This window comes from Rhinolophus hipposideros, assembly GCF_964194185.1.
Source record: "Rhinolophus hipposideros genome assembly, chromosome: X".
NCBI lineage: Eukaryota > Metazoa > Chordata > Mammalia > Chiroptera > Rhinolophidae > Rhinolophus > Rhinolophus hipposideros.
Window position 1 is genome coordinate 37632730 of NC_138046.1, and position 144179 is coordinate 37776908.

The following is a 144179-nucleotide window of genomic DNA, read 5'->3' on the forward strand; positions in this document are numbered from 1 at the left end:
AACCAGCTTTTTGTCACATTAATTTTTTCTATTGTCTTTTTGTTTTCTATTGCATTAAGCTCTGCTATGATTTTTGTTATTTCCTTTCTTCTGCTGACCTTGGGTTTCACTTGTTCTTCTTTTTCTAGTTCTTTGAGGTGTAACATGAGGTTATTTATTTGGGATTTTTCTTGTTTCTTGAGATAGGCCTGAAATGATATAAACTTCCCTCTTAAAACTCTTTCGCCGCATCCCAAAAATTTTGGTAGGATGTATTTTCATTGTCATTTGCTTCTATGTATCTTTTGATCACTCCTCTAATTTCTTCTTTGACCCAGTCGTTCTTTAAAGGTATGTGGTTTAATCTCCATGTATTTGTGTTTTTTCCTGCTTTCTTTTCACAATTGATATCCAATTTCAAAGCCTTGTGACCAGAGAATATGCTTGGTATGATTTCAATCTTCTTAAATTTGCTGAGGCTGCTTTTATGCCCCAATATATGGTCTATCCTTGAGAATGTTCCATGTACACTGGAAAAGAATGTATAGTCTGGTGTTTTAGGATGAAGTGCTCTATGTATGTCAACGATGTCCATTTCATCTAATGTGTCATTTAGGGCTGCTATTTCGTTATTTATCTTCTGTTTGGATGATCTATCCATAGCTGTCAATGATGTATTTAAGTCCCCTAGTATAATTGTGTTTTGGTCAATTTCTCCCTTTAGTTCTGTTAGTAGTTGCTTGGTATATTTTGGTACTCCCTGATTGGGGGCATAAATATTGATGACTGTTATGTCTTCTTCTTGTATAGTCCCCTTTCCATTATGAAATGCCCATCTTTGTCTCTTGTTGTCTTTTTCACCCTGAAGTCTGTTTCATCTGATATCATTATGGCTACACCTGACTTTCTCTGGGTACCATTTGCTTGGAGTGACAATTTCCACCCTTTCACTTTGAGTCTATGCTTGTCCTTGTAGCTGAGATGTGTCTCTTGGAGACAGCATATGGTTGGATTTACTTTTTTGATCCAATCTGCTACTCTGTGCCTTTTTATTGGTGAGTTCAGTCCATTTACATTTAGGGTGATTATTGATATGTGAGGATTTCCTGTCATTCTATCTTTAGTTTTCTGGTAAGTCTGTGACTCCATTGTTTCTTTGCTTTTTTGTTGTTGTCTATTATTTCTGTGTGGTGGTATTCTGTGATGTTTCCCTGTGTTTCTTTTTTTTATTACTGTATATATTTCAATTCTGGATTTTTTTTAAGTGGTTATCCTTAAGATTATGTAAAAGAAAGTTTGATATTTAGAGTATTCCATTTTCTTCAGCACGCTTACTTTCTCCATTCCCATATTCCGGTTCAGGCCTTTACGCTCTCCCTTTTTATGTTTCGGTTGCCAGAAATTGTCCCTGTTGATGTTGGTCGAATAGCCTCCTTTAGTATTTCTTGTAGTGCAGGTCGTATATTAGAAAATTCCCTCAGCTTCTGGATGTCTGGAAAGGTCTTTATTCCTCCTTCATATCTAAAGGATATCTTTTCTGGATATATTATTCTTGGCTCATGATTTCTCTCTGTCAATAGTTTGAATATTTGGTTCCACTCCATCCTGGCTTGTAGAGTTTCTGCTAAAAAATGTGATGATAATCTAATGGGCTTTCCTTTGTAGGTTACCGTCTTCTTTTCCCTGGCTGCCCTGAGGATTCTTTCTTTGGTGTTAATTTTAGACAGCTTCAATACAATGTGCCTTGGAGAAGGCCTGTTGGGATTGAGGTAATTAGGTGTTCTATTTGCTTCTTGGATTCGAGGATCCAGTTCTGTCCACAAATTTGGGAATTTCTCATCAACAATTTCTTTGAGTATATTCTCTGTTCCCTTCTCTCTGTCTTCTCCTTCTGGTATGCCCATTATTCTTATATTGCTCTTTCTGATGGAGTCAGAAAGTTCTTGTAGAGTTCTTTCATTTCTTTTAAGTCTCAAGTCTCTTTCTTTTTCCATCTGTGTAATTTCCACAGTATCTTCGATGTCACTGATTCTTTCCTCCATCTGGTCAACTCTACTACCTAAGCTGGTTATTTCATTCTTAATTTCTTCTATTGAGTTCTTAATCTCCATAAATTCCATTTGGTTCTTTTTTAAAATTTCAATCTCTTTCGTAAAATGCTCATGTTGTTCTTTGATTGCGTTTCTGAGTTCATTAAATTGCCTTTCTGTGTTTTCTTGCATCTCTTTGAGGTTTTTCATTACTGCAATCTTGAATTCTCTATCATTTAAGTCACATATTTCCATATCTTTAAGTTCCTTTTCTGGAGACTTTTCACTTTCTCTCTGAGCTGTCTTGTTGCCTTGGTTATTCATGGCATTTACTGATTTATTATTTCTCTTCCTAGTCATCTACAGGAGTGGCTTCTGCAATAGGTTGATAGGAAAAGGTCTTTCTTTTGTTTTCCAATACTTGTTGGAAGAATGTTTTATTTTCTCTCTTACTGCAGCCTTTTTTTTTCTTTCTGACACAGTAGTGCTATATTTTCTCTGCACTTTTCCAGCTTCTCACACAATGGGGGGATTCCCTGGGAGACGGGTCTCTCCTCTGTTAACAGTTCACCTGAGGCATAGGGCACCACGTCCCTGTGGGGGTGCGGAGAGCTTTTGAAGTTCCAAAGCTCTTTTTGCACTAGATTCAGAGCCCGTATGTTTCAGCAGTTCTGTTTACTCCTGCAGGGATCCGCCCCGATAGGTGGGGCCAGTGGCGGGGTGAGTTGTGAGAGGTGGCCCAGAGCAATGGCGGCGACCACCACCACAGCTGGTCCTGCTTCCACAGCTCCCTCTTATTTGCCTGAACAAGTTGGGCTGTGAATATGTGTCTGTGGTCCACAGTTCTCCGAACAGCAAATATTGTGTTCTTTTGCTCTGACACTGCTACTATTCTGCTTCTAGCACTGGGCAGGTGGGGTGGGGCGAGCTTTGGGAGGGTAGGGAGGGGAAGCTAGTCTCAGTGCCTAAGGCTTCCATTCTCTGCTCAGCAGTGAGGGCTTAAACCACCATTTTCAGCCTTCTACCCTCAGTCTTTTCTCTGAGCTCTCTCCTGTGAGCGTTGGGTTCAGCCATGTTATATGTTGCCCCCTCAGCCCTGTGGGCCATAAGCGGAACCCTAGCAGTCCGAGTTTTTCCTTCTCCCAGAGCTGCTGTAGTTCCGGGATGCAGCGAGCTCGGAGTTCTGAGCTAGGTCTGCGTCCCTTGCTCTCACTTCTGCGTCTCTGCACTTGTCCCTTCCCTTCTCCTCCGCTCACGCGATTCTCCCACCTTTAGGTGAAATCAGTAGTGGGCCTGTTCGTCTTGCCTGTCTGCTGTCCATGGAGTCCTTTGTGGAGTTATTGTTGTTCGATTAGTTGTAAATTCCAGGGGAGCTTTACAGAGGCACAGCTCATGCCCCCATTTTGATGATGTGTCTCTCTTCTTTTTTTCTAATGTGCATTTTAGCAGTCTGTATCATGAATGCAGAAACCCATTCAGAGCCATGGGCTCCCTGCCCTTAGGCTGGTGATTCAGAGACAGTTTTAGCAGTGTATACCTAAGGAGACAACAGCCTGACAAGTCTAAGGAATAATGAAAGGTTGTACTATGATGGTCATGGTATAAGCTAACTGAGGCCCTTTACTTATTAAATATATTTGTATATTCTCTATGGAAGTAACTTATCTGTTGAATACAAGTTCTCTCATCTCTTTTATGGCCCCCGAGAAAATACTGGTATAGTATACTTAGGCGTAGGTTTTATTTATTATTTTTATTATTTATTTCTTTGAAAAGAAGGAAATGCCACTGGACTGTAGGTATTTAGCTAAATAATCCCCAACTAATAAGTGAGAGATATTGCTAGAAAATGAAATTATTTCATGTGTAAAGTTTTTATTCAGTGGAGTTAATTAGGAGTATAATAATACAAGAGGAAATAGTATTGTAATATATCATCATTAATCTTGACTTTTATTTTATTAACGAGTTCTTTGGAGTTTGGAATTAGACTAGACTTAGATTCAAATTCTGGCCCAACCACTTTAATGACTTTGTGGCTTTAATTAAGTTATTTTTAACCCTTTTATAGCTCATTTTGCCTACCTTTAATAAAAAGGACATAATAATAGTACCTAATGCAATGGATTGTTTTATGGATTATATAAGATCATGTGTGTATCTGATACATAGTGACTGTTCAATAAATGATAAATATTATTTTTATCTTTCTAAAACTTGGTGTCCCAAATTAATTTTAACTGAAAATAACACAATTTCATTGTATTGTTACCTACACTTTGAAATACCAAAAGTAATTACTCTGACACTAAAAAATACCAAAACCCTCTGTGATTATGGTTTTGAACCAGCTTTTAGCTGATTTCTCAGGTCACATTTATCTTTACTGACGTTGTGAAGCTTTTCACAAATATATACATATCTTCTATAATGTAGAATGATGTGGGGCTAAAATAGCGTGAAACAAAATTTTGTATATTCCATAGTCAGGTGATTTACACTAGTGACTATTTCTCTAAATAATCTCATTATTGTGAATTATTGGACAACTTTTAATTTACCTTTCTTTCTGATTTAAAAAATTTCAGATATCTCGTGGAAGACGAAGACCAACACATGAAATTGTCCCTTGGAAGCAGCGAAATGGGCCTCTCATCCCATTTGCAATCTTCCAAGGCAGGAGCCACACGCATCTTTACCAGCAACACCCACAGTTCTGTGGTATTACAGGTAATCTAATCTGTAATTTTTATAGTATTTACATGCCTTTAAAAGCAACCTAGGATTTTTGTGGTATGGGATGTGACATGGGATAGTGGTGTGGGACAGTGGGGGAGGTTGTGCATGTCTGGGGACAAGGAATATAGGGAAACTCTATGCACTTTCTACTCAAGTTTGCTGTGAATCTAAATCTCCTCTAAAAGAATAAAGTTTACTATTTTTTAAAAAAAGAAAACACAAACGTCATCAAAATGGTGGTGTGAGGTGAGTCTCTGTAAAGCTCCCCTGGAATTTACAACTAATCGAACAACAATAACTCCACATAGGACTCCCTGGACAGCAGACATGCAAGACAACAGGCCCAATACTGAATTTACCTCAATGTGGGAGAAGCGTGAGCGGGGGAGGAGGGAAGGGAGAAGTGCGGAGACAGAGGCGCACGGGTGAAGGACGCAGACCTAGCTCAGTGCTCCGAGCTTGCTGCATCCCCGAACTACCACAGCTGCAGGAGAGGGAAGAACTCAGACTGCTAGGGCTCCGCTTATGGCCCATAGGGCTGATGGGGAAGCATACAACACAGCTGAACCCAATGCTCACGGCAGAGACCTCAGAGAAAAGACTGAGGGAAGAAGGCTGAAAACGGTCTTTTAAGCACTCTCTGCCAAGCACAGAAGGGAAATGATAGGCACTGAGACTAGCCGCCCCTTCCCTACCCTCCCAGAGGTCGCCCTGCCCCCACCTTCCAGGTGCTAGGAGCAGAATAGTAGCAGTGTCAGATCAAAAGAACAGAATGTTTGCTGTTCTGAGAACTGTAGACCGCAGTCAGAGATTCACAGCCGAACAAGTTCCGGCAAAGGGGAGGGAGCTGTGGAAGCGGGACCAGCGGTGGTGGTGGTCCCCGCAATTCCTCTGAACTACCTCTCACAACTCAGCCCGCACCTGGCCCAACCTATCAGGGCAGATCCCTGCAGGAGTAAACAGAACTGCTGAAACATATGGGCTCTGAATATGGTGCAGAAAGAGATTGGAACTTCAAAAGCTCTCCTCATCCCCACAGGGACGTGGCACCCGATGACCCAGATGAACTGTTAACGGAGGAGAAGCCCGTCTCCCAGGGAATCCCCTCCATGGTGTTAGAAGCTGGAATAGTGCAGAGAAAACATAGCACTACTGTGTGAGAGTGGGACAAAAGGCTACAGTCAGAGAGAAAATAAAACATTCTATGAACAATATTAGAAAACAAAACAAAGACCTCTTCCTATCATCCTGTGGCAGAATCCACTCCTATAGATGTTTAGGAAGAGAAATAATAAATCAGAAATTTCCATGAAAACCAAGGCACAAGACAGCTCAAAAAGAAAGTGAAACGTCTCTAGAAAAGGAACTTAAATATATGGAAATACGTGACTTAAATGACAGAGAATTCAAGATTGCAGTTGTGAAAAAACTCAACAAGATGAAAGAAAACACAGAAAGGCAATTTAATGAACTCAGAAATTCAGTCAAAGAAAACATGAGCATTTTATGAAAGAGTTTCAAATTTCAAAAACCAACCAAATGGAATTTCTGCAGATTAAGAACTCAATAGAAGAAATTAAGAATGAAATAACCAGCTTAGGTAGTAGAGTTGACAAGACTGAGGAAAGAATTAGTGACATCGAAGATAGAAACCTGGAAATGACACAGATGGAAGAAGAAAGAGCCTTGAGACATAAAAGAAATGAAAGAATTCTACAAGAACTTTCTGACTCCACCATAAAGAGCAATATAGGAATAATGGGCATACCAGAAGGAGAAGAGAGAAAGGAACAGAGAATATATTAAAACAAATTGTTGATGAGAAATTCCCAAACTTGTGGACAGAACTGGATCCTCGAATCCAAGAAGTAAATAGAACACCTAATTACCTCAATCCCAACAGGCCTTCTCCAAGGCAAATTGTATTAAAGCTGTCTAAAATCAACGACAAAGAAAGAATCCTCAAGGCAGCCAGGGAAAAGAAGACGGTAACCTACAAAAGAAAGCCCATTAGATTATCATCAGATTTTTCAGCAGAAACTATACAAGCCAGGAGAGAGTGGAACCAAATAGTCAAATTATTGAAAGAGAGAAATCATGAGCCAAGAATAATACATCCAGCAAAGATATGGTTTAAATATGAAGGAGGAATAAAGACCTTTCCAGACATACAGAAACTGAGTGTATTTTCTAATACACGACCTGCACTACAAGCAATACTAAAGGAGGTTATTCGACCACCATCAACAGGGAGAATTTGTGACAGCACAAAAAGGGGGAGAGTAAAGGCCTCAACCAGAATGTGGGAATGGAGAAAGTAAGCGTGCTGAAGAAAATGGAATTCTCTAAATATCAAACTTTCTTTTACATAAATTTAAGGATAACCACTCAAAGAAATCCAGAACTGAGAAATATACTGCAATAAAAGAAGAAACAGAGGGGAACATCTTAGAATACCACCACACACAAATAACAGATAAAAACAAAAAGGCAAAGAAACAAAAGAGACACAGCCTTACCAGAAAACTAAAGATAGAATGCAGGAAATCCAGACATATGAATAATCACCCTAAATGTCAATGAACTGAACTCACCAATAAAAAGACACAGAGTAGCAGATTGGATCAAAAAACTAACCCAACCATATGCTGTCTACAAGAGACACATCTCAGCTACAAGGACAAGCATAGACTTAAAGTGAAAGGGTGGAAATTGACACTCCAAGAAATGGTACCCAGAGAAAGTCAGGTGTAGCTATAATGATATCAGATGAAACAAACTTCAGGGTGAAAAAGATAACAAGAGACAAAGATGGACATTTCATAATGTTAAAGGGGACTATACAACAAAAAGACATAACAGTCATCAATATTTATGCCCCCAATCAGGGAGCACCAAAATATACCAAGCATCTACTAAGAGAACTAAGGGAGAAATTGACCAAAACAGAATTATACTAGGGGACTTAAATACATCATTGACAGCTATGGAGAGATCATCCAAACAGAAAATAAATAACGAAATAGCTGCCCTAAATGACACATTAGATGAAATGGACATAATTGATATATATAGAGCACTTCATCCTAAACATCGGACTATACATTCTTTTCTAGTGTACATGGAACATTCTCAAGGATAGACCATATATTGGTACATAAAAGCAGCCTCAGCAAGTTTAAGAATATTGAAATCATACCAAGCATATTCTCTGGTCACAAGGCTTTGAAATTGGATATCAACTGTGAAAAGAAAGTAGGAAAAAACACAAATACTTGGAGATTAAACAACATACTTTTAGAGAATGACTGGGTCAAAGAACAAATTAGAGAAGAGATCAAAAGACACAGAGTTACAAACGACAATGAAAATACATCCTATCAAAATTTTTGGGATGCAGTGAAAGCAGTTTTAAGAGGGAAATTTATATCATTACAGGCCTATCTCAAGAAACAAGAAAAATCCCAAATAAATAACCTCTTGTTATACTTGAAAGAACTAGAAAAAGAACAAGTGAAACCCAAGGTCAGTAGAAGAAAGGAAATAAGATAAATCAGAGCAGAACTAAATGAAATAGAGAACAAAAAGACAATGGAAAAATTAATGTGACAAAGAGCTGGTTTTTTGAAAAGATTAACGAAATCGAAAAACCCTTGGCTAGACTCACTAAGATAAAAAGAGAGACACTTTTTAACACTTTTTTTAGTGTCTCTCTTTTGAAAAGAGAGACACTAATTAACAAAATCAGAAATGAAAAAGGGGAAGTTATTACCTACACAACATAAATACAAAAGAGCATACAAGAATACTATGAAGGACTATGTGCCACCAAATTCAATAACTTAGAAAAAATGGACAAGTACTTAGAAACATACAGCCTTTCAAGGCTGAACCATGAAGAACTGGAAAATCTAAAGAGACCGATCACCAGTAACAAAATTAAATCAGTCATCCAGAACCTTCCCAAAAGCAAAAGTTTGGGACCAGATGGCTTCACTAGTGAATTCTTCCAAACCTTCAAAGAGGATCTAATACCAATCCTGCTCAAACTCTTCCAAAGAATTAAAGAAGAGACAGTACTCCCTAACTCATTGTATGAGGCCAACATTACCCTGATACCAAAACCTGGTAAGGACAAAACAGAAAAAGAAAACTACAGACGAATATCTCTGATGAGTACAGATGCAAAAATCCTAAACAAAATTCTAGCAAATCGAATACAACAATGCATTAAAAAGATTGTTCATCACGACAAAGTGGGGTTCATCCCCGGTGCACAAGGATGGTTCAACATCTGCAAATCCATCAATGTGATACATCACATAAACAAAATAAAGGACAAAAATCATATGATTCTATCAATTGATGCAGAGAAAGCATTTGATAAGATACAACATCCATTTATGATTAAAACATTCAATAAAATAGGTATAGAAGGAAAACACCTTAACATAATAAAGGCCATATATGACATGCCCTTGGCTAATCTCATAATGAATGGTGAAAAACTGAAGCCCTGTGCTCTACGCTCAGGAACACGAAAGTGTTGTCCCCTATCACCTTTGCTTTTCAACTTAGAATTTGGAAGTCCTTGCCAGAGCAGTCAAGGATGAGAAGGATATAAAAGGCATCCAAATTGAGATTGAATTAGTTAAATTATCACTCTTTCAGATGACATGATGCTATATATAGAAAACCCTAAAAACTCCATCAAAAAGCTATGAAAAACAATCAACAAACACAGTAAATTTGCCCCCTACAAAATCAACGTAGAGAAATCCATTGCATTCCTATATACTGACAATGAAATCTTATTAAAAGGAATACATAAAACAATTCCTTTCACAGTTGTAATAAAAAGAGTAAAATACCCAGGAATAAACTTAACCAAGGATGTGAAGGACCTGTATGCTGAAAACTACAAAACATTTTTCAAAGAAATTGAACAAGACACAAAGAAATGGAAAGACATTCCGTGCTCATGGATTGGAAGAATCAACATAGTTAAAAAGGCAATATTACCCAAAGCAATATACAGATTTAATGCCATCCCCATCAAAATCCCAATTGCATTTTTCAAAGAAATAGAAGAAAAAAATCATCAGATTTGTTTGGAACCACAAAAGACCCCGAATAGCAAAAGCAATCTTAAGAAAAAAGAGCAATACTGGAGGTATCGCACTCCGTGACTTTAGCTTTTACTACAGGGCTACAATAATCAAAACAGCATGGTATTGACAGAAAAACAGACACATGATCCAATGGAATAGAATTGAGAACCCAGAAATAAAACCACAGAAATATGGACAGATTATTTTTGACAAAGACACTAAAAACATACAATGGAGGAAAGACAGCCTCTTCAATAAATGGTGCTGGCAGAATTGGATAGCCATGTGCAAAAGAATGAAACTGGACTGTCATCTGTCACCATGTACCAAAATTAATTCACAATGAATCAAAGACTTAAGCATAAAACCTGCCACAATAAACCGCATAGAAGAAAACATAGGTACTAAACTTATGGACCTTGGTTTCAAAGGGTATTTAATGCATTTGACTCCAAAGTCAATGGAAGTAAAAGCTAAAATAAACGAATGGGAATATATGAAACTTAAAATCTTTTTTTTATTTTTATTTATTTTTTATTTATTAGTTTCAGGTGTACAAGACAAGGTAATACTTAGACGTTCATCATTTATATCCCTCACACTGTGAACCTCCCTCCCCCCATCCACTATCCCTCTGACCTCACACTGAACCATCACATTATATATATAAAATTATAGTTGGCATTCATTAATGTTTAGCTTCTGGTGTACAATGCCATGATCAGGTATCCACAGTATCCCTGAGGTGGTCTCCCAAATAGGACGCATGTCCATCGGATACCCAACAAAATCTTTACAACATTATTGAATACCTTCCCCAAATTAATTTTCAAAAAAACCCTGAGGCCATCTTGTGGTTACCAGCTGCTTCCAAATCCCTTCACCTTTCCCCTTATCCCCAACCACCCCCCACACCCATCTAACAACTCTTGGTTTTTTCTTTGTGTCCCCAAAACTGTTTCTGATTAGTTCATTCACATAGTCTTTTCTTTAGATTCCATATATAAGTGAGATCATATGGTGCTTGTCTTTCTCTTTCTGACTTATTTCACTTAACATAATGTTCTCTAGATCCATCCATGTTGCTGCAAATGATAAGATTTCTTTCTTCTTTATGGCTGCGTAATACTCCATTGTATAAATGTACCACAGCTTCTTAATCCAGTCATCTACCGATGGGCATTTCGGTTGTTTCCATATCTTGGCTATTGTGTAAAGTGCTGCAATAAACATAGGAGTGCATACTGATTTTTGAATTGGAGTTTTGGATTTCTCCGGGTAGATGCCTAGGAGTGGAATTACTGGATCATAGGGTAGTTCCATTTTCAGATTTCTGAGATACCTCCATACTGTTTTCCATAGTGGCTGCACTAATCTGCAATCCCACCAACAGTGCACTAGCGTTCCCTTTTCTCCACATCCACGCCAGCATTTGTTGTTTGTTGATTTATTGATGATAGCCATTTTGACTGGAGTGAGGTGGTATCTCATTGTGGTTTTTATTTGCATTTCTCTGATTGTTAGTGAGGTTGAGCACTTCTTCATATGTCTTCTTGCCTTCTGTATGTCCTTTTTAGAAAAATGTCTCCTCAAGTCCTCTGCCCATTTTTTAATTGGGTTGTTTGTTTTTTTGGAGTTGAGTTGAGTAAGTTTTTTATAGATTTGTGATATTAATCCCTTATCAGATATATCATTGGCAAATATCTTTTCCCATACAGTAGGATCCCTTTTTTTTTTTTTATTAATTAATTTATTTATTAGTTTCAGGTGTACAAAACACCTTTTTGTTTTATTGATGGTTTCCTTTGCTGTGAAAAAACTTTTTAGTTTGATGTAATCCCACATGTTTATTTTTTCTCTTACTTCCCTCGCGTGAGGGGATATATCAGTGAAAATCTTACTCCGGGTAATGTCCATGAAGTTTCTTCCTATATTTTCTTCTAGATATTTTATGGTTTCGGATCTTACATTTAAGTCTTTAAGCCATTTTGAATTTGTTTTTGTATATGGTGTAAGGAGGTGGTCCAGCTTCATTTTCTTCCATGTGTCTGTCCAGGTTTCCCAACACCACTTATTGAACAGACTGTCTTTACCCCATCGTACATTCTTGCTTCCATTGTCGTAGATTAGATGGGCATATAGGCATGGATTTACGTATGGACTCTCTATTCTGTTCCATTGATCTATGTGTCCGTTTTTATGCCAGTACCATGCTGTTTTGATTACTGTAGCCTTGTAGTATAGTTTGAAATCAGGTATCGTTATACCTCCCACTTTGTTCTTATTTCTCAAGATTGCTGAGGCTATCCGGGGTCTTTTATGGTCCCATATAAATTTCAGGATTATATGTTCTATTTCTGTGAAAAACGTAGTTGGTAGTTTGATAGGAATTGCATTGAATATGTATATTGCCTTAGGCAGTATGGACATTTTAACTATATTAATTCTTCCTATCCATGAACATGGATTGTGTTTCCATGTATTTATGTCTTCTTTCATTTCTTTCTTCAGTGTCGTATAATTTTCTGAGTACAGATCTTTTACATCTTTGGTTAGATGTATTCCCAGATATTTTATAGTCTTTGGAGCAATTTTAAATGAAATTGTTTTTTGAATTTCTCCTTCTGATATTTTATCATTGGTATATACAAATGCAACTGATTTCCGAATATTAATTTTATATCCTGCTACTTTACTAAATTCATCTATCAGTTTTAATAGTTTCTTGGTGGAGTCTTTAGGGTTCTCTACATATAGTATCATATCATCTGCATATAGTGATAATTTTACTTCCTCCTTACCAATTTGGATGCCTTTTATTTCTTTCTCTTGTCTGATTGCTGTGGCTAGAACTTCCAGCACTATGTTGAATAGAAGTGGAGATAGTAAGCAACCTTGCCTTGTTCCTGATCTTAGGGGGAATGGTTTTAGCTTTTCCCCATTGAGTATGATGTTAGATGTGGGTTTGTCACATATGGCCTTTATTATGTTAAGATATGATCCCTCTATTCCCACTTTCTTAAGGGTTTTTATCATAAAAGGTTGCTGTATTTTATCAAATGCTTTTTCTGCATCTATTGATATGATCATGTGATTTTTATTTTTCATTTTGTTAATGTGGTGTATCACATTAATTGAGTTGCGGATGTTGAACCACCCCTGCATACCAGGGATGAATCCCACTTGATCATGGTGTATGATCTTTTTAATGTATTGCTGAATTCTGTTCGCTAATATTTTGTTGAGAATTTTTGCATCTATGTTCATTAGAGATATCGGCCTGTAGTTTTCTTTTTTTGTGGTGTCTTTGTCTGCTTTTGGGATCAGGGTGATAGTGGCTTCGTAAAAAGTGTTTGGGAGTCTTCCTTCCTTCTGGATTTTTTGGAAGAGCTTGAGGAGAATAGGTGAAAACTCTTTTTTGAACCTTTTGAAAAATTCACCTGTAAAGCCATCTGGTCCAGGGCTTTTGTTTCTTGGGAGATTATTGATTACTGATTCAATTTCCCTGGTGGTAATCAGACTGTTCAGGCTTTCTGTTTCTTCTTGAGTTAGCCATGGAAGGTTGTGCGCCTCTAGGAAATTGTCCATTTCTTCCAGATTGTCAAATTTGTTGGCATATAGTTGCTCATACTAATTTCTTAAAATTTTTTGTATTTCTGTGGTGTCTGTTGTCACTTCTCCTCTTTCATTTCTGATTTTATTAATTTGGGTCCTCTCTCTCCTTTTTTTAATGAGTCTGGCTAAAGGTTTGTCAATTTTGTTTATCTTCTCTAAGAACCAGCTCTTGGATTCATTGATCTTTTGTATTGTTTTTCTGGTTTCTATTTCATTTATTTCTGCTGTGATCCTTATTATCTCCTTCCTTGTGCTCCCTTTGGGCTTATTTTGCTGTTCTTTTTCCAGATCCCTTAAGTGTGAAGATAAACTGTTAATTAGTGATGTTTCTTGTTTTTTAGGTAGGCCTGCAGTGCTATGAACTTCCCTCTTAGGACTGCTTTCGCAGCATCCCATAGATTTTGGGTCGTCGTGTTCTCATTCTCATTTGTCTCAAGATATCTTTTGATTTCTTCTTTGAGCTGCTGCTTTACTCATTCATTATTTAGTAACATGTTATTCAGCTTCCATGAATTAGTGTGTCTTCCTGGTTTTTTTTCCCTGTAGTTCATTTCTAATTTCATAGCACTGTGGTCAGAGAAGACAATTGGTATGATTTCAATTTTCTTAAATTTATCAAGGCTTGTTTTGTGTCCTAACATATGATCTATGTTGGAAAATGTTTCATGTGCACCTGAGAAGAACGTGTATTCTGCAGCATTGGGATGAAATGCTCTGAAAATATCATTTAAATCCAACTGCTCCAAAGTATCATTTAAGGCTGTTTTTTCCATATTGATTTTCTGTCTGGAGGACCTGTCCCTTGTTGTCAGAGGTGTGTTGAAGTCTCCTACTATGATACTGTTGCTGTTGATCTCTGTCTTTATGTCCATCAGTACCTGTTTTATATATTTAGGTCCTCCTATGTTAGGTGCATAGATGTTTACTAGGGTTATGTCCTCTTGTCAGATTGATCCCTGTATTATTATATAGTGCCCATCTTTGTCTTTTAATATGTTCTTCATTTTAAAGTCTATTTTGTCAGATATAAGTATTGCAACTCCAGCTTTTTTTTTGCTTCCATTTGCATGAAATATGTTACTCCATCCCTTCACTTTCAGCCTGTGTGTCTTTTGATCTGAAATGAGTCTCTTGTATACAGCATACACAAGGGTCTTGCTTCCTTATCCACTCAGCCACCCTACGTCTCTTGATTGGAGCATTTAATCCGTTTACATTTAAAGTGATTATTGATAGGTACATAGTTATTGCCGTTTTTAAATTAGTAGTAAATTGTTTTCATCTTTTTTCTATTTACAGAAGTCCTTTTAGTATTTCTTGCAATGCTGGCTTGGTTGTAAGAAATTCTTTCAGTTTGTTCTTTTCTGGGAAGCTCTTTATCTCTCCATCAACTTTAAATGATAGCGTTGCTGGATAAAGCAATCTAGGTTGTAGGCCTTTGTGTTCCATCACTTTGAGTATCTCCTGCCACTCTCTCCTGGCCTTCAAAGTTTCTGTACAAAAGTCATTTGATAGCCTTATGGGAGTTCCCTTGTACGTAACCTTCTGCCTTTCTCTTGCTGCTTTTAAGATTCTCTCTTTGTCTTTAAGGTTTGTTATTTTAACTATAATGTGTCTTGGTGTGGGCCTGTTTGGGTTTATCCTGGTTGGAACTCTCTGCACTTCCTGGGCTTGTATGTTGGTTTCCTTCATCAGGTTAGGGAAGTTTTCAGACATTATTACCTCAAATATGTTCTCAATCCCTTGCTTCCTCTCTTCGCCTTCTGGTATTCCTATGATGTGCATGTTGTTGCGCTTGATGTTATCCCAGAGGTCTCTTAACCCATCTTCATTGTTTTTTATTCTTTTTTCTTTCTGTTTTTCAGTTTGGATGATCTCTGCTAACTTGTCTTCTAAGTCGCTGATTCGATCCTCTGCTTCATCTAACCTGCTGGTCATTCCTTCAAGTGAGTTCTTAATTTCGGTAATTGTGTTCTTTAGTTCTAGCTGGTTGTTTGTTAAGATTTCTACATCCTTTTTTAGTTCTAACTGGTTGTTCTTTATGATTTCTATATCCTTCTTTATGTCTTCTCTAAGCTCCTTAAACATTCTTATCACCAGTGTTCTGAACTCTGTCACTGACAGGTTGGTTACCTCTGCTTCATTTGGTTCCAGTTGTGGAGGTTTCTTCTGTTCTTTTATTTGGGACATGTTTCTTTGTCTCCCCATTCTGACTGACTCTCTGTGTTTGCTTTGATGTAGTAGGAAGATCCCCTAGAGCTCTTAGTTCTTGCTGGGTTATCTTATGTAGTATGTGTCCTTTATATTTGACTTGGACTACTTCGTTCTTCTCCTCTGCATGTGCTGCACAGGTGGTTCGTGTGTTTAGTATATTGTCCTGTTCAAGAAGAACTTTAATTGCTTTTTGCTTGTGAGTAGGTGGGTTTAACTCCTAGGCTGTCTAGTTGTGAAACTTGGCTCTGCCCACTGCAGGGTGTTCTGCTGGGTGAGGGTTGGCCACTTAAATGAGGTTTGGCCTCTATGGGCTCTTGTGCCTTCAGAGGATTCCCTGTGGGTGTGTGACTTGTTTGTCAAACCCAGTAGTACTCTGGTTTGGTCCAGCGTTGGCTTCTGGATGTGTTGAATCTTGTGCCTCTTAAGCTGGGCCCTGTTAGGGCAATTTCAGCACAAATCAAGTTACCAAGTACAACAACAACAACAACAACAAACAAAACAAATCAAGTACATTCACATGTAAAATACAACCGACAATCCCCACTCAACATAGGCAAATATATCAAAGAAATAAAGGGAGAACAAAGCAAATCACACAAGCAGAAGAAAAGAAAAAGGAACACCAAGCAAAGCAAAAGAGAAAGCAGAACCAGTCTTGGCTTAAGCCCACCAAGTAATCTCCAGGTTGTCCTCCGGTGTGCCAAAGAGTTCCCTGCCTATTGCGCAGGCAGCGCTCGTCACCTGGTGCCCAGAGTGAATTTGGGAGTGTAGATTTAAATGCGAGGGGCTGAGGGGTCTGGATGACAGTTTTCAGAGAGACCGTGCAGTTTCTGTCCTTTCCTGCAGAAATGCACGCTGAGAGTAGCTCCACCAGCCCTGTGCCCAGTACTCCTGAGTCTTCGGGCCCTCCTTCCGTTGGTGTGTGGGAGGGGGCGGGCGGGAGATCTCTGAGCTGCTGAAAACTGGGATCTGCGTCTGCCGCTTTCTGCTGAACTCAGGGAGTGCTTCCGTGGTTGCCCTTGCCCCGCCCCAGGCCAGTCAGAGAAGGTGGGGGCTGGGGATGGAGGGGTGTTCTCTCTCCCAGGCTATCCACATCACACTCCTCCCGCAGGCCCGAAAAGGTGGTGGCTGGGGGTGTGGGAGTCTCCTCTCTGTAGTCCAGGGAAAATCCCCTCCTCCCAGCCTCTTCCAAAGGTCAGAGCTGGCTGCCAATCTTCCCAGCGCCTGAGCACAGACGCCCCTCTGTAATCTGACACTACTCCTCAGTTCAGGGTTCAGTTTAAGTCTCTGCAAGGGCGGGCGGAGGATTCGAAAAGCGTGGCCAGAGGCCCAGGTGTGGCGTCTGAGTTCTTTGTCTGCCCTAGGGCCCACGAGCTGACCCCCCTGCGGGAGCGATCAGCTGTGGGACTCAGGGAAAGAGCCCACCTCCTGGACCCTGCGCTGTCCGCTGCACCGTTGGCTCTCCGTGGGACTCTAGAGCCCGGGGTGCTGCCTGCCACTGCTGCTGTGGGCACGCTGCAGAGCCGAGGCTCTACCGTGGGAGGTGGGGAGAGCGCTGCACGTTTCCTCTTGCCCTCCTCGCTCCTCCCCTGCTTGCCCAACTAGCGCACCCCAAAGCAAACCTTCCACGAGTCTCCGCTTCGTCGTGATTTTCGCGCAGCGGTCGTCGTCTGGCCTGGGCTCTTTCACGAGTCTGCGCTCCGTCCTGGGCGCCGCGGCGGGGGTCGCCGGCCTGCCGTGGACGGGGGAGTGTGCTTCCACTTCGCTGTCCTGCCTCCTCCCCTGCTCACAATCAGCGCCCACCTTCAGATAATTCCTCCACGAGTCTCCCCGCTGTTCTGCGTGATGAGCAAAGAGTTGTTTGATGGATTTTATGTCCCGTTTGTAATAAGATCCGGAGGAGAACTCAGAAAATGTGCCCCGCTGCCGCCATTCCTTCTCTTATCTTTTTTGAGGGAGGAGGGAGAACTCTGTAAACATAATTTTAGCATGCAGATGTTTGTATACCCATTTTGTCTTGATTAGTAGTGCAACTCGTATTCTTGTCATAGGGCTTTGACCAGCTTCGACTTGAAGGCTTGCTTTGTGATGTGACCCTGATGCCAGGTGACACAGATGATGCCTTCCCTGTGCATAGAGTCATGATGGCCTCTGCTAGTGATTATTTCAAGGCTATGTTCACAGGTAGGGTGCCTTTTCAACTCTGCATCCATGTTTAAACAATATGAAAAGTACATGTTTAAATCTTTTTATTTCTAAAGTGAATTCAGTTCTTCTTGTCTACGTCTTTACAAGAAGAAACAGTTCAAAAGGAATATACACCTAGTAAGTGTGGTTGTGGGTGGTGCTTTTTAAACTTGGGATGTGCACAGCTTTTCTTGATACATATCTGAATGAACCATCAGAGACTCTGGGTCCCACTACTACAATCTTTAATTCATCAAAAGATACAAAGTGACAGGACAATATTTTGGAAGCACTTGCATCATATAGACCTCCATTAGTATAGAGCTATTCCTTTTCAAGTATTCTGTTTTAATTGTAAAATATACACAAGCCTGACTCTGACATGAATAGTTACACAGAATAAGTTATCCTTGATTTTATTGTATCTAATTAGCAGAAGTGAGTTCGACCTTGATTAGATTATCCACCTTCATTTAATTGAATGTCTTTTTATTTAAGGTGGAATGAAAGAACAAGATTTAATGTGCATTAAGCTTCATGGTGTGAGCAAAGTCGGTTTAAGGAAAATTATTGATTTCATTTATACTGCAAAGCTTTCTCTTAATATGGACAACCTTCAAGACATACTGGAAGCTGCCAGTTTTCTACAGATTCTGCCAATTTTGGACTTCTGCAAAGTATTTCTCATATCTGGGGTAAGATATTTTCGTCTTCAAATCTTTCCTGCAGTAGACTCTGATGTCGCCTCTTTAGAATAGACTCATGAGTCTATTGTGTAGAAATGTGAAACTTTGGTCATTAGAGAGAGTTGTCCCGTCTGATAGTGTGTGGTCTGGTAGCAAACTGAGAGGATAACAGTACAGGTGCATATTTACAAAACAGAATCATTTAAGAAAAACCTGTGTAATCAAATGACATCAGACAATAAGTGTTTGATAACAATATATATCTTAACCTTTTTGATAGTATCATATATTTTAATCTGGTTGTATTCACCTTAATGATTTTATACAAGCAGCCTTAACTGGAATTCTGTGGAAACGTAATTGGAGCTTCTAGAAGTCTTTTCAAATAGGCTCAGTAATTCTTTTTCTTCCTTTAAATATGAGGGCTAGGTCTTGAAAAGAACTAATACCTATGTGTAAACCTTTAAGGATAAAAGTTTGAGTCCATAAAAACACATCACCCACTGAATCATTTTATCCTTCTTTAATAGATAAGAGAGAGCACATAAAACTACCAATGAATAAACTATTTAGCAGTCACCAATTCCTGAAGACATTGCTTTATTTTAGTTGAGAAACTTAAATTTTTCTTCTAGGAAATGAAATGTTTTGGTTGCAAAGAAATGTTGCTAAGATTTCTAGAGCTTCTAGAGCTTGTTTTTGTGATTGAAAATTGTGACAATAGTAAATTTTGATATATTTTCTAATTTATTATATTAGTGGATAATACATTTTTCTATAATTTGCCTTAACACATACCAATTTTAATATTGGTAAATAATTGCTGTTAAGCCTTTTAATTGCGTTTACTAAACATGGAGCTTCATTTTTAAAACCCTAAGTTTCAAGAGAACATATCCTTAATGATTTTATTAATAAGCTATTCCTTATCTTATAAAGTCAGCCAACAGTTAATGTAAGTGGACTATTGAAAGTGTGTTTTATTTGCTTATTTCAATTTTAAAGTACTCAGGCTGCTGGCTCATAATTACTTACAAACTTTTAAACTAACTTCTGTTTTTGAGGGTTTTATGGCAGCATGGTATTATATGGTTGACTGGTATTGTCTTCTCCATTGCGCAAGTAGCCCAAGTGAAGTTTATGTCCCATAATACTGCTGGCTGTCACTACTGAATCTGAGCACTAAACTTAATTTTAGTTTAATCATACAAGGCCCTTCCACTCAAGAGCTGTAAGTATCTTTTCTCTAGTTTTGCACCATTGACATCATATAACAACTTCAGTTCAAGAAAAAAATAAATGTATTAAATGTATTTTTTAAAAATGTATCAGTCTTATAATTAACTTCGTAATAACACTTGATGCTTACACATCTAGACTCTCAACATTGCTTTACACTGATCCTAGCAACATATAGTCATCCTGAGCCAAACTAGGGAGTGTCATGATTTATTTGGAATGAATCATTAACCTCCAAATCATTTATTTGGAAGTCACATTACTAACCTGTGCTCTTTCCAATGCAAAAGTTTAGTTCTTACAACTTTACATATTGGTTGTGGTCAGTTCCTTGAAAGAAAAGGACCAAACTAGATACATAAAGCACAATTTATGAAAAGTTATAAAAGTACACAATTGTCAAAATAACTGTATTAGAAAATAATTTTGTTCTAGATAACTCTATATGAGCAAGTTTATTTAAAGATGATATCACAGTAATTTTCCAATATTGACAAATTTCTTGTAATTAGAATGTTGGTTCCTTAACCTATTCGAAGCATTTATTGTAACTCTCCATTTTAACCATTTGGAAATATCTTTGTTTTTAATAAACAGTATTGTCTTACAAATTATATTCTTTTTTTAAAATTATATTCTTCATTCCTAGCGTCCTCTGCAGAAATACCAAAACTCATTTCTAATGGAGAAGAGGCTTGTCCCTGGCAAAGCTTCCCTGTGGTATAGTTTACTATCTTTCTTGGCTTTAGGATGTTCTTGCCTATGTGCTTTGAGGAAACATCTTTATTCTGAGCACCATTCTATTATTCTTATCCTGCTTGCTGAGAATATGTGTGATTTTATTGTAGAAATTTTCCCTCTCAGAATGCATGATAATTTTTGAGAATAGTTACTAGATTATTAGTTTAAGGATTGTTTAACATCCAATTTTACCTTTATCTTTCTTTTGTGCATTCCATTTATTAGTTAAACGTGCAACCTAATTCTATTTATTTCCCCTTTCCGGTTAGCCATCAAGTGATTCAGGAAAAAAAGTAGCCCTGGGTGCCTTTTCTTTCTTTCTTTTTTTTTAATTTATTGGGGTGACAATTGTTAGTGAAATTACATAGATTTCAGGTGTACAATTCTGTATTACATCATCTATAAATCTCACTGTGTGTTCACCACCCAGAGTCAGTTCTCCTTCCATCACCATACATTTGATCCACCTTACCCTCGTCTCCCACCACCACCCCCACTTACACTCTGGTAACCACTAAACTATTGTCTGTGTCTATGAGTTCTTGTTTCTCATTTGTTTGTCTTGTTCTTTTGTTGTTTTTGGTTTATATACCACATATCAGTGAAATCATAGGGTTCTCTGCTTTTTCTGTCTGACTTATTTTGCTTAGCATTATACTCTCAAGATCCATCCATGTTGTCACAAATGTTCCTATATCATCTTTTCTTACCGCTGAATAGTATTCCATTGTGCATATATACCACAACTTCTTTATCCATTCATCTATCGAAGGACATTTTCGTTGTTCCCATGTCTTGGCCACCGTAAACAAAGCTGCATTGAACATTGGAGCACACGTGTCTTTATGTATAAATGTTTTCAAATTTTTGGGGTAGATACCCAGGAAAGGGATTGCTGGGTCATATGGTAATTCTATTTGTAATTTTTTGAGGAACCTCCACTCTGCCTTCCATAGTGGCTGCACCAGTCTGCATTCCCACCAACAGTGGATGAGGGTTCCTTTTTCTCCACAACCTCTCCAACACGTGTGACTATTTGTCTTGTTGATGACAGCCATTCTGACTGGGGTGAGGTGATACCTCATTGTGGTTTTTATTTGCATTTCTCCTATGATTAGTGATATTGAGCATTTTTTCATATGTCTATTGGCCATTTGTATGTCTTATTTGGAGAAATTTCTATTCAGGTTCTATGCCTATTATTTTTTTTTTGAAGAGTAAATTAATTTTATTGACTGATGAAAAACTAAAGTGATAAGAAGTATGGATAGTAAACAACAATCACTGAGTTCTGCTGGAATTCTCTTTTTTCTTCTTTTCACTTTAAGCCAAAAGGACAAAAAAACCATAGACTGTTAGTGAGCTAATCGTTTTAAGTATTTCTCCAACAAAAACTGCATAGTTTAGCAGTTGCACAGCATTAAATATGTACATTTTTGCAAAACCCTGAAAGTTTTAATTTTTGTGTTGACCTCAAAGGCTAATGGAATCACCTACACTGGTCGTATTCAGAGTTTCTTTTCCCTTTTCTGCCACCCTGATATTTGGCTAATTCTGCTTGTAATACTTTCACTTTAGATCTTTCTTGTTCTAATGCAGCATGAAGTGAAGTCACCTGTATAGTTAGCTCATTCTTGATACTCTGTGATTCATCAACTTGCAGAAGTATTTCTGCTTTATCTTTCATTTCACCTTCCTGAAGCATTTTCAATAACTGTGCATTTCTTGCCTTTACTTCTTTATATTTTGCCTCCCACTGAGTAATCACGTTTTTCAGCTTCTGGATTTCAGCATCTTTCCTTTCAAGTTCCAACTTTAGTCTTTCAATTCTTCCATTTTTCAGAACTACTTCCTCTGTCTTTTTACTAATGTGATCTTCAGATTGAAAATCTTTTAGTGATACTGTGAGAGGTTTGTCTTTTCCCTGATGATTCTTTCTTTTATCTTTTTTATTCATCACCTTTGACTGAGCTGAAGCATTTTCAACATTTTCATACTCCTTTTTGTGTTCTTCATATTCTAATTTACTTAGCAACAATGCCTTCTCAAGATCCGCTTCAAACATTTCAGATGTCAGCTGTTCATCTCTTTGTCTCCATTCTTGCCAATTTTCTTCTCGCGAATCCTTCTGTACTGGGTTTGGTAACGAAAGCTCATGCTGGGCGTTACAAATGGCATGGGAAGATTTCTGGGGGATTTTCTTAAAAGCAAGATTCCTGAGCTCATTTGCTTCACTTTGTTGCTGTTCCTTTTTTTTTCTTCTTTTCTCTCTCTTTTTCTCATTTGTAGTTGATTTGCTTGTTTGAGACTTTCCAGTATTCTGACCTTTGCCTTTTCCAGGCTCAGAATCGGAACCACTGCCACTATCCACTTGCAATAGGGCAAAGCGAGAAGCAGTAGTGGGAACAGAACTAAGAACTGCTGAGGCCATTGCAAAGGCTTTTCTTTTAAAATACTTCTATCGAGAATAATTCATTTAAAAAAACGGCATCAAATGAAATGGCACTGAGCATCAGTGATTTAATACCTCATTCATGAATGCGAGCCAAATCTCACCCCGAGGCTGTTACCCGATGCTCCAAAACTTCCTCGCACAAAGTACAGAGAGCAAGAAACCGGGCTGGGCGAGACCGAACTCGAGCCAAGAAGCGGCTACAGACCCGAGCCTCCGGGCCGCCGGCTCGGCCCTCCTTTCCCTCTTCCCCCGCCGCCGCCGCCGCTCCTGCGGCTCCCTGGGCGGCCGCACTAGGCGTTGGGTCTGGGCTGGGTCAAGGGGCAGGGGTGGGCTCGCGCCCGCCTGGGGTCGCGCGGCGGCCCCGCGAGCGGGCAGGCACTAACGGGCCCCGGGGCGCCGGGCCAGGCGAACCGCGGCCGGGAGCGCGGCGGCAGGCTGCCTATGCCTATTTTTTAATTGTACTGTTTTTGTTGTTGAGTTGTATGAGTTCCTTATATATTTTGGATATTTGCCCCATATCGGAGATATTGTTTGCAAAAATCTTCTCTCATTCAGTTGGTTGCCTTTTTTTTGTCAATAGTTTCTTTCCCTGTGCAGAAGATTTTAGTTTGATATAGTCCCATTCATTATTTTAGCTTTTACTTCCCTTGCCTTTGGGATCAAATTCATAAATGCTCTTTGAAACCAAAGTATATAAGTTCAGTACCTATGTTTTTTTCTATGCATTTTATTGTTTAACCTCCTACGTTTCTGGTCTTTGATCCACTTTGAGTTAATTCTGGTACATGGTGACAGACAGGAGTCTAGTTTCATTCTTTTGCACAAGGCTATCCATTTCTCCCAGCGCCATTATTGAACAGGATGTCTTTTGTCCGTTGCATGTTTTTGTCTCCTTTCTCAAAAATTATCTCTATATATGTGGGTTTATTTCTGTGTTCTCAATTATATTCCATTGGTCAGTATGTTTCTTTTCCTGCCAATATCGTACTGTTTTGATATTGTTGCCCTGTAGTACAATCTGAAGTCAGGGAGTGTGAAACCTCCAGCATTGTTCTTTTTTCCTTAGGATTGATTTGGCTATTTGGGTTCCATACAAATCTGATGAATTTTTGTTCTGATTTTTTTTAAAATAGAATGCCCTTGGGATTTTGATGTCAATTGCATCAAATCTGTATATTGCTTTAGGTAATATGGCCATTTTAACTATTTTGATTCTTCCAATCCATGAAAATGGAATGTCTTCCCATTTCTTTGTGTCTTCTTCAATTTCTTTTAAAATGTCTTATGGTTTTAAGCATATAGATCTTTCACATTCTTGATTAAGATTATTCCTAAGTATTTATTTTTTTGTTGATATTGCAAAAGGAATTTTTTTATTGTTTTTTCTGAGATGTCATTGTTACTATATAGAAATCAGATGGACTTTTCTATGTTGATTTTGTAGCCAGCAACTTTACTGTGTTCGTGGATTCTTTCTAATATCTTTTTGGTAGAGTCCTTAGGGTTTTCTATATATAGCATCATGTCATCTGCAAAGAGTGATAATTCAACTTCTTCATTCCCAATTTGGATGACTTTTATTTCTTTCTCTTGCCTGATTGCTCTGGCGAGGACTTCCAACACTATGTAGAAAAGCAGAAGTGATAGGGGACAGTGCTGTTGTGCACCTGAATGTAGAACTAAGGGCTTCAAGTTTTCACTGTTAATTATGTGAGTAGCTGAGGGCTTGTCATATATGGCCTTTATTATGTTAAGGTGTTTTCCTTCTACACCTATTTTATTAAGTGTTTTAATCATGAATGGATGTTGTATCTTGTCAAATGCCTTTTCTGCATCAATTGACAATAATCGTGATTTTTGTCCTTTATTTTGTTTATGTGATGTATCACATTGATGGATTTGCATATGTTGAACTATACTTGTGCCCCTGAGATGAACCCCACTTGGTAGTGATGAATACCATTTGTAATGTATTGCTGCATTCGATTTGCTAGAATTTTGTTTAGGATATTTACATTTGAATTCATCAGAGATATTGGTCTGTAGTTCTCTTTCTTTCTGTTGTCTTTACCAGGTTTTGGTATCAGGGTAATGTTGGCCTCATAAAATGAGTAAGGGAGTACTGTCTCATCTTCAAATTTTGGAAGAGTATGAGCAGGATTGGTATTAGATCCTCTTTGATCGTTTGGAAGAATTAACTACTGAAGCCATCTGCTCCCGAACTTTTGCTTTTGGGAAGTTTTGGATGAGAGATTCAATATCTTTACTGCTGATTGGACTGTTTAGATTTTCCAGTTCTTCGTGGTTCAGCCCAGGAAGGCTATATGTTTCTAAGAATTTGTCCATTTCTTCTAGGTTATTGAATTTGGTGGCATATACTCCTTCATAGTATTCTTGCATGATCCTTTCTATTTCTGTGACGTCTGTGATAACTTCCCCTTTTTCATTTCCGATATTGTTTACTCGTGTCTTTTCCCTTTTCATCTCAGTGAGCCTAGCCAAGGGTTTGTCAATTCAGTTATTTTTTTTGAATTTATTGGGGTGACAATTGTTAGTGAAATTACATAGATTTCAGGTGTACAATTCTATATTACATCATCTATAAATCCCATTGTGTGTTCACCACCCAGAATCAGTTCTCCTTCCATCACCATATATTTGATCCCCCTTACCCTCATCTTCCTCCCCCAAACCCTCTTACCCTCTGGTAACCACTAAACTATTGTCTGTGTCTATGAGTTTTTGTTCCTCATTTGTTTGTCTTCTTCTTTTGTTGTTTTTGGTTTATATACCACATATCAGTAAAATCATATGGCTCTCAGCTTTTTCTGTCTGACTTATTTTGCTTAGCATTGTACTCGCAAGTTCCATCCATGTTGTCACAAATGTTCCTATATCATCTTTTCTTACCAACGAATAGTATTCCATTGTGTATATATACCACAATTCTTTATCCATTCATCTATCGAAGGACATTTTGGTTGTTCCCATGTCTTAGCCACCGTAAACAAAGCTGCAATGAACATTGGAGCACAAGTGTCTTTATGGATAAATGTTTTCAAATATTTGGGGTAGATACCCAGGAGAGGGATTGCTGGGTCATATGGTAATTCCATTCGTAATTTTTGAGGAACCTCCACATTGCCTTTCATAACGGCTGCCCCATTCTGCATTCCCACCAACAGTGAATGAGGGTTCCTTTTTCTCCATAGCCTCTCCAACACTTGTTACTATTTGTGTTGATGATGAAAGCCATTCTTTCTGGGGTGAGGTGATATCTCATTGTCATTTTTATTTGCTTTTCTCTGATGATTAGTGATGTTGAGCATTTTTTCATATGTCTATTTGCCATTTTTATGTCCTCTTTGGAGAAATGTCTCTTCAGATCCTCTGCCCATTTTTCATTGGGTTGTTTGTTTTTTTGTTTTTGAACGTCATGAGTTCCTTGTATAGTTTGGATATTAGCCCCTTTTTGGAGGCACTGTTTGCAAAAATCTTCTCCCATTCAGTTGATTGCCTCTTTATTTTGTCCATGGTTTCTTTTGCTGTGCAGACGATTTTAAGTTTCATATAGTCCCATTCCTTTATTTTAGCTTTTACTTCCATTGCCTTTGGAGTAAAATTCATAAAATGCCCTTTGAACCCAAGGTCCATAAGTTTAGTACCTATGTTTTCTTCTATGCACTTTCTTGTGTCAGGTCTTATGCTTAAGTCTTTGATCCATTTTGAATTAATTTTGGTACATGGTGACGGATAGCAGTCCAGTTTCATTATTTTGCTATCCAATTCTCCCAGCACCATTTATTGAAGATGCTATCTTTCCTCCATTGTATGTTTTTAGCTTCTTTGTCAAAAATTATCTGAGCATATTCATGTGGTTTTATTTCTGGGTTCTCAGTACTATTCCATTGGTCTATGTGTCTGTTTTTCTGCCAATACCATGCTGTTTTGACTATTGTAGCCCTGTAGCACAAGCTAAAGTCAGGGAGTACGATACCTCCAGTATAGTTCTTTTTTTTTTTTAATATTGCTTTGGCTATTCGGGCTCCTTTGTGGTTCCAAACAAATCTGATGATTTTTTGTTCTATTTCTTTAAAAAATGCCATTGGGATTTTGATGGAGATTGCATTAATTCTGTATATTGCTTTGGGTAATGTGGCCATTTTAACTATGTTGATTCTTCCAATCCATCAGCATAGAATATCTTTCCATTTCTTTGTGTCTTCTTCAATTTCTTTCAAAAATGTCTGATTGTTTTCAGCATATAGGTCCTTCACATCCTTGGTTAAGTTTATTCCTAGGTATTTTATTCTTTTTGCTGCAATTGCAAAGGGAATTGATTTTTGTATTTGTTTTTCTGAGGTTTCATTGTTAGTATGTAGGATTGCAATGGACTTTTGTATGTTGATTTTGTAGCCAGCAACTTTACTGTATTCGTTGATTGATTCTAACAGCTTTTTGGTGGAGTCTTTAGGGTTTTCTATATATAGCGTCATGTCATCTACAAAGAGTTATAATTTAACTTCTTCAATCCCAATTCGGATGCCTTTTATTTCTTTCTCTTGCCTGATTGCTCTGGGAAGGACTTCCAACACTATGTTGAAAAGCAGAGGTGATAGGGGACAGCCCTGTAGTGTTCCTGAACATAAAGCAAAGGGCTTCAGTTTCTCACCATTAATTATGAAATTAGCTGAAGACTTGTCATATATGGCCTTTATTATGTTGAGGTATTTTCCTTCTATACCTATTTTATTAAGTGTTTTAATCATAAATGGATGTAGGGAAAAAAAATGGTGGCGTGAGGTGAGCCTCTGTAACGCTCCCCTGAAATTTACAACGAATCGGACAACAATTACTCCACAAAGGACTCCTTGCACAGCAGACAGGCAAGACGAAGAGGCCGACTACTGAATTCACCTCCAGGTGGGTGAATCGCGCGAGCGGGGGAGGAGGGAGAGGAGAAGTGCGAAGACGGAGCCGCGCGGGCGCAGGACACAGACCTAGCTCAGTGCTTGGAGCCTGCTGCTCCCGGATCTTCCGCAGCTGCGGGAGAGGGAAGGACTCCGACTGCTAGGGCTCCGCTTACGGCCCACAGGGCTGAAGGGGCAGCATACAAAACCGCTGAACACAACGCTCGCTCACGGCAGACCTCGGAGCAAAGACTGAGGGAAGAGGGCTGAAATCAATGGTTTAAGCCCTCACTGCCGAGCGGAGAACGAAAGCCTTAGGCACGGAGACTAGCCGCCCCCTCCCTACCCTCCCTGAGCTCGCCTCGCCCCCACCTGCCCGGTGCTAGAAGCGATAAAGTAGCAGTGTCGGATCAAAGTACAGAATATTTGCTGCTCTGAGAACTGTGGACCGCAGACACAGATTCGCAGCTCAACTAGTTCCGGCAAAGGGGAGGGAGCTGTGGAAGCAGGACTGGCTGTGGTGGTGTACGCCGCCATTGCTCTGGGCCACATCTCACAACTCACCCCGCCTCTGGCCCCACCTATCTGGGCAGATCCCTGCAGGAGTAAACAGAACTGCTGAAACAAACGGGCTCTGAATCTGGTGCAGAAAGAGCTTTGGAATTCCAAAAGCTCTTCGCATACCTATCAACCTGTTGCAGAAGCCACTCCTGTAGATGTCTAGGAAGAGAAATAGTAAATCAGTGATTGCCATGAATAACCAAGGCAACAAGATAGCTCAGAAAGAAAGTGAAAAGTCTCCAGAAAAGGAACTTAGAGATATGGACCTTTGTGATTTAAATGACAGAGAATTCAAGATCGCAATTCTGAAAAAACTGAACGAGATGCAAGAAAACACAGAAAGGCAGTTTAATGAACTCAGAAACACAATCAGAGAACACCATGAGCATTTTACAAAAGAGATTGAAATATTGAAAAAGAACCAAATAGAATTTCTGGAGATTAAGAACTCAATAGAAGAAATTAACAATAAAATATCCAGCTTAGGTAGTAGAGTTGACCAGATGGAGGAAAGAATCAGTGACATCGAAGATAGGAACCTGGAATTTACACAGAGGGAAGAAGAAAGAGACTTGAGACTTAAAAGAAATGAAAGAACTCTACAAGAACTTTCTGACTCCATCAGAAAGAGCAATATAAGAATAATGGGCATACCAGAAGGAGAAGAAAGAGGAAAGGGAACAGAGAATATATTCAAACAAATTGTCAATGAGAACTTACCAAACTTGTGGACAGAACTGGATCCTCGAATCCAAGAAGCAAATAGAACACCTAATTACCTCAATCCCAACAGGCCTTCACCAAGGCACATTGTATTGAAGCTGTCTAAAATCAATGACAAAGAAAGAATCCTCAAGGCAGCCAGGGAAAAGAAGACGGTAACTTACAAAGGAAAGCCCATTAGATTATCATCAGATTTTTCAGCAGAAACTCTACAAGCTAGGAGGGAATGGAACCAAATATTCAAACTATTGAAAGAGAGAAATCATGAGCCAAGAATAATATATCCAGCAAAGATCTCCTTTAGATATAAAGGAGGAATAAAGACCTTTCCAGACATCCAGAAGCAGAGGGAATTTTCTAATACACGACCTGCACTACAAGAAATACTAAAGGAGGCTATTAGACCACCATCAACAGGGACAACTTGTGGCAACCGAAACATAAAAAGGGGGAGCGTAAAGGCCTGAACTGGAATATGGGAATAGAGAAAGTAAGCGTACTGAAGAAACTGGAATACTCTAAATATCAAACTTTCTTTTACATAAACTCAAGGGTAACCACTCAAAAAACATCCAAATCTGAAATATATACTGTAATAAAAGAAGAAACAGAGGGAAACATCATAGAATACCACCACACAGAAATAACAGACAACAACAAAAAGGCAAAGAAACAATGGAGACACAGCCTTACCAGAAAACTAAAGATAGAATAACAGGAAATCCTCACATATCAATAATCACCCTAAATGTAAATGGACTGAACTCACCAATAAAGAGACACAGAGTAGCAGATTGGATCAAAAAACTAAACCCAAACATATGCTGCCTACAAGAGACACATATCAGCTACAAGGCCAAGCACAGACTCAAAGTGAAAGGGTGGAAATTGACACTCCAAACAAATGGTACCCAGAGAAAATCAGGTGTAGCCATAATGATTTCCGATGAAACACTTCAGGGTGAAAAAGATAACAAAAGACAAAGATGGACATTTCATAATGGTAAAGGGGACTATACAACAAGAAGACATAACAGTCATCAATATTTATGCCTCCAATCAGGGAGCACCGAAATATACCAAGCAACTACTAACAGAACTAAAGGGAGAAATTGACCAAAACACAATGATACTAGGGGACTTAAATACATCATTGACAGCTATGGATAGATCATCCAAACAGAAGATAAATAACGAAATCGCAGCCCTAAATGACACATTAGATGAATTGCACATAATTGACATATATAGAGCACTTCATCCTAAAACATTAGACTATACATTCTTTTCTAGTGTACATGGAACATTCTCAAGGATAGACCATATATTGGGACACAAAATCAGCCTCAGCAAATATAAGAAGATTGAAATCATACCAAGCATATTCTCTGATCACAAAGCTTTGAAATTGGATATCAACTGCAGAAAGAAAGCAGGAAAAAACACAAATACATGGAGATTAAACAACATACTTTTAAAGAACGAATGGGTCAAAGAAGAAATTAGAGGAGAGCTGAAAAGATACATAGAAACAAATGACAATGAAAATACATCCTACCAAAATTTTTGGGATGCCGCGAAAGCAGTTTTAAGAGGGAAATTTATATCATTACAGGCCTATCTCAAGAAATAAGAAAAATCCCAAATAAATAACCTCATGTTACACCTTAAAAAACTAGAAAAAGAAGAACAAGCGAAACCCAAGGTCAGCAGAAGAAAGGAAATAACAAAAATCAGAGCAGAACTAAATGAAATAGAGAACAAAAAGACAATAGAAAAAATTAATGTGACAAAAAGCTGGTTCTTTGAAAAGATTAACAAAATCGACAAACCCTTGGCTAGACTCACTAAGATAAAAAGAGAGAAGACACTAATTAACAAAATCAGAAATGAAAAAGGGGAAGTTATCACGGACACCACAGAAATACAAAGGATTATCCAAGAATACTATGAAGGACTATATGCCACCAAATTTAATAACTTAGAAGAAATGGACAAGTTCTTAGAAACATATAGCCTTCCAAGGCTGAATCATGAAGAGCTGGAAAATCTTAAAAGGCCGATCACCAGTAACGAAATTGAATCAGTCATCAAAAACCTTCCCAAAATCAAAAGTCCTGGACCAGATGGCTTTACCAGTGAATTCTACCAAACCTTCAAAGAGGATCTAATACCAATCCTACTCAAACTCTTCCAAAAAATTGAAGAAGAGTCAGTACTCCCTAACTCATTTTATGAGGCCAACATTATCCTGATACCAAAACCTGGTAAGGACAACACAAAAAAAGAAAACTACAGACCTATATCTCTGATGAATACAGATGCTAAAATCCTAAACAAAATTCTAGCAAATCGAATACAACAATGCATTAAAAAGATTATTCATCACGACCAAGTGGGGTTCATCCCCGGTGCACAAGGATGGTTCAACATTCGCAAATCCATCAATGTGATACATCACATAAACAAAATAAAGGACAAAAATCATATGATTCTATCAATTGATGCAGAAAAAGCATTTGATAAGATACAACATCCATTTATGATTAAAACACTTACTAAAATTGGTATAGAAGGAAAATACCTCAACATAATAAAGGCCATATACGACAAGCCCTCAGCTAACCTTATAATTAATGGTGAAAAGCTGAAGCCCTTTGCTCTACGTTCAGGAACACGACAAGGTTGTCCCCTATCACCTCTGCTTTTCAACATAGTGTTGGAAGTCCTCGCCAGAGCTATCAGGCAAGAGAAAGAAATAAAAGGCATCCAAATTGGGAATGAAGAAGTTAAATTGTCACTCTTTGCAGATGACATGATGCTATAGATAGAAAACCCTAAAGACTCCACCAAAAAGCTATTAGAAACAATCCATGAATACAGTAAAGTTGCTGGCTACAAAATCAACGTACAAAAGTCCATTGCTTTCCTATATACCAACAATGAAATCTCAGAAAAAGAGATAGAAAAAACAATTCCTTTTGCAATTGCAGCAAAAAGAATAAAATACCTAGGAATAAACTTAACCAAGGATGTGAAGGATTTATATGCTGAAATCTATAAGACATTTTTGAAAGAAATTGAAGAAGACACAAAGAAATGGAAAGACATTCCATGCTCATGGATTGGAAGAATCAACATAGTTAAAATGGCCATATTACCCAAAGCCATATACAGATTTAATGCAATCCCCATTAAAATCCCAATGGCATTTTTTAAAGAAATAGAACAAAAAATCATCAGATTTGTTTGGAACCACAAAAGACCCCGAATAGCCAAAGCAATATTAAAAAAAAAAGAACAATACTGGAGGTATCACACTCCCTGATTTTTCCTTGTACTACAGGGCTACAATAATCAAAACAGCTTGGTATTGGCGGAAAAACAGACACATAGACCAATGGAATAGAATTGAGAACCCAGAAATAAAACCACATAAATATGGACAGATAATTTTTGACAAAGAAGCTAAAAACATACAATGGAGGAAAGACAGCCTCTTCAATAAATGGTGCTGGCAGAATTGGGTAGCTACGTGCAAAAGAATGAAACTGGACTGCTATCTCTCATCATGTACCAAAATTAATTCAAAATGGATCAAAAACTTAAGCATAAGACCTGACATAATAAACTGCATTGAAAAAAACAAAGGTACTAAACGTATGGATCTTGGGTTCAAAGAGCATTTTATGAATTTGACTCCAAAGGCAATGGAAGTAAAAACTGAAATAAACAAATGGGATTATATGAACCTGAAAAGCTTCTGCACAGCAAAAGAAACTATTGACAAAATAATGAGGCAACCAATTGAATGGGAGAAGATTTTCGCAAACAGTTCCTCTGATAAGGGGCTAATATCCAAAATATACAAGGAACTCATGAAACTCAACAACAAAAAAACAAACAACCCAATTGAAAAATGGACAGAGGACCTGAAGAGACATTTCTCCAAAGAGGATATACAAATGGCAAATAGACATATGAAAAAATGCTCAACATCGCTAATCATCAGAGAAATGCAAATGAAAACCACAATGAGATATCACCTCACCCCAGTCAAAATGGCTTTCATCAACAAACAAATAGTAACAAGTGTTGGAGAGGCTGTGGAGAAAAAGGAACTCTCATACACTGTTGGTGGGAATGCAGACTGGTGCAGCCGCTATGGAAAGCAGTGTGGAGGTTCCTCAAGAAATTACGAATAGAATTACCATATGACCCAGCAATCGCTCTTCTGGGTATCTACCCCAAAAATATAAAAGCATTTCTCTATAGAGACACGTGTACGCCAATGTTCATTGCAGCTTTGTTTACGGTGGCCAAGACATGGAAACAACCAAAATGTCCTTCGATAGATGAATGGATAAAGAAGTTGTGGTACATATACACAATGGAATACTATTCGGCGTTAAGGAAAGATGATATAGGAGCATTTGTGACAACATGGATGGATCTCGAGAGAATAATGCTAAGTGAAATAAGTCAGACAGAAAAAGCAGAGAACCCTATGATTTCACTGATATGTGGTATATAAACCAAAAAGAACAAGACAAACAAATGAGAAACAAAAACTCATAGACACAGACAGTAATTTAGTGGTTACCAGAGGGTAAGGGGGTCGGGGGTGGGTGATGAGGGTAAAGGGGATCAAATATATGGTGATGGAAGGAGAACTGACTCTGGGTGGTGAACACACAATGGGATTTATAGACGATGTAGTACAGAATTGTACACCTGAAATCTAAGTAAATTTACTATCAATTGTCACCCCAATAAAATTAATAAAAAAAATATAGTAAATAATAAATGGATGTTGTATCTTGTCAAATGCTTTTTCTGCATCAATTGATGTAATCATATGATTTTGACCTTCATTTTGTTTATGTGATGTATCATATTGATGGATTTGCGTATGTAGAACCATCCTTGTGCCCTGGGGATGAACGCCTCATGGTCGTGATGAATAATCTTTTAAATGCATTGTTGTATTCGATTTGCTAGAATTTTGTTTATGATTGTTGCATCAGTATTCATCAGAGATATTAGTCTGTAGTTTTCTTTTTATGTGTTTTCCTTGCCAGGTTTTGGTATCAGGGTAATGTTGGCCTCATAAAATGAGTTAGCGCATACTGTATCTTCTCAATTGTTTGGAAGAGTTTGAGCCAGATTGGTATTAGAACTTGTTTCAAGGTTTGGTAGATTACACTAGTGAAGCCATCTGGTCCCAGACTTTTCCTATTGGGAAGGTTTTGGATGACTGATTTAATTTAGTTGGTGATCGGTCTGTTTAGATTTTCCAGTTGTTCATGGTTTAGCCTTAAAAGTCTATGTTTTTAATAACTTGTCCATTTCTTCTAGGTTATTGAATTTGGTGCGATGGAGTCCTTCATAGTATTCTTGCATGATCCTTTGTATTTCTATGGTGTCTATGGGAAGTGATGACTTCGCCTTTTTCATTTCTGATTTTGTTAATTAATGTCTTCTTTTTTTTTGTATTTTTTTTAAATTAATTTTATTGGGGTGACAATTGTTAGTAAATTTACATAGATTTCAGGTGTACAATTCTGTATTACATCGTCTATAAATCCGATTGTGTGTTCACCACCCAGAGTCAGTTCTCCTTCCATCACCATATATTTGATCCCCTTTACCCTCATCACCCACCCCCCACCCCCTTACCCTCTGGTAACCACTAAATTACTGTCTGTGTCTATGAGTTTTTGTTTCTCATTTGTTTGTCTTGTTCTTTTTGGTTTATATACCACATATCAGTGAAATCATAGGGTTCTCTGCTTTTTCTGTCTGACTTGTTTCACTTAGCATTATTCTCTCGAGATCCATCCATGTTGTCACAAATGTTCCTATATCATCTTTCCTTAACGCCGAATAGTATTCCATTGTGTATATGTACCACAACTTCTTTATCCATTCATCTATCGAAGGACATTTTGGTTGTTTCCATGTCTTGGCCACCGTAAACAAAGCTGCAATGAACATTGGCGTACACGTGTCTCTATAGAGAAATGCTTTTATATTTTTGGGGTAGATACCCATGAGAGCGATTGCTGGGTCATATGGTAATTCTATTCGTAATTTCTTGAGGAACCTCCACACTGCCTTCCATAGCGGCTGCACCAGTCTGCATTCCCACCAACAGTGTATGAGAGTTCCTTTTTCTCCACAGCCTCTCCAACACTTGTTACTATTTGTTTTGTTGATGAAAGCCATTCTGACTGGGGTGAGGTGATATCTCATTGTGGTTTTCATTTGCATTTCTCTGATGATTAGCGATGTTGAGCATTTTTTCATATGTCTATTTGCCATTTGTATATCCTCTTTGGAGAAATGTCTCTTCAGGTCCTCTGTCCATTTTTCAATTGGGTTGTTTGTTTTTTTGTTGTTGAGTTTCATGAGTTCCTTGTATATTTTGGATATTAGCCCCTTATCAGAGGAACTGTTTGCGAAAATCTTCTCCCATTCAGTTGGTTGCCTCATTATTTTGTCAATAGTTTCTTTTGCTGTGCAGAAGCTTTTCAGTTTCATATAATCCCATTTGTTTATTTTAGTTTTTACTTCCATTGCCTTTGGAGTCAAATTCATAAAATGCTCTTTGAACCCAAGGTCCATAAGTTTAGTACCTATGTTTCCTTCGATGCAGTTTATTGTGTCAGGTCTTATGCTTAAGTCTTTGATCCATTTTGAATTAATTTTGGTACATGGTGACAGATAGCAGTCCAGTTTCATTCTTTTGCACGTAGCTATCCAATTCTCCCAGCACCATTTATTGAAGATGCTATCTTTCCTCCATTGTATGTTTTTAGCTTCTTTGTCAAAAATTATCTGAGCATATTCATGTGGTTTTATTTCTGGGTTCTCAGTACTATTCCATTGGTCTATGTGTCTGTTTTTCTGCCAATACCATGCTGTTTTGACTATTGTAGCCCTGTAGCACAAGCTAAAGTCAGGGAGTACGATACCTGCAGTATAGTTCTTTTTTTTTTTTTTTAATATTGCTTTGGCTATTCGGGCTCCTTTGTGGTTCCAAACAAATCTGATGATTTTTTGTTCTATTTCTTTAAAAAATGCCATTGGGATTTTGATGGAGATTGCATTAATTCTGTATATTGCTTTGGGTAATGTGGCCATTTTAACTATGTTGATTCTTCCAATCCATCAGCATAGAATATCTTTCCATTTCTTTGTGTCTTCTTCAATTTCTTTCAAAAATGTCTGATTGTTTTCAGCATATAGGTCCTTCACATCCTTGGTTAAGTTTATTCCTAGGTATTTTATTCTTTTTGCTGCAATTGCAAAGGGAATTGATTTTTGTATTTGTTTTTCTGAGGTTTCATTGTTAGTATGTAGGATTGCAATGGACTTTTGTATGTTGATTTTGTAGCCAGCAACTTTACTGTATTCGTTGATTGATTCTAACAGCTTTTTGGTGGAGTCTTTAGGGTTTTCTATATATAGCGTCATGTCATCTTCAAAGAGTGACAATTTAACTTCTTCATTCCCAATTTGGATGCCTTTTATTTCTTTCTCTTGCCTGATAGCTCTGGCGAGGACTTCCAACACTATGTTGAAAAGCAGAGGTGATAGGGGACAACCTTGTCGTGTTCCTGAACGTAGAGCAAAGGGCTTCAGCTTTTCACCATTAATTATGAGATTAGCTGAGGGCTTGTCGTATATGGCCTTTATTATGTTGAGGTATTTTCCTTCTATACCAATTTTAGTAAGTGTTTTAATCATAAATGGATGTTGTATCTTATCAAATGCTTTTTCTGCATCAATTGATAGAATCATATGATTTTTGTCCTTTATTTTGTTTATGTGATGTATCACATTGATGGATTTGCGAATGTTGAATCATCCTTGTGCCCCGGGGATGAACCCCACTTGGTCGTGATGAATAATCTTTTTAATGCATTGTTGTATTCGATTTGCTAGAATTTTGTTTAGGATTTTAGCATCTGTATTCATCAGAGATATAGGTCTGTAGTTTTCTTTTTTTGTGTTGTTCTTACCAGGTTTTGGTATCAGGGTAATGTTGGCCTCATAAAATGAGTTAGGGAGTACTGACTCTTCTTCAATTTTTTGGAAGAGTTTGAGCAGGATTGGTATTAGATCCTCTTTGAAGGTTTGGTAGAATTCACTGGTGAAGCCATCTGGTCCAGGACTTTTGATTTTGGGAAGGTTTTTGATGACTGATTCAATTTCCTTACTGGTGATCGGCCTGTTAAGATTTTCCAGTTCTTCATGATTCAGCCTTGGAAGGCTATATGTTTCTAAGAACTTGTCCATTTCTTCTAAGTTATTAAATTTGGTGGCATATAGTCCTTCATAGTATTCTTGGATAATCCTTTGTATTTCTGTGGTGTCCGTGATAACTTCCCCTTTTTCATTTCTGATTTTGTTAATTAGTGTCTTCTCTCTTTTTATCTTAGTGAGTCTAGCCAAGGGTTTGTCGATTTTGTTAATCTTTTCAAAGAACCAGCTTTTTGTCACATTAATTTTTTCTATTGTCTTTTTGTTCTCTATTTCATTTAGTTCTGCTCTGATTTTTGTTATTTCCTTTCTTCTGCTGACCTTGGGTTTCGCTTGTTCTTCTTTTTCTAGTTTTTTAAGGTGTAACATGAGATTATTTATTTGGGATTTTTCTTGTTTCTTGAGATAGGCCTGTAATGATATAAATTTCCCTCTTAAAACTGCTTTTACGGCATCCCAAAAATTTTGGTAGGATGTATTTTCATTGTCATTTGTTTTTATGTATCTTTTGAGCTCTCCTCTAATTTCTTTTTTGACCTAGTCTTTCTTTAAAAGAATGTTGTTTATTTTCCTTTTATTTATGTTTTCTCCTGCTGTCTTTTTGCAATTTATATCCAATTTCAAAGCCTTGTGATCAGAGAATGTGCTTGGTATGATTTCAATCTTCTTAAATTTGCTGTGGCTGATTTTATCCCAATATATGGTCTATCCTTGGGAATGTTCCATGTACAGTAGAAAAGAATGTATAGTCTGATGTTTTAGGATGAAGTGCTCTACATATGTAAATTATGTCCATTTCATCTAATGTGTCATTTTGGGCTGCGATTTCGTTATTTATCTTCTGTTTGGATGATCTATCCATAGCTGTCAATGATGTATTTAAGTCCCCTAGTATAATTGTGTTTTGGTCAATTTCTCCCTTGAGTTCTGTTAGTAGTTGCTTGGGATATTTCGGTGCTCCCTGATTGGGGGCATAAATATTGATGACTGTTATGTCTTCTTGTTGTATAGTCCCCTTTACCATTATGAAATGTCCATCTTTGTCTCTTGTTATCTTTTTCACCCTGAAGTCTGTTTCATCGGAAATCATTATGGCTACGCCTGATTTTCTCTGGGTACCATTTGCTTGGAGTGTCAATTTCCACCCTTTCACTTTGAATCTATGCTTGTCCTTGTAGCTGAGATGTGTCTCTTGTAGGCAGCATATGGTTGGGTTTAGTTTTTTGATCCAGTCTGCTACTCTGTGTCTCTTTATTGGTGAGTTCAGTCCATTTACATTTAGGGTGATTATTGATACATGAGGATTTCCTGTCATTCTGTTTTTAGTTTTCTGGTAAGGCTGTGTCTCCATTGTTTCTTTGCCTTTTTGTTGTTGTCTGTTATTTCTGTGTGGTGGTATTGTATGATGTTTCCCTCTGTTTCTTCTTTTATTACAGTATATATTTCAGATTTGGATGTTTTTTGAGTGGTTACCCTTGAGTTTATGTAAAAGAAAGTTTGATATTTAGAGTATTCCAGTTTCTTCAGTACGCTTACTTTCTCTATTCCCATATTCCAGTTCAGGCCTTTACGCTCCCCCTTTTTATGTTTCGGTTGCCACAAGTTGTCCCTGTTGATGGTGGTCTAATAGCCTCCTTTAGTATTTCTTGTATTGCAGGTCGTGTATTAGAAAATTCCCTCAGCTTCTGGATGTCTGGAAAGGTCTTTATTCCTCCTTCATATCTAAAGGAGATATTTGCTGGATATATTATTCTTGGCTCATGATTTCTCTCTTTCAATAGTTTGAATATTTGGTTCCATTCCCTCCTAGCTTGTAGAGTTTCTGCTGAAAAATCTGATGATAATCTAATGGGCTTTCCTTTGTAAGTTACCGTCTTCTTTTCCCTGGCTGCCTTGAGGATTCTTTCTTTGTCATTGATTTTAGACAGCTTCAATACAATGTGCCTTGGTGAAGGCCTGTTTGGATTGAGGTAATTAGGTGTTCTATTTGCTTCTTGGATTCGAGGATCCAGTTCTGTCCACAAGTTTGGGAAGTTCTCATCGACGATTTGTTTGAATATATTCTCTGTTCCCTTCCCTCTTTCTTCTCCTTCTGGTATGCCCATTATTCTTATATTGCTCTCTCTGATGGAGTCAGAAAGTTCTTGTAGAGTTCTTTCATTTCTTTTAAGTCTCAAGTCTCTTTCTTCTTCCCTCTGTGTAAATTCCAGGTTCCTATCTTCGATGTCACTGATTCTTTCCTCCATCTGGTCAACTCTACTACCTAAGCTGGATATTTTATTGTTAATTTCTTCTATTGAGTTCTTAATCTCCAGAAATTCTATTTGGTTCTTTTTCAAGATTTCAATCTCTTTTGTAAAATGCTCATGGTGTTCTTTGATTGTGTTTCTGAGTTCATTGAACTGCCTTTCTGTGTTTTCTTGCATCTCGTTCAGTTTTTTCAGAATTGCGATCTTGAATTCTCTGTCATTTAAATCACAAAGGTCCATATCTCTAAGTTCCTTTTCTGGAGACTTTTCACTTTCTTTCTGAGCTATCTTGTTGCCTTGGTTATTCATGGCAATCACTGATTTACTATTTCTCTTCCTAGACATCTACAGGAGTGTCTTCTGCAACAGGTTGATAGGTATGCGAAGAGCTTTTGGAGTTCCAAAGCTCTTTCTGCACCAGATTCAGAGCCCGTTTGTTTCAGCAGTTCTGTTTACTCCTGCAGGGATCCGCCCAGATAGGTGGGGCCAGGGGCGGGGTGAGTTGTGAGAGGTGGCCCAGAGCAATGGCGGCAACCACCACCACAGCCAGTCCTGCTTCCACAGCTCCCTCCCCTTTGCCGGAACTAGTTGAGCTGCGAATCTGTGTCTGTGGTCCACAGTTCTCAGAGCAGCAAATATTCTGTCCTTTGATCCGACACTGCTACTTTATCGCTTCTAGCACCGGGCAGGTGGGGGCGGGGCGAGCTCTGGGAGGGTAGGGAGGGGGCGGCTAGTGTGCGTGCCTAAGGCTTCCGTTCTCCGCTCGGCAGTGAGTGCTTAAACCACGGATTTCAGCCCTCTTCCCTCAGTCTTTGCTCCGAGGTCTGCCGTGAGCGAGCGTTGGGTTCAGCGGTTTTGTATGCTGCCCCCTCAGCCCTGTGGGCCGTAAGCGGAGCCCTAGCAGTCCGAGTCCTTCCCTCTCCCGCAGTTGCGGAAGATCCGGGCGCAGCAAGCTCGGAGCACTGAGCTAGGTCTGTGTCCTGCGCCCGCGCGGCTCCGTCTCCGCACTTCTCCTCTCCCTCCTCCCCCGCTCGCGCGATTCACCCACCTGGAGGTGAATTCAGTAGTCGGCCTCTTCGTCTTGCCTGTCTGCTGTACAAGGAGTCCTTTGTGGAGTTATTGTTTTCCGATTCGTTGTAAATTCCAGGGGAGCGTTACAGAGCCTCACCTCACGCCGCCATTTTTTTTTGATCTTTAATTAATGTCTTCTTTCTTTTTATCTTAGTGAGTCTAGCCAAGGTTTGTCTATTTTGTTAATCTTTTGAAAGAAGCAGCTATTTGTCACATTAATTTTTTCTATTGTCTTTTTGTTCTCTATTTCATTTAGTTCTGCTCTGATTTTTGTTATTTCCTTTCTTCTGCTGACCTTGGGTTTCGCTTGTTCTTCTTTTTCTAGTTCTTCAAGGTGTAACATGAGGTTATTTATTTGGGATTTTACTTTTTTCTTGAGATAGGCCTGTAATGATATCAATTTCCCTCTATAACTTCTTTTGCTGCATCCCCGAAATTTTGATAGGATGTATTTTCATTGTCATTTGTTTCTATGTATCTTTTGATCTCTCCTCTAATTTCTTCTTTGACCTAGTCTTTCTTTAAAAGAATGTTGTTTATTTTCCTTTTATTTATGTTTTCTCCTGCTGTCTTTTTGCAATTTATATCCAATTTCAAAGCCTTGTGATCAGAGAATGTGCTTGGTATGATTTCAATCTTCTTAAATTTGCTGTGGCTGATTTTATCCCAATATATGGTCTATCCTTGGGAATGTTCCATGTACAGTAGAAAAGAATGTATAGTCTGATGTTTTAGGATGAAGTGCTCTACATATGTAAATTATGTCCATTTCATCTAATGTGTCATTTTGGGCTGCGATTTCGTTATTTATCTTCTGTTTGGATGATCTATCCATAGCTGTCAATGATGTATTTAAGTCCCCTAGTATCATTGTGTTTTGGGCAATTTCTCCCTTTAGTTCTTTAGTAGTTGCTTGGTATGTTTCAGTGCTCCCTGATTGGGGGCATAAATATTGATGACTGTTATGTCTTCTTGTTGTATACTTCCCTTTACCATTATAAAATGTCCATCTTTGTCTCTGGTTATCTTTTTCACCCTGAAGTCTGTTTCATCTGATATCAGTATGGTTACAACTGCTTCTTTCTGAATACCATTTACTTAGAGTGTCAGTTTCTTCCCTTTCACTTTGAGTCTATATGTTTCCTTGTAGCTGAGATGTATCTCTTGGTGGCAGCATATGGTTGGTTTAGTTTTTCATCTAGTCTGCTACTCTGTGCCTTTTTATTTGTGAGTTCAGTCTATTTACATTTAGGGTTATTGTTGATATATGAGAATTTCGTATCATTCTGTCTCTGGTTTTCTGGTGGGATGGTGTCTCCATTGTTTCTTTCCCTTTTTGTTGCTGTCTCTTATTTCAGTGTGGTGGTATTCTATGATTTTTCCCTGTTTCTTCTTTTTTTATGTTATATGTTTCAGTTCTGCATTTCGTTTTGAGTAATTACCATTAAGTTTATGCATGTTTCTTCTTTTTTTAGGTTATATAATTCAGTTGTGTATTTCCTTTTTTTTTGGTTACTATAAGTATATGTAAAAGAAAGTTTTATATTTAGAATATTCTATTTTCTTCAATATACTTAATTTCTCCATTCCGTTGTGCTGGTTCAGACCTATTCTCTCCCCTTTTATGTTTTTGTTGTCACAAATTATCCCTATTTATTCTGTAAGTTGAGTTCTGCAAGTTGTCTTTTTCCTCTTTTGTTGTGTTTTTTTTTTTTCCCTTCTTAACCCTGTAAGTGATGTTTAAGTGCATAGTGTCCTCCTATTTAGTGTAGGGGTTGCCATTTTTTGCTTCTGTTTGTTCGTAATACTATTCATGTTTTTTTTGCTTTTTTGTTTCAGTTTGAATAGCTTCCTGTGGCATGTCTTGTAGTCCAGGTGGTGTGTTAGAAAATTATCTCAACTTCTGTATGTCTGGAAAGGTCTTTATTCCTCCTTTATATCTAAAGGATATCTTTGCTGGCTATTTTATTCTGGGCTCATAATTTCTATCTTTCAGTGGTTTGAATATTTGACTCCAGTCCCTCCTGGCTTGTACAGTTTCTGCTGAAAAATTGGGTGATAGCCTAATGGGCTCTCCTTTGTATGTCACCATCTTCTTTTTCTTGGTTGCCTTGAGGATTCTTTCTTTGTCATCTTTTTTTGTAATTGACAAATGACATTATATTGGTTTCAGGTGTAGAACACAATGATTTTATATTTATATATATTGTGAAATGATCATTACAGTAAGTTTAGTTAGCATACATCGTTGTAATATTTTTTCTTTTTTTCCATTTTTTAAGTTTCAGGTTCACAAAACAATGTAATAGTTAGACATTTATCATTTATATCCCTTACACAGAGACCACCCTCCTCTCCCCATCCACGACCCGTCTGACATCACACACAGCTGTCACATTTCCACTGTCTCTATTCCTAATGCTGTATTGTACTTCAATTGTCAACTTGTCAATTATACAATTATAGTTGACATTCATTATCATTCAACTTCAGCTTCAGGTATACAATGCAGTGAACAGGCATCTACATCATCCCTGACGTGGTCTCCCTAATGAGAGAAGTATCCATCGGATACCCTACAAAATCTTTGCAACACTATTGATTACATTTGCCAAATTGACTTTCGTTTCCCTGTGTCAATCTTGTGGTTACCGACTGTGCTTTCTAATGCCCCCACCTTCACCCTTATCCCCACTTCCCCTACCATCTATCAACCCTCAGTTTTTACTCTGTGTCTCTGAGACTGTTTCTGATTAGTTCATTCATTTATTCTTGTTTTTAGATTCCACATATAAGTGAGATCATATGGTATTTGTCATTTTCTGTCTGACTTGTTTCCCTTAACATAATATTCTCTAGGTCCATCCATGTTGTTTCAAATGGTGATATTTCATTCTTCTTTACGGCTGCATAATTCTCCATTGTATAAATGTACGACAGTTTCTTTCTCCAGTCGTCTACCAATGGGTATTTTGGATGTTTCCATGTCATGGCTATTGTGTATAGTGCTGCAATAAACATACAGGTGTGTAAAATTTTTTGAATTAGAGTTTTGCATTTCTCCAGGTAGATACATAGGAGTGGAATTGCTGGGTAGTTCCATTTTCAGACTTTTGAGATACCTCCATACGTTTTCCATAGTGGCTGCACCAATCTGCAGTCCCACCAACAGTGCACAAGGGTTCCCTTTTCTCCACATCCTCGCCAGCACTTGTTGTTTGTTGATTTATTGATGATAGCCATTTTGACTGTGTTGAGGTGGTATCTCGTTGTGGTTTTTATTTGCATTTCTCTAATGATTAGTGAGGTTGAGCATTTTTTCATATGTCTGTTTGCTATCTGTATGTCCTCTTTAGAAAAATGTCTCTTCGTGTCCTCTGCCCATTTTTTAATTGGGTTGTTTGCTTTTTGGTTGGGTGAATATTTTATAAATTTAGGATATTAGCCCCTTATTGGATATATCATTCGCAAATGTTTTCCCCAATAAGGAGGATCCCTTTTAGTTTTATTGATGGTTTGCTTTGCTGTGAAAAAAATTTTTAGTGTGATGTAATCCCGCGTTTACTTCTTCTCTTACTTCGCTTGCCCAAGGGGATATATCAGTAAAAATCTTATTCCCGATAATGTCTGTAAACTTTCTTCCTATATTTTCTCCTAGGAGTTTTATGGTTTCAGATCTTACATTTAAGTCTTTAATCCACTTTGAGTTTATTCTTCTATATGGTGTAAGGAGGTGGTTCAGCTTCATTTTTTTGCATGTGTCTGTCCAGGTTTCCCAGCAACAATTATTGAATAGACTGTCTTTACCTCACCGTAAGTTCTTGCTTCCATTGTGAGAGATTAAATGACCATATAAACAGGTATATTTTTCTTCGCTGTCTGTTCTGTTCCATTGTTCTATCTGTCTGTTTTTATGCCAGTACAATGCTGTTTTGATTACTGTAAGTTTGTAGTATATTTTGATGCCAGGTATCGTGATACTTCCCACTGTTTTCTTATTTCTCAAGATTTCAGAGACTATCCAGGGCCTATTATGGTTCTATATATATTTTAGGATTATATGTTCTATTACTTTGAAAATGTCCTTGGTAATTTCATAGGAATTGTGTTGAATCTGTAATATTGCCTCAGGCTGTATGGACATTTTAACCATATTAATTATTCCTATCCATGAGAATGGTATGTGTTTCCATCTATTTGTATCTTCTTTAATTTAACTCTTCAGTGTCTTATAATTTTCTGAGTACAGATCTTTTACTTCTTTGGTTAAATTTCTTCCCAGGAATTATATAGTCTTTCAAGCAAGTGAAAATGGGATTGTTTTCTTAATTTCTCCTGCTGATGTTTTATTATTGGTATGCATAAATGCAACTGGTTTTTGAATATTAATTTTGTATCCTGCTACTTTACTATATTTATTTATCAGTTCTAATAGTTTCTTGGTGGATTCTTTAGGGTTCTCTCTATATAGTATCCTGTCATCTGCATATAATGATAATTTTACTTCCTCCTTACCAATTTGGATGCCTTTTATTTCTTTTTCTTGTCTGATTGTGGTTGCTGGCAATTCCAGCACTATGTTTAATAGAAGTAGAAAAAGTGGGCAACCTTGCCTTGTTCCTGGTCTTAAGAGAAATGGTTTTAGCTTTTCCCCATTGAGTATGATGTTAGCTGTGGGTTTATCATATATGGCTGTTATTATATTGTGATATGGTGCTTCTATTCCCACTTTCTTGAGAGTGTTTGTCATAAATAGCTGCTGGATTTTGTCAAATGCTTTTTCTGCATCTGTTGATATGATCACATAATTTTTATTTTTATTTTTCTTAATGTGGTGTATCACATTAATTGATTTGCAGATGTTGAACGACACTTGCACACCAGGAATGAATCCCACTTGACCATGGTGTATGATCTTTTTAATGTATTGCTGAATTCTGTTCACTAATGTTTTGGTGAGGATTTTTGCAACTATGTTCATTAGAAATATTGGACTGTAGTTTTCTTTTTTTGTAGTGTCTTTGTCTGATTTTGAGATCAGGGTGATAGTGGCCTTGTAAAAACTGTTTGCGAGCCTTCACTCCTTCTGGATTTTTTGGAATACCTTGAGGACAATAGGTGATAAGTCTTTTTTGAATGTTTTGTAAAATTCACCTGAAAAGCCATGTGGTTCAGGGCTTTTGTTTGTTGCGAGCCTGTTGATTATTGATTCAATTTTCCTGGTGGTAATCAGTCTATTTATGTTTTCCTTTTCTTCTTTAGTTAACTTTGGAGAGTTGTATGCTAGTAGAAAATTGTACATTTCTTCCAAGTTGTCTAATTTGTTGGCATATAATAATTGGCATATAGTTGGCATATAGTTGGCTCATAGTAATTTCTTAAAATTTTTTGAGTTTCTGTGGTGTCTGTTGTCACTGAGTCTCCTCTTTCATTCCTGATTTCATTAATTTGGGTCCTCTCTCTCTCTCCTTTTTGATGCATTTGGCTACAGGGTTGTCGATTTTGTTTATCTTCTCTAAAATGCAACTCTTGGATTCATTGATCTTTTGTATTGTTTTGCTGTTTTTTTATTTCATTTATTTCTGCTCTGATCTTTATTATCTCCTTCCTTGTACAACTTTTGGGCTTATTTTGCTGTTCTTTTCCAGATACTTTAAGTGTGAAAACAAACTGTTGATTAGTGATTTTTCTTCATTCTTTAGGTAAGCCTGCAGTGCTATGAATTTCCCTCTTAGTACTGCTTTTCCTGCATCCCAAAGATTTTCAGTCGTTGGGTTTTCATTTTCCTTTGCCTCGAGATATCTTTTGATTTCTTCCTTGATCTCATGGTTGACCCAGTAATTATTTATTAACATGTGATTCACCTCCATGAATTTGTGTGTCTTCCAATGTTTTCTCCTGTAGTTGATTTCTAATTTCATAGCACTGTGGTCAGAGGACAACTGATATGATTTCAATTTACTTAAATTTTTCAGACTTATTTACTGGCCTAACATGTGGTCTATCTTGGAAAATGTTCCATGTACACTGGTGAAGAATATGTATTCTGCAGTTTTGGGTTGAAATGCTCTGAAAATATTAATTAAATTCACACATTCAATGTGTCATTTAAGGCCGTTGTTTCCATGTTGATTTTCTGTCTGGAAGACATGTCCCTTGTTGTCAGAGGTGTGTTGAAGTCCACTACTATGACACCGTTACTGTTGATCTCTCTGTTTATGTCAGTCAGTATTTGTTTTATATATATTGTGGTGCTCCTTTGTTGTGTGCATAGATGTTTACTAGGGTTATGTACTCTTGTTGAATCGATCCCTTTATTATTATATAGTGCCCCTCTTTGTGTTTTAATATGTTCTTCATTTTAAAGTCTATTTTGTCAGATATAAGTATTGCTACTCCAACTTTTTTCTTGCTTCCATTTGCATGAAATATCTTACTCCAACCCTTCACTTTCAGCCTGTGTGTGTCTTTTGATCTGAGTAGAGTCTCTTGTATACAGCATATGCAAAGGTCTTGCTTTCTTATCCACTCAGTCATCCTATGTCTTTTTTTTAAATTTATTGGGGTGACAATTTTTAGTGAAATTACATAGATTTCAGGTGTACAATTCTATATTACATCATCTATAAATCCCATTGTGTGTTCACCACGCAGAGTAGAGTTCTCCTTCCATCACCATATATTTGATCCCTTCTCCCTCCAACCACCTCCATTACCCTCTGGTAACCACTAAACTATTGTCTCTGTCTATGAGTTTTGTTTCTCATTTGTTTGCCTTGTTCTTTTGTTGTTTTTGGTTTCTATACCACATGACAGTGAAATCGTAGGGTTCTCTGCTTTTTCTGTCTGACTTATTTCACAGTTTAATTTCTAATCTTTAATCTTGGCTTATTTTATATGCTTTCAATTTGGTAATTAACAACTGATGGTTCATTTTGCCTATTTAATGTACCTATTCTTTGTTGTTTTTTATTTGTAATAATATCAATAATGATGAGAATCTGCACAACTGACAATTCTTTTTATGTTATCAACTTTTGCTTACCCATACTAGTAAACGTAAATGTTTAAAAATGAAAATTTACCTTGCTCTGGGAAAGAGCTATTTCTTACTTGCCTCAGAAAGTGGATACATTACCCAAACAGGAAGCTCTTCCACCTGAGGTGGTTTGGGCAATTGGGTATTAACTGTAACTTCATTTACACAATTTAAAATTTTAAGAGACAAAAATAAGCCACTCCTAAAATTGGATTAATGTATTTTTAATTAACCACATTAGAAATCCAAGATATTGAACAGTGTTTAACTAACTGTATTTAAAAAGTTCCAGAATTTCTTAATTTTTTTCCATGTTCTTTTGTGTTACAATTATGTTTTAGGTATTTTTCAATACATAGCTATTAAGTATAACAAGCAATGAAAACTTTTTGGTGACTTCTGTAAAGAAAATCAGCTGCTTAAAAGAGTTCAAATTCTGGAGCAATAAATCTATTTATGTCTTGTGTGGTGTATTGTCCTTAGAGCTTTCAGTGGTATTATATCTTAACTGGCTATTATTACAACTAGAGGAGTAAATATTTTAGTTTCATTTCAGCTTTTAAATAAAAAGTATAATAGAAGGATTAGCCAATTTTCTCTTATTCATCTGCCAATTTGTTAACCATGCAGGTGCATCATTGAGGTGTATGTGATATTTTTGAACACACAGCCTGAGTAAATTAAGAAAAATCATTTGAGTCCTTTGCCTGTATTCTGTTTCTGTGTTTGTATATATAACCAGACATTTGTATGGTAGACTTGCTTTTGTAAGTTCATTCTTGCATGATATTTGTTGATGTGATTTTCCTCTTTTCACTTTTGACCAATCAGTTATTAGAGCATTGAAAATAGCTCCTGCCAAAGAGAAGCCTCTCCGTAGCTTCTTTTCTTTTCCTGGTTTCCATTTTTGGTATAATTTACTCTGTGCTGGGGAGATTTTTCTGGGCTCATTTTGACCCAAGGCATAACTAGAGTATGCTAAGAGTAAGACAGCAGCTAAGGAAAACTATGTGGTATGTAATAGATATCAGAAACTAACTAAACTCCATGAGTAATTTGATGTAGACACAACTATTCCAACTTTCCTGAAATTGATTTGCTTGCTTATATTTCAAGACAAATAATGTGGAAAATAACTTAGCCCTAGAAATAATTGTCCTATTGAGTTATTTTTACCATAAGCAATAACTTTTGAAGGAATCAAAATGAATCATAGTAATGAATGATGTCTGTTTACATGAAAGAGAAATCTAGGAATCCTGTGTTAGAACTTGTCTGTTAGTAGCTAGCTGAGTTACTTTTAAGAATCATGACTTAGAAAAGGATTGAGATAAACCATAATAGAATAACCCTCTATTTTTCCAAAATTTCCATCTGGCCAGAATTTTGTTAGTATTTTTGGGGGGAGGGAGAGAAAACACAAATTTTTAAGGAGACAAAAGTACAGCAGGTCCTTGAATATCATCATGTCATTATAAAGTTGATGAGATGCAGTAGGAACTCTTTTTTATATCAATTTCATTATATGTCATTCAGTCACAATTCCAAGAATGTATGATGATACTGAGGACTTACTGTGATTATTTTGACCACAGTCAAGTAATAACCTTGTTTCTTAGAGTAACTTCTAACCTACTGACTGAATGATCATTTTGTTCTAGTCACCTTTCTACTGAAGTAGGTAAAGATGGTTTGTGAATTCTCTTTAGATCATTAATATACTTAGATAAGAATCTTTATTTGTATCTACATGGACAGTAAAAAGCAGCATTTACTTTTATTCTAGAACAGGAACTTACGTTATCCAGATGTGAGTGTTATGAAAGTAGTCATGTTTTAATTTTTTTTTATTGGCTTAATAGGTTACTCTAGAAAATTGTGTCGAAGTTGGGCGAATTGCCAACACCTACAATCTGACAGAAGTGGATAAATACATTAACGGTTTTGTCTTGAAGAATTTTCCTGCATTGCTGAGCACTGGGGAATTCTTGAAACTCCCTTTTGAGCGGCTTGCCTTTGTGCTTTCCAGTAATAGCCTTAAGCACTGCACTGAACTTGAGCTCTTTAAAGCTACCTGTTGCTGGTTACGCCTGGAAGAGCCTCGGATGGACTTTGCTGCAAAATTAATGAAGAACATACGATTTCCACTGATGACACCACAAGAGCTCATTAATTACGTGCAAACTGTGGATTTCATGAGAACTGACAATACTTGTGTGAATCTCCTTTTAGAAGCCAGCAATTACCAAATGTTGCCATATATGCAGCCAGTTATGCAGTCAGACAGGACTGCTATTCGGTCTGACACCACTCATTTAGTTACATTAGGAGGAGTGCTGAGGCAGCAGCTGGTTGTCAGCAAGGAGTTGCGCCTGTATGATGAAAAGGCGCATGAATGGAAATCATTAGCCCCCATGGATGCCCCAAGGTACCAGCATGGCATTGCTGTCATTGGAAATTTCCTCTATGTCGTTGGTGGACAGAGTAATTATGACACAAAAGGAAAAACAGCGGTTGATACTGTCTTTAGATTTGATCCTCGGTATAATAAATGGATGCAAGTTGCATCTTTAAATGAAAAGCGCACCTTCTTCCACCTAAGTGCCCTCAAGGGATATCTGTATGCAGTTGGTGGGCGAAATGCAGCTGGTGAATTACATAAGTGTGTGCATTTATATTAAGCATAGAGACTAATTTCTTTACCCTGAAATTCTTGTTAAATCATAAAATAAGCCATTCTGTAAAATCAAAGACAAAAAATGTAACTAGAGTTTCATTTTAAACTGTTTTTCCTAGAGACAAACAGTATGCCTTATCTGGGCATATACCGTGTTTCCCTGAAAATAAGACCTAACCGGAAAATAAGCCCTAACATGATTTTTCAGGATGACATCCCCTGAACATAAGCCCTAATGCATCTTTTGGAGCAAAAATTAATATAAGACCCGGTCTTATTTTCGGGGAAACACGGTATTCTTGGCTAGGGTACAAATTATATCTCATAAAAACAATATGTTGCATAATATTTTATTTGTGCAGTATGTATAGCTTTCACATTGAAGGTTCAACAATAAAGTGTATTCTGCTAATTTAAATTCTAATAGAATCTTGGACAGAATTTTGGCATGTTTCCTCATTTTTCGTTTTAGAAGCCCACATAGTATTTGACTAAATAGGTTAAAATTCTTTCTTACAAAGCACTGACTTTTATTGTGTTTTCTTTTACATAATCTGATACCTATTAGAGGACACAAAGTCTTATTATTTTCTTTATTGATTAAATGTACAAAGTTTAATATTATTCAAAGTTTATTTACCGTGAGTAGTATGATCTGTGACTATTAGTTTTAAAAATCATTCTCTCTTGGTGAAATACCAAACAATTTTCTTCACTGTAGGTTGAGCTGGTAAGCTTTATTGGATGGTCGCTTTTTTTGTCCTAATCTAAGATTGGTCACATGTACAGTTAATATAGCAATACTTTGACTATATAGATTAACACTAGAAAATACAATTCCATTATTTTAGAAAAATTTGAATGAGATAGCTGTCCAAAAGGGAAATCAGGAAGACCACATTTTATATCATGCCTTACATATCTGTCATTACAATCATTGTTTGGACTTTTTTTCACCACTATTCTTTTATTCTCTATTGTAGAGTCATAGCAGTTGTCCAGAATGCTGGGAAAGTTTAAAATATTGAAATTAGCTTGGATAAATTCAGAGTAATTATCATAATAATTCTCTTTAGTATGCTAAGAAATAAATGGTAGTTTAATGGATTTGAGAATAAGCTATTTGTAGGAGACAAAAATAACTGCTCTTAGCTCTTACACTTTTCAGCTTATCAAGCACTTCCTTGTTAGTGACATGATCTTAATGTTACTACTGATCTTAATTTGCTACCCACAATTTCTCTCCTTTGTTGTCACAATGGTATTTTTTTCCTAAGACCAGACTTTCTAGATTGTTGGACTATAGGTGTCATGATTACGAAACACACAGGTTTTCCAATATATTTTAATAATCAGACTTTTAAAAACATTTGAGGCATTAACATCTTTAAAGTATAATTGCCATTTCAGGTCTCCTCAGTCAACCCACACATGTTATTTTCATGTTATACTATCTTAAATTTATGGTGTCTGGATATACCCACAAACTGCAACTTGTGGCGTTGCAGTCACTTTCCTAAGAAAGTGACTTTCCTAAGAAAGTGACTTGACGCTTTCTGAGGAAAACCACTTGTGTAAGATCATCTTCACAAGTTTACAAATTATAGATTATCAACCCTGGCAGTCAATGGTCATTTTGAAATTTTTCTTTTTTTTTTCTCAAAGGAAATAGCTACATTTTTCAGTTAGGCTTGCCTGTTGATTTTATCATACCTGTTAATATGTAGCTCTTAAGTTCAATATATGTTCCTCATATTGGTTAGAGTCCTAATTCTTATAAGAATTTATAATCTTCAGGCCAAGAACAGGTATTACATACAACCTAGAAGTTAGAGGTTTTCTTTTCTGATTTGATCCCCACCTAGTTTGAGCTCTTCACATGTTACATTCAATTGGGAACAAGAAGAAGACTACTCCATTGGTGAAGGGGATGGCTTCCTTGCTCAGGACATTCAGAAATCACCTCCAACTCTTATTAAAAACAGTCTTCTGGGCAGTGTGGAGGTTCCTCAAAAAATTACGAATAGAATTACCATATGACCCAGCAATCCCTCTCCTGGGTATCTACCCAAAAATCTGAAAATGTTTATCCATAAAGACACGTGTGCTCCAGTGTTCATTGCAGCTTCATTTACGGTGACCAAGACATGGAAACAACTAAAATGTCCTTCAATAGATGAATGGATAAAGAAGTTATATATACACAATGGAATACTATTCGGCGGTAAGAAAAGATGATATAGGAGCGTTTGTGACAACATGGATGGATCTTGAGAGTATAATGGTAAGCGAAATAAGTCAGACAGAAAAAGCAGAGAACCATATGATTTCACTGATATATGGTATATAAACCAAAAACAACAAAAGAACAAGACAAACAAATGAGAAACAAAAACTCATAGACTCAGACAATAGTTTAGTGGTTACTAGAGGGTAAGTGAGGTGGGGGATGGGACGGGAGTGTAAGGGGGATCAAATATATGGTGATGGAAGGAGAACTGACTCTGGGTGGTGAACACAGAGTGGGATTTATAGATTATGTTATACAGAATTGTACACCTAAAATCTATGTAATTTTACTAACAACTGTCACCCCAATAAATTTTAAAAAAGCAAAACAGTCCTGTATTTCAGCTTGAAAGTGAAAAGAAACATTTGAAGGCCAATTATTTGATATTCTTTCCCTTTAAAATTATCTTTTTTAATCTGTAAGTAGCTAAACTATTATGGAAAATGATTGCTTCCCTTAAAATCAACATACCCAGCAAATCCAATCTGTAGTAAATATTTTAAGTTAAAATATATTGTAAGTTTGTTTTAAAAATTATGTGATTGACTTATTAAGTGCACTCAAAGTGAAAGTCTTGATTCCAGGAGAACTTTCAGGCCAAAAAGAGTCATTACATAAAACCAAGAAATGAGGAGCTTCAATTATTTTCCAAACGCAACCCCACTCCCTTAGAGTTCCTCCTATGTTGAATCCAAGAGGGAGCAAGAAGTCAACTGTCCCATCTTGTCACATTCTTTATTGTTGAGATGACCAAGACTGCTTTAACCTGCCCTGACTACCTCCCAAAAGAACAATATCAATGAGTTCTTCTGAATTTTATCTGTTAATGTTTCTCTGTGTAAATAAGAAAAGTATATGTGTCACTTACACTTTCCAGATCTCTAGGGCCCACTGTTTCTGCATAATAGCAGATTTTGGTTCTAAAGAAACTCTTGCTTTTATTTCTGAATATTCCAGCCAGAGGCTGGGTTTTTAACTTTTCTCCTGCTTCATAAGTGTTGCTTTTTTTTAATGGAAACCAACCCTTACACACACACACACACACACACACACACACACACATTTGTTGTAATAACTTAATATTCCCATCTTAACTGATTACGATGACATATTAATATGCTTCTGTAAATAAAGAAGGGGGTAGGAATGGGTGTCAGGAAAAGGGGATTGATGGGAGAGCCTTTTAGTAATTTGATAGGTTCATTACATTAGTGCCGGTACATCATTTATTCTTCATACACACAATAACCATTGCCTATATATAATTATGAAAGAAAACAGTGGCAGCATTTGCAAGATTTTCAGTTACCTCATTACAGTGCCCACCGCTCATAGACAATAATGGAACGACTGCTTTGTGGGTGCAACTCCTTGACTTGCATCACCCCTTGTCCCCTCCCACTATCAAAATTATTGGCACTATTCTTGTAAATATGGAAAACAGAAATAAGGGCATGAATGCCAGGTGTGACAGTTAAGTTCACAACCTCATCCTAGAAAAAATGCTACATACCTCATTGCTGAATATCACTATAGTCACCTTTGAAGTACTCCCCTTGGGAAGCTATGCACTGACACCAGTGCCTAGTTCACACTTAAAAGCAATTTTGGAACTCTCTTTCTGGAATGGCCACCAGCGCTCTCGTATTACACTTGATGTCCTGAATGTCATCAAAATGTCTTCCTTTCAATATTTTCTTTATCTTTGGATAAATAAAGAAGTCATTGGGGACCAGATCAGGTGAGTAGGGTGGGTATTCCAATACAGTTGCTTTTTTCCTGGCTAAAATCTCCCTCACAGACAGTAGTACCGTGTGAGCTGATGCATTGTCGTGATGCAAGAGCCATGAATTGTTGGCGAAAAGTTCAGGTGGTCTAACTTTTTCATGCAGACCTTTTCAGCACTTCCAAATAGTAAACTTGGTTAATTGTTTGTCCAGTTGGTATAAATTCATGATCAATAATCCCTCTGATATAAAAAAAAAAGTTAGCAACATCGTTTTGACTCTTAATTTGGACTGACAGAACTTTTTCGGTTGTGGACCATTGTGCACTTTGACACTTTGTTTCATGGTCCTATTGGTACACATATATTTCATCACCAGTGATAACATGGCTCAAAACATCGTTTTGGCTCTCCAAAAGGTCTTGGCAAACTATGACTCTCATTTGCTTTTTTTCATCGGTGAGCTCCTTCGGGACCATTTTTGCACACACCTTTCTCATGCCAAGATTTTCAGTTAAGATTTTCCTAACTGATTCTCTATTGATGTATACTTGGTCTGCTATGCTTCTCACAGTCAGCCAATGATTTTGATGCATGTTTTGATGAATTTTTGCAATGTTTTTGTCAGTTCTACTAGTTACTGGCTGTCCTGACCTCTTTTCATCAGTGACATGTTCTCTCCCCTCAAAAAAATATTTAATCCATTTGTACACTGCCATTTTCTTCATGGCATTATCCTCATAAATGTGGACTAACATATCCCTGATTTCACTTCCACTCTTGCCAAGTTTAACAAGAAACTTAATGTTTGTTCATTGCTCTAATTCAAGCTCAGACATTCTCGTGATAGCACACAAAAACGTGCAGCAACAATAATGAACGTCACTCAGCAAGACACCGCCACACATTGACACGAACACAGCTGTGAGACTCTGATACCAAGGTTATGAAACCTTACCGAGCTATTTGTACAGTGCTGCCAATGTAAGTGCATGGTGGCAAGTTCGTGAATGCAATTGTCAGACCTTGTATATACTTTTTTAGTTAGCCGTATTCTATTTTAAAGCTAAATGATATTGATTTTACTAATGACAGCAATTCTGCATGAAGAAAATAGAGATTAAATGATGGGAAGAGCTAATGCAGATGGATTATTTAGGTGGAAGAATATAAATTTACAAATGATGAACTGTAGTTTAGTTACTATGTTATTGGTGGTTAATAACCATCTTATACTTAGGGGCTTCTGTATAAGATATATATGTATAGATGTAGATGTATAATACATATATAGGTGTATATGTAGATGGATTCTTATAACCTCTATTAGGAAAAAATGCAATTAACTCACTGACAGAAGAACATCATTATCTTTCTACATAGGAAAACTTTAAAATCATAAAGATATTTCAACTTCTAGCTTCACTATAAAAAGAATAAGAGGAAGCTAATAGAAAGTGCATTAGAACAGATTGAATAAGACATAAGGAAACACTGTTGCACTCTAGAAATTTCAAAGTTCAAAGCCGAGTTCTTTAAGAATCACATAGAAATAGAGTAAAACCTGTCTTTGACATCAAATACATGGAAAAGAGTAGTCTGCTAGTCTTTTAAAACCCTTTTACTGATAAGGTGTGTGATTATACTACCTTTTTATCAGTGAAAACCCTACCTTTAATTACTTTGCTGATGCCAAGTACCAATCAATATACTAGATTCTCTATAAGCTTAGAGAGAGAGATAATGAAGTACATTCAGTAAGAGTTTGCTTGTCAAATATGTGCAAGTTCATGTTAAGGCAAATGGAAATGCACATTAAAGAAGACATCCAGTGACCGCAAATACTAAAAAACAATATTGGCGTATGTGGCAGTTTTAGCTTTTTGTTAATTGTGGGAAAATGTTCCCCTTATTTGGGGGAAAGATTTTGCTGAATCTTGCTACTTGATGGAAGAGTTTAGAAGAAATAAAGTTAGTAGGGGTCCAAGCCTGAGTTAATGAACAAAACCAACAAGAGTGTAGATCAAAATGAAAATAGTAAAAGCCTTTGAAATAAGAGTGAAACCTCAAATCCATATAAGTAGAAAAGGGAGTCAATAAAAGCAAATGAAGTGGTATAATATAGTGGTATAATATGTTAGAATACTTCACATAGTGAATTTGATGAAGTGAAATTATTAAATACAAGGTATGACAATTAACTTCTAGAACTTGCTGCAATAATGATGCTAACCTTTTTTTATATCAGACGGATTATTCATTATGAATTTGTACTAGCTGGACAAACAGTTAACCAAGTTTGATATTTGGAAGTGCAGAGTTGCTGCATGAAAAAATTAGACCACCTGAACTTTTCACCAACAATTTATGGCTTTTGCATCACAACAATGCACCACCTCACATGGCACTGTCTGTGAGGGAGTTTTTAGCTAGTAAAGAAATAACTGTATTGGAACACCCTCCCTACTCACCTGATCAGGCTTCCAGTGACTTCTTTCTTTACCTGAAGATAGAGGAAATATTGAAAGGAAGACATTTTGATGACATTCAGGACATCAAGTGTAATATGATAACAGCTCTGATGTCCATTCCAGAAAAAGTTCCAAAATAGCTTTGAAGCACAGACTAAGTGTTGGCATACGTGCATAGCTTCCCAAGGGGAGTATTTCAAAGGAGACCATAGTGATTCAGCAATGAGCTATGCAGCACTTTTTCTAGGATGAGTTTATGAACGTTATTGTCCAACCTTGTACAGTAGAAAATCTCTGTCTAGTTTTGTCTGTTCTCATGTTAATTTTTTTTAATTAAAGTTTATTGGGGTGACCATTAATAAAGTTACATAGATTTCAGGTGTACAACTCTGTAATACATCATCTGTATTCTGTAATACATCATCTCATATTGTATGTTCACCACCCAGAGTCAGTTCTTCTTCCACCACCATATATTTGATCCCCTTTACCCTTATCTACCATGCCCTTTCCCCTTTACCCACTGGTAACCACTAAACTATTGTCTGTGTCTGTGGGTTTTTGTTTCTCACTTGTTTGTCTTGTTCTTTTGTTGTTTTTGGTTTATATACCACATATCAGTGAAATCATAGGTTCTCGACATTTTCTGTCTGACTTATTTCACTTAGCATTATAATCTCAAGATTCATTCATGTTGTCACAAATGGTACTACTTCATCTTTTCTTATGGCAAAATAATATTCCATTGGGTATATATACCACAACTTCTTTATCCATTTTTAATAGGAAACTGTGTTGAATGAATGACTCATCAGTCAGAATTGTGTTTGGCTGCAGGTAGCAAAACATTATTCCTGTGAATTGATCAAATCGCCCCACCCAGTAGACTTCTCCTTCCATTTCTTTGCCTAGAAGTATATTATGGTCAACTCCACCTTCAAGGGAATCTGCTAATTTCAATTTTATTTTGTTTGGCACAGCACTTACCTGAGCAGTGTTGTGGTTCTGTTAGTAAGGAAAAAAGCAGGATTGGGAGAAACAAGGAATTGGGTTGGCACCTGGCAGTGTCTGCAATAAATTGTATAAATTTTTCAAGTTGATCTAAACTTCGTGCTTTTAACCAGAGTTCTCATAACAATCTTATATCTGTCTGTCTTTTTAAAAAGGCTCAGTCTGGACAGTTATTGTTATATTATTGAGGTTATAATAAATAGATATTTAAATGAGTTGATGTCACTTCTCCAAAGTATTTTGTTAAAGATGATAAATTACTGAGAGCAGTACCCCTAATAAAAATCTTAACTTCATATTATGCTGCTAATCATCTCAAATTAAGAGAAGTACTGGCTGCAACAATGTTGGGTGTGTACACACTATTGGCTTTAATGTACAGATGTAGAAAAATTATTGTTAGAGTCCTGTTTGTACTTTGGGTATGAAATAAAGCAATATGCATTAGAACATACACAGGCGGTGTGCATACTTTCATTTTCAACTTAAAATTTTGCTTCACATTTAGTAACCTTTTTCTTATATAGTGTATCAACATGAAAGCCTAAAATTGAAATGTTTTTCTTCCTTGTGATTTTTTCATCTTTTCTTCCCACATTTTTGCAGTAAAAAATGGGAGAAAGGTCAAATTATAAAGGTGCAATAAGATACAAGAAGAAAAGAAATCCTAGTGATTTCTGCACTGGCAAAAATGTGTTGCATTATTGCATTAAGTATCTAGTCCAATGTAGCATGCATTAAAGGTTCAAATTACTATAATCTCAATAATTAATATTAAACCCCCAGAAAATGTCTTATATCTACAATAGATATGCTTCAGTTAGATGGACATTACTACCATTCTACTTAAAAGGAAAAATAATTAATTGCTAAATTTGAAATTACGAATCATTTTCTTTTCTATTCTTTCTTTTTTTCCCCTATTCTTTCTTGCTTTTAACAACAGCTACTGTAGAATGTTACAATCCAAGAACAAATGAATGGACCTATGTAGCCAAAATGAGTGAGCCCCACTATGGCCATGCTGGAACTGTGTATGGAGGAGTAATGTATATTTCAGGTAAACAATTATGATGTCAATACAATTAATATAGTACATAAACTTTTAACTATGTGACTTTTTACATAGTGTTGATAAAAATAATCCATAAAATAGACAATCAAAATATAATTTATGATGATTTTAGAAGAGGTATTGTGTGTATACATTTACATATGAGTATTTTGGTAATCTACAATTTCATAAGACTAGCAGCAAACTAATCCTACTAAATATACATAACTTAGAAGAAATGGGAAATTGTTCAGGTTCGATTACAGCATATGAATGGCGGCATGAGGTGAGTCTCTTGAAATCTCCCCTGGAATTTGCAACAAACTGAAGAACTATAATTCCACAAAGGACTCCCTGCACAGCAGGCAAGCAAGACTAATAAGTACCCAACTGAAATCATCTAAAGGTGGGCAAAATGGGCGAGTAGGGGAACAGGGAAGTGGGAAGAGGGAAGTACAGAGATGTGGGCTGCGCAGGCACAGGACACAGACCAGAGCTCAGAGTTCCGAGCTCACTGCACTCTGGCACTACTGCAGTAGCAGGAGAGGGAAGAACTCAAACTGCTAGCTCTCTTTTTATGACCCACAGTCCCGTCTGAGGGATCAGCATATAAAACAGCTGAAGCAAATGCTCTCAACAGAGACCTCAGAGCAAAGACTGAGGGAAGAAGGTGAAAATGGCGGTTTAAGCCTTCACTGCCAAGCAGGGGATGGAAGGCATAGGCATTGAGCCTAGCCGCCTCCTCCCCAACTCCCAGTGCTAGAAGCAGAACAGTAGCAGTGTCAGGCAAAAAGAACAGAATATTTGGAGTTCTGAGAACTGTAGCCCACAGCCACAGACTCACAGTCCAACTAGTTCTGACAAAGGGGAGGGAGCCTTGGGTAAAGGACTGGCTGTGGTGGTGGTCACCGCCATTGCTCTGGGCCACCTCTCACAACTCACCCCACCCCTGTCCGAGCCTATCTAAGGTGATCTCTGGAGAAGGAAACAGAGCACCTGAAACACACAGGCTCTGACTCGGGTGCAGGAAAGGATTTGGATCTTCAGACGCTCTCCAAATCCCCCCACAGAGGTGATGGCGTATGATACAGGCGAACTGTTCACAGAGGAGAAGCCTACCTTCCAGGGAGCCCACCAATTGTGTAAAAAGCTGGAACAGTGCAGAGAAAATATAACACTACAGTGTGAAAGAGAATAAAAGGCTGCAGTTGGAGAGATAATAAAACCTTCTACCAACACCACTAGAAAACAAAAGAAAGACCTCTTTCTATCAACCTGTTGCAGAACCCTCTCCGTAGATGCCTGGGAAGAAAACAATAATTCATTAATTGCCATGTTACCAAGGTAATAAGACAGCTTATGGAAATATGTGACTTCAATGACAGACAATTCAAGATTGCAGTTCTGAAAAAAACTCAACAAGATGCAAGAAGACACATACATCCAGGTTAATGAACTCAGAAACACAAAGAACAAAATGAACATTTTCCCAAAGAGATTCAAATTTAAAAAATGAACCAAATATAATTTCTGGAGATTAAGAACTCAATACAAGAAATGAAAAATGAAATAGCCAGCTTAGGTAGTAGAGTTGACGAGATGGAGGAGAGAATCAGCGACATTGAATACAGAAATCTGGAAATGACACAGATGGAAGAAGAGAGAGACTTGAGACTTAAAAGAAATGGGAGAACTCTACAAGAACTTTCTGATTCCATCAGAAAGAGAAATGTAAGAATAATGGGCATACCAGAAGGAGAATAAAAGGGAGAATGGAACAGAAAGTATATTCAAACAAATAGTCTATGAGAACTTTCATAAATGTGGAAAGAACTGGATCCTCAAGTCCAAGATGCAAATAGAATACCTGATTACCTCAATCCCAACAGGCCTTCTCCAAGGCACATTGTAATGAAACTGTCAAAAATTAACAACAAAGAAAGAATCCTCAAGGCAGCCAGGAAAAATAAAATGGTAACCTACAAAGAAAAGCCCATTGGATTACCATCAGATTTTTCAGCTGAAACTCTACAAATCAGGAGGAAATTGACTCAAACATTCAAACTATTGAAAGAGAAAAATTATGAGCCAAGAATAATATATCCAGCAAAGATATCCTTTAGAAATAAAGGTGAAACAATAACCTTTCCAGACATACAAAAGCTGAGGAAATTTTCTAATACACTAGCTGCATTACAAGAAATACTAAAGTGGGCTGTGCCACCAGCATAAATAGGGATAATATTTGACAACAAAAACATAAAACGGGGGGAGTAAATGCCTGAATCGGAATATGGGAAAGGAGAAAGTAAGCATTCTGAAGAAAATGTAATACTCTAAATATGAAACTGGCTTTTACCTTAATGGTAACCACTCAAAAACAGCCAGAACTGAAATACATAACATAATAAAAGAAGAAATACAAGGGAAAATCATAGAGTACCACCACACTGAAATAAGAGACAGCAACAAAAAGGGAAAGAAATAATGGAGACACAGACTTACCAGAAAACCAAAGATAGAATGATAGGAAATCCTCACATATCAATAATCATCCTAAATGTAAATGAACTGAACTCACCAATACAAAGGCAGAGTGTAGCAGATTCAATGAAAAAACTAACCCAACCACATGTTGCCTCTAAGAGACACATCTCAGCTAGAAGGACAAATATAGAGTCAAAGTGAAAGGGTGGAAATTGACAGTCCAGGCAAATAGTATCCAAAGAAAACAGGTGTAGCTATACTGATATCAGACAAAACAGACTGCAGGATTAAAAAAAGGTAACAAGAGACAATGATGGAAATTTCATAATGATAATGAAGACTATAAAATGAGAGGACATAACAGACATCAATATTTATGCCCCCAATTAAGGACACCATAATATGCCAAGTAACTACTAACAGAACTAAACAGAGAAATTGACCAAAGCACAATTATAGGAGGGGACCTAAATACATCATTGACAGCTATGGATAGATCATCCAAACAGAAAATAAATATCAGCCTTAAATGACACATTAGATGAAATGGACATAATTGAGATTTATAGAGCACTGCATCTTAGAACATCAAACTACACATTGTTTTCTAGTGTACATGGAACACTCTCAAGAATAGATCATATATTGGGATTTAAAAACTAGACTCAGCAATTTTAAGAAGATTGAAAACATCCCAAGCATTTTTTCTGATAACAAGGCTTTGAAATTGGATATCTACTGCAAAAAGAAACCAGAAACAATCACAAATATGTGGACATTAAACAACATAATTTTAAAGACTGACTAGCTCAAAGAAGATATAAGAGGAGAGATCAAAAGACACATAGAAAGAAATGAGAAAGAAAATGCGTCTACCAAAATATTTGGGATGCAATGGAGGCAGATTTAAGAGGGAAATTTATATCATTACAGGCCTATTTGAAGAAAGAAGAAAAATCCCAGATAAATAACCTCAGGTTACACCTTGAAGAACTAGAAAAAGAAGAACAAATGAAATCCAAATTCAGCAGAAGGAAGAAAATAATAAAAATCAGAGCAAAACTAACTGAAATAGAGAACAAAAAGGCAATAGAAAAAATTAATGTGACAAAGCTGGTTCTTCGAATAGATCAATAAAATTGACAAACCCGTGGCTAGACTTACTAAGATAAAAGATAAAAGACTCAAATAAACAAAATCAGAAGTGAAACACGGGATGTTACCACGGATGCCACAAATACAAAGGATAATCCAAGAATACTATGAAGGATTATGAGCCACAAAATTCAGTAACCTAGAAGATATGGACAAGTTATTAGAAACATATAAACTTCCTAGCCTGAATCATGAAGAAATGGAAAATCTAAGTAGACCAATCAACAGTAAGAAAATTGAATCAGTCATCCAAAACCTTCCCAAAAGCAAATGTCTGGGAACAGGTATCTTCACTAGTGAATTCCAACAAACATTCAAAGAGTATCTAATACCTGTCCAAATCAAACTCTGCCAAAAAATTAGAGACAATGTTCCCTAACTCTTTTTATGAGGCCAATAGTACCTTGATACCAAAACTTGATAAGAATAACACAAAAAAAAGAAAATTATAGACCAATAACTCTGATGAATACAGAAGCCATAATCCTAAAGAAAATTCTAGCAAATTGAATGCAACAATGAATTACAAAGATTATACATCATGACCAAGTGGGTTTCATCCCAGGAACACAAGAATGGTTCAACACATGCAAATTTATCAAGGTGATACTTCACAATAACAAAATAAAGGACAAAAATCCCATGATTATGTCAATAGATGCAGGAAAAACGTTTGACAATATACAGCATCCATTTATGATTGAAACACTTAATAAAATAGGTATAGAAGGAAAATACCTTAACATCATAAAGGCCTTATATGACAAACCCTCAGCTAATCCCTCAGCTAATTAATGGTGAAAAACTGAAGCCCTTTGCTCTAAATTCAGGAACACGACAGAGCTGTCCCCTATCACCTCTGCTTTTCAACATAGTGTTGGAAGTCCACGCCAGAGCAATCAGGCAAGAGAAAGAAATAAAAGGCATCCAAACTGGGAATGAAGAAGTTAAATTGTCACTTTTTGCAGATGACATGATGGTGTGTATCGAAAACCCTAAGAACTCCACCAAAAAGCTATTAGAAACAATAAACAAATACAGGAAAGTTGCCAGCTACAAAATCAATATACAAAATTCCATTGAATTCCTATATACTACCAACGAAATCTCAGAAAAAGAAATTAAAAGAAATCCTGTTGCAATTGAAGCAAAAGGAATAAAATACCTAGGAATAAACTTAACCAAGGATGTGAAGGACCTATATGCTGAAAACTATAAGACATTTTTGAAAGAAAATGAAGAAGATACAAAGAAATGGAAAGACATTCCGTGCTCATGGATTGGAAGAATCAACATAGTTAATTAAAATAGCCATATTACCTGGTGATGGTAGGAGAACTGACTCTGGGTGGTGAACACACAATGGGATTTATAGATGATATAATACAGAATTGTACACCTGAAATCTATGTAAATTTACTAACAATTGTCACCCCAATAAAATTAATTAAAAAAAAAATTAAAATATATTTGACATAAAAAAAAAAAAATGTCCATACTGCCTAAGGCAATATACATATTCAATGCAATTCCTATCAAACTACCAACGACATTTTTCACAAAAATAGAACATATAATCCTGAAATTTATATGGGACCATAAAAGACCCCGGATAGCCTCAGAAATCTTGAGAAATAAGAACAAAGTGGGAGGTATAATGATACCTGATTTCAAACTATACTACAAGGCTACAGTAATCAATACAGCATGGTACTGACATAAAAATAGACACATAGATCAATGGAACAGAGTAGAGAGTCCAGAAGTAAATCCATGCCTATATGCCCATCTAATCTACGACAATGGAAGCAAGAATGTACGATGGGGTAAAGACAGTCTGTTCAATAAGTGCTGTTGGGAAACCTGGACAGACACATGCAAGAAAATGAAGCTGGACCACCTCCTTACACCATATACCAAAATAAATTCAAAATGGCTTAAAGACTTAAATGTAAGATCTGAAACCATAAAATATCTAGAAGAAAATATAGGAAGAAATTTCATGGACATTACCCGGAGTAAGATTTTCACTGATATATCCCCTCGCGTGAGGGAAGTAAGAGAAAAAATAAACATGTGGGATTTCATCAAGCTAAAAAGTTTTTTCACTGCAAAGGAAACCATCAATAAAACAAAAAGGGATCCTACTGAATGGGAAAAGATATTTGCCAATGATATATGTGATAAGGGATTAATATTACAAATCTATAAAAAACTTATTCAACTCAACTCCAAAAAAACAAAGAACCCAATTAAAAAATGGGCAGAGGATTTGAGGAGACATTTTTCTAATAAGGACATACAGAAGGCAAGAAGACATATGAAGAAATGCTCAACCTCACTAACCATCAGAGAAATGCAAATAAAAACCACAATGAGATACCACCTCACTCCCGTCAAAATGGCTATCATCAGTAAATCAACAAACAACAAATGCTGGCGCGGATGTGGAGAAAAGGGAACGCTAGTGCACCGTTGGTGGGACTGCAGATTAGTGCAGCCACTATGGAAAACAGTATGGAGGTATCTCAGGAATCTGAAAATGGAACTACCCTATGATCCAGTAATTCCACTCCTAGGCATCTACCCGGAGAAATCCAAAACTCCAATTCAAAAATCTGTATGCACTCCTATGTTTATTGCAGCACTTTACACAATAGCCAAGATATGGAAACAACCGAAATGCCCATCGGTAGACGACTGGATTAAGAAGCTGTGGTACATTTATACAATGGAGTATTACGCAGCCATAAAGAAGAAAGAAATCTTATCATTTGCAACAACATGGATGAATCTAGAGAACATTATGTTAAGTGAAATAAGTCAGAAAGAGAAAGACAAGTACCATATGATCTCACTTATATGTGGAATCTAAAGAAAAGAATATGTGAATGAACTAATCAGAGACAGTTTTGAGGACACAAAGAAAAAACCGAGAGTTGTTAAATGGGCGGGGGGGGGGGTAGGTATAAGGGGAAAGGTGAAGGGATTAGGAAGCAGCTGGTAACCACAAGATGGCCTCAGGGTTTTTTGAAAATTAATTTGGGGAACTTATTCAATAATGTTGTAAAGATTTTGTTGGGTATCCGATGGACATGCATCCTATTTGGGAGACCACCTCAGAGATACTGTGGATGCCTGATCATGGCATTGTACACCAAAAGCTAAACATTAATGAATGCCAACTATAAATTTATATATATATAATGTGATGGCTCGGTGTGAGGTCGGAGGGATAGTGGATGGGGGGAGGGGGGTTCACAGTGTGAGGGATATAAATGATGAACGTCTAAGTATTACCTTGTCTTGTACACCTGAAACTAATAAATTTAAAAAAGAAACAATGGAAACAGATTATGGGACTAGATAGAACTCTTGTACTAAATCCATTGAAAGGCATTATCAAGACTAACATGGGGGGGGGAATCCTTGGAATCATTCTATTATATCAATGCACCTTATTTTATCAATGCATAAATAAAGATTCCCCCCCCACATTTTAAACTCAAAAAAAAATTTTGTGGGTTCGGGTTCTGCTTTTGCTGCTAGCTTCAAATACGTTTTCCTGACACCCCAATCTGTTTCTGCATTGCCAAATGTATACGCAGTATTTTAAAAAACCTATAGCACAAAATTATTGTGAGAATTAAATGGTAAAATATCTCTGGAATTACTTTTTAACCTGTACAGTGACACTGGTGTACATAATTATCTCAATGCAAATCGCGTTGGAGTGATTCCTAAAATAGGAATGGGGTCGTGGACGAGGTTTCTGTCAAAGTCTTACACTTGTGAGTAACTCTTTTTTCCAGTGCATTTCTATCTTGTTTTCAACTTGTTTTTGAAATAAATAGATTGGTTGCAGCAAAGACAAACATATCTTTTTAAAAAAGAAAGGAGGCAAAGTACTTTTAAAATCTTGCATTTAATCAGCCAATTCATACTTTACCACATTTCAGCTTCCTGGAAATCTCAAACTTCTCCATCTTCTCTTGCTCTCCTAACAACCTGAAACTCTTCACCAAATGCCGCCTGGTTTCTTGCAGGCTGGATTTTCCGTCCTCAGATTATGATGCAGCGCCCCCTACGGGCGTGCTCAATTGTGAGGTCACAGGGCCTCTACTACTATGTAAAGACCGACACTGAAGCCCATCCCAGTTGCAGCAGGCAGTGCAGGACGGTTAGCACTCTGGCCGGGAACTTCCCGATTCCGGGTGGCTAGAGGCCCCCTGCCCACCCAGGGCCTTAGTGCCCCAGAAGTGTGAAGAGAGAAGAGGCCAAAGAGGAGTCATGAACATCCTTTTCCTCCTAGTGGGTGGCGTTTTGTTCGCTTGTACGGTTGTCTTTTGGAAAAATCGTTTTCAGGTAAAGTGTGTACGAGAGATTGGAAAGAGATGAAGCTAAATGACTACATGGATTGAGGGGGGTGTCTAAGAGAGTAGAAAGATAGTAAAATGGTAAAATAGGGGTAAGGGGAGGTCCCCTCATTCCACCTTTTCTCTTGAAAGAGACCCCAATGTTTCTTTTTTACTCCCACAATTCTCTCATTTTGACTAGTGATTTGACAGCTATTGTCTGTTGTAAAATGCTCCAGGTCACTAAGTGACATGGTCAGCTTTTCACCCCCTTGAAAACTAGTTGAAAATGCCCACTCCACACCACCACCTCCCATTTTAAGAATCTGAGGCTTCTCTTTTTTCTTCTCTGGCTTCCACTACCCCTGTGTTTCTGTTTCCTCCCCTGTATTTTCCTTTTTTTTATATATTAAATTTATTGGGGTGACAATTGTCAGTAAATTTACATAGATTTCAGGTGTACAATTCTGTATTACATCGTCTATAAATCCCATTGTGTGTTCACCACCCAGAGTCAGTTCTCCTTCCATCACCATATATTTGATCCCCTTTACCCTCATCACCCACCCCCCACCCCCTTACCCTCTGGTAACCACTAAATTACTGTCTGTGTCTATGAGGTTTTGTTTCTCATTTGTTTCTCTTGTTCTTTTTGGTTTATATACCACATATCAGTGAAATCATAGGGTTCTCTGCTTTTTCTGTCTGACTTATTTCACTTAGCATTATACTCTCAAGATCCATCCATGTTGTCACAAATGCTCCTATATCATCTTTCCTTAACGCCGAATAGTATTCCATTGTGTATATGTACCACAACTTCTTTATCCATTCATCTATCGAAGGACATTTTGGTTGTTTCCATGTCTTGGCCACCGTAAACAAAGCTGCAATGAACATTGGAGTACACGTGTCTCTATAGAGAGATGCTTTTATATTTTTGGGGTAGATACCCAGGAGAGCGATTGCTGGGTCATATGGTAATTCTATTCGTAATTTCTTGAGGAACCTCCACACTGCCTTCCATAGCGGCTGCACCAGTCTGCATTCCCACCAACAGTGTATGAGAGTTCCTTTTTCTCCACAGCCTCTCCAACACTTGTTACTATTTGTTTTGTTGATGAAAGCCATTCTGACTGGGGTGAGGTGATATCTCATTGTGGTTTTCATTTGCATTTCTCTGATGATTAGCGATGTTGAGCATTTTTTCATATGTCTGTTTGCCATTTGTATATCCTCTTTGGAGAAATGTCTCCTCAGGTCCTCTGTCCATTTTTTTTTAATTAATTTTATTGAGGTGACAATTGTTAGTAAATTTACATAGATTTCAGGTGTACAATTCTGTATTACATCGTCTATAAATCCCATTGTGTGTTCACCACCCAGAGTCAGTTCTCCTTCCATCACCATATATTTGATCCCCTTTACCCTCATCACCCACCACCCACCCCCTTACCCTCTGGTAACCACTAAATTATTGTCTGTGTCTATGAGTTTTTGTTTCTCATTTGTTTGTCTTGTTCTTTTTGGTTTATATACCACATATCAGTGAAATCATAGGGTTCTCTGCTTTTTCTGTCTGACTTGTTTCACTTAGCATTATTCTCTCGAGATCCATCCATGTTGTCACAAATGTTCCTATATCATCTTTCCTTAACGCCGAATAGTATTCCATTGAGTATATGTACCACAACTTTTTTATCCATTCATCTATCGAAGGACATTTTGGTTGTTTCCATGTCTTGGCCACCGTAAACAAAGCTGCAATGAACATTGGCGTACACGTGTCACTATAGAGAAATGCTTTTATATTTTTGGGGTAGATACCCAGGAGAGCGATTGCTGGGTCATATGGTAATTCTATTCGTAATTTCTTGAGGAACCTCCACACTGCCTTCCATAGCGGCTGCACCAGTCTGCATTCCCACCAACAGTGTATGAGAGTTCCTTTTTCTCCACAGCCTCTCCAACACTTGTTACTATTTGTTTTGTTGATGAAAGCCATTCTGAATGGGGTGAGGTGATATCTCATTGTGGTTTTCATTTGCATTTCTCTGATGATTAGCGATGTTGAGCATTTTTTCATATGTCTATTTTCCATTTGTATATCCTCTTTGGAGAAATGTCTCTTCAGGTCCTCTGTCCATTTTTCAATTGGGTTGTTTGTTTTTTTGTTGTTGAGTTTCATGAGTTCCTTGTATATTTTGGATATTAGCCTTTTATCAGAGGAACTGTTTGCGAAAATCTTCTCCCATTCAGTTGGTTGCCTCATTATTTTGTCAATAGTTTCTTTTGCTGTGCAGAAGCTTTTCAGTTTAATATAATCCCATTTGTTTATTTTAGTTTTTACTTCCATTGCCTTTGGAGTCAAATTCATAAAATGCTCTTTGAACCCAAGGTCCATAAGTTTAGTACCTATGTTTTCTTCAATGCAGTTTATTGTGTCAGGTCTTATGCTTAAGTCTTTGATCCATTTTGAATTAATTTTGGTACATGGTGACAGATAGCAGTCCAGTTTCATTCTTTTGCACGTAGCTATCCAATTCTGCCAGCACCATTTATTGAAGAGGCTGTCTTTCGTCCATTGTATGTTTTTAGCTTCTTTGTCAAAAATTATCTGTCCATATTTATGTGGTTTTATTTCTGGGTTCTCAATTCTATTCCATTGGTCTATGTGTCTGTTTTTCCGCCAATACCAAGCTGTTTTGATTATTGTAGCCCTGTAGTACAAGGAAAAATCAGGGAGTGTGATACCTCCAGTATTGTTCTTTTTTTTTAATATTGCTTTGGCTATTCGGGGTCTTTTGTGGTTCCAAACAAATCTGATGATTTTTTGTTCTATTTCTTTAAAAAATGCCATTGGGATTTTAATGGGGATTGCATTAAATCTGTATATGGCTTTGGGTAATATGGCCATTTTAACTATGTTGATTCTTCCAATCCATGAGCACGGAATGTCTTTCCATTTCTTTGTGTCTTCTTCAATTTCTTTCAAAAATGTCTTATAGTTTTCAGCATATAGGTCCTTCACATCCTTGGTTAAGTTTATTCCTAGGTATTTTATTCTTTTTGCTGCAATTGCAAAAGGAATTGTTTTTTCTATCTCTTTTTCTGAGATTTCATTGTTGGTATATAGGAAAGCAATGGACTTTTGTATGTTGATTTTGTAGCCAGCAACTTTACTATATTCATTGATTGTTTCTAATAGCTTTTTGGTGGAGTCTTTAGGGTTTTCTATGTATAGCACCATGTCATCTGCAAAGAGTGACAATTTAACTTCTTCATTCCCAATTTGGATGCCTTTTATTTCTTTCTCTTGCCTGATAGCTCTGGCGAGGACTTCCAACACTATGTTGAAAAGCAGAGGTGATAGGGGACAACCTTGTCGTGTTCCTGAACGTAGAGCAAAGGGCTTCAGCTTTTCACCATTAATTATGAGGTTAGCTGAGGGCTTGTCGTATATGGCCTTTATTATGTTGAGGTATTTTCCTTCTATACCAATTTTAGTAAGTGTTTTAATCATAAATGGATGTTGTATCTTATCAAATGCTTTTTCTGCATCAATTGATAGAATCATATGATTTTTGTCCTTTATTTTGTTTATGTGATGTATCACATTGATGGATTTGCGAATGTTGAACCATCCTTGTGCCCCGGGGATGAACCCCACTTGGTCGTGATGAATAATCTTTTTAATGCATTGTTGTATTCGATTTGCTAGAATTTTGTTTAGGATTTTAGCATCTGTATTCATCAGGGATATAGGTCTGTAGTTTTCTTTTTTTGTGTTGTCCTTACCAGGTTTTGGTATCAGGATAATGTTGGCCTCATAAAATGAGTTAGGGAGTACTGACTCTTCTTCAATTTTTTGGAAGAGTTTGAGCAGGATTGGTATTAGATCCTCTTTGAATGTTTGGTAGAATTCACTGGTGAAGCCATCTGGTCCAGGACTTTTGATTTTGGGAAGGTTTTTGATGACTGATTCAATTTCGTTACTGGTGATCGGCCTGTTAAGATTTTCCAGCTCTTCATGATTCAGCCTTGGAAGGCTATATGTTTCTAAGAACTTGTCCATTTCTTCTAAGTTATTAAATTTGGTGGCATATAGTCCTTCATAGTATTCTTGGATAATCCTTTGTATTTCTGTGGTGTCCGTGATAACTTCACCTTTTTCATTTCTGATTTTGTTAATTAGTGTCTTCTCTCTTTTTATCTTAGTGAGTCTAGCCAAGGGTTTGTCGATTTTGTTAATCTTTTCAAAGAACCAGCTTTTTGTCACATTAATTTTTTCTATTGTCTTTTTGTTCTCTATTTCATTTAGTTCTGCTCTGATTTTTGTTATTTCCTTTCTTCTGCTGACCTTGGGTTTCGCTTGTTCTTCTTTTTCTAGTTTTTTAAGGTGTAACATGAGGTTATTTATTTGGGATTTTTCTTGTTTCTTGAGATAGGCCTGTAATGATATAAATTTCCCTCTTAAAACTGCTTTCGCGGCATCCCAAAAATTTTGGTAGGATGCATTTTCATTGTCATTTGTTTCTATGTATCTTTTGAGCTCTCCTCTAATTTCTTCTTTGACCCAGTCGTTCTTTAAAAGTCTGTTGTTTAATCTCCATGTATTTGTGTTTTTTCCTGCTTTCTTTTTGCAGTTGATATCCAATTTCAAAGCTTTGTGATCAGAGAATATGCTTGGTATGATTTCAATCTTCTTAAATTTGCTGAGGCTGATTTTGTGTCCCAATATATGGTCTATCCTTGAGAATGTTCCATGTACACTAGAAAAGAATGTATAGTCTGATGTTTTAGGATGAAGTGCTCTATATATGTCAATTATGTCCAATTCATAATGTGTCATTTAGGGCTGCGATTTCGTTATTTATCTTCTGTTTGGATGATCTATCCATAGCTGTCAATGATGTATTTAAGTCCCCTAGTATAATTGTGTTTTGGTCAATTTCTCCCTTTAGTTCTGTTAGTAGTTGCTTGGTATATTTCGGTGCTCCCTGATTGGGGGCATAAATATTGATGACTGTTATGTCTTCTTGTTGTATAGTCCCCTTTACCATTATGAAATGTCCATCTTTGTCTCTTGTTATCTTTTTCACCCAGAAGTTTGTTTCATCGGAAATCATTATGGCTACACCTGATTTTCTCTGGGTACCATTTGCTTGGAGTGTCAATTTCCACCCTTTCACTTTGAGTCTATGCTTGTCCTTGTAGCTGAGATGTGTCTCTTGTAGACAGCATATGGTTGGGTTTAATTTTTTGATCCAATCTGCTACTCTGTGTCTCTTTATTGGTGAGTTCAGTCCATTTACATTTAGGGTGATTATTGATATGTGAGGATTTCCTGTCATTCTGTCTTTAGTTTTCTGGTAAGGCTGTGTCTCCATTGTTTCTTTGCCTTTTTGTTGTTGTCTGTTATTTCTGTGTGGTGGTATTCTATGATGTTTCCCTCTGTTTCTTCTTTTATTACAGTATATATTTCAGATTTGGATGTTTTTTGAGTGGTTACCCTTGAGTTTATGTAAAAGAAAGTTTGATATTTAGAGTATTCCAGTTTCTTCAGTACGCTTACTTTCTCTATTCCCATATTCCAGTTCAGGCCTTTACGCTCCCCCTTTTTATGTTTCAGTTGCCACAAGTTGTCCCTGTTGATGGTGGTCTAATAGCCTCCTTTAGTATTTCTTGTAGTGCAGGTCGTGTATTAGTAAATTCCCTCAGCTTCTGGATGTCTGGAAAGGTCTTTATTCCTCCTTCATATCTAAAGGAGATCTTTGCTGGATATATTATTCTTGGCTCATAATTTCTCTCTTTCAATAGTTTGAATATTTGGTTCCATTCCCTCCTAGCTTGTAGAGTTTCTGCTGAAAAATCTGATGATAATCTAATGGGCTTTCCTTTGTAAGTTACCGTCTTCTTTTCCCTGGCTGCCTTGAGGATTCTTTCTTTGTCATTGATTTTAGACAGCTTCAATACAATGTGCCTTTGTGAAGGCCTGTTGGGATTGAGGTAATTAGGTGTTCTATTTGCTTCTTGGATTCGAGGATCCAGTTCTTTCCACAAGTTTGGGAAGTTCTCATCGACGATTTGTTTGAATATATTCTCTGTTCCCTTCCCTCTTTCTTCTCCTTCTGGTATGCCCATTATTCTTATATTGCTCTTTCTGATGGAGTCAGAAAGTTCTTGTAGAGTTCTTTCATTTCTTTTAAGTCTCAAGTCTCTTTCTTCTTCCCTCTGTGTAAATTCCAGGTTCCTATCTTCGATGTCACTGATTCTTTCCTCCATCTGGTCAACTCTACTACCTAAGCTGGATATTTTATTGTTAATTTCTTCTATTGAGTTCTTAATCTCCAGAAATTCTATTTGGTTGTTTTTCAAGATTTCAATCTCTTTTGTAAAATGCTCATGGTGTTCTTTGATTGTGTTTCTGAGTTCATTAAACTGCCTTTCTGTGTTTTCTTGCATCTCGTTCAGTTTTTTCAGAATTGTGATCTTGAATTCTCTGTCATTTAAATCACAAATGTCCATATCTCTAAGTTCCTTTTCTGGAGACTTTTCACTTTCTTTCTGAGCTATCTTGTTGCCTTGGTTATTCATGGCAATCACTGATTTACTATTTCTCTTCCTAGACATCTACAGGAGTGGCTTCTGCAACAGGTTGATAGGTATGCGAAGAGCTTTTGAAGTTCCAAAGCTCTTTCTGCACCAGATTCAGAGCCCGTATGTTTCAGCAGTTCTGTTTACTCCTGCAGGAATCCGCCCAGATAGGTGGGGCCAGGGGCGGGGTGAGTTGTGAGAGGTGGCCCAGAGCAATGGCGGCGACCACCACCACAGCTAGTCCTGCTTCCACAGCGCCCTCCCCTTTGCCGGAACTAGTTGAGCTGCGAATCTGTGTCTGCGGTCCACAGTTCTCAGAGCAGCAAATATTCTGTCCTTTGATCCGACACTGCTACTTTATCTCTTTAGCACCGGCCAGGTGGGGGCGGGGCGAGCTCTGGGAGGGTAGGGAGGGGGCGGCTAGTCTCCGTGCCTAGGGCTTCCGTTCTCTGCTCGGCAGTGAGGGTTTAAACCACCGATTTCAGCCCTCTTCCCTCAGTCTTTGCTCCGAGGTCTGCCGTGAGGGAGCGTTGGGTTCAGCCGTGCTATATGCTGCCCCCTCAGCCCTGTGGGCCGTAAGCGGAGCCCTAGCAGTCCGAGTCCTTCCCTCTCCCGCATCTGCGGTAGTTCCGGGATGCAGCGGGCTCTGAGCACTGAGCTAGGTCTGTGTCCTGCGCCTGCGCGGCTCCGTCCCTGCACTTCTCCTCTCCCTCCTCCCCCGCTCGCGCGATTCACCCACCTGGAGGTGAATTCAGTAGTGGGCCTCTTCGTCTTGCCTGACTGCTGTGCAAGGAGTCCTTTGTGCAGTTATTGTTGTCCGATTCGTTGTAAATTCCAGGGGAGCATTATAGAGGCTCACCTCACGCCGCCATTTTTTTCCGGTGAGCTATTTTCCTTTTCAGCCATCTTTATGAGAGCTTTTGGGGCATTCACAAATAATTTAAGTTAAAATGTGCTATTCTTTGTGGTATTTAAAGCTGCAAGTGAAGTTCTTTTAGGTAAGAGTCAGACAGAGTCCCAATACAGACTTACTGGACTTTCCAAGAAATATAAGGCGAGGATATGGCATTTTATTTTATTTGTTTAAGGATATGGCATTTTAGCATTAAAAGACCATTTTCATATATATATATATGTATATATATATATATATATATATATATATATATATATATATATATATATTTCCTTCGGTCTGTGTTTGGGAAGAACATATTTCCAAATCAATGTAGTAATTGAACAGATTTTTAATTTATATTTCTTAGGGGAGGATAGTAAGTTCCTTTTGGGGATGAAGACTAATAAACATGTTATTTTGTAGTCTTTGCAAATTGCTAAACACAATAAACTACATATGTATAATTTTCTTCCCTTACAGAGAAACATTGGTGAAATGTCATCAAATTCATCTTCTCTTGCACTAGTAAGGACATCCTCTTTTACTGGGTCAACTAAGAGCAATACTAACACAAGTCTTACAGTCAACAGCTTCTCTCAGGATGTCTTAATTAATTTCCCACGCTCAATAGCCATGCAGAAGCGAATATTGGTAAACCTCAGCATCATGGAATACAAGCTGGATGAATTGGAATATTTCCTAGTTATTAAGGGTGTAAAGGATGCATTAGTTAACCAGAAATCCACTGGCATGCTTAGAAAATGTACCAACATTGGAGGTGAACATTAAAGGCACTTTGAGTGGATTCAATTGATTGTATGTGTTTATTCCAAATGAATTATTCTTTAAAATGGCAGGAGATTCCAAGTCAGATACAAAATCCCAGATATTCATCAATTTGCTTACTCACATTAAAACGATTGTTTAGATCCATCCATGTTGTTGCAAATGATAAGATTTCTTTCTTCTTTATGGCTGCATGGCATTTTACACCAGAAGCTAAACATTAATGAATGCCAACTACAGTATTATATATATAATGTGATGGTTCAGTGTGAGGTTGGAGGGATAGTGGATGGGGGGAGGGGGGTTCACAGTGTGAGGGATATAAATGATGAACGTCTAAGTATTACCTTGTCTTGTACACCTGAAACTAATAAATTAAAAAAACAAACAAACAAACAAAAAACGATTGTTTAGATGTTGCTAATACAGTAGTACCTCGGTTCATCTCCGTTGACGAACATTTCGGTTTATGAACATGGTAAACCGGGAAGTAAACGCTTCAGTTTTCGAACATGCCTCAGAAGTTGAACATGTCATGTGATTTCTGCTGAGTGCAAGATCCTGCAGCCTAGCTGTCAGCTGTTTTCAAACGTTTCAGAACTCAAACGGTCTTCCGGAATGGATTACATTTGAAAACCGAAGTACCACTGTATATATTTTACCAGGGAAGGAATGAAAGCACAATAGACAGAAAAGTTGTTCAAAATGTTTTTTAATAAGCTAGAGTAAAAAGAATATAGTTGATACAGTGATTTTAATTTCACTCAAGTGTGAAAAATATTTTTCTCCAATGGTTTACAATATATGTCTCCAAGTTTGCATTAAAGTAAACAGGATTTGATGGTACACTTTCCATTACGCAGAATGTTCTTTCTTACCATTGTGGAATCTGTATAATAATTAATAAGGGCTATTTTTGAGTGCTCTGAAATACACCAGGCACTCTGTTAAGATCTGTGCTTTACACGCTTGTGAAACCAGTCACACACACACACTCTTCTCTACTCTTTGCAGTCAGCTCTTGAAAGGGATTTCTTTCCCATCACCCCCACGTCCAATTAGATAGTGTTTCATTAGAAATGTACCTCAATCTTTCCTGAATTGCAAGAGTCACCTATAGAAAACTGAATGCATTTTTCTATTTGGTGAAAATCCACACCTCAAATAGCACCATATTATAATGGCATGTGATGTAATATGCATTAAAATTCAGAAAGGAGTATTTCTAAGCTCTAGTCACCCATCTATTTCATATAACATTTTATAAAATCCAGTGTAACTGAGGAATTAACAATCTGTCCAAGTTCACTAACAGCATATGACCTATCCTCAAAGAAAAATCTCAAAATACCTAACATGAGTTCATCTTTATTAATATACATATGTACATAACTCACTGAGATTGTTCAATTACATGCCTACATATTTATCTATCTACATGCCTCTTCCCCAAAAAACAAACTACCAGTATAAGTAAAAGAAATACCTTAACAACTTTCTCCTTTAGTCTTTCAATCAAAAGGAAAAGGAAAAGGAAATTAAAATGTATAAGAAATTAAGGCTTAAAATTATTCCTTTTATTGCTTAGTTGCCAAGAACAAAAGCCAGCAGTGGTGTAAGTGATTTTTAAACTGTATAGAATTATGGATCCCTTTGATAGTCTGATCAAAACTATGACTCTCCCTCTGGAAAAATGCATGCACATGGGAAAATATTACATATAATTGCAGTTCCATACATTATCTGAAGCCCAGGTAAGAACCTTAAGAATAGTTGAAAAGTTTCCTACATGTTGTGGCAGTGTTCATCTTCTTAGGCTGTTTAAACCAATTAGGATGTTTAAACCAATTGTTGCTATGTAATCAGTGTATAAAACAATTAGTGATATAATAAAATTTCATTATCTTTTGTAAGGAAACTGGGACATAGGACTTTTTAATTTAGCTTCTATCATTCTTGACAAGTTTATCTCCTATAAGTATGTAAATAAGATATCAGCTGTAGTAGTAACTTATTCAATAAGAAAAAAATCATTCTACTTGATCTACTAACTATGTATTACAAGATAAGATCTTCGATTTGATTGATGCCATTTCCTCTTAGTATTTTGCTCTATGTTCTATTTAAAATTAAACTTAGATTTCAGAGAGTCTAATGAACTACTCTTAATTTTGTGAAACACAGTCTAAATTAGATGGATCATATTTTTCTTCTAAATATAACCTAAGGAATACATCATATGGGGAAAGAAGTACTCAAAGATTCTGGATTCCATTTTCTATATTTACCACTTACTGGCCATAGGATCCTAATTTTTCTGTCTTATTTAACTATTTGTAAATAAAGAACATAACTACTAAGTTCACATAGAAAAGGTAAGCCATACTACATGAAGTTCTTAGACATATTGGATCAAAAGTACCAAAGAACAGTCTTCATATTATATACATAGTCCATTTTCCCCATATATTTATGACATTTCTAATGAACTTTCAATTTTAACACTTTCTTTTAAATATGTGATTTAGTTTCCCCAGCTTTATGGAAAAGAAAGACTGTGTACCAAGAAAATATAAGCAAGTAATATTTTAAAACTTGTATAATAGAAAATACATCTATTTTCTAAATAACCAGCTCAAAATAATGCCTTCAATATATTAGAAAAATATTATGGTAATATGTTCAAAAATGTTATTGTGAAATAGAGACAGCTGTGTGTGTGTGTGCTATACAGACAATCTAAAAATAAATTTAATAAGCACATTGCTAAACATTAGTAGATTCACATTTTGATATTCCATTTCTGCTTAAATGGGGAGTAAAGCTTCTGATACTATTATGAACACGATATATACATTTTCCTACTCAATTAACATAAAAATAAATAAAAATTTTCCCCTATTCTAAACTAATCATATTATAAACACATATTTTTAAAAATTAGATCTCATTCTGGTTTTCCACTGCCATTGACAGTAGGCATTTCATGGTCAGTCTCCTTGATAGGGTCTACCATGTCTTTATATCTCTCCCCACGATGTCGTTCCAAGTATGGACCCCAGTTAGAAGCTGGTCTGCAGCAGCTTACAATGCGCTAAAATGGAAAAAAAAATTTAAAAGCTTGTCTTAGAAATCAAGTGCTACATTCTGTAAATAAACAAATATAAAACTACATTTTCATTTTACAATGTTAAATTTCATTGTCTTGGCCTTATGGTGATAATTAGGTGAGGCTCTAAACCACTGTATACCTGGGAAATTTCAAGAACCAAAGAAAGGGAGCTCCAGGGTTAAACCATTGATCTGAATCCATTCTTGGATGGGCTTGGGAATTAATACCTGATTCCTGAGACTACCTTGTCATTGTCCTACATCCTAGTAAGATACCATAATCAACTCCATTCCCCTAGGTCTCTACGATAGAAGGATGACTCCGTCTAATTTGTGTTCAAGATAATTTACCAGCCTTTTTCCAGTCTAGACACACTATTAGGACATGTATGATAACCAGATCAGATTTTAAAAGTGAATATTATAAATATAAAGTAAAAAGGTCACTTGCTTTGCGTCATCTTGAGGAACAACTTATTACAAGCATACAGATCATAACTTTTATGCGCTAAGTGTTCTAATAGGGCCCGAGGCTACAACAACAAGCAAGACAAGACACTTCCTTAAAGGAGCTTATAGTCTAGTACAGGGTGACATGCAAATATGTGTGTAGTATAATACAATGTTATACACATAATAACGGATGTTTGCATAAGACATCAAAGTAGCCTAAAGGAAAAAGTGATTAATTTGATCTCTTGGTCATAATCTCATATTGCCATCATGTGGGTAAATTAATCATTGATTTGGTCATAAATACTTTATATGAAGTACAAATAATATTAATTTAATGTGCTTACTTGAAAGATATTTCCTTTAGCTTGAATTATTTTTATGATAGCCATAATTGGAATCCAAATAATGCAGAAAATAATCATACACCAGCCTAGCACAACTCCCCAGTTTGGGTATGGAATTTCAGCATAAACAGGTCTCTGGAATTTCACCAATGACCAGATCAAAATTGCCTGTGAAAGTAAAATATGAAAACAATGCAAAAAAATTTGACTTTATTACACTAATGATTTCAATTGCACTAATTATTAGCAATTTGATTCCATTCCTTAGAAGTAATTTATCAAAAGCAATTATACTGAAAATACATTCAAGCAACTAAGACAATCCGGTAACTAGCCAAAAGATAACAATACTAAATGAACAAAAGTAAATAACTTGTATTTGGCTATGAATTGATTCTTCCAAAATTAGCAACTTCATATATTTATAAAAGATAAAATACTTGTCCAACATGTATTTCAATAAAATACTTTACCATAAAATACAAAAGATTGAAAGTAAAATAATATCTGAAATTTTATATTATTGAAATTTAAATTTTATTTATAATATCATGGTATTATTCTATGCCATAGCCAGCATATCAATTAATTCAGTGAGAACATAAAGTACACTTTAGTGAACCTGCTTTGCTCCTGGCTCAGCAATTATTTTTATTATTTCCCACTGTGCAGACCATCCCTGAATCCACACCCAAACGCAGTCACACACTTCTAGTACACATTTACCAAGTCTCAATTCACTTAGAGCCATTTATTGAGAGAGAAAAAAAGAACAAACTCAATGTATGTTTTGGTAAAACAATGAAATCTGAATCTTAAAGGTAGAAACACTTTAAGGCCAAGTTTTTGAAAAAAATGTCTTTAAAAACATACTATACATGTTGTAGCATCAAAGCTAATTATGTATTTGTATTTTTATAAAGCAAACTAAACAAAATAATCAAAACCAAAAATCACCAAGTATTTTTTTTAAATGTAGCTCAGAATATCTTTAAAATGTAAAAAATTTTATGAATGAAAGAATCCAAGATAGCAAGAGCAGGTAAACACTGTACTTGTCTCCTCCCGTGACCACATTAAATTACAACTAAATTAGAGAACAATCAATCTGGAGAACCATCTGAAGACTAGCTGAACAGAAGTCCTATAACTAAGAATATAAAGAAGCTACATCAAGACTGGTAGGAGGGTCAGAGATGAGAAACAGGCTGGCCCCATACCCATATGTGGCAGTTGAGAATCAGAAGGGATATCTTTGTTGTGGAGGTACCCCCTGAGGAGCAAGTGTTCCCAGTCCCAAACCTGGCTCCTCAGTCCAGACCACCAGTGCCAGAAGAAGGAACCCCCACAACATCTGGCTATGAAAAACAATGGGCATCCATTCAGTGAGACATAGGCTGCTGGAAACCCAGGCATCCTCTTAAAGAGTGCATATACAGATTCACTCTCTCCCAAGCACTCACCCTAGTCTTCAACAGAGGGACGGTAGCTCGGGAAGTGCAATAGACATACAGGGAGAAACTGAGTTGTGTGGCTTTATGGAGAGGATTAGAGGGATAGCCTCTATTGTCCCAGACAGTTATTAAGTTGTTTTTCCATGCAGCCTAGGGTTGTGTGACATCTTTCCTATGTTGAGCCCTACCTCCACATGGACAAATCTGAGTCTTCATTGGCTGGCATGGTAAACTCTGATCACTCCACCCTTGTGACTTCCTGGGACCCATCCAACTCATGAGTTACCAGAGGCACTTTCAATGTTGTAAGGATGCCAGCTACAGCCCATCCACCTCAGGAGGCTCTTTCAACAACAAGCAGTTGGCCTCTGATCCAGCACTACAGGAGGCCCTTTTGGCAACAAGGACCCAGCCCTGGCATCTTTCCTGAACAACTCCTGGGGATCTGCAGGCTCCAGGTGGGTGGCGAATAGACTTGGTGTTCCCTGGGTCTTTTGCTGAACAGGCTCAGGTTTGGTACTGGTGGTAGCCATCCATGATTCACTTTGTGGGCTCTCCCACATGCCTCCAGTTTCAGCAGAGGCAGTGACCAACCACAGATTGCTTTATAGCCTTGACCAAGTAGCTCCAGGCCAGTAACAGGCAGCTGCTTTCTTTGGACAGAAGGGGGAACCCCTCTCAAGAGGCCCCAGAACCAACACATGCAGAGGCCAACTTCAGACCACAACAGAGCACACCTAATTAGCCCCACAAGTGTTAGCCAAAGGGTGCTCTCGGCAGGCACTAGAGGCCATTGGAAGAAATTCTGCTCTGTGGGATCAGCTTTCACAGAGCAGCTAATATGCTGTGGGCATGCCAGGCTTCAGAGCCAGTCACACTGAGAAACAGTCTCACCCCTGACCTGCCAACGGAATTCAAGGCTCACCTACAAGAGAACGATCAAAATGGCGGCGTGAGGTGAGCCTCTGTAAAGCTCCCCTAGAATTTACAACTAATCGAACAAGAATAATTCCACAAAGGACTCCCTACAAAGCAGACAGGAAAGACGAACAGGCCGACTACTGAATTCACCTAAGGTGGGAGAATTGCGCAAGCAGGGAAGGAGGGAAGGGAGAAGTGCGGAGAAGGAGCAGCGCGGGTGCAGGACGCAGACCTAGCTCAGTGTTCCGAGCTTACTGCATCCCGGAATGACCACAGCTGTGAGAGATGGAAGAACTCAGACTGCTAAGGCTCCACTGATGGCCCACAGGACTAAGGGGTCAGCATATAACACGGCTGATTCCAATGTTCACGGCAGAGACCTCAGAGAAAAGACTGAGGGAAAAAGACTAAAAATGGTGATTTAAGCCCTCACTGCCAAGAAGAGAATCAAAGCCTTAGGCACTGAGACTAGCCGCCCCCTCCCTACCCTCCCAGAGCTCTCCCCGCCCTACCTGCCCGGTGCTAGAAACAGAACAGTAGCAGTGTCAGATCAAAAGAACAGAATATTTTCTGTTCTGAGAACTGTGGACTGCAGACACAGATTCACAGCCCAACTAGTTCCGGCAAAGGGGAGGGAGCTGTAGAAGCAGGACCGCTGTGGTGGTCGCCACCATTGCTCTGGGCCACCTCTCAAAACTCACTCCGCCCCTGGCCCCACCTCTATGGCTCGGTCCCTGCAGAAGTAAACAGAACTGCGGAAACATACGGGCTCTGAATCTGGGGCAGGAAGAGATTTGGAACTTCAAAACTTTTCCGCATACCCACACGGACACTGAGCCCTGTGACCCAGGTAAACTATTAACAGAAGAGAAGCCTGTCTCCCAAGGAATCCCCCATTGTGTGAGAAGCTGGAATAGTGCAGAGAAAACATAGCACTACCATGTGAGAGAGAAAAAAAAAAGGCTACAGTCAGGGACAAAATAAAACATTCTACCAACAAGTACTGGAAAACAAAAGAAAGACCTCTTCCCACTAACCTGTTGCAGAAGCCACTCCTGTAGATGTCTAGGAAGAGAAATAATAAATCAGTAATTGCCATGAATAACCAAGGCAAAAAGACAGCTCAGAAAGAAAGTGTAAAGACTCCAGAAAAGGAACTTAAAGATATGGAAATATGTGACTTAAATGATAGAGAATTGAAATTGCAGTTCTGAAAAACCTCAAAGAGACGCAAGAAAACAGAAAGGCAATTTATTGAACTCAGAAACGCAATCAAAGAACAACATGAGCATTTTACAAAAGAGACTGAAATTTTCAAAAAGAACCAAATGAAATTTCTGGGGATTGAGAACTCAAGAGAAGAAATTAAGAATGAAATAACCAGCTTAGGTAGTAGAGTTGACCATATGGAGGGAAGAATCAGTGACATCGAAGATAGAAACCTGGAAATTACACAGATGGGAGAAGAAAGAGACTTGAGACTTAAAAGAAATGAAAGAACTCTACAAGAATTTTCTGACTCCATCAGAAAGAGCAATATAAGAATAAGGGCATACCAGAGGAGAAGAAAGAGGGAAGGGAACAGAGAATATATTCAAACAAATTGTTAATGAGAACTTCTCAAATTTGTGGACAGAACTGGATGCTCAAATCCAAGAAGCAAATAGAACACCTAATTACCTCAATCCCAACAGGCCTTCTCCAAGGCACATTGTATTGAACCTGTCTAAAATCAACGACAAAGAAAGAATCTTCAATGCAGCCAGGGAAAAGAAGACGGTAACCTAAAAAGGAAAGCCCATTAGATTATCATCAGATTTTTCAGCAGAAACTCTACAAGCCAGGAGGGAGTGGAACCAAATATTCAAACTATTGAAAGAGAGAAATCATGAGCCAAGAATAATATATCCAGCAAAGATATCCTTTAGATATGAAGGAGAAATAAAGACGTTTCCAGACATACAGAAGATGAGGGAATTTTCTAATACACGATCTACACTACAAGAAATACTAAAGGAGGCTATTCGACCACCATCAACGGGGACAATTTGTGGCCACTGAAACATAAAAAGGGGGAGAGTAAAGGCCTGAACCGGAATATGGGAATGGAGAAAGTAAGCGTGCTGAAGAAAGTGGAATACTCTAAATATCAAACTTTCTTTTACATAATCTTAAGGGTAACTACTCAAAAAAACTCCAGAACTGAAATACATACTGTAATAAAAGAAGAAACAGAGGGAAACATCATAGAATACCACCAAACAGAAATAACTTAGAACAACAAAAGGGCAAAGAAACAATGGAGACACAACCTTACCAGAAAACTAAAGATAGAATGACAGGAAATCCTCACATATCAATAATCACCCTAAATGTAAATGGACTGAACTCACCAATAAAAATGCACAGAGTAGCAGATTGGATAAAAAAACTAAACCCAACCATATGCTGTCTCCAAGAGACACATATCAGCAACAAAGACAAGCATAGACTCAAAGTGAAAGGGTGGAAATTGACACTCCAAGCAAATGGTACCCAGAGAAAATCAGGTGTAGCCATAATGATATCAGATGAAACAGACTTCAGGATGAAAAAGACAACAAAAAACAAAGATGGACATTTCATAATGGTAAAGGGAACTATACAACAAGAAGACAAAACAGTAATCAATATTTATGCCCCCAATCAGGGAGCACCAAAATATCCCAAGCAACTACTAACAGAACTAAAGGGAGAAATTGACCAAAACACAATTATACTAGGGGACTTAAATACATCATTGACAGCTATGGATAGATCATCGAAACAGAAAATAAATAATGAAATAGCAGCCCTAAATGACACATTAGATGAAATGGACATAATTGACATATATAGAGCACTTCATCCTAAAACATCAGACTATACATTCTTTTTGAGTGTACATGGAACATTCTCCAGGATAGAACATATATTGGGCCATAAAATCAGCCTCAGCAAATTTAAGAAGATTGAAATCATACCAAGCATATTCTCTGATCACAAGGCTTTGAAATTGGATATCAACTGCGAAAAGAAAGCAGGAAAAAACACAAATACATGGAGATTAAACAACGTACTTTTAAAGAACGACTGGGTCAAAGAAGAAATTAGAGGAGAGATCAAAAGATACATAGAAACAAATGACAATGAAAATACATCCCACCAAAATTTTGGGGATGCAGCGAAAGCAGTTTTAAGAGGGAAATTTATATCATTATAGGCCCATCTCAAGAAACAAGAAAAATCCAAAATAAATAACCTCATGTTACGCCTCAAAGAACTAGAAAAAGAAGAACAAGTGAAACCCAATGTCAGCAGAAGAAAGGAAATAATAAAAATCAGAGCAGACCTCAAAAATAGAGAACAAAAAGACAATAGAAAACATTAATGTGGCAAAGAGCTGGTTTTTTGAAAAAATTAATAAAATCAACAAACCCTTGGCAACACTCACTAAGATAAAAAGAGAGAAGACACTAATTAACAAAATCAGAAATGAGAAAGGGGAAGTTATCTCGGACACCACAGAAATACAAAGGATCATTCAAGAATACTATGAAGGACTATATGCCACCAAATTCAATAACCTTGACGAAATGGACAAGTTCTTAGAAACATATAGCCTTCCAAGGCTGAACCATGAAGAACTGGAAAATCTAAACAGACCAATCATCAGTAAAGAAATTGAATCAGTCATCCAAAACCTTCCCAAAATCAAAAGTCTGGGACCAGATGGCTTCACTACTGAATTCTACCAAACCTTCAAACAGGACCTAATAGCAATCCTGCTCAAACTCTTCCAAAAAATTGAAGAAGAGTCAGTACTCCCTAACTAATTTTATGACGCCAACACTACCCTGACAGAAAACCTGGTAAGGAAAACACAAAAAAGGAAAACTACAGACCTGTATCTCTGATGAATACTGATGCGCAACAATTATAAACAAAATTTTAGCAAATCGAATACAACAATGCATTAAAAAGATTATTCACCATGACCAAGTGGGGTTCATCCCTGTGGCACAAGGATGGTTCAACATCTGCAAATCCATCATGTGATATATCACATAAACAAAACAAAGGACAAAAATCATATGAGTATATCAATTTGTGCAGAAAAAGCATTTGACAAGATACAAAATCCATTTTTGATTAAAACACTTAATAAAATAGGTAAAGAAGGAAAATACCTTAACACAATAAAGACCATCTATGACAAGCCCTCAGCTAATCTCATAATTAATGGTGAAAAACTGAAGCCCTTTGCTCTACGTTCAGGAACACGACAGGGCTGTCCCCTATCACCTCTGCTTTTCAACATACTGTTAGAAGTTCTTGCCAGAGCCATCAGGCAAGAAAAAGAAATAAAAGGCATCCAAATTGGGAATGAAGAAGTTAAATTATCACTCTTTGCAGATGACATGATGCTATATATAGAAAATCCTAAAGACTCCACCAAAAAGCTGTTAGAAACAATCAACGAATATAGTAAAGTTGCTAGCTACAAAATCAACATACAAAAGTCCATTGCATTCCTATATACTAACAATGAAATCTCAGAAAAAGAAATACAAAAAACAATTCCCTTTGCAATTGCTCAAAAAGAATAAAATACCTAAGAATAAACTTAACCAAGGATGTGAAGGATTTATATGCTGAAATCTATAAGACATTTTTGAAAGAAATTGAAGAAGACACAAAGAAATGGAAACACATTTCATGCTCATGGATTGGAAGAATCAACATAGTTAAAATGGCCATATTACCCAAAGCAATATACAGATTTAATGTAATCCCCATCAAAATCCCAATGGCATTTTTTAAAGAAATACAACAAAAAATCATCAGATTTCTTTGGAACAACAGAAGACCCCCAATAGCCAAAGCAATCTTAAGAAAAAAGAACAATACTGGAGGTATCACACTGCATGACTTTAGCTTGTACTACAGGGCTACAATAATCAAAACAGCATGGTATTGGCAGAAAAACAGACACATAGACCAATGGAATAGAATTGAGAACCCAGAAATAAAACCACATAAATATGGACAGATAATTTTTGACAAAGAAGCTAAAAACATACAATGGAGGAAACACAGCCTCTTCAATAAATGGTGCTGGGAGAATTGGATAGCCACATGCAAAAGAATGAAAATGGACTGCTATCTGTCACCATGTACCAAAATTAATTCAAAATAGATCAACGACTTAAGCATAAGACCTGATACAATAAACTGTATAGAAGAAAACATAGGTAATAAACTTATGGACCTTGGGTTCAAAGAGCATTTTATAAATTTGACTCCAAAGGCAATGGAAGTAAAAGCTAAAATAAACAAATTGGACTATATGAAACTTAAAAGTTTCTGCACAGCAAAAGAAACCATCGACAAAATAAAGAGGCAACCAACTGAATGGGAGAAGATTTTTGCAAACTGTTCCTCCAATAAGGTTCTAGTATCCAAAATATACAAGGAACTTGTGAAACTCAACAACAATAAAACAAACAACCCAGTTGAAAAATGGGCAGAGGACCTGAAGGACATTTCTCCAAAGAGGACTTACAAATGGCAAATAGACATATGAAAAAATGCTCAAAATCACTAATCATCAGAGAAATGCAAATGAAAACCACAATGAGATATCACCTCACCCCAGTCAGAATGGCTATCATCAACAAGACAAATAGCAACAAGTGTTGGAGAGGCTGTGGAGAAAAAGGAAGCCTCATACACTGTTGGTGGGAAAGCAGACTGGTGCAGCCAGTATGGAAGGCAGTGTGGAGGTTCCTCAAAAAATTACAAATAGAATTACCATATGACCCAGCAATCCCTCTCCTAGGTATCTACCAAAAGAATTTGAAATCACTTATACATAAAGACACGTGTGCTCCAATGTTCATTGCAGCATTGTTTAAGGTGGCCAAGACATGGAAACAACCAAAATGTCCTTGGATAGATGAATGGATAAAGAAGTTGTGGTATATATACACAAAGGAATACTATTTGGCGTTAAGGAAAGATGATATAGGAACATTTGTGACAACATGGATGGATCTCGAGAGAATAATGCTGAGTGAAATAAGTCAGACAGAAAAAGCAGAGAACCCTTTGATTTCACTGATATGTGGTATATAAACCAAAAACAACAAAAGAACAAGACAAACAAATGAGAAACAAAAACTCATAGACACAGAAAATAGTTCAGTGGTTACCAGATGGTAAGGGGCGTTGGGGGAGGGAAATAAGGGTAAGGGGGATCTAATATATGGTGATGGAAGGAGAACTGACTCTGAGTGGTGAACACAGAATTGGATTTATAGATGATGTAATACAGAATTGTACACTTGAAATTATGTAATTTCATTAACAATTGTTACCACAATAAATAAAATTTAAAAAATAAATTAAAAAAATAAAAACCTATGTTCATACAAAAAAAAAAAAGACAGAGGACCCAAATAAATAAAATCAAATATGAAATAGGAGAAGTGACAATTGATACCACAAAAATGCAAAAAACATTTTAGAGAAAATACTCAGAGCAACAATATGAAAAAAAAAAGGAAGCAAACAGAAAAAAAAAACGACTGGAAAATCTTGAAGAAATGGATAAATTTCTAGAAGCATACAATCTTCCAAGGATAAATCAAGAAACAGATAATCTGAACAAACAGATTACTACTAATGAAATTGATTCAGTAATCAATAAGATTCCAACAAACAAAAGTAGGGAGTAGATGACTTCACATTCATATTTTACTAAATATTCAAAAAATAATTACAACTTACTCTTCTCAAATTATTACAAAAAATATCAAAAGATTGGAAGGTTTCTGAGTGCATTCTATGAGGTCCCCATTACTCTGATTCCAAAACCAGACAGACGTTACAAAAAAGGCTGATCACTGCTGATATCCCTGATGAACATAGACAAAAAATCCTCAACAAACAAAAGAAGATTAAATACGAACAAAATGGCAGTAACTATGTACCTATCAATAATCACTTTAAATGTAAATGGATTAAATTCTCCAATCAAAAGACATAGGGTAGCTGAAGGAATAAGAAAACAAGACCCATGCATATGCAGTCTACAAGAAACCCACCTCAGACAGAAAGACACACATAGACTGAAAATAAAGGTATGGAAAAATATATTTCACACAAATGGAAATGAGAAAAAAGTTGGGGTAGCAATACTTATATCAGACAAAATAAATTTTAAAGTGAAGGTTATAATTAGAGACAAAGAACATTACAAAATGGTAAAGGGATCAAGCCAAGAAGAAGATATGACACTTTAACAAGAATATAGGGCATTCAGATATTTTAATTCAGCACATCCAGTCCCAAACTGTTCATAACTGGAAACTGATCTTATAATGTTAAAAAAATAAAACAACATACTCTAAAAACAAACTTGGTACTTCAGATGTGAAGCAAATCCTAGATGAAGTTATCTAATGGCTTTTAATAGGATAACCTATGAAGCATCAGGACAATGAGAACTATATCACATCTTCTATGTAGCTTTGACACTGTGACACTCCACCCTTATCTCTAATAGATAATAATTCTCTATCCCATTAAATGTTTATTTTGGCATCCAGCCATTTACTGCCCTGAACTGTTATTTAAAGATAGCATGTCTTATGCTATCTTTTGCTTTCCCTCAGCTCTTAAATAGCACCAATTGTTGAATTTATTAACATAAACTATTGCCTCTATTGACACAGGTGAATTTATTTTAATAATTTCATGTACTAAATACCACCCATAAAGAGAAAAGGCATACATTAAAATCTGAATATTGATTTTTTGCAATTAGTATATTTAGATTGAATTCCTTGAAGGTAGAGTATGGGTCTTATACATATTTTTATTTTCTGTACCTAGCAGATTGTATATGTCACAGTATATTTTTTAGGGAATGAACAAATAAATGATTTACTTTTATTTTTCCTACTGGTAATTTTTAAGTATTTAGGACTTTTAAATCTATAGAAGCCTGTTTGTTTTCTCAAATGGTAAATATTTAAACCTATGGCCTCAAAAATATTACTGCAAAGGTATTTTAATTTAGGCAACTTGGAGGTACCAGTCATGAAGCAGAAGTTAAAAATCATTAATTTATGACATTAATTTATCTTATTGTTTCAGATGTGAGTTATTCTTCAAGTTTATCTTAGAAATGTTTAAATATATATTATTGATACCAAATTCATGACATATTAATACTTACGATTAAAAGGATAGGTGTAATGGCAAACCAGCAAGCTCTCCACCACAGCCAGAATATCCACCTTTTTGCTCCAATCATCATTTCTATATCTTCAATGAATCTGTTCCCTCCTTAAAAAAAAAAAAAAGTGTGCATTCAGCCCTTGCTCATGTTTTTCTCCCTTACTCATTGTGGCCCCAAATTTTCTATTTGAACATTTTCCTATACTGCAGCAATGACACATACACCTTTATATTTTGTATTAGTTTCAGGTGTAATAGTTAGATATTTACACCCCTCAGAAAGTGATAACCCCCCTCCCCCAATCTGTTGCCCCTCTGACATCGTATATAGCTGTTACAATTCCATTGACTCTATATCCTATGCTGTACTCCACATCCCGTGACTATATATATATATATATATATATATATATATATATATATATATATATATATATAAATTATAGTTGACATTCAATATTATTCAGCTTCAGTTTCAGGTATCTACAATGTCTCAGTGGTCAGGTATCTACACTGTCTCCGTAATAAGACAAGTGCCCATCTGACATCCTACAAAATCTTTACAACAGTATTATATACTCCCCAAACTGTCTTTCGTATCCCTATGGCAATATTTTGGCTACCAATGTGTGCTTTCTAATCCCCTCACTTTCTCTCTCATTCCCACCCCTCTCCCATCTAGCAACCATCAGCTTTTTCTCTATATTTCTGAGACTATTTCTGTTTAGTTTGCTCATTTATTCTGTTCTTTGGATTCCAGCTTTACATTTTATTCATATGTTTTTGCCCAGTTAGATTATACTTTACTATTATAGTACAAGTAATGAAAAGGAATCAAATTATTTTAATAAAATATGTAGATAACTGTATAGTCATTATTTACCATAAATCCAGATGATTCCTATTACTTCCAGGATAGCTGCAATCAAAATGCCCCATCCAGCACAGAAGTGGTCAATCAGATGAACCCAGTAAATTCCAGCCTACCAAAAAAATCAATTACTTTTAAGTATAGTTTTAGTTACTTTTATGATTGATGAGAAATTCAAATTGAATCTATTAATTTGATTTTACTGTATGCTCCTTGGTTTCACCTCTGCCCAAAATGCAAAAATTAATATTTTCAAATGTGGATTTAAATATCTCAAAAATGATGCATCTTTTATCCTGTACTGAGTCACTTGGGGGAAAAAATAAGCATTTACAATAGTTGATTATCAAAATAAAACACAGTGTCTGTGTATTCTGTAGTAGCGGCCTAGAAATATAGTGTATGTTTAAAGTCTGTAACTTTATCGCAATTGGGGAAATTGACCATTATTGGGCCTCCTCCCCCTCTGTCAAATATACTTATGATTGAAATTGTGGGATAGTGGGGGGAAAGTCTAGGTTAAAACAGAAAAACTTCATCTAAGTTAGACTTAGATTTGTCACTAAACATCCTTTTAAACCTTGGTTTCTTCATTTAGATTACAAAGTATGTTCCAAATAATGTTTGTCTATAAGAAAATACTAAAATATACCTGAGTTACACAGACGAGACCAAGGAGAAACAAAATCAAGCAGCAACCCAAAGTTATGGGAACCCTCATTTTCTTCATCACTTTAGGAAATAAATCTTGAATCGTTGTCGTAATCGTTTCTTCAGAAGGGAAAATAAAATGGCGTGTTATAGGTCAACTAATTTGCCAATAAGTTTAATCACAGAATTCAACTTCTATTAATGAAATTTATAAATATATGTTGAGAATATAGTCTGGTCCCTACTCCACGCTTTTGAAAAACAATAGGGTCCTGTCTCTTGGCAGTCACTGTTTGCAGTTCTGATAAAAATCAAATGCAGCCCAATTTGTCATTTTTAGTCTGTTTGATAAGGTTGTCATTGGTAACAACAATAAGGTAACAGGCCCCGGAGGACTGAGGTAGTTTGAAAGTTATAGGGATGGAAGAATTCTAGTACAACTTTTAAATAAGGTGAATATTTGAACAAATGCATGGAGACATAAAGGCCTTCCAGGTTTAAGAAATATATGTGTTCATGAAACAGGATACTGGCTAAAAGAAGAAGGATATATGAGTGTAGGATTAAGAAACATGTTTGAAATTTTTGAGGGCTTTGAAAGTCAATTAGAGGAGTCTGGAGTTTATCCTGTAAATAATAAGCTATTAAAGTGTCTCATGTAATAAGTTGATAAAATAAAAGCTGTTTCATAATTTCTAGGCATGCACCCTATGGAAAATTCTGATATGTACATAGAGCCATGGGCAAGAATAATCATTTCAGCAGTGTACGTTTTAAGAACTGGAAATAATCCAAATGCCCATCATTATGGCAATAGATTGTGAATTAACTAGATCTATACGACTGTACATCAACAGACATCCATAATATATATAAAAGACAACTGTCAAAATGATAAATATGTTCACATATTTATGTGAACATTTCACATTTTATGTTACTTATGGGTACATATAAATTGTATACAAACATGGACTGAGTAACATACAACATCCATGGTGGTGGTTGCTTCTATGAAGGAAGAAATGTGAATTACATTAGCGAAAGAGAAATAGAGGACTTCAAATTTATCTGTAACAGTTTATTTTCCTAAAAAATATCTGAAGCAAATATGATAAAATATTAATACTTTTCCCTCTTGGATGGCTATACCTGAGTACCTTGTATTTTTAAAATTTAAGTTAAAAAGAATTTCAGAAAGATCATTATGAGAGTAAATGCTAGGGGAGGAAACAAGGGTAAAAAAGGGATATTTTTAAGTGCAGTAAACATGAGTACAATATAAGAGGGATAGGTTAACACTGGGAGTATTACTTACCAATGGAAGCAAACTGAGAGTCGAGACCCAAAGTCAAAAGCATGAAGAAAAACAATATGGACCAAAATGGCCCACCTGGAAGTTGGGCTAGAGCTTCTGGATAAGCAATGAATGCCAAATCAAACCCTAAGAAAAATGTATGTTACTTTAATTTAAATTAGTTACAAAGAAAATTCACATAGTTGGACATTTTGCAAATAACATACTAGAACAATCTCATTTTAATTTGGCAACCCAATCCATGATATACATTCTTTAGCAACTATTTCACTTTAAAAAAATTTTGACTTGGTTTTTATATGATGTGATAATGTGAACGTGTGACGTGAATTAAGCTAGTGTGATCAATTTTGTAAATGGTACATTTCTCACATAAGAAATCTTAATTATTTCAATGATTTTGTTTAACTGATTTTATTTTTTTAAGATTGATGAAAAATAACAACTTTCTTAAAGTCCAGAAACCTAAATTAGGTAACCCTATCTTAGCCCAGAAATTCTAAAACAATTACACTACCAAAAAAGATATGTTTATGGAACTAACTTTTTAGTCTTCAACCATCTCTCCAAATGTCTACAAAGAATCAGAATTGAATCTTATTTTTGATGTGATGTATGTTACCTTTCTAGATTTTTAAAAATTCAATTATATTACGTGATATTTAGTTTTAAGTATTTTAATGTTCTCCAACCTCCCAGAGGACTGACATAGGATACAGGAGAATTTGCTTCTAGTCTAGGCTCTGTCACTTCATAATTATTTGATCTTCTGCAAGAGATAACATTTCTGCACATCCATCCTTTCCTCTGTAAATGAAGAGCTGGACACTAGATGATCTCCAAGGTCCCTCCTAGTCCTAACATTCTATTTTCATTCATCTGTCTCTCCATCAAATGATATTAACCATAAATAAAAATTTAGTAAGGGATTCCTACTTAAAAGAACCTAGAATTATTTTCCTAAGACTCTTTAGCCAAGTAATTAAGCATCCTTAGCTAATGTCTTTAAAATTAGGAAGATCATTAATCAGATTACTTTCAAACTGGACACTCAAAGTCACTTGGGTTTCTATCTATATTATATTAATGTGTTTTAAAAATTCAGACCCAATGCTATAATTGTACATAGAGGAATAGAAGAGGATAGATAGATAGATGATAGATAGATAGATAGATATATAGATAGATAGATGATAGATACAGACTATAGACTATATACTTTCTCTTACATATATATGAATAAAAGATGTATATATCAGGGTGTCAAAAATGATATAAGTGGACACTTTGGTCAACGTTCCTCAAGCAGCAGTTTTGTGTAATCGGAAGTGTCTGGACACTGATGGTAACCACTTTGAGCACCTCTTGTAGTTGCAGAAGTCAAACGTGACTTGTATTCATCTTTTGTTATCAGCATATATTGAGTATTATAATTTTAATACAGTTTTATTTTCTTAAAATGTGTATACACCATACATTTGATCGCTTTTACCCTCACCTACCACCTCCCTCCCCCCACCCTCTGGTAACCACTAAATGAGAACTGACTCTGGGTGGTGAACACACAGTGTGATATAGATGATGTATTACAGAATTGTACACCTGAAACCTATGTAACTTTACTAAACATTGTCACCCCAATAAACTTTAATTTTAAAAAAGTATACATTTTTTTGCTATATATATATATATGTATATATATATATATGCATAAATGAAGATAATATATGTAAAGTGCTCAGCATGATGCCTGATACTTGTAATTATGCAGTAAGTAGTTCATATTAAGGACTAAACAAAATTAAAAAAAAAGTCTTCTTAAAAACAATTGATCCTAAATATAGTATTGTTTTTTCAGATCACCTAAGAATTATTCCATCATTAAAACAATGAAGCTATACGAAATGAAACGAGAAAGAAAATGCAATACTCCAAATCTTGAGCACTTTAAGTAAATGCTGTAAAATATGAGTGTCCCTCAAATGAGCTATATTGAATTAATCAAAGTTAATAATATATAGCATTCCATACCTGATTTTACAACTTGAGAGACTTCTTTTCCAGATATGTGAGCCATGTGTCCCAATATAGAAAAAATAGCAAATCCAGCAAACACACTAGTGAGGCAGTTTGTCAAACAAACCACAATGGCATCTGAGAAGCAGTTGTTATTGAACTTATTGTAAGATGATAGAGCAACTAAGCCACCCCAAGCCACTGAAAGGGAGTAAAATATCTGAGTGGCAGCATCTTTCCAAACCTATAAGAGAAAGTTTAATATTTGAAAACATATATCCTTAATTTTTATTTGCATAAAATATTTCATATATACAAATGAATAAATATTATAAATAACAATGAAATAAACACCCAAGTACTCACTACTCAGCTTAAGAAATACAATGTTACCAGTTTTTGTTTGTTTGTTTGTTTGTTAAGAAAGGCAAAGCTCAGAGTGGCCCATGCGAGGATCAAACCAGCAACCTTGGTGTTATCAGCACCATGTTCTACCAACTGACGTAACCGGCAAACCTCTGGAATCAGTTTTGTAAAGACCCTATATGCCCCTTCCTGATCATATCACCCTTCCAACCTCTGGTGATAACTGCTACCTGGACTTCTGTATTTACTATTTTCTTTTTTTTCTTTATATTTTTACCACATAAATATGTAAACATAAACACAAGGAATTTAGTTTTGCATGTTTTTTAATTTATAGAAAAGTTTTCTTAATATATGCAATCTTTACAATTTTTTCATTCAGTATTGTATGAGATTTATCCTTCATCAATCTGAAATTTCAACTTTGTAAGTCAAAAATGAAAGAATATAAGTAAATTCATATGGTTCGGTTAAATACATGTCGTTTTGAACATTTTTTCACTGTTATATTGCCCCACTGTGTATACCACACTTAAACACTTTATTCTATTCATAGACATTGAGGTTGTTTATTATTTTGCTATTAGAAACAATGTAGGTGTGAGTATTCTTGTATGTCTCCTCACACCTAGTGTGGAATTGTGATCTCACAGAGTATATGAATCTTTTTCTTTTTTATTAAATATTACCAAATTATTTTTCAAAGTGGTTTGTACCACTTCACACACCACCAGCTAGCTATGAGATTTCCCATTCTTCCACATCCTTGTTAACACTGGTCAGAATTTTGAATATGGTCTAATCTAGTGGCTTTGAAATGAAGGTTGATTAATCTAATGACTTATAAGGTTTAGCATATTTTTATGTGTTTATATTCAATAGTTAGGTTTTACTTCCTCTGTGAAATTTCTGTTCATGTCTTTTACCAAATTTGTTTGGCTTATTTGTCTTATTGGAACTCTGGGAATACTTTGTGTAATTTGTATTCTAATCCTTTGTCTATATGTTAATTTTTTCCTCCCAATTTCTGGTTTATTATTTTAATCTCTTAACATTGTGTTTTTGGATGAACCAAGAATTTTGTTGTTGTTTTAATATAGCTGAAGGTGTCCATCTTTGCTTTTATGTATTGACCTTGATTTCTCTGATTTAAAAAAAAAATCATTAACCTAAGGTCATAAACATACTATGCTATATTTTCTCCTAAAAAAATTAAAGTTTAGCTTATAATGTTGTTTTCAATTCACCTTTAATTGACACTGTGCATATGAGAAATCCTGGATGTCATGGAAATGGTAGTGTGAGGTCAGCCTCTTGAAATCTCCCCTGGAATTTACAACAAATTGAACAGCTATAATTCCACAAAGGATTCCCCCCATAGCAGACAGTCAAGATAAGAGACACGCAAGTGAAATCATCTAAAGGTGGGAAAATTGGGCAAAAGGGGAGTCGGGAAGAAGGAACTATGGAGACACAGGCCGCACGGGCTCAGGACGCAGACAGGAGTTCAGAGCTTTGAGCTCCCTGCACTCTGTAACTACCGCAGCTGCGAGACAGGGAAGAACTCAGACAGCTAGTGCTCCCCGTATACTCTCTCAGTCTTGAATGAAAGATGAGCATATAACACGGCTGAACCCAATGCTCACGGCAGAGACCTCAGAGAAAGGACTGAGGGAAGAAGGCTGAAAACGGTGGTTTAAGGTCTCACTGCCAAACAGAGAATGGAAGCCGTAGGCACTGAGACTAGCCGCCCCTCTCTACCCTCCCAGACTTCACCCTACTACCGCCTGCCCTGTGCTAAAAGGGGAACAGTAGCAGTGTCATATCAAAAGAATAGAATATTTGCAGTTCTAAGAACTGTGGCCCACAGCCACAGACTCACATCCCAATTAGTTCAGGCAAAGGGGAGGGAGCCTTGGGTACAGGACTGGCTGTGCTGGTGGTTGCTGCCATTGCTCAGAACCAACTCTCACAACCCTACTCACTCCTGCCCAACCTATCAAGGCAGATCCCTGCACAGTTAAACAGAGCCACTGAAAGACACAGGCTCTGAATCTGCTGCAGTGAGAGCTTTGGAATTTCAGAAGCTCTGCAAATCCCTAAGCTGAGGTGGTGTACTCAGATCCATGTGACCTGCTCACACAGGAATAGCCCACCTTCCAGAGAATTCCTCCATTGTGTGAGAAGCTGGAAGAGTGCAGAGAAAATATAACACTACAGCATGAGAGACAATGAAATGCTGGAGTTGGAAAGAAAATAAAAAGTTCTACCTACAAAAAAGCAAAAAAAAAAAAAAGAGACCTCTTCTTATCAACCTGTTTTGCAGAACCCACTCCTGTAGATGTCTAGGAAGAGAAATAATTATCCATTAACTGCAATGAATAACCAAGGTAATGAGGCAGCTCAGAAAGAAAATGAAAAGTCTCCAGAAAATGAACATAAAGACATGGAAATATGTTAACATAAATCACAGAGAACTCAAGAGTGAAGTTCTGAAAAAACTCAGTGAGATGCAAGAAAACACAGACAGGCTGTTTAATGAACTCAGAAACACAATCAGAGAACAAAAAGAACATTTTACCAAAGGCATGGAAATGTTAAAAAAAAAAAAAGAGAGAGAGAGAGAGAGAATCAAATAGAATTTCTGGAGATTAAGAACTCAGTAAAAGAAATGAGAATGAAATAGCCAGCTTAGGTAATAGAGTTGACCAGATGGAGGAAAGAATCACTAACATTGAAGGTAGAACTCTGGAAATGACACAGATAGAAGAAAAGATAGACTTGTGACTTAAAAAAAAATGAAATAACTCTACAAGAACTTTCAGCCTCCATCAGAAAGAGCAATATAAGAATAATGGGCATTCCAGAAGGAGAAGAAAGGGAGAAGGGAACGGAGACTATATTCAAACAAATAGTTAATGAGAACTTCCCAAACTTGTGGAGAGAACTGAATCCTCAAAACCAAGAAGCAAATAGAACACCTAATTACCTAATCCCAACAGGCCTTCTCCAGGGCACATTGTACTGAAGCTATCAAAAATTTTGACAAAGAAAGAATCCTCAAGGCAGCCAGGGAAAAGAAGACAGTAACATATAAAGGAAAGCCCATTAGGTTATCCTCAGATTTTTCAGCAGGAACTCTAGAAGCCAGAAGGGAGGGGAATCAATTATTCAAATTATTGAAAGAGAGAAACTATGAGCCAAGAATAATAGATCCAGCAAAGATATCATTTAGATATAAAGGATGAATAAGGACGTTTCCAGACACAAAAGCTAAGGGAATTTTCTAACACAGGACCTGCACTACAAGAAATACTGAAGGAGGTTATTCGACCCAAAGAAAAAAAGCAAAAGAATACAAAACCATGTCTGTCGGCATTATGAACAGAAAGACAGAAGCAAAAAATGGCAACCTCTACACCAAATAGGACACTGTACACTTAAACATAACACAGGAAAAAGAAGAAAACATTTAGAAAAAACGACAGGAGAAGGACAACTTGCTACTGCTGTGCAGATCAACTCACAACATGTGTAGGGATAACTTGTGACAACAAAAACATAAAAGGAGAGAGAGTAAGATCTGACTATGCAAAGGGGAATGGAGAAGTGAAGCATGATGAAGAAAATGGAATACTCTAAATATAAATCTGTCTTTTTCATAAACTTAATGGCAAACACACACAAAATAAATCCAGAGCTGAAATACATAACATTAAAAAAAAGGAGAAACAAGGAAAAATCATAGAACACCACCAAACTGAAATAACAGACAGCAACAAAAAGGCAAAGAAACAATGGAGACACTGTCTATCAGAAAACTGGGGATACAATGATAGGAAATACATATCAATAATAAACCTAAATACAAATGGACTGAACTGACCAATAAAAAGGAACAGAGTAGTAGATTGGATAAAAAAAACTAAACATAATCATATGCTGCCTCCAAGAGACATATCTACAGGTAAAAGTTTAGACTCAAAGAGAAAGGATGGAAAATGACACTACTACCATATGGTATTCAGAGAAAATCAATAGTAGCTATACTGATATCAGATGAAACAGACTTCAAGACAAAAAAGGTAACAAGAGACAAAGATAGACATTTCCTAATCATAAAGGGGACTACACAACAAGAACACATAACCATAATCAATATTTCTGCCCAAAATCAGGGAGCAAGAAAAGACACCAAACAAGTACTAAGAGAACTAAATGGAGAAATTGAACAAAACACAATTATAGCAGGGGACCTAAATACATCATTGACAGCTATGGATAGATCATCCAAACAGAAAATATATAAATAAATACCAGCCCTAAATGACACATTGGATGAAAGGGACATAATTGATATTTATAAAGCACTTCAGCTTAGAACATGAGATTATACACACTTTTCTAGTGTACATGGAACATTCTCAAGTATAGATCTTATATTGGGACATAAAACTACCCTCAGCAAATTTAAGAAGATTGAAATCATACCAAGAATGTCCTCTGATCACAAGGCTTTGAGATTGGATATCAACTGAAAAAAGAAAGCAGGAAAAACCACAAATATGTGGATATTAAACAACATAATTTTAAAGAACAACTGGGTCAAAGAAGAAATAAGAGGAGACATCAAAAGATACATAGAGAGACGTCATCAAAATGGCGGCGTGAGTGAGCCTCTGTAAAGCTCCCCTGGAATTTACAACTAACCACACAACAATAACTCCACAAAGGACTCCCTGCAAAGCAGAGAGGCAAGACGAAGAGGCCCACTACTGAATTCACCTCCAGGTGGGCGAAACGCGCGAGCGGGGGAGGAGGGAAAGGAAAAATGCAGGGACAGAGCCCCGCGGGTGCAGGACGCAGACCTAGCTCAGTGCTAAGAGCTCGCTGCATCCTGGAACTACCACAGCTGTGAAAGAGGGAAGAACTCGGACTGCTAGGGCTCCGCTTACACCCCACAGGGCTGAGGGGGCAGCATACAAAACGGCTGAACCCAACGCTCGCTCACGGCAGATCTTGAAGCAAAGACTGAGGATAGAGGGCTGAAATCGGTGGTTTAAGCCCTCACTGCCAAGCAGAGAACGGAAGCCTTAGGCACGGAGACTAGCCGCCCCCTCCCTACCCTCCCAGAGCTCGCCCCGCCCCCACCTGCCCGGTGCTAGAAGCGATAAAGTAGCAGTGTCGGATCAAAGGACACAATATTTGCTGCTCTGAGAACTGTGGACCGCAGACACAGATTCGCAGCTCAACTAGTTCCGGCAAAGGGGAGGGAGCTGTGGAAGCAGGACTGGATGTGGTGGTGGTCGCCGCCATTGCTCTGGGCCACCTCTCACAACTCACCCCGTCCCTGGCCCCACCTATCTGGGCGGATCCCTGCAGGAGTAAACAGAACTGCTGAAACAAACGGGCTCTGAATCTGGTGCAGAAAGAGCTTTGGAACTTCAAAGGCTCTCCGCACCCCGGCAGGGAAGTGGCGCCTATGACCCAGGTGAACGGTTAACAGAGGAGAGGCCCGTCTCCCAGGGAATTCCCACATTGTGTGAGAAGCTGGAATAGTGCAGAGAAAACATAGCACTACTGTGTCACAGAGAAAAAAAAAGGCTGCAGTCGGAGTAAAAATAAAACATTCTACTAACAAGTATTGGAAAAAAAAGACTTCTTCCTATCAACTTGTTACAGAAGTCACTCCTGTAGATGTCTAAGAAGAGAAATAATAAATCAGTAATTGCCATGAATAACCAAGGCAACAAGACAGCTCAGAAAGAAAGTGAAAGTCTACAGAAAAGGAACTTAGAGATATGGAAATATGTGACTTAAATGACAGAGAATTCAAGATTGCAGTTCTGCAAAAACTTAACGAGATGCAAGAAAACACAGAAAGGCAATTTAATGAACTCATAAACGCAATCAAAGAACAACATGAGCATTTTACAAAAGAGATCGAAATTTTAAAAAAGAGCCAAATGGAATTTCTGAAGATTAAGAACTCAATAGAAGACATTAAGAATGAAATAACCACCTTAGGTAGTAGAGTTGACCAGATGGAGGAAAGAATCAGTGATATCGAAGATAGAAACCTGGAAATTACACAGATGGAAGAAGAAAGAGACTTAAGACTTAAAAGAAATGAAAAAACTCTACAAGAACTTTCTGACTATCAGAAAGAGCAATATAAGAATAATGGGCATACCAGAAGAAGAAAGAGAGAAGGGAACAGAGAATATATTCAAACAAATTGTTGATGAGAACTTCCCAAATTTGTGGACAGAACTGGATCCTCGAATCCAAGAAGCAAATAGAACACCTAATTACCTCAATCCCAACAGGCCTTCTCTAAGGCACATTGTATTGAAGCTGTCTAAAATCAATGACAAAGAAAAAATCCTCAAAACAGCCAGGGAAAAGAAGAGGGTAACCTACAAAGGAAAGCCCATTAGATATCATCAGATTTTTCACCAAAAACTTTACAAGCCAGGAGGGAGTAGAGCCAAATATTCAAACTATTGAAAGAGAGGAATCATAAGACAAGAATAATACATCTAGCAATGGTAACCTTTAGATGTGAAGGAGGAATAAAGACCTTTCCAGACATCCAGAAGCTGAGGGAATTTTCTAAAACAAGACCTGCACTAAAAGAAATATTAAAGGAGGCTATTCACCCACCATCAACAGGAACAATTAGTGGCAACCGAAACATAAAAAGGGGGAGAGTAAAGGCCTGAACCGGAATATGGGAATGGAGAAAGTAAGCATGCTGTAGAAAATGGAATACTCTAAATATCAAACTTTCTTTACATAATCTTAAGGGAAACCACTCAAAAAAAATCCAGAAATCAAATACATACTGTAATAAAAGAAGAAACAGAGGGATACATCATAGAATACCACCACACAGAAATAACTTAGAACAACAAAAAGGCAAAGAAACAATGGAGACACAGCCTTACCAGAAAACTAAAGATAGAATGACAGGAAATCCTCATGTATCAATAATCACCCTAAATGTAAATGGACTGAACTCACCAATAAAAAGGCACAGAGTAGCAGATTGGATCAAAAAACTAAACCCAACCGTATGCTGTCTCCAAGAGACCATTCTCAGCTACAAGGAGAAGGATAGACTCAAAGTGAAAGGTTGGAAATTGACACTCCAAGCAAATGGTACCCAGAGAAAATTAGGTGTAGCCATAATGATATCAGATGAAACAGACTTCAGGGTGAAAAAGACAACAAGAGACAAAGATGGACATTTCATAAAGGTAAAGGGACTATACAACAAGAAGACAAAACCACCATCATCCATATTTATGCCCCCAATTAGGGAGCACCAAAATATACCAAGCAACTACTAACAGAACTAAAGGGAGAAATTGACCAAAACACAATTATACTAGGGGACTTAAGTACATCATTGACAGCTATGGACAGATCATCCAAACAGAAGATAAACAACGAAATAGCAGCCCTAAATGACACATTAGATGAAATGGACATAATTGACATATATACAGCACTTCATCCTAAAACATCAGACTATACATTCTTTTTGAGTGTACATGGAACATTCTCAAGGATAGACCATATATTGGGACACAAAATCAGTCTCAGCAAATTTAAGAAGACTGAAATCATACCAAGCATATTCTCTGATCACAAGGCTTTGACATAGGATATCAACTGCGAAAAGAAAGCAGGAAAAAACACAAATACATGGAGATTAAACAACATACTTTTAAAGAACGATTGGGTCACAGAAAAAAATAGAGGAAAGATCAAAATATACGTAGAAACAAATGACAATGAAAATACATCCTACCAAAATTTTTGGGATGCAGCGAAAGCAGTTTTAACAGGGAAATTCATATCACTACAGGCCTATCTCAAGAAAAAAAAAAAAACCAAAGTAAATAACCTTATGTTACAACTTACAGAACTAGAAAAAGAAGAACAAGTAAAACCCAACGTCAGCAGAAGGAGGAAATAACAAAAATCCAAGCAGAACAAAATGAAATAGAGAACAAAAATACAATAGAAAAAATTAATGTTATAAAGAACTGGTTCTTTGAAATGATTAACAAAATCGACAAACCCTTGGCTAGAGTCACTAAGATAAAAAGAGAGAAGATACTAATTAACAAAATCAGAAATGAAAAAGGGAAGTTATCACAGATACCACAGAAATGCAAAGGATCATTTAAGCATACTATGAAGGACTGTATGCCACCAAATTGAATAACCTAGAAGAAATGGACAAGTTCTTAGAAACATATAGCCTTCCAAGGCTGAACCATGAAGAACTGGAAAATCTAAACAGGCCACTCACCAGTAACGAAATTGAATCAGTCATCCAAAACCTTCCCAAAAGCAAACGTCCGGGACCAGATGGCTTCACTAGTGAATTCTACGAAACCTTCAAAGAGGATATAATACCAATCCTGCTCCAACTCTTCCAAAAAATTGAAGATACAGTACTCCCTGACTCATTTTATGAGGCCAGCATTACCCTGATACCAAAACTTGGTAAGGACAACGCCAAAAAAGAAAACTACAGACCAATATCTCTGATGGATACAGATGCAAAAATCCTAAACAAAATTCTAGGAAATGGAATACAACAAAACATTAAAAACATTATTCATCACGAGCAAGGATGGTTCAACATCAGTAAATCCATCAATGTGATACGTCACATAAACAAAATAAAGGAGAAAAATCATATGATTATATCAATTTGTGCAGAAAAGCATTTGACAAGATACAACATCCATTTATGATTAAAACACTTAATAAAATAAGCACAGAAGAAAAATACGTTAACATAATAAAGGCCATATATGACAAGCCCTCAGCTAATCTCATAATTAATGGTGAAAAAGTGAAACCCTTTGCTCTGCGTTCAGGAACAGGACAGGGCTGTCACCTATCACCTCTGCTTTTTAACATACTGTTGGAAGTCCTTGCCAGAGCAATCAGGCAAGAGAAAGAAATAAAAGGCATCCAAATTGGTAATGAAGAAGTTAAATTGTCACTCTTTGCAGATGACATGATGCTATATATAGAAAACCCTAAAAACTCCACCAGAAAGCTGTTAGAAACAATCAACGAATACAGTTAAGTTGCTGCCTACAAAATCAACCTACACAAGTCCATTGCATTCGTATATACTAACAATGAAATCTCAGAAAAAGAAATACAAAAAAACAATTCCATTTCCAATTGCAGCAAAAAGAATAAATTGGAATAAACTTAACCAAGGATGTGAAGGACCTATATGCTGAAAACTATAAGACATTTTTGAAAGAAATTGAAGAAGACACAAAGAAATGGAAAGACATTCCGTGCTCATGGATTGGAAGAATCAACATAGTTAAAATGGCCATATTACCCAAAGCCATATACAGATTTAATGCAATGCCCATCAAAATCCCAATGGCATTTTTAAAAGAAAAAGAGCAAAACCATCAGATATGTTTCGAACCACCAAAGGCCACGAATAGCCAAAGCAATCTTCAGAAAAAAGAACAATACTGGAGGTATCGTACTCCCTGACTTTAGCTTGTACTACAGGGCTACAATAATCAAAACAGGATGGTATTGGCAGAAAAACAGACACATAGACCAATGGAATAGAATTGAGAACCCAGATATAAAACCACGTAAATATGAACAGATAATTTTTGACATAGAAGCTAAAAGCATACAATGGAGGGAAGACAGCCTCTTCAATAAATGGTGCTGGGAGAATTGGATAGCCACATGCAAAAGAATGAAACTGGACTGCTATCTGTCACCATGTACCAAAATTAATTCAAAATGGATAAAAAACTTAAGCAAAAGACCTGACAGAAAAAACTGCATAGAAGAAATTATAGGTACTAAACTTATGGACCTTGCGTTCAAAGAGCATTTTATGAATTTGATTCCAAAGGCAATGAAAGTAAAAGCTAAAATAAACAAATGGGGCTATATGAACTTAAAAGCTTCTGCACAGCAAAAGCAACCACCGACAAAATAAAGAGGCAACCAACTGAATGGGAGAACATTTTTGCAAACAGTACCTCCAATAAGGGGCTACTATCCAAAATATACACGGAACTCATGAAGCTCAACAACAAAAACACAAACAACCCAATTGAAAAATGGGCAGAGTACCTGAAGAGACATTTCTCCAAAGAGGACATAGAAATGGCAAATAGACATATGAAAAAATGCTCAACATCACTAATCATCAGAGAAATGCAAATAAAAACCACAATGAGATATCTCCTCACCCCAGTCAGAATGGCTATCATCAACAAGACAAATAGTAACAAGTGTTGGAGAGGCTGTGGAGAAAAAGGAACTCTCATACACTGTTGATGGGAATGCAGACTGCTGCAGCTGTTATGGAAGGCAGTGTGGAGGTTCCTCAAAAAATTATGAATAGAATTACCATATGACCCAGCAATCCCTCTCCTGGGTATCTATCCAAAAATTTGAAAACATTTATACATAAAGACACGTGTGCTCCAATGTTCACTGCAGCCTTATTTATGGTCGCCAAGACATGGAAACAACCAAAATGTTTTTGGATAGATGAATGGATAAAGAAGTTGTGGTATATATCCACAGTGGAATACTATTTGGTGGTAAGAAAAGACGATATGGGGACATTTGTGACAACATGGATGGATCATGAGAGTATAATGCTAAGTGAAATAAGTCAGACAGATAAAGCAGAGAACCCTATGATTTCACTGATATGTGGTATATAATCCCAAAACAACAAAAGAACAAGACAAACAAATGAGAAACAAGAACTCATAGACGCAGACAATAGTTTTTGGTACCAGTGGGTAAGGGAGGAGGTGGGTAGTAAATGAGTGTAGAGAGAAATATATTGTGATGGAAGGAGAACTGACTCTGTGGTGAATACACAATGGGATTTATAGATGAAGTAATACAGAATTTTACACGTTAAATCTATCTAACTTTACTAACAATTGTCTCCGCAATACACTTAAATTTAAAAAAAGGTATTGGACAGGGAATATTGTAATAAGTATGCATGGTGTCTGATGAGTACTAGATTTTTCTGGGTTCTCACAGTGTAAGTTCTATAAATGTCTAATCCCTATCTTGTGTACCTGATTCTAATATAATATTCTATGCCAACTGTAATTGAAAAATAAAATTATTTAGGCGGTGGAATCAAGCCGGCGGCGGAGGCTGCGGCGGTAAACTGCAGCTCTAAAGACACAGGGAGATATAGAACACGCAGAACAGCGGGGAGACTCGTGGAGGAATTTACCTGAAGGTGTGCGCGGATTACAAGCAGGGGAGGAGGCAGGACAGCGAAGTGGAAGCGCGCCCCCCCACCCCCACCCCCGCGGAGCCGAGGCCAGCGGCGCCAGGACGACGGAGCGCAGACTCCTGGAAGCGGAGCACAGGCCGTACAGCAACAGCTGCGCTGCGCGGCTCCCAGGTCGGACGGAGGCTCGTGGAAGGTTTGCTTTGAGGTGCACTAGGTGGGCGAGCGGGGGAGGAGCGTGCCCACAGGAAAAGTGGAAGGCAGCACCCGGGGCTCTAGAGTCCCACGGGAGCCCAGGGTGTGGCGGAGAGCGTAGGGTCCAGGAGGTGGGCTCTTTCCCTGCGTCCCACAGCTGATCGCTCCCGCCGGGGCGGGCAGCTCGTGGGCCCTAGGGCAGACAAAGAACTCAGACGCCACACCTGGGCCCCTCACCGCGCTTTTCAAATCCTCCCCCCACCCTTCCAGAGACGTAAACTACCCCTAAACTGAGGAGTGGTGTCAGATTACAGAGGGGCGTCTGTGCTCAGGCGCTGGGAAGATTGGCAGCCGGCTCTGACCTTCGGAAGAGGCTGGGAGGAGGGGATTTTCGCTGGACAAGGAGAGAGGAGACTCCCACACCCCCAGCCACCACCTTTTCAGGCCTGCGGGAGGAGTGTGAGTGGCTGGCCTAGGAGGGAGGAGACCCCTCCATCCCCAGGCCCCACCCTTTCTGGCTGGCCTGGGGCGGGGCAAGGGCAACCGCGGAAGCAATCCCTGAGTTCAGCAGTAAGTGACAGACGCAGCTCCCGGCTTTCAGCAGCTTAGAGATCTCCCGCCCGCCCCCTCCCACACACCTACGGAAGGAGGGCCCTAAGACTCAGGAGTACTGGGCACAGGGCTGGTGGAGCTACTCTCAGCGTGCATTTGTGCAGGAAAGGACAGAAACTGCATGGTCTCTCTGAAAACTGTCATCCAGACCCCTCAGCCCCTCGCATTTAAATCTACACTCCCAGATTCACTCTGGGCACCAGGTGACTAGCGATGCCTGCGCACTAGGCAGGGAACTCTTTGGCACAGCGGAGGACAACCTGGAGATCACCGGGTGGGCTTAAGCCAAGACTGGTGCTGCTTTCTGTTTTGCTTTGCTTGGTGGTTTTTTTTGTTTGTTTGTTTTGTTTTGTTCTGTTTTTGTTTTGTTTTGTTTTGTTTTTTTTGTTTTTTTTGCTTTTGTTTTTGTTTTTGTTTTGTTTTGCGTTGTTTTGCTTTGTTTTTCTCTTTTTTCCTTTCTTTTCTTTTTCTTTTTTTTCTTTCTTTCTCTTCTTTTTTTTCTTTTTTCTGCTTGTTGTGATTTGCTTTGTTCTGTCTTTATTTCTTTGATATCTTTGCCTATGTTGAGTGGGGATTGTCGGTTGTATTTTACATATGAATGTACTTGATTTGTTTTCTTTGTTGTTGTTGTTGTACTTGGTAACTTTATTTGTGCTGAAAACTGCCCTACCAGGGCCCAGCTTAAGAGGCACAAGATTCAACATATCCAGAAGCCAACTCTGGACCAAACCAGAGTACTACCGGGTTTGACCTACAAGTCACCCATGGAAGGAGGGCCCTAAGACTCAGGAGTACTGAGCACAGGGCTGGTGGAGCTACTCTCAGCGTGCATTTGTGCAGGAAAGGACAGAAACTGCATGGTCTCTCTGAAAACTGTCATCCAGACCCCTCAGCCCCTCGCATTTAAATCTACAGTCCCAGATTCACTCTGGGCACCAGGTGACCAGCGCTGCCTGCGCAATAGGCAGGGAACTCTTTGGCACAGCGGAGGACAACCTGGAGATTACTTGGTGGGCTTAAGCCAAGACTGGTTCTGCTTTCTGTTTTGCTTTGCTTGGTGTTTTTTTTTTTTTCTCTTTCTGCTTGTTGTGATTTGCTTTGTTCTGTCATTATTTCTTTGATATCTTTGCCTATGTTGAGGGGGGATTGTTGGTTGTATTTTACATGTGAATGTACTTGATTTGTTCTCTTTGTTGTTGTTGTTGTTGTACTTGGTAACTTGATTTGCACTGAAACTGCCCTACCAGGGCCCAACTTAAGAGGCACAAGATTCAACATACACAGAAGCCAACTCTGGACCAAACCAGAGTACTACCGGGTTTGACCTACAAGTCACACACCCAGAGGGAATCCTCTGAAGGCCCAAGAGCCCATAGAGGCCAAACCACATTTAAGTGGCCAGCCCTCACCCAGCAGAACATCCTGTGGTGAGCAGAGCCAAGTTTCACAAATAGACGGCCTAGGAGTTAAACCCACCTACTCACTAGCAAAAAGCAATTAAAGTTCTTCTTGAACAGGACGATATACTAAACACACGAGCCACCTGTGGAGCACATGCAGAGAAGAACGAAGTAGTCCAAGTCAAATATAAAGGACACATACTTCATAAGATAACCCAACAAGAACTAAGAGCTCTAGGGGATCTTCCTAATACATCAAAGCAAACACAGAGAGTCAGTCAGAATGGGGAGACAAAGAAACATGTCCCAAATAAAAGAACAGAAGAAACCTCCACAACTGGAACCAAATGAAGCAGAGGTAACCAACATGTCAGAGACAGAGTTCAGAACACTGGTGATAAGAATGTTTAAGGAGCTTAGAGAAGACATAAAGAAGGATATAGAAATCATAAAGAACAACTAGTTAGAGCTAAAAAAGGATGTAGAAATCTTAACGAACAACCAGCTAGAACTAAAGAACACAGTTACCGAAATTAAGAACTCACTTGAAGGAATGACCAGCAGGTTAGATGAAGCAGAGGACCGAATCAGCGACTTAGAAGACAAGTTAGCAGAGATCACTCAAACTGAACAACAGAAAGAAAAAAGAATAAAAAACAATGAAGATGGGTTAAGAGACCTCTGGGATAACATCAAGCGCAACAACATGCGCATCATAGGAATACCAGAAGGCGAAGAGAAGAAGCAAGGGATTGAGAACATATTTGAGGTAATAATGTCCGAAAACTTCCCTAACCTGATGAAGGAAACCAACATACAAGCCCAGGAAGTGCAGAGAGTTCCAACCAGGATAAACCCAAACAGGCCCACACCAAGACACATTATAGTTAAAATGGCAAAGCTTAAAGACAAAGAGAGAATCTTGAAAGCAGCAAGAGAAAGGCAGAAGGTCACATACAAGGGAACTCCCATAAGACTATCAAATGACTTTTCTACAGAAACATTGAAGGCAAGGAGGGAGTGGCAGGAGATACTCAAAGTGATGGAACACAAAGGCCTACAACCTAGATTGCTTTATCCAGCAAGGCTATCATTTAAAGTTGATGGAGAGATAAAGAGCTTCCCAGAAAAGAACAAACTGAAAGAATTTATGACAACCAAGACAGCATTGCAAGAAATACTAAAAGGACTTCTGTAAATAGAAGAAAGATGAAAACAATTTACTACAAATCTAAAAATGGCAATAACTATGTACCTATCAATAATCACTTTAAATGTAAATGGATTAAACGCTCCAATCAAGAGACATAGGGTGGCTGAGTGGATAAGGAAGCAAGACCCTTGTATATGCTGTATACAAGAGACTCATTTCAGATCAAAAGACACACACAGGCTGAAAGTGAAGGGTTGGAGTAACATATTTCATGCAAATGGAAGCAAAAAAAAAGCTGGAGTTGCAATACTTATATCTGACAAAATAGACTTTAAAATGAAAAACATATTAAAAGACAAAGATGGGCACTATATAATAATAAAGGGATCAATCCGACAAGAGGACATAACCCTAGTAAACATCTATGCACCTAACATAGGAGCACCTAAATATATAAAACAGGTACTGATGGACATAAAGACAGAGATCAACAGCAACACTATCATAGTAGGGGACTTCAACACACCTCTGACAACAAGGGACAGGTCCTCCAGACAGAAAATCAATATGGAAACAACAGCCTTAAATGATACTTTGGAGCAGTTGGATTTAATTGATATTTTCAGAGCATTTCACCCCAATGCTGCAGAATACACGTTCTTCTCAAGTGCACATGGAACATTTTCTAAGATAGATCATATGTTAGGACATAAGACAAGCCTTGATAAATTTAAGAAAATTGAAATCATACCAATTGTCTTCTCTGACCACAGTGCTATGAAATTAGAAATGAACTACAGGGGAAAAAAACCAGGAAGATACACCAATTCATGGAGGCTGAATAACATGTTGCTAAATAATGAATGGGTCAAGCAGAAGATCAAAGAAGAAATCAAAAGATATCTTGAGACAAATGAGAATGAGAACACGACGACCCAAAATCTATGGGATGCTGCGAAAGCAGTCCTAAGAGGGAAGTTCATAGCACTGCAGGCCTACCTAAAGAAACAAGAATCATCACTAATTGACAGTTTATCTTCACACTTAAGGGATCTGGAAAAAGAACAGCAAAATAAACCCAAAGGGAGCACAAGGAAGGAGATAATAAGGATCAGAGCAGAAATAAATGAAATAGAGACCAGAAAAACAATACAAAAGATAAATGAATCCAAGAGTTGGTTCTTAGAGAAGATAAACAAAATTGACAAACCTTTAGCCAGACTCATTAAAAAAAGGAGAGAGAGGACCCAAATTAATAAAATGAGAAATGAAAGAGGAGAAGTGACAACAGACACCACAGAAATACAAAAAATTTTAAGAAATTACTATGAGCAACTATATGCCAACAAATTTGACAACCTTGAAGAAATGGACAATTTTCTAGAGGCGCACAACCTTCCAAGGCTAACTCAAGAAGAAACAGAAAGCCTGAACAGTCTGATTACCACCAGGGAAATTGAATCAGTAATCAATAATCTCCCAACAAACAAAAGCCCTGGACCAGATGGCTTTACAGGTGAATTTTTCAAAACGTTCAAAAAAGAATTATCACCTATCCTCCTCAAGCTCTTCCAAAAAATCCAGAAGGAAGGAAGACTCCGAAACACTTTTTACGAAGCCACTATCACCCTGATCCCAAAAGCAGACAAAGACACCACAAAGAAAGAAAACTACAGGCCAATATCTCTAATGAACATAGATGCAAAAATTCTCAACAAATTATTAGCAAACAGAATTCAGCGATACATTAAAAAGATCATACACCATGATCAAGTGGGATTCATCCCTGGTATGCAGGGGTGGTTCAACATCCGCAAATCAATTAATGTGATACACCACATTAACAAAATGAAAAATAAAAATCACATGATCATATCAATAGATGCAGAAAAAGCATTTGATAAAATACAGCAACCTTTTATGATAAAAACCCTTAAGAAAGTGGGAATAGAGGGGTCATATCTTAACATAATAAAGGCCATATATGACAAACCCACATCTAACATCATACTCAATGGGGAAAAGCTAAAACCATTCCCCCTAAGATCAGGAACAAGACAAGGTTGCCCACTTTCTCCACTTCTATTCAACATAGTGCTGGAAGTTCTAGCCACAGCAATCAGACAAGAGAAAGAAATAAAAGGCATCCAAATAGGTAAGGAGGAAGTAAAATTATCATTATATGCAGATGATATGATACTATATATAGAGAACCCTAAAGACTCCACCAAGAAACTATTAGAACTGATAGATGAATTTAGTAAAGTAGCAGGATATAAAATTAATATTTGGAAATCAGTTGCATTTGTACATACCAATGATAAAATAGCAGAAGGAGAAATTAAAAAAACAATTCCATTTACAATTGCTCCAAAGACTATAAAATATCTGGGAATAAATCTAACCAAAGATGTAAAGGATCTGTACTCAGAAAATTATACAACACTGAAGAAAGAAATGAAAGAAGACATAAATAGATGGAAACACATCCCATGTTCATGGATAGGAAGAATTAATATAGTTAAAATGTCCATACTGCCTAAGGCAATATACATATTCAACGCAATTCCTATCAAACTACCAACGACGTTTTTCACAGAAATAGAACATATAATCCTAAAATTTATATGGGACCATAAAAGACCCCGGATAGCCTCAGAAATCTTGAGAAATAAGAACAAAGTGGGAGGTATAACGATACCTGATTTCAAACTATACTACAAGGCTACAGTAATCAAAACAACATGGTACTGGCATAAAAATAGATACATAGATCAATGGAACAGAATAGAGAGTCCAGACGTAAATCCATGCCTATATGCCCATCTAATCTACGACAATGGAAGCAAGAATGTACGATGGGGTAAAGATAGTCTGTTCAATAAGTGGTGTTGGGAAACCTGGACGGACACATGCAAGAAAATGAAGCTGGACCACCTCCTTACACCATATACAAAAACAAATTCAAAATGGCTTAAAGACTTAAATGTAAGATCCGAAACCATAAAATATCTAGAAGAAAATATAGGAAGAAACTTCATGGACATTACCCGGAGTAAGATTTTCACTGATATATCCCCTCGCGCGAGCGAAGTAAGAGGAAAAATAAACATGTGGGATTACATCAAACTAAAAAGTTTTTTCACAGCAAAGGAAACCATCAATAAAACAAAAAGGGATCCTACTCTATGGGAAAAGATATTTGCCAATGATATATCTGATAAGGGATTAATATCACAAATCTATAAAAAACTTACTCAACTCAACTCCAAAAAAACAAACAACCCAATTAAAAAATGGGCAGAGGACTTGGGGAGACATTTCTCTAAAAAGGACATACAGAAGGCAAGAAGACATATGAAGAAATGCTCAACCTCACTAACCATCAGAGAAATGCAAATAAAAACCACAATGAGATACCACCTCACTCCAGTCAAAATGGCTATTATCAATAAATCAACAAACAACAAATGCTGGCGCGGATGTGGAGAAAAGGGAACGCTAGTGCACCGTTGGTGGGACTGCAGATTAGTGCAGCCACTATGGAAAACAGTATGGAGGTATCTCAGGAATCTGAAAATGGAACTACCCTATGATCCAGTAATTCCACTCCTAGGCATCTACCCGGAGAAATCCAAAACTCCAATTCAAAAATCTGTATGCACTCCTATGTTTATTGCAGCACTTTACACAATAGCCAAGATATGGAAACAACCAAAATGCCCATCGGTAGATGACTGGATTAAGAAGCTGTGGTACATTTATACAATGGAGTATTACGCAGCCATAAAGAAGAAAGAAATCTTATCATTTGCAGCAACATGGATGGATCTAGAGAACATTATGTTAAGTGAAATAAGTCAGAAAGAGAAAGACAAGTACCATATGATCTCACTTATATATGGAATCTAAAGAAAAGACTATGTGAATGAACTAATCAGAGACAGTTTTGGGACGCAGAGAAAAAACCGAGAGTGGTTAGATGGGTGTGTGGGAGGGGGTTGGGGATAAGGGGAAAGGTGAAGGGATTTGGAAGCAGCTGGTAACCACAAGATGGCCTCAGGGTTTTTTTTTTGAAAATTAATTTGGGGAAGGTATTCTATAATGTTGTAAAGATTTTGTTGGGTATCCGATGGACATGCGTCCTATTTGGGAGACCACCTCAGGGATACTGTGGATACCTGATCATGGCATTGTACATCAGAAGCTAAACATTAATGAATGCCAACTATAATTTTATATATATAATGTGATGGTTCAGTGTGAGGTCGGAGGGATAGTGGATGGGGGGAGGGGGGTTCACAGTATGAGGGATATAAATGATGAACGTCTAAGTATTACCTTGTTTTGTACACCTGAAACTAATAAATAAATTAATTAATTAAAAAAAAAGAAAAATAAAATTATTTAAACAAAGAACTACCAATTTATTTTTTTGAAATGGAATACCAATTGTCTAAGGATAATTAATGAGATGAATTATATCAATTGGGTACCAATTTTATAAGTTGGATAGTCCATCCCTTCCCCATTGACCTGCATTGCGACCTTGCCACATATCAAGCTTCACATGTTGATGAATATTTTTGATATTACTGTTCTGTTCCACTGGTCTATATGTCTATATATTTTTTTAATTACTATTATTTTCCACTGCTCTGTATTTCTATATCTGTACTAATACATTATTTTAATTAGTGTGGCATTATAATATTGTTTCATAGTTGCTAAAACAAATCTTCCTCACTTGTTCAGAAACACCTTATTTTGTTTTATTTTTTTACCTTTTTCTCTTTCACATAACTTTTAGAATCAGCTGTCAAATTTCACGAAAAAAACTGCTGGGAATTTCATTGGAATTCTGTTGTCTCTACATATCAATTCAGGTACAATAGGAACACATAATTCTTAACAGGGATAGTACTATGTAATTTTTGAAGAATGATGATATTTAGGCATCCCTTGTATCACCCAGTCCCTCATTCCATGTTTTGACTAGAGCTTCATTAGGTGTCCTCATCTCTTTAAGTAGCCCCCCCACACACACATTCTCATCTAATCCTACCACTTTAGTATTCTCCATTTTGCAATTTATCCCTCATGTATTTGCTAAAAAACAACAATTAATTTTAGAAACCAATCTACTTAAATCTATTTTAACAGTGAAATTCTGTAGATGTAACATTACCCCCAGAGATTTCAAATAATAGGGCTGGCATATATTGGTGAAAAAGTGTTTTTCAGTCCATCAGAGAACTGGACTCGACCGTGCAAGTCAGGCAACATAATATGGTGTGTAAGAGTTCTAGCTCTTGAGTCAAAAAAATGAAGTTTACATCCAATACCTCTCACTTTCTTTGACATCAATTTATTTAAGATCTTTAAACCTTTTTTGTCTATAAAATGGAGATGGCAATAATAATTATTATGTATCCTAGGAATGATGTGAGAAATAAATGAGATAACATATGTAAAGCAATTAGCAGGATGCTCAATGGTAGCTATTATTGTTATCATGGAAAATAATCATAAATTAATACTTCTTTTTTATAGAAGTTAAAAACAATAAGTTTCCCTCTGATAGGTACATAATCTATATCCAATTTCAATAGAAATGAAGTTTTTGGATTGTAAAGTAAATATTACTAAGTCTCCAGAATACAGCTTGATATTAGATTATTATTACACTGTGATTCCTTTGCAATGGCAGCCTGTCCTTTTAAACTGTGAAACCGGGCAATGCCTTCTCCTCTCTAGCCATCATAGTCCTAGATGGCATATTCCTCCAATATGAAGCTGTTTTGTGTACACTGCAAATGTGTTCTTTAGTGTAGCCACCTTCATTAACTACCTTAGCTAGATCGTCTGGATAACTTGCTGCAGCTTCTACATCAGCTCTTTCTGCTTTACCACCTTGCACTTTTATGTTATGGAGATGGCTTCTTTCCTTAAACCTCAGGAACCAACCTCTGCTAGCTTCAAACTCTTCTTCTGCAGCTTCATGGCCTTCAGAGAATCGAAGACAGTTAGGGCCTTGCTCTGGATTAGGCTTTGGCAGAAGGGAATGTGGTGGCTGGTTTGATCTTCTATCTAGACCACTAAAACTTTCTCAATACCTACAATAGGGTTGTTTCTCTTTCTTACCATTCGTGTGTTCACTGGAGTAGCACTTTCAATTTCCTTCAAGAACTGTTCCTTTGCATTCACAACTTTGCTAACTGGTGCAAGAGGCCTAGCTTTCCGCCTATCTCAGCTTTCAAAATACAGTCCTCACTAAGCTTAATCATTTCTAGCTTTTCTTAATAAACTTTATTGGGGAATATTGGGGAATAGTGTGTTTCTCCAGGGCCCATCAGCTCCAAGTCGTTGTCCTTCAATCTAGTTGTGGAGGGCACAACTCAGCTCCAAGTCTAGTCGCCATTTTCAATCTTTAGTTGCAGGGGGCACAGCCCACCATCCTATGTGGGAATTGAACTGGCAACCTTGCTGTTGAGAGCTTGCGCTCTAATCAACTGAGCCATCCGGCCTCCCCTCCACAACCTCAGTGGCAGCTCATTGTCTTCAATCTAGTTGTGGAAGGCACAGCTCACTGGCCCATGTGGGAATCGAACCGGCAACCCTGTTGTTCAGAGCTCACGTTCTAACCAACTGAACCACCTGGCCGCCCCAACTAACTTTGGATTTCAAGTGAGAGACTTGCAACTCTTCCTTTCACTTGAACCCTTAAAGGCCATTGTGAGGTTATTAATTGGCCTAATTTCAATATTTTTTGTGTCTCAGGGAATAAAGAGGCCCAAGGAGAGAGAGAGAGATGGGGGAACAATGGTTGTTGGAGCAGTCAAAACAACATTTATCAAGTAAGTTTGCCATCTTACATGGGTGTTATTTGTTGTGCCCCCAAATATTTACAATAGTAACATAAAAGATCACTGATCATAGACCACCGTACAAATTTAATAATAATGAAAACATTTGAAATATTGAGAAAATTATCAAAATATGACAGAGACATGAAGAGAGCAAATGCTGTTGGAAAAATGGTACCAAATAGACTTCCTCAACACAGTGTCACTACAAACCTTCAATTTGTTTAAAAAAAAAAAAAGGTATTATTTGTTATGTGCAATAAAATGCAGTATGCCTGTATTTAGGAAACAGCAATTTCTGGAAATAAACATGAGTTCCACAAAGAATACCATTACTAACTAAAACTAATATCCATGTTGGATAGCACTACTAGATGTGACTACTAAAAAGGTGAATGCATTCTTAGTCTGTATCAACACAAGCATAGTATATAGACTGCACTTACTTTTAATGTTCTTTGCAGTCAAAATTGTAAAATATTTTATGTATTTGTGACACACACAGCCATTAATTGGAGATAGACTAAAGTTAAAAGAGCGTTACCGAATTTATATTTGTGGCAAATGTTTATGTTTCTGGTACCAGTAACAATTTTCTTGATGAAATGCTTCATCCATTTCAAATTTGTGTTTTAACTTTAAAATCCATTAGGCAAAATTTGATCTTACTTTTGGGATATTAACTTATGAAGACAATTAAAATATTAGTCAATTACACTTTCAACTGTAATCTTAAAATCCACTATGAGTTTATCAAATAAGTCACATAATCTTAGTCAACAATTTGTAGGTATTCATGCATAAAATATTCTTTCTCAGATTAATAAACCCCAAATCTTTTTGATCAAATAAAATTAGTTATATGAATAAAATGAATTTTTAAAAATACTATTGCTAAAAATGATGGTCTCACTTCCAACAAGAGAGCATTACTGTCATGTTAAATAGTTAAGTCAGACATCCTATTGGACTGAAACACTAATAAATTTAACTGCATGTTTGTTGCAAGCTACTTCATTCTGACAGTTTTATATGCAACCAAAGACTTTCAGAATTTGCATTTAAGGTTTACATTTCAGATAATTTGAAACTCAAATTCAGTCTTACCTCAGCTTCCTGAAGTTTTGTAAAATTTGACTCTGCTCCAATATAGTATGAAATGCCTTTTGATGCGCCCTCCAGAGTTGCACCTCGTATTAACAGGATGAGTAAGACAACATAGGGAAAAATAGCTGTAAAATATACCACCTATCAGGAAAAAAAATTAAAGTCATTTATTTAAATCATGGTATATAACTGCATACAAAAAAAGTCATTAGTCAGTTGACATTGGTAAAATAAAGTATCAAAAATTTCAAAAGGTAGGGCTGGCCCAGTAGCTCAGGTAGTTGGAGCACCATGCTCCTAACGCTGAGGTCGCCAGTTCCACTCCCACATGGGCAAGTGAGCTGCGCCCTCTACAGCTAAGATTGTGAACAACAGCTCTCCCTGGAGCTGGGCTGCCATGAGCAGCCAGAGGTTGGCGTGAGCTGCTGCAGGCTGCTGTGTGCTGTCACGGACTGCTGTGCTGCCGTGGGCTATCATGTGCTGCCAGGAGCGGCTGGTGTCATATGTGAGTGGCCAGCAGTCAGCATGAGTGGCCAGCAGCCAATGAGAGCTGCCATGCGCCAACAACCGACAACCAGCAACCGACTGCCTCAGCTGGGGGTGGGGGGAGAAGGGGGAACACAAGGTTCATAATACCAGCATGGGCCAGGGAGCTGTGTCCTACACAACTAGACTGAGAAAGAACGGCTTGAACCGGAGTGAGGGAGGTGGAGGCAGAAGAAGGGGGGGAAATTTCATAAGGATATTAGCAAAGTTGGCATAATTTTCTCTTTCTGTTCTCACCATTCTCAAATTATCCATTTTTAAAACATTCTGATGAATGACATCAGAAACACAGCAGCGTGAGGTATGCTCCTTGAATTCTCCCCTTGAAGTTACAAGTTGAACAACTATAATTCAACAAAGGATTCCCTATGCAACACACAAACACATTTGAGAGATCCACACATCAATACATATGAACATGGGCACATCAAAGTGAACAGTGGAAGAGGGAAGGGAGAAATGCAGATATTGGGGCTGTGGGATGCAGCCCAGAGATCCATGTGGTCCTGAGAGAGGGAAGGATTGAGAGGGCAGGTGCATTCTTTGTGGCCCCAGCAATTGTGCCTGAGAAATCAGCAAATAATATGGCAGAACCAAATCTAGGCAGATACCTCAGGGCAAAGATAGAATGCAAAAGTGCGACAACTGTGGTCTAACAGCCATCACTGCCAGGCAGAAAACAAAGCCACAGAGCCTGGCTGTCTCCCCTAAACCTCCCAGACATCGACTCCCCCCCCCACCCTCCCAGAGCTAGAAACAGACCCCAGAAAAAACTCTAGCAGTGTTGGATTAAAGAGCAGAATATCTGCAGCCCTGAGAACTAGAGAGACAGTTCCTCAATGGCAGGTGTACACTATGGCTAATTCCAATGACAATGGAAGAGCTACAGGGGTGAGGCAGCTGGGGTCTGGCAATTGCCATTACTCAGAGGAGAACAAAGCCACAAAAACACCAGCTGCCTCTCCTAGCTAACCCAGCCCCCACCTTTCATGGCTGATCACAGTGGGGACATAGAGGGCTGCTGAGATGCACAGCTCTGCCTCTGCATGCTGAGGCAACACTGAGCTCACAGGGCCTCAGAACCACATCACCTACCACATCCTCCCATGGGTGGAGCCCTGAGACTGGAGTGACCTGGACACAGAGGAGAAACCGACATGCCCAGGAAATCTCCCATGATGTGAGAAGCCAAAACAGGGAAAGAGAAAATAAAATGCTCCAATGCTACCTACTGCAAAGCAAAAGAATGACTTCTTCATATCAACCTGGTGCACAATCCACTGCCATAGATGCCCAAGAAGAGAATTCATCAAATACCACGAATAACCAAGGTAACAAAGCAGCTCAGGAAGAAAATAGAAAATCTTCAGAAAATAAACTTAGAGACATGGAAATATGTGACTTAAGTGACAGAGAATTCAAGATTGTTGTTCTCAGAAAAACTCAATGAGATGCAAGAAAATTCAGATAGGCAGCTTAATGAACTCAGAAATAAAATCAACAAACATAATGAACATACCAAAGAGAATGAAATTTTTAAAAAACCAAATAAAAATTCTGGAGCTGAAGATCTCAATAAAAGAGATGAAAATGATAAGTGAGCTTAAGAAACAGAGCTGACTAGATGGAGGAAAGAATTAGTGATATCAAAGATAGAAATCCGGAAATGACACAAATAGAAGAACAGAGTGATTTGAGTTAAAATAAATGAAAAAACTTTACAAAAACTATCTGACGCTATCAGAAAGAGCAATATAAGAATAATTGCTATACTAGAAGGAGAAGAGAGGGAGAAGGGCACAGAGAGTATATTCAAACTAATAGTCAATGAGAACTTCCAAAAACTATGGAAAGATCTGGATCCTCTAATCCAAAAACCAAACAGAACACCTAATTACCTCAATCCTAACAGGCCTTCTCCCAAGGCATATTATGTTTAACCTGTCAAAAAAATAATGACAAAGAAAGAATTCTTAAGGGAACCAGGGTAAAGAAGATTGTAGCCTACAAAGGAAAGCTTATTAAATTATCATCAGACTATTCAGCAGAAAGTCTACAAGCCAGGAAGGAGTGGAATCAAATATTCAAAATATCAAAAAATAGAAATTACCACCGAAGAAGAATATATCTCTCAAAGTTATCCTTTATATATGAAGGAAAAATAAGTACCTTTCCAAATATATAGAAGCTGAGGAAATTTTCCACCACAAAGCCTGCATTACAGGAAATGCTGAAGGAGACTATTCTGAAATAAGACGACAAGAGGATATAGAACTACAAGTAAGATTACTAACAGACAGACAGAAGCAAGAAACGGAAACCCTTACACAGAATAGGGCGCTATACACTTAAACATATCATAAAGGAAAAAAAGATAAAAACATGAAAATAAAATTTAAAAAGACAATTTCCTGTGGCAAATCAGAAAAGCATTCATAGCATAAATGGGGATAGTCTTTGACAACAAAAACATAAAAGGGGAGGGAGTAAAGGTCTGAATTTCTAAAGAGGAATGAAGGTAAGATGCATGCTAAAAGAAAAGGGCTACTGTATATATTAAACTTTCTTTTCATGAACTTAATGGTAACCACTCAAACAAAATCCAGAACACATAACATAAAAAAGAAGGGGAAAATCATGGAATACCACCAAAGTAAAATAACAGAAGCACAAAGGCAAAGAAACAATGGAGACACCAATCAACCAGAAAACAAAAGGTAAAATGGCAATAGAAAATCCTCATATATCAATAATCACCCTAAATGCAAATGGACTGAATGCACTAAAAAAGGCACAAGGTAGAAGATTGGATCAAAAAACAAAACCCAATCATATGTTGCCTCCAAGGGACACTTCTCAGCTACAAGGACAAACATAGACTCAAACTGAAAAGGTGGAAAATGATAATCCAAGCATATAGCATCCAGAGAAAAATGGATATAGCCATACTTTTATCTGTCAAAACACAGTTCAGGATTAAAAAAAGGTAACAAGAAACAAAAACGGACATTTCTTAATGATAAATGGGACAAAACAACAAGATAAACACTTATCAATATACTAGGGATGACAAAAAATATATAAACATTTTAAGAGATGTTATTTATTCTCAAGCAGTAGTTCACCAAAATCAAAAGTGTCTGGATGCTGATAATAACCACTTTCAGAGCCTCTTGTAATGGCAGAAGTCAAACATGACTTGTATTCATTTTTTTTGTTATCGGTACATACTAAGTATTACAATTAATACAGTTTTTTCCTTTCTTAAAATGTGTATACATTTTTCTGGCACCCTCTGTATATGTTCCCAATCAGGGAGCACCAAATTATATAAAACAACTACGAACAGAGCTAAAGGGAGAAAAAGACAAAAACACAATTATAGTAGGGGATCTAAATACACCGTTGACAGCTATGGATAGATCATTGAAACAGGAAATCATTAATAAAATGTGATCCTTAAATGACATATTAAACCAAATAGCCTTGCATCCTAGAACACCAGACTATATATTCTTTTCCACATCCTTAATGATAGATGATATTTTGGGACATAAAACTAGCCTTAGAAAATTTAAAAAGATTGAAATCATACCTAGCATATTCCCTGACCACAATGCTTTGAAACTGGAGATCAACTGCAAATAGAAAGATGGAAAAACCACAAATACATGGAGATTAAACAACATACTACTAAAGAACAACTAGCTGAAAGAAGAAATAAAAAGAGAGATCAAAAGATTCATAGAAACAAATGAGAATAAAAATACATTGTATCAAAATCATTGGGATATTGTGAAAGTTATATTAAGAGGAAAATTTATATAATTACAGGACTGGCTCAAGAAAGAAGAAAAATCTGAAATAAACAACCTAACATTGCATCTTAAAGAACTAGAAAAAAAAAGAACAAATGAAACCTAAGGTCAGCAGAAGGAGAAAAATAATACAATTAGAGCAGAATTAAATGAAATAGAGAACAAAAAGACAATTGAAAAAATTAATGTGACAAAGAGTTGGTCCTTTGAAAAGCTTAACAAAATTGACAAACCCTTGGCTAGACTCACTAAAATGAAAAGAGATAAGACACTAATAAACATAATCAGAAATGAAAGAGGGGAAGTTATCACAGATGCCACAGAAATACAAAGGATCATACGAGGATACTATAAAGGACCATATGCTACCAAATCCAATAATCTACAAGAAATGGACAAGTTCGTGGAAATATAAAACCTTCCCAGACTAAATCACAAAGAATTGAAAAATCTAAATAATCTGATCATCTGTAAGAAAATTGAAACAATCATCCAAAACCTCCCTAAAGTCAAAAGTCCAGGACTAGATGTCTTCACTAGTGATTCTACCAAACTTTCAAAGAGGATTTAATACCTGTCTTCAAACTCTTTCAAAAACATGAAGAACAGACAACATTTCCTAAGTCATTTTATGAGGAATACATTACTTTGAAAACAAAACCTGGTAAGGATAACACACATACAAAAAGAAAATTACAGACCAATATCTCTGATGAATGTAGATACAAAAATCCTAAACAAAATACTAGCAAACCCAATACAAAAATATGTTAAATATCTAATACATATGATCAAGTGGGGTTCATTCCAGGAACACAAGGATTATTCAACATACACAAATCAATCAACATGATACACCACATAAACAAAATGAATGATAAATATCATATGATCAAATATATGGATATAGAAAAAGCATTTGACAAGATACAACATCCATTTATGATTAAAACACATAATAAAATGCATAAAGAAGGAAAGTACTTCAATATAATAAAGACCATATATGGAACACGCTCAGCTCATGTCAAATGTAATGGTGAAAAACTGAAAGCTCTTCCTTTAAAATCAGGAACAAGACAGAAATGCCCCCTATCACCGCTGTTATTCAACATCATATTGGAAGTCCTAGCCAGAGCTATCAGGAAAAAGAAAGAAATAAAAGGCATCCAAATTGGGAATGAAAAAGTGAATTTGTCACTTTTTGCGAATGACATGCTTCTTTATATAAAAAACTTTAAAGACTCCACCAAAAATTTTTGAAACAATAAACAAACACAGTAAAGTTGCAGGATCCAAAATCAATGTACAAACATCCACTGCATTTCTATATACTAACATTGAAATATCAGAAATGGAAACAAAAACAAAACAATTATGTTTGCAATTACCAATGAAAGAATAAAATACTGAGCAATAAACTAGACCAAAAATGTGAAGGTCCTATACACTGAAAACTATAAGACATTATTAAAAGAAATTGAACAGACATAATCAAAGTGGCGGCGTAAGGTGAGCCTATGTAAATCTACCCTGGAATTTACAACTAGTTGAACAACAATAACTCCACAAAGCACTCCCTGCACAGGAGACATGAAAGACAAAGAGGCCAACTACTGAATTCACCTAAAGGTGGGCAAATTGCACAAGCGGGGGAGGAGAGATGGGAGAAGTGCAGAGACAGCAGCTCGGGCACAGGACGCAGAACTAGCTCAGTGCTCTGAGCTCGCTACATGGCGGAACTACCTCAGCTGTGGGAGAGGAAAGAACTTGTATGGCTAGGACTCCGCTTATGGCTCACAGGGCTGGGGGGAGGGCAGCATTAGCACAGCTGAACCCAATGCTCATGGCACAAACGTCAGAGAAAAGACCGAAGGACGAAAGCTGAAAACGGTGGTTTAAGCCCTCATGGCCGAGCAAAGAACAGAAGCATTAGGCCCTGAGACTAGCCGCCCCCTCCTTACCCTCCCAGAGCTTGCCCCCACCCACAAGCCCGGTGCTAGAAGTGCAACAATAGCAGTGTCAGATCAAAAGGACAGAATATTTGCTGTTCTGAAAACTGTGGAGCGCAGACACAGATTCGCAGCCCAACTAGTTCTGGCAAAGGGGAGGGAGCTGTAGAAGCGGGAGCAGCTGTGGTGGTGCTCGCCGCCATTGCTCTGGGACACCTCTCACAACTCACCCCGCCCCTGGCCCCACCTATCTGGGCGGATCCCCGCAGGAGTAAACAGAACTGCTGAAACATATGGACTCTGAATATGGTGCAGAAAGAGCTTGGGAACTTCAAAAGCTCTCCGCATCGCCACAGGGACCCAGGCCTATGACCCAGTTTGCCTATGACCCAGGCGAACTGTTAACGGAGGAGAAGCCCATTTCCCAGGGAATATCTCCATTGTGTGAGAAGTTGGAATAGTGCAGAGAAAACATAGCACTACTGTGTGACAGAGGAAAAAAAGGCTATAGTCAGAGAGAAAATAAAATATTCTACCAACAAGTACTAGAGAACAAAAGAAAGACCTCTTCCTATCAACCTGTTGCAGATGCCACTCCTGTAGATATCTAGGAAGAAAAATAATAAATCAGTAATTGCCATGAATGACCAAGCAACAAGACAGCTCAGAAAGAAAGAGAAAAGTCTCCAGAAAAGGAACTAAAAGATATGGAAATATGTGACTTAAATGACAGAGAAATCAAGATTGCAGTTCTGAAACAACTCAACGAGATGCAAGAACACACAGAATGGCAATTTAATGAAATCAGAAACGCAATCAAACAACAACATGAGCATTTTACAAGAGAGACTAAAATTTTAAAAAAGAATGAAATGGAATTTCTGGAAATTAAGAAATACATAGAAGAAATTAAGAACGAAATAACGAGCATAGGTAGTAGAGTTGACCAGAAGGAGAAAAGAATCAGTGACATCGAAGATAGAAACCTGGAAATTACACAGATGGAAGAGGAAGAGACTTGAGACTTAAAAGAAATGAAAGAACTCTACAAGAACTTTCTGACTCTATCAGAAAGAGCAATATAAGAATAATGGGAATACCAGAAGGAGAAGAAAGAGAGAAAAGAACACAGAATACATTCAAATAAATTGTCGATGAGAACTTCCCAAACTTGTGGACAGAACTGGATCCTCGATCCAAGAAGGAAAAAGAACACCTAATTCCCTCAATCCCAACAGGCCTTCTCCAAGGCACATTGTATTGAAGCTGTCTAAAATCAACGACAAAGAAAGAATCCTCAAGGCAGCCAGGGAAAAGAAGAAGGTAACCTACAAAGAAAGCTCATTAGATTCTCATCAGATTTTTCAGCAGAAACTCTACAAGCCAGGAGGGAGTGGAAGCAAATATTCAAACTATTGAAAGCCAGAAATTATAAGCCAAGAATAATATATCCAGCAAAGATATCCTTTAGATATGAAGGAGGAATAAAGAACTTTCCAGATATACAGAAGCTGAGGGAATTTTTGAATACAGGACCTCCACTACAACAATACTAAAGGAGTCTATTCGAGCACCATCAACAGGGACAATTTGTGGCAACATAAAAAGGGGAAAAGTAAAGGCCTGAACCAGAATATGGGAATAGGGAAAATAAGAGTGCTGAAGAAAACGGAGTACTCTAAATATCAAACTTTCTTTTACATAAACTTAAGGCTAACCACTCAAAATAAAATCCAGAACTCAAATGCATACGGTAATAAAAGAAGAAACAGAGGGAAACATCATAGAATGCTACCACACAGAAATAATAGACAACAACAAAAAGGTAAAGAAACAATGGAGACACAGCTTTACCAGAAAACTAAAGATAGAATGACAGGAAATCCTCACATATCAGTAATCACCCTCAATGTAAATGGACTGAACTCACCAATAAATAGACTCAGAGTAGCAGATTAGATCAAAAAACTAAACCCAACCATATGCTGTCTCCAAGAGACACATCTCAGCTACAAGGACAAGCATAGACTCAAGGTGAAAGGGTGGAAATTGACACTCCAAACAAATGGTACCCAGTGAAAATCAGGTGTACCCATAATGATATCAGATAAATCAGACTTCAGGGTGAAAAACATAACAAGAGACAAAGATGGACATTTCATAATGGTAAAGAGGATTATACAACAAGAAGACATAATAGTCATCAATATTTTTGACCCTAATCAGGGAGCACCAAAATATACCAAGGAACTACTAACAGAACTAAAGGGAGAAATTGACCAAAACACAATTTTACTAGGGGACTTAAATACATCATTGCCAGCTATGGATAGATCATCCAAACAGAAAATAAACAACGAAATAGCAGCCCTAAATGACACATTCGATGAAATGGACATAATTGACATATATAGAGCACTTCATCCTAAAACATCAGACTATACATTCTTTTCTAGTGTACACGGAACATTCTCAAGGATAGACCATATATTGGGACATAAAATCAGCCTCAGCAATTTTAAGAAGATTGAAATCATACCAAGCATATTCTCTGATCACAAGGCTTTGAAATTGGATATCAACTGCACAAAGAAATCAGGAGAAAACACAAATACATGGAGATTAAACAACATACTTTTAAAGAACGACTGGGTCAAAGAAGAAATTAGAGAAGAGATCAAAAGATACATAGAAACACATGACAATGAAAATACGTCCTACCCAAATTTTTGGGATGCAGTGAAAGCAGTTTTAAGAGGGAAATTCATATCATTACAGGCCTATCTCAAGAAACAAGAAAAATCCCAAAGAAATAACCTTATGTTACACCTTAAAGAACTAGAAAAAGAAGGAAGTGAAACCCAAGGTCAGCAGAAGAAAGGAAATAACAAAAATCACAGCAGAACTAAATGAAATAGAGAATAAAAATACAATAGAAAGAATTATTGTGACAAAGAGCTGGTTCTTTCAAAAGATTAACAAAATTGACAACCCCTTTGCTAGACTCACTAAGATAAGAAGAGAGAAGACACTAATGAACAAAATCAGAAATGAAAAAGGGGAAGTTATCATGGACACCACAGAAATACAAAGGATCATCCAAGAATACTATGAAGGAGTATATGCCACCAAATTCAATAACCTAGAAGAAATGGACAAGTTCTTAGAAACATATAGCCTTCCAAGGCTGAACCATGAAGAACTGGAAAATCTAAACAGAGCAGTCACCAGTAACGAAATTGAATCAGTCATCCAAAACCTTCCCAAAAGCAAAAATCCGGGACCAGATGGCTTCAGTAGTGAATTGTACCAAACCTTCAAACAGGATCCACTACCAATCCTGCTCAACCTCTTCCAAAAAATTGAAGAAGAGAAGGTACTTCTTAACTTATTTTATGAGGCCAACATTACCGTGATACCAAAACCTGGTAAGGACAACAAAAAAAAAAGGAAACTACAGACCAATATCTCTGATGAATACAGATGCAAAAATCCTAAACAAAATTCTAGCAAATCGAATACAGCAATGAATTAAAAAGAGTATTCATCATGACCAAGTGGGGTTCATCTCCAGGGCACAAGGATGGTTCAACATCCGCAAATCCATCAATGTGATACATCACATGAACAAAATAAAGGACAAAAATCATATGATTCTATCAATTGATGCAGAAAAAGCGTTTGACAAGATACAATATCCATTTATGATTAGAACACTTAATAAAATAAGTACAGAAGGAAAATACCTTAACATAATAAAGGCCATGTATGACAAGTCCTTAGCTAATCTGATAATTAATGGTGAAAAACTGAAGCATTTTGTCTACGGTCAGGAACAGGACAGTGCTGTCCCCTATCACCTCTGCTTTTCAACATACTGTTGGAAGTCCTTGCTAGAGCAATCAGGCAAAAGAAAGAAATAAAAGGCATCCAGACTGGGAATGAAGAAGTTTAATTATCACTCTTTGCAGATGACATGATGCTATATATAGAAAACCATAAAGACTCCACCAAAAAGCTGTTAGAAACAATCAACAAATACAGTAAAGTTGCTGGCTGCAAAATCAACGTACAAAAGTCCATTGCTTTCCTATATACTAACAATGAAATCTCAGAAAAAGAAATACAAAAAACAATTCCCTTTGCAATTACAGCAAAAAGAATAAAATATGTACGAATAAACTTAACCAAGGATGTGAAGGACCTATATGCTGAAACTATAAGACATTTTTGAAAGAAATTGAAGAAGACACAAAGAAATGGAAAGACATTCCGTGTTCATGGATTGGAAGAATCAACATAGTTAAAATGGCCATATTACCCAAAGCAAAATATACAGATTTAATGCAATCCCCATCAAAATCCCAATTGCATTTTTTAAAGAAATAGAACAAAAAATCACCAGATTTGTTTGGAACCACAAAAGACCCCGAATAGCAAAAGCAATCTTAAGGAAAAAGAACAATACTGAAGGTATCGCTCTCCCTAACTTTAGCTTGTACTACAGGGCTACAATAATCAAAACAGCTTGGTATTGGCAGAAAAATAGACATATAGACCAATGGAATAGAATTGAGAACCCAGAAATAAAACCACATAAATATGGACAGATAATTTTTGACAAAGAAGCTCAAAACATACAATGGAGGAAAGACAACCTCTTCAATAAATGGTGCTGGGAGAATTGGACAGCCACATGCAAAAGAAATGAAACTGGACTGCTATCTGTCACCATGTACAAAAATTAATTCAAAATGGATAAAAAACTTAAGCAAAAGACCTGCCAGAATAAACTGCATAAAAGAAAATATAGGTACTAAACTTGAGGACTTTGCGTTCAAAAAGCATTTTATGAATTTGACTCCAAAGGCAATGAAAGTAAAAGCTAAAATAAACAAATGGGGCTATATGAAACTTAAAAGTTTCTGCACAGCAAAAAAAACCATCGACAAAATGCAGAGGCACCAACTGAATGGGAGAACATTTTTGCAAACAGTGCCTCCAACAAGGGGCTACTATCCAAAACATACAAGGAACTCATGAAGCTCAACAAAAAAACAGAAACAACATAATTGAAAAATAGGCAGAGTACCTGAAGAGACATTTCTCCAAAGAGGACATAGAAATGGCAACTAGACATATGAAAAAATGCTCAACATCACTAATCATCAGAGAAATGCAAATAAAAACCACAATGAGATATCACCTCACCCCATTCAGAATTGCTATCATCAACAAGACAAATGGTAGCAAGTGTTGGAGAGGCTGTGGAGAAAAAGGAAGCCTCATACACTGTTGGTGGGAATGCAGACTGGTGCAGCCATTATGGGAGGCAGTGTGGAGGTTCCTCAAAAAATTATGAATAGAATTACCATATGACCCAGCAATCCCTATCCTGTGTATCTACCCCAAAAATTTGAAAACATTTATACATAAAGACTCGTGTGCTCCAATGTTCATTGCAGCTTTGTTTACGGTGGCCAAGACATGGAAACAACCAAAATGTCCTTCAATAGATGAATGGATAAAGAAGTTGTGGTATATATACACAATGGAATACTATTTGGCGGTAAGAAAAGATGATACAGGAACATTTGTGACAACATGGATGGATCTTGAGAGTATAATGCTAAGCGAAATAAGTCAGACAGAAAAAGCAGAGAACCCTATGATTTCACTGATATGTGGTATATAAACCAAAAACAACAAAAGAACAAGACAAACAAATGAGAAACAAAAACTCATAGACACAGACAATAGTTTAGTGGTTACGAGAGGGTATGGGGCTGAGGAGAAGGAGATGAGGGTAAGGGGCTCAAATATATGGTGATGGAAGGAGAACTGACTCTGGGTGGTGAACACACAATGGGATTTATAGATGATGTAACACAGAATTGTACACCTGAAATCTATGTAATTTCACTAACAGTTGTCATCCCAATAAATTAAAAGTAAAATAAAATAAATACCTAGGAATAAACTTAACCAAGGATATTTTTAAACTATATGCTGAAAACTGTAAGACATTTTTGAAAGAAATTGAAGAAGACACAAAGAAATGGACAGACATTCCGTGTTCATGGATTGGAAGAATCAACATAGTTAAAATGGTCATATTATCCAAAGCAATACACAGATTTAATGCAATCCCCATGAAAATCCCAATGGAATTTTTTAAAGAAATAGAACAAAAAATCATCAGATGTGTTTGGAACCACAAAAGACCCTGAATATCATAGCAATCTTAATAAAAAAAACAATACTGGAGGTATTACACTCCCTGACTTTAGCTTGTACTACAGAGCTACAATGATCAAACAGCATGGTATTGGCAGAAAAACAGACATATAGACCAATGGAATACAATTGAGAATCCAGAAATAAAACCACATAAATATGGACAGAAGATTTTTGACAATAAGCTAAAAACATACAATGGAGGAAAGAGAGCCTCTTCAATAAATGGTGCTGGGAGAATTGGATAGCCACATGCAAGAGAATGAAAATGGACTGCTATCTGTCACCATGCACCAAAATTAATTCAAAATTGATGAAAGACTTAAGCATAAGTCCTTACACAATAAACTGCAGAGAATAAAACATAGGTACTAAACTTATGGACCTTGGGTTCAAAGAGCATTTTATGAATTTGACTGCAAAGGCAATGGAAGTTAAAGCTAAAATAAACGAATGGGACTATATGAAACTTAAAAGCCTCTGCACAGCAAAAGAAACCACCGACAAAATAGAGAGGCAACGACTCAATGGGAGAACATTTTTACAAACAGTGCCTCCAATGAGGGGCTAATATCCAACATATGCAAGGAACACATGAAACTCAACAACAAAATAACAAACAACCCAATTGAAAAATGGGCAGAGGATCTGAAGAGACATTTCTCCAAAGAGGATATACAAATGGCAAATAGGCATATGAAAAAAATGCTCAACATCACTAATCATCAGAGAAATGCAAATGAAAACCACAATGAGATATCACCTCACCCCAGTCAGAATGGCTATCTTCAACAAGACAAACAGTAACAAAGTATTGGAGAGGCTGTGGAGAAAAAGGAACCCTCATACACTGTTGGTGGGAATGCAGACCGGTGCAGCCTTTATGGAAGGCAGTGTGGAGGTTCCTCAAAAATTACAGATAAAATTACCATATGACCCAGGAATCCCTCGCCTGGGTATCTACCCCAAAAATCTGAAAACATTTATGCATAAAGATACGTGTGCTCCAATGTTCATTGCAGCTTTCTTTACGATGGCCAAGACATGGAAACAACCAAAATGTCCTTCGATAGATGAATAGATAAAGAAGTTGTTGTACAGACAAAAGTTTAGTCGTTACCAGAGTCTTACCCTCTGGTAAGGGTAAGGGTGGGGGGAGGGAAATGAGGGTAAGGGGGATCAAATATATGGTGATAGAAGGAGAACTGACTCTGGGTGGTGAACACACAACGGGATTTATAGATGATGTAATACAGAATTGTACATCTGAAATTATGTAATTTCATTAACAATTGTCACCCCAATAAATAAATTTAAAAAAACGAAAGAAGTTGTGGTATGTATACACAATGGAATACTATTCGGCAGTAAGAAAAGTTGATACAGGAACATTTGTGGCAACATGGATGGATCTTGAGAGTATAATGCTAAGCGAAATAAGTCAAACAGAAAAAGCAGAGAACCCTATGATTTCCCTGATATGTAGTATATAAACCAAAACAACAAAAGAACAAGACAAACAAATGAGAAACAAAAACTCATAGACACAGACAATAGTTTAGTGGTTATCAGAGGGCAATGGAGGTGGGTGGAGGTAGATGAGCGTAAGGGAGATCAAATATATGGTGATGGAAGGAGAACTGACTCTGGTTGGTGAACACACAATGGGATTTATAGATGATGTAATACAGAATTGTACACCTGAAATCTATGTAATTTCTGTAACAATTGTCACCTCAATAAATTTTTAAAAAGTTAAAAAAAAGTTTAAATAATTGCAAAAACCACAATTACTTTTGCACCAACCTAATAGTATTCGTAAAGTTACCAATCAGACAATTTGATAGCACATATGCAAGTGCACTGCTTGTGTCCTAAATAACACATGGTTCCAGATGAGCAGGTTGTCTTTGAGGCTGGCTTTTCATTATTGTGGATTTCTCTGATTCATAGATGCCTATGTTTGATAATACGTCCAAGGAGATGATTTAAAGAAGTCATCCAGAGACCATTAAAAATTAATTGCCTGTGTAAGTGGCCTTTAATGGATACTTTCAATATTAACATCAAAAAGGAACCTAGGGTTTCAAAAATGTGCAATTGAAACGTTATTTTAAAAAGTTTCCACTGACTATGATGTTCACAGTATTTCTATGCATGTTTTATCACATCTTAATATTAACTGAATGTGCTAGATATTGTACCCGAAATACAAAGATACTATCCACAGTTATTCCTGTCTCCCATCTTTAAGGAAATTTCATTCTGCAGTTACAAACATGTAAACATTCACTTTCTGGATACTGTACAACTGCTCACAGATAAAATTTCATGTTGTTCTTTGAAATTGCCATGATGCTTTCAGAAAGTTTAAAAAACAATGAAGTGGGGAAATATAATGTTTTTCAGTACAGGACTCCTTGTTAAGAGAGAGGTCTCTGAGTCCATTTTAGCAAACTTGAAGAGAATGATTACAGTTTATTTTTTTTGATCTCTCTCCAACTAAGGGCATCCTGAAATTATTACCCTGTATAACGAGGATCTAGACTTTTAAAACCACACATTGCAACATATAATTCCATTCAAGATGCTTATTTATATAGTAGGACAGAAAATTTTAAAATATACTTGCAAGTCTCAGAATACTGTATCAGCTAGAAGGGTCCAAGTTTTGAGTAATTGCACAACTTTAGTACTAGTTTGTGCTTGTTTTGTTTTATTTTGACAATAGCAGCGATCTTAAGTATTTTCTTAGAACTAGGCTGCTTACTTATAATGGTTTTACACATTTGAATGTTCCCATTATAGGAAAAAATATGAATTTGATAATGCTTGACATTGAACTATAATAAAATTGGAAAACAGCTCCATCACTATCTAATGTGTTTTCCAAGTTACCTTGCCAGAAGACTTGATTCCTTTAAATAGTGCTGCACCAACTATGAGCCAAGCCAGAAGAAGACAAAGAGCCAAATACCACACAATTTCTCCAGTCTCATCCATTCCACTTGAGCGTTGGAGTGCCACTTTGCTGAAAACACATAAGCTCTTTTATGAACACAGAATCACTTGTCTTAATATATTGAATTTCATCCAGGAGAAAGCTTCTGGATGAGTATTTTATCTTATTAATACACCAATGTCATGGCAGCCTTTTATTGATACTTTTGTATGGAGAGGCAAAAATAACTCAATGAAAAGCCAGGCACTGATCTTCAGGCTTAATTGCAGCCAATTCAAAGTTTCAAACCCTAGAAAAAAAGATCCACTGATTCCTTTAGTTATGTGTTTTCCCTAATATTTCAAAGCTCCTTTATGTAAAAAAAAAATTAACCTTATGTCACATTATTTCATTTTACTTGTTACAGTTTTTTCTCAAGCTAAAATGACAAAGAAGACATTTTAAATTGTATTAAAATATTTTCTTATTCATTCTACTTGTATTTATCATCATAACTAAATGGTCCCATTATTTATGTCTTTCTCAAAGACTTCCTGTAAAATTCTATGATTTCCACTAAGGGCATGCACAGATCTAGGATTTTAATTCTTAGCTTGGTGTTAGGAACATTTCGAGCTCCAAATTTTAAAAGGATCACAACAGAGTATTAACATGCACATGAGGCAAAGCTCATTACAGCAACAGTCAAGGAAGTTAGGTCAGGGTAAAAGGTAGGTGTATAGTAAATAAAGAGAGAACACTTAAAATTAATAAAAGTAAATATAACCCAAAATATCTTTTCCTGCTATATAGTGACAATTATAAGCAAATGAATAATGAAGAACTGCAGCCTTAAATAGCAATTTTACCCCCAAATTACTCATCACCCAATTGTTTATTATTAGAACATGCAAATTATAGTCTAAAATTGGAATAATTTTTCTTCAAAGCAATGCCTTAATAGTTAATGAGTGCTAAATAAATAATTACTGACAGTGTTGTGCCCATTTATTTATTTTATTTATTTTTTTTTAAATTTATATTTTATTTGCTTTTTCAGTTACAGTTGACATTCAATATTATTTTATATCAGTTTTGGGTGTACAGCATAGTCGTTACACATTTATATAATTTACAAAGTGATCTCCTGATTAGTCTAGTACCTACCTGGCACTATACATAGCTGATGTAACATTACTGGCTATATTCTCTATGCTGTACTTTACATTACAGTGACTATTTCATAACTAACAATTTGCATTTCTTAATTCCTTCACCTTTTTTGTTGTGCCCATTTAAATAGCTAATTTATAAATGACAATTTGTTGACCAAGAACTAATTTTGTAGGTTACTACTAGTCACACAGGATAGGTAAACATTTGAGTCAAATAGAGTAGAAATTGCTTCAATTCCCTTTTTTTCTACTTATGTGATTTAAGAAAAGAGCTGATTAATATTTTATTGTTAATTATGAAAGTGTTTTAGTAACATCTGTTTAAGAAGTAGATTGTCTAGGATACTTACTTCCAATATTGTTCACTGGGAAGCTGCCCTGGCTGATAAACTTCACTTCCATTGATGCAGGTTAAATGGTTGGCATCTACCCAGCTTTTATTAACTTGGATGATCGCCTCTATTCTGGTACCCACATTACAGTGAGTTACTAAAAATTATGAAAAAGAATGCACACACAGACACATACTTAGTTTTACAAGAGTACTTTTTAGTGATAAAATATTTAAAGTACTGCCTAAATTGTTACTTGGTAAAGGTGGAGCAGAAATCGTACAAATGGAATAAGCCATGCACATTCAGCATTTTAAATGTTCTCTGTTACTAAGCTGGAGGTGAGTATGAAAATATCTGTTCTTTTAAACGATGAATATATTTATAGTAATAAAAGCTATAAAGTAACAATCTTTTCAGTTGGGATTTAGTGCTCTGAGGAACTTTCAGTATGTGGACTTATTTAACTTATGTGGAAAATGACACCTTTAAATTTCTGAGAAGCATTCAATCTTTTTCATTTTATCCTGTGATATACATAAGCAGTCCTAGTGTTAATAGTCTACAATATTGATGCTACAGTATCCCAAAGATTAGCAACCTACGACATGGGCAACACTCACTGTCTCCTGAAACACATTACCGCTATCATGGACAGTGGTTTTCTCTCTTCATTACTTTCCCATTGTCTTCCTTCTCTCCTGCCCATGACTTAGACCTGAGAGTACTCCTAGTAGAGGTTAAGCCTTACAGGTTGCCCTCAGAAATTAACATTGTATTAATAAATTTTCAGGTTGTACGTGCTTTATTCTGGTTTCAATAACCTACAGCTTGATTAAAACTGTTCCTAAATTGGTTAGAAAATGATTTAAGCTTATTAGAAGCAATAAAAGAATGAAGCAGAGTCAACAATATTTTAAAAAATAAATAAATGAATTTTTACCTATAGGTGATCTGCTACAGTTTTTATCTGCCCAATAAGAACAATTTTTCCATGGTAGTTCACTTTGAAAAGAAGCAAACATGTAGTAAAGACTATAGGCAATGATGACGTTGTAATATATGGTCACAAAAATGGATATCAGGACCATTGTAATTCCCACACCTGAAAAAAGAGAGAAGTTAAAATAAAATACGAACAAATAAAATTTACTTTGCTAATTCATAAAAAAGCTGCATCTTAACTTCCACAAAATCTATTTTGAAATGAGAAGTCTGTTTCAAACAACTTTTTCATTTTTGGGGGTGGGGAAGCAGTACTACTGTCTGTTTAGCTTTCTTCTCAAATTTAAAATTATTTTTATGACTGGTTTTCTGAGACCTTTTTTTAGTTGATTAGAAAAAGGTACTAAGATCAAGGGCAGAAGATCTATATTGATTAATCAAATTCACATAAGGAAAAACCCATGTCCATTGCTCTTTATTATTAATTCTATAAATTCTTGTCAGAGTCGGTACTATTCTTTAAAAAAGGAAGGAAGGGGGGCCGGCCCGGTGGCTCAGGCGGTTGGAGCTCCTAGCTCCTAACTCCGAAGCCTGCTGGTTCGATTCCCACATGGGCCAGTGGGCTCTCAACCATAAGGTTGCCAGTTTAACTCCTCGAGTCTCTCAAGGGATGGTGGGCAGTGCCCCCTACAACTAAAGATTGAACACGGCACCTTGAGCTGAGCTGCCGCTGAGCTCCCAGATGGCTCAGTTTGTTGGAGCACGTCCTCTCAACCACAAGGTTGCCTGTTCGACTCCCACAAGGGATGGTGGGCTGCGCCCCCGGGACCTGGAGCTAAGCTGCACCCTCCACAACTAAGACTGAAAGGACAACATCTTGACTTGGAAAAAAGTCCTGGAAGTACACACTGTACCCCAATAAAGTCCTGTTCCCCTTCCTCAATAAAATCTTTAAAAAAATAAGGAAGGAAGGAAAACTATTCATAACTCATATCGTATTGACTCACTGACCAATACTCACATCTTCATCTATAAACCAACATTTTGACAAGTAGAAGATAATGCCTATGAATTAATGTCCTGAAAGAATAGTGTACAGCTTTTCTACAAGTACTGTACATGTAAAGAAAATTCAATAACTCAGTAACAATCTGAATTTAAACTTCCAAAATTTCTTTAACTCAGTAGTTTCAAAATGCAGTTTACCGTAATGCATGTAATTTCTATGCTTAAGACTAGCTTTTAAGGTAGCTTCCTTAATATTCCAGCACAATATTCTATTCACATCACTACAAATTTATTTTTGTTCCACTGAGGCTTTTACAAATAGTTTTCAGCAGCTAGCACACACCAAAATGAGATCTAATCTTCAGACAGGAAAACTGTTTGATGTTTAATATCAAGGCATTTTTAAAAACTTTACCAGTGTCTTATTCTATTAGGAGAATCCAAGAAAAAAATTGTTACCTGCCTTTCAACTTTTCTGAATGAGGCATTGTAAAAGATATGCAAAAGCAAGAAGATGAGGACTGCACATGAAGCAGAAAAAAGCCAGAGCCATGAAGTTAATGCACAACTGGACCACGTGCCAAGAAAATTTAAAAGGTGAAAATAGAAAGGGTATGACACTCTTACAATCCTCTCTAATATCCTTCCTTACCTCTTCCATACCTGCAGACTGAGATAAACAGCAATAAAAATTAACACTTAGTTTTTAAATTCTACAGTGGCAATATGCCAAAAAAACCCAAAACAAAACAAAACAATGTATGCTTCTTTGCTTTTAACCTGTCCAAATTTTAAACACTTTTCTTTCACATAGTGAGAACAGCTATATGCATGAATAGACCAATAAGAACAATAAGGAAAACATTTTAATACCAACCTTGAAACAGTGGAAGAATCCTCCAAACTGAAACTGGACCTAAGCTAGCAAATTGTCCCAGGGAACACTCTAGGAAGAACAAAGGTAAACCAGCCAGTGCTAGCATAATAGCATAAGGTATCAAGAAGGCACCTAGAAAATGCAAAAAGAACAAAAGCACTATGATATCCCAAAACCTTCATGGCACTTTGACAACCGGTATAACATTTTGAAAGCATTCTCACTTAGTGGAGTACTGGGTTTAGGCCCCAAATTTACGACTTTCTGTGAGAAAGCCATTGATTCTCTGAACCTTGGATTCCTCATCTATGAAACAGGAATGCTAGTATAGGAAGTTGTCACATGACGTCATTGATAGGCTCTGTGATTTTACGTGAAACGATGTTTAATGAAACCACTTTTACCATAGGCTGCTTGATAAAAACAAGACTTAAGTTCCTATGGCATCTCATCAATGTTTCAACAAAACAACGTTGAGTGAAACTATGAGGAGTGGCAGTGTTATGCAATGAGGTTGTTGTGATTATTAAAAACAAAAGCCTATAAAAAGCAATCCAGAGGAATTGAATGAGCCAGATAGACTGAGGTTTCTATCCTGGCTCCACCATTTACTAGTTATGTGACCTAGGACAATTTATCTAACTTCTGAACCTTGGCTTCTTCATCAATGAGGAGAACAATATGTACAAACTCATTAGTTTGTGGTAAGGCTTCAATTACAGAGACTAAGTGAAAATATTTGGCAATATGCCAGGCATACAGTATATGTTCAAAGTTAGTTTCCCTTCTTTCTCCTTTAAAAATAAGTGGTCTGTTTTTAAGACAGGATGCAAATGCTAAATGTGGTTCGGAGTGGAAATCATTGCAGTTAAGGTCATTATTCTCCAAATAGTTATGAAGCCTTCACTCAATGTTAATAACAAATTTATCGATTTTTTTAGAAGAACCTGAATTTTTGAGATGCATTCAGTAAAATTTCAATTTTATAAGAACTAATTATCTTAATTTAGATTACACAGTCTCCTTTTTTATTTGTTTTAAACTTTTATTATTTTACCTTGTTTCCTGCCCACTTTTGGGGCATAACATTGCTCATTAGAAATGTTACCACTAGACTAGTGGTTACCAGAGGGTAAGGGGATTGGGGGGTGGGAGATGAGGGTAAGGGGGATCAAATATATGGTGATGGAAGAACTGACTCTGGGTGGTGAACACACAATGGGATTTATAGATGATGTAATACAGAATTGTACACCTGAAATCTATGTAATTTCACTAACAATTGTCACCCCAATAAATTTAAGACAAAAAAAAAGAAATAAAAATCAAAAAAAAAACAAAAGAAATGTTACCAGATTGTAGGTAGAAGCAGGGACAGAATATTAAATGCTTTGGTCAAGTATTCTAGAAGTCTTAACAAAATTCAATAAGAAACTATGGGGATTAGTGTTCAAAAATGTGCTTTTGCATTATGTACATTTTATTTATCCATATTACATCTTTTCCTCGTGTGTTTTTCATATTATGATATTATAATATCATACCTGGGAATTACATTTTCCCCAACCCTCTAAATATATTTTGCTAAAAATAACGAGACAATAAAGTACTTGTTATATACAAGTCACTAATCATTAGAACATAGGGACAAATGTGTTTTTACAGATGTTCCAATATACATACCATCATTATTATGAGTAATAGAAATTTAAGTACTGCTAATAATAAATATGAAGAAAAAGTAATACAAAATATCCTTGTTTAAATTTTACAATTATCAAAGGCATACTAATCTAGTGTAAATAGTGTTTTTTGGAAAAAATAAACAATTATTTTCCTCAGTGTCATATATGGTTTTTCACCCATTATATTATTTCATTATTAATAACAACTGTATTGGTAAATTGTTAATACAACACAGTGGTCACAAATTGGTAATACTGTTGGCCTAGACCCTACGGTAGTATGATACTTCTCTTTCATAAACTGTTTAAAAGAATCTATGGATAAAAATTATTTCAGATTTTAGCAATAATTTTTTAAACCTGACTGTATTTTTAAACTCAGATCTATTAACATTTGACAAGTTTGAATTTCATGTTCATCTTCTACCCTTGGACAAGAGAGAAAGAAGCAATTGAGATAGCCTAGATCATCCATTACCCAAATAATGTGATCTTTAAAAATTGAGAGCCGAGATGATATATTAATTTTTAGAGAAAATGGTGAAAGAAATAATAGGTTACAAAAAATAATACTATTTTGTTTTGGCTATGTTTAAAAATCCCCTATTACACCTACTTTAATACAGTTCCTGGAAATGTATGGCAACTCCTGGGTCTATGTCTGATGTCAAATCACATGGAATTTCTTATTCTAAACCTGAATACAAGAAGCTGGAAAGAAGTTTGAATGCTTCTTTTCATTACACTGGCCCTTAGGACATACACACCCAAAATATTGTGATTTCTGACTCATTTTGCAACTCAAATTTACACAAAACCCATAACCAAATGACTTAGGCTCTAGATAAGGGAATTTTTTGCCACCAAACACTTGAAGTGTTTGATAAACAGAGCTCCTTTCTTAAGTCTCTGAACGACAGTATGAATCTTTTAATGCAACCAATTAGCAAGGAATATAAGATTGAACTATCACCACAAAAAATCCTATTGTACCAAGAAAAATAATTATAGTGACACAGTTTCACTGGAACCCAATTATGAAATATAAGTGCATGTCACCTCTACACTTCTAAGAGAACCTATAATTACAAGTAAACAAAATATGGTGTAAGTGAAACGTTGTTTCAACATTGCTAAAGAATTGTGCAATTCATTCTGTATCCTTTTGTGTGTTATCTCAGAGTTATTTTTTCTCTTTGATCTAATTGAGTCTTCCTTAATGATTTCTGGGGTACACACAGTATTATTTAGCAGAAATTAAACACCTAGGCTTGCACTAAATTCTATTGCATTTCAGAAATATGTTCTACATAGTCAATTCAATTTGGGATACACGTAACAATAAAAGTAACAAAAATTACTTTTTAATCAACTTCTTCCACACTTAAATTTCCACTATGCAATGACTTGCTCTATTTACACAATTTATTTGAGCTCTTTATTAGCACTAGAATTTCCTGTCTATTGCTTAGATTCCTCTATAAGTTAAGCAAAACACTACTGAAGCCTGAACAGATTATCATAGGAATGTATACATTAAGAAGAGTAAGTCATAGTTGAAGATTACACAAAATCTCAAATCAGAAACTCAGAAGTGCTAAATATACAACTTTTGTCAATTTATATCTGAGGATTTAGTGAAGCTAGCTTCGTAACAAGAGCTAGCAACTCATAGTCTAATAATGAATGAGGTATGCTTGTTTTCCAGCCTTCCACTAATTGAAAATATAATGTACATTTCCTGAATTCTTAAAATATCCTCAGAGGCCATACAGCACCTCACTAAAAACTGGAGGGGAAAGAAGTGTGTGTGTGTGTGGGGGGGGGCAAATACCTCCGCCATTGTTGTAGGTCAAATATGGGAATCTCCACACATTCCCCAATCCCACTGCATATCCAACCATAGATAGAAGATAATCCGATTTTTTGGACCAGTTACCACGGTCCTGATTCTCATCATTTTCACCAACATGGAAATTCTCAGATGAAGCCGTCACTTTCTGGAGGAGGGAAAATATCAACAGGTTGTGTTTCTACTATTAAAAATTCCATAGAAGCATAATTTCACTAATCCACAGAATGACAGTGAGAGAGACAGAGAAAGAATGAACTCTGAAAACTATAGCCAAAAGTAACATTACCCAAGGTTGGGGAGACTTCTGCTAATGGCTGCTTTTACATTACAACATTTACCCCTTGAAATGAAAAAAGCTCTGTAGGTGAATATTTTTACTACTTCTTCCAGAGAGATCATTCAAATTTTGGTGGAAAGGTTACATATAGCACCCAGCATGAAGGCCAAATGAAGCTAGACAAATAAAGTTTAAAATACAAAAGTATTAAAGATGAATTAGGTAAAATCAATACTCTTGAGATTGCAGGAGATCTTTGAGAAGAAGGATCAATGATAGCTTCCACTAAAAGAAAAGATAGAAAGAGATAGAAAGAGAAGGAGGTGTGTGTGTGTGTGTGTGTGTGTGTGTGGAGAGAGAGAGAGAGAGAGAGAGAGAGAGAGAGAGAGAGAGAGAGAGAGAGAGAGAGAGAGAAAGAAGAAAGAACGAAAAAAATTCATAGATTCCTTTATATAGGCTAATAGTTTTGGATGTTTGGAGTTAAGGGAAGTTTAACTTCTCTCCCTATTTTGAAGTGCTTTTCTGAAAGCCACAAAATAATATTCAGAGACAAATTATCCTGTCCCACCACATGGAGCAGCTCTCTTTCCACTTCAGAGGAGGGGGGTTGTCTCCCAACAGTGTTAGCTGCTCTGAGTTATGGAGGGTTCCTCAGGTTGGATAAGGACAGTGTATTTTCTCATTTCCCTCCAGCATATGGACATATTTTGAAGAGGTACAGTAAACAGGATTTTCTGGGCACACTCAAGGCAAAAGATGTGGTGACCCTATCTTCTAGCTACCAGAGTAAGAGCTGTCCTATTTTTCCTCTATTCAATGGGGACATCTCAGGCACACTTGAAGGCAATTAAACAGAAACGTGAAGTAATAGCTACAGAAAGCAAAAACTGATAATGGCATCCCCTTAAATTTTTCCTTCCCAGGCCCTCCACACCTCTGCAGTTCCCACACCCGTACCTCTTTCCCTCTGCACTTGAAGAAGCTCGGGCATTTCAACTTCTCCATGGTTTACTCACTCCCTCTGCTCGCTCCGCCTTGTCTTGCAGTCTGGCTGAGCTTGACTGGCGGCAGGTGCACACTCCCCCGTTGCTGCCTGCCAGAATGAGCCACCTTGCCCAGGGGTGGGACCATTTATGAAGGGAAGCTCTCTCCTCCCCCTCCTGGGCAACCTGTCGTGTCAATTATCGGAAGAGACCAAAGTGAGGCTCTGGTTTTTCCCCAGGTAAGCTGGCATGTAGCAATCCCCTGCCTTAGCCCCAGGAAAGGGCTGGGCTGTGAGAGAGCCGAGCAGCCTGAGCTAGATGACTGACAGCCTTTGACTCAAAGCCCTTCAGGTGCCTTCGCAATCTCCACTCCTTTCCCGGGTTCCTTGCTTCCTCCTAGCCTCCTTACTTAGTCTGGTCTCTGTCCTAGAGTCAAGTGCTAATCTCCACTGGTGCTGGAAGGGGGAAGGGCACGGTCTGTAAGGCCCATTCTGTTCCCTAAGATTTTCTTGAACAGACTATACCACCCTGGGCCCTGAGACTTCTCAAAATTTTGTCCCTCACTAGAAAGCATGTGATCCCCTGGGGTGAACGCTTCTCCCAGAGGGAAAGCTCTTGAATTTGGCACTTTGAAAGGCAGCCAACTGAGATACAATTACTCAGCTGGCTCTGCCTGAAAAGAACAACTTTGAGCCTGTGTCTCAGGCACCTTTCTCAGCCTTCAGGAAGACATTGCCCTTTACAGGGATTGCTTTGTGTAGTATTTCAAAGAAGCCAAACAAAAACAAATTATTGAGCAGATTTATGGGAAACTCTAACCTTAACAAAGGAGTCCACTTTGCAAGAAAGCTGGGGCTTAAAAAGTAAACTATGAGGAAGCGCCGTAGCTTGGCCAGGGAGGAAAGAATTATTATAATGCTGTTTACTGATGCAGCACCTTTTCATCGGAAAACTAAAAGGATTTAAATGCCATCTTTCCAGATAAAAGATGGTGGCAGTTATCTGAAACACAGTACAAATCGGGGCACACAGAAGCACCAGTAGGGAGCCTATTTCTGTACCCCATGTGCAGCTCCTTTGTTCTCTGAGGTGAATTTTTCATTCGCAGTAGAAATATGCCCTGAGGAACCTGGGAAGGTAAGGCACAGGAAAGTCTAAGAGGGAAGTGGGAAGGTATCAAGAACTTTCATCTAACTTTGCCTTGAACATAGCACAGGCTGGTGTGTGTATGTGTGTGTGCCTATGAGTATGAAATACTTTTGGTGTGAACTAAAGGCTAAAATGAAGGAATTATTTTGGACATAGAAGAGAGGACATCTAAAGAAACCTCTTTATAAAAGGACGAGCAGAAAGGTAAATCTAATAGCATTCACCAAACTATCAAAGTCCCATATCAAAGTTCTGTTTGCATGGGGCACTGCAAACAGGTGGTCACTGTGGGAATACAAAGAGAATGTGAATCTTAGGGATAAGTTATGGGGATAGTCAGGCAAGTGTTGATGGCACACAGAGGAAACCACCAGCAATTTTCCTTGCCTATTACACGGTAGGGAAATTTCTAGCAACTTTGAGATTTTAGAGTATCAGAGGCATAAAATTTAAGATGGAAGGTATTTTAGAGAATGTACTCCTGTTTACTTGTTTGTTTGGGAGGAATGTCATTCCTATTGCCATACGTGGGTTTTCATGACACTGCTCCTGTCAACATTTTCAGTGTCATTCTTTGCCTCAAACTCTTAAGCTGATGTGTCCTTCCCTATGCATCCACCTACATGTTGCTTCTCACTTCTGCGCCTTTGCTCATGCTACTTCTGGAAATTCCTGC

The 144179-nt window shown here is 37.1% G+C and overlaps 4 protein-coding genes across 4 annotated transcripts; 2 read left to right on the forward strand and 2 right to left on the reverse strand.

Moving 5' to 3' along the window:
* Positions 1 to 4607: 4607 nt before the first annotated feature.
* KLHL13 (kelch like family member 13) lies at positions 4608 to 66910 on the forward strand (the record flags this gene model as incomplete). Its single annotated transcript, XM_081043003.1, has 6 exons — positions 4608 to 4739; positions 17740 to 17872; positions 18374 to 18570; positions 49680 to 50466; positions 58939 to 59052; positions 66735 to 66910. Exons 1-6 carry the CDS (start codon positions 4626 to 4628, stop codon positions 66908 to 66910), a joined length of 1521 nt encoding a protein of 506 aa, XP_080899129.1. The 5' UTR covers positions 4608 to 4625.
* Positions 21789 to 23151, reverse strand: LOC308495397 (G kinase-anchoring protein 1-like). Its single transcript, XM_081043537.1, has one exon. It carries the CDS (start codon positions 22970 to 22972, stop codon positions 22031 to 22033), a length of 942 nt encoding a protein of 313 aa, XP_080899663.1. The 5' UTR covers positions 22973 to 23151; the 3' UTR covers positions 21789 to 22030.
* A 68-nt stretch (positions 66911 to 66978) lies between the features above and the next one.
* On the forward strand, positions 66979 to 75327 carry CT83 (cancer/testis antigen 83; the record flags this gene model as incomplete). The annotated part of the gene is made up of 2 exons (XM_081043004.1): positions 66979 to 67053; positions 75019 to 75327. 2 exons carry the CDS (start codon positions 66979 to 66981, stop codon positions 75325 to 75327), a joined length of 384 nt encoding a protein of 127 aa, XP_080899130.1.
* Positions 75328 to 78271: 2944 nt separating this feature from the next.
* Positions 78272 to 142376, reverse strand: SLC6A14 (solute carrier family 6 member 14; the record flags this gene model as incomplete). Its single annotated transcript, XM_081042818.1, has 14 exons — positions 78272 to 78418; positions 79236 to 79403; positions 89874 to 89983; positions 90759 to 90858; positions 91399 to 91517; positions 92716 to 92841; positions 94747 to 94975; positions 117724 to 117864; positions 133175 to 133307; positions 134743 to 134881; positions 135668 to 135829; positions 137555 to 137686; positions 141074 to 141239; positions 142329 to 142376. 14 exons carry the CDS (start codon positions 142374 to 142376, stop codon positions 78272 to 78274), a joined length of 1920 nt encoding a protein of 639 aa, XP_080898944.1.
* Between the last annotated feature and the right edge of the window lie 1803 nt (positions 142377 to 144179).

Bases quoted from the DNA above. Each gene is read 5' to 3' on its own strand.
- LOC308495397 (XM_081043537.1), bottom strand. From the start codon at position 22,972: ATGGCCTCAGCAGTTCTTAGTTCTGTTCCCACTACTGCTTCTCGCTTT.